General features: G+C 40.2%; 4 protein-coding genes across 10 annotated transcripts; 3 read left to right on the plus strand and 1 right to left on the minus strand.

Moving 5' to 3' along the window:
- Positions 1 to 28,170: 28,170 nt before the first annotated feature.
- Positions 28,171 to 52,531, minus strand: TACC3 (transforming acidic coiled-coil containing protein 3). Of its 5 annotated transcripts, none has more exons than XM_060769293.2 (17): positions 52,423 to 52,527; positions 48,192 to 48,320; positions 47,329 to 47,491; positions 46,186 to 46,322; positions 43,966 to 44,733; positions 43,495 to 43,576; positions 42,052 to 42,217; positions 40,410 to 40,462; positions 39,306 to 39,427; positions 39,105 to 39,204; positions 37,540 to 37,710; positions 34,991 to 35,067; positions 34,000 to 34,043; positions 32,290 to 32,450; positions 30,864 to 30,970; positions 30,658 to 30,778; positions 28,171 to 28,817 (listed from the first exon to the last, which is right to left on the minus strand). In XM_060769293.2, exons 3-17 carry the CDS (start codon positions 47,488 to 47,490, stop codon positions 28,746 to 28,748), a joined length of 2,343 nt encoding a protein of 780 aa, XP_060625276.2. In that variant the 5' UTR covers position 47,491; positions 48,192 to 48,320; positions 52,423 to 52,527; the 3' UTR covers positions 28,171 to 28,745. The 5 variants fall into 5 exon arrangements, with proteins under 5 accessions (XP_060625276.2, XP_060625277.2, XP_060625278.2 ...); XM_060769294.2 differs by having other exon boundaries at positions 52,419 to 52,527; XM_060769295.2 differs by lacking the exon at positions 48,192 to 48,320 and having other exon boundaries at positions 39,105 to 39,201; positions 52,423 to 52,531.
- A 4,408-nt stretch (positions 52,532 to 56,939) lies between these two features.
- On the plus strand, positions 56,940 to 69,104 carry TMEM129 (transmembrane protein 129, E3 ubiquitin ligase). Its single transcript, XM_060769289.2, has 4 exons — positions 56,940 to 57,249; positions 60,054 to 60,528; positions 64,362 to 64,521; positions 65,732 to 69,104. The coding sequence occupies exons 1-4, from the start codon at positions 57,045 to 57,047 to the stop codon at positions 65,978 to 65,980; spliced, it is 1,089 nt and encodes a 362-aa protein (XP_060625272.2). The 5' UTR covers positions 56,940 to 57,044; the 3' UTR covers positions 65,981 to 69,104.
- Positions 69,105 to 72,199: 3,095 nt separating this feature from the next.
- SLBP (stem-loop histone mRNA binding protein) lies at positions 72,200 to 86,762 on the plus strand. The gene is made up of 8 exons (XM_060769288.2): positions 72,200 to 72,369; positions 75,192 to 75,323; positions 75,778 to 75,882; positions 78,176 to 78,235; positions 79,493 to 79,624; positions 81,254 to 81,403; positions 83,608 to 83,692; positions 85,884 to 86,762. The coding sequence occupies exons 1-8, from the start codon at positions 72,323 to 72,325 to the stop codon at positions 85,962 to 85,964; spliced, it is 792 nt and encodes a 263-aa protein (XP_060625271.2). The 5' UTR covers positions 72,200 to 72,322; the 3' UTR covers positions 85,965 to 86,762.
- A 9,505-nt stretch (positions 86,763 to 96,267) lies between these two features.
- On the plus strand, positions 96,268 to 112,452 carry FAM53A (family with sequence similarity 53 member A). 3 transcript variants are annotated; one of them, XM_067466938.1, is made up of 6 exons: positions 96,268 to 96,340; positions 103,215 to 103,298; positions 105,356 to 105,582; positions 106,058 to 106,112; positions 107,271 to 108,070; positions 110,946 to 112,452. In XM_067466938.1, exons 3-6 carry the CDS (start codon positions 105,505 to 105,507, stop codon positions 111,270 to 111,272), a joined length of 1,260 nt encoding a protein of 419 aa, XP_067323039.1. In that variant the 5' UTR covers positions 96,268 to 96,340; positions 103,215 to 103,298; positions 105,356 to 105,504; the 3' UTR covers positions 111,273 to 112,452. The 3 variants fall into 3 exon arrangements, with proteins under 3 accessions (XP_067323039.1, XP_060625270.2, XP_067323040.1); XM_060769287.2 differs by having other exon boundaries at positions 96,268 to 96,336; XM_067466939.1 differs by having other exon boundaries at positions 96,268 to 96,332.
- The last annotated feature ends 31,727 nt before the right edge of the window (positions 112,453 to 144,179 follow it).

Consider the following 144,179-nt stretch of genomic DNA (forward strand, 5'->3'; position numbering starts at 1 on the left):
AGGTTCAAGAGGGGAAACCTCTGCAGGGGTGGGGGACCACTTAAAATGGTTCACCCCAGGAGACTTATGGATCCAGATGGATTCCTGATGTCTCTTGGGGATTCTCCTGTCATGGCAGCAGGTGATCCTGTTGAAGCCCTGGTCAATCTCTGAAACTAGAGCAGTAGACAAGATTGCTCCTGAACATCCTCTTTCACTTAGCAGAACCAATCCTGCTCCCTGGTTTACCAGGAACCTAACAGCAATGAAGCAAGCGAAATTGGAGACTAGAGTACTGCTGGTGGAGAACTTGGGACAAATCTGACCGAACAGGTTAGAACACACTTAGGACCTACTCCATGACAATAAAGGCAGTCAAGAAGGTTCACTCAGCTGCCTGAATTGCATCAACAGTCAATAGACCGGCGGAGCTGTTTCAAGTGATCAGGGGGCTTCTTCACCCTTGGTTACTCAGCAGTTCAATGTGGCGATTTAGCCCATCATTTTGCAGATAGTCGTTGCAAACTTCGCTCCAACTTAGACACCAGCATTATGGCAGCTCCATAGATGTACCTAAGGTACCTGTCTGTCCTAGTTTGATGGATTTGTTACAGTTTGTTCTGCCTGATGTTGTGGGCAAGGTTCTTGGAGCTGTGATGGCTACCACATGCCCTCTGAATCATTGCCCTTCATTGTTTATCAAACAAGTCGGAGGGGGATTGGCCAACTGGATCTCTAACGTCGTTAATGCTTCACTGGGCCAGGGTAAAGTATCACCCAGCCTGAAAAAGACTGTTGTAAGACCAAGCTGAAAGAAAACTCCCTTGGACCTTGCGATCCTTAACAACCATTGGCTTATTTCTAAGGTTCTGGAGTGGGTGGTGGCCACCCAGCTCCAGGATTCTTGGATTAAATTGATCATCTTGACCTGTTGCAGTCCGGTTTTAGAACTGGTTACAGAACAGAGACAGCTTTGGCTGCCTTGCTGGATGACCTCCCAAAGTTTTTTTTTGCCATATGTTGTATTGCTAAAAATATGATTTAATATGTAATTTTGTAGTGATTTCAGCTAGGACTGTGGTCAAGAGCATCTGATAAACCAGATCAGCATGACGGAGAAACAAACTCCCCATTTTGTAGGCAAAGCCACAGAGTTTTGCTATGATTTAGCCAAAAATAATGCAAGTACAAGTAATTTGATTCAAAAGGTACAAGAATAAACTCACAGAGAAATATATTACATTTTATACTGTTCTGACAGTTGATGGTTGGCCAGTTCAAAGAACCAATCCGTTCCAGAAATGCTCCTGGGAAGGGCGCAGTCCATGAGGAAAGAATTGTTTGGATATGCTGACAAGTCTCTGATTAACTCAACTATCTGATTCCATGTGAGACAAAGGTGCAAGACCCAGAAGACAAAAATGGTGATTGTATACAACCAAGGGCTTGGTTGCCAGCATAGAAAGTTAATGAATTTGTATCTACTAAGCCGCCTCTTCCATGGGAGCAGCAGATTCTCAGCCTCAAGTTAAATGGACAAACACCCTGAGCATATGTTGTCGACAAAGAGGATCCATCTATCTACATAAACATACAAAGACTCTGATAGCTATTTGGCTTGGGAAATAGCTGAAGGGATCCTGACTATCATCTCTTTCCCAAGGGGTTATGTAAATTGGGGATATGGAGTGGTGGCTGCCTTCAAAAGATATTTTGATACATGCATTTGATACAGTTTATACTTTTAGGATTGACATAGTACATAAAAGATACAAGTTATACAGAAATCATCAAATTGATACATTTTATTAAAGATTTGATAGAGTTTGTAGGGTACAGCTGCTGCTAGGTCAATTCTGGAATTCCGGGACAACGAAAAAGGTTTTAATTAAAAAAAACTATTATTTGCTTGAAGTCTCTTGATGGACTATAAAACTTTGGGGGGTAGGGGTTCTAAGGCTTGACAACACTTTTATGGTATGTTTTTAATTATTATGGTGTATTTTATCTAGGTTGTGTCCTGCCTTGAACCTTAAGGAAAGGTAGGTAATGAATAAAAATATTATTATGAATAATAATAATCATCATCACCATTATAATAATATCTTAGTTTAGCTTAGCTTGTTTTAGCTTTGCCTCATCTTATATTACCTTCAATGGGATCACCACCTCTTCATTATTCTAATCTATGATGCTAATGCAATGCCATGTAACTGCTGTTTTACATCTTGGAGATGTTAATTTTGTGAGCTTCAATTTCTCAAATCTTTCAGAAAGACCAGTAGTCATGCTAGTAAAGGCAATGTTTGAACTGTAATCCAAACAGTAACTTTTCCAAGTTCTGGTAGCATCTCGACAACAGAGACAAGCCATTCATTATTGATATCTATTTTCTATTTTCTCCAGACATACTGAAGGAAAGCAATGGGCGAAAAAGAAGAAGGAATTGAAAAATACTTTGTTTGGTCACCATTTGTTGAACTGCACAGCTCATTTTGAAATAGCATTTGCCAGTTGAAATATTTCCCACCAAGGTGTTCACACAGAAAGAATAAGCAAATACTCCTCCAAATTACAAGCCTATAAAGTTTGATTTGACTGAAGCAATGTGACTGTCTCCTCAGGACTAAACTATTTGTGGATTGCTATTTAAACACACCAAGCAGTTCATTATCATTTGTGTTTCTCTGCTGGGCTTTTACCCCTTTGTAAATCCACTTAAGTCCTGGATTGAGACATTCCTAAACCTGCCAGGTCATTCCTGCTTATCTTTCCCATGACACTCTGTCTTCTAATCATCCCGAGGCCATGTCATTGCATTTCTACATAAAGCAGTTCTAGATGAATGGGGGTATTCCTCCCCCATACTCCAGCTCTGCTTTTTTTTTTTGGCGGGGGGGGGGGGGGGGCTACCAGTACAGTTTAAACACAGACAGTATGACAAATGCATGGAGATTTTCTCAAGCAGAATAGAGTTTGTGACCATGGACTGAATGTTAAATGGACCATGCCCTAAACATAAAAACAACCCAAACATACCTACTTGATTTATATTAATGCTCCCGCCCCACAGCCCACCCCACCCCTCTGGTCAAAGGTTTAGGCACTTCAAATAGTTTCCCAGGGCAACTTGACTGTGACAGACTTTTAAAAAGCTTCAAGACATAAATTGAATTACAGTATGCTCAGCTTGGGGTTGCTAGGGAGATTCCCAAGAGTGAGAGAAAGTTCCTGGTGATTCTTTGCTAGATGTTGTGTCGACTCTTTTCTTTTGCTTTCCTCCCCCCTCTCTCCAACTCCTCTTTTGGACGACTGTGAAATTAAAGCTTTGCGAGACAAAACTGAAGCTGGCATAACCCTATGAGAGAACAAATTTGCATGGAGCATATTTTTTAAAGCTATAAAAAATCTCATAGTCAGGTGAATGATTTTCGTTGTATCTCTCTAGGTAGTAAACCTTTTCCTTTGCCTCAGTTATAGAAATCTGGATTGTATCGGAGCTGGGGGTGGGGAGATCAGATCACAAACTTATATAATGTCCAGACTTAACACAGAACTTCAAACCACTTGGTGAGGGTTGTCTGTTAAAACGCCCCTCCTAAAAAGAAGAGACTTCTTGCATACTTAAAACTCATCACGTCAGGCCACAAGGCATATACAGTTGTCTTTTCATAGAAAATACAGAGTTTGCTCTTCTTGGAATCCAGACTTTACATATTTGTTTCTGTTGATGCTCGACATTAGATTGGATGTTATGTTTTAAGTTTGGGAATTCTTATTTTGAGTCTGAAAAAGCACAGAAAAACTGCAAGAACCCACTCACTGACCAAAAGTGAATGGGTGAGTTTAAAAAGAAATATACACAGAAAAACAAAAACATGTACCTATAGAAAGCTATGTCGAATCCACTTCATACCCCACCAGCAATATCCAGTTTAGATCCACTGCCAAGCAAGAGTATTCCATAGGAGTCGTTTTCAAAAATATTTTTGAAGAACACAATAGTCCAATAGTGCAAACTTCCCACACAGAACCCCCATGTTCAAGGCCATCCAGTCCAACTCCCTTCACCAGGGCAAGAAAACATAATTAAAGCCCTTCTGACAAAGAGCCATCCAGCCATAGATATAGATAGATTTGATTCACACACAGATATAGTATCATAGATTTGAAAAGGACTCCTAAAGAAGGACAATGATATGTTCCAGAGTAGGCAAACCAGACAATCTCTACATCGACACTGACAAAGAAACAGCAAAAATACTGTTTACCCACAAGCATAAAGACATTACATATATTAGAAACCAACACTTTCTCATTACTTTATTTTTCAGATCAACAGACTGGGCCACCGTAACGCGTGGTAGGGGACCACTAGTACCTTATAAAATACATTGTCAAAATATATTGAACAGGCTATATAAGATAAGATTACATTAAATGAGATCAACATTTGGGGGGAATGTTGTGGTGATGAACTAAAGATGGGTTTACAAAAACTTAAAGATGAAATTACAAGAACTGCACTTTATACAAAATATTTACATAGCTTGTATTATTTGTCATCTGTGGGCAGGTGTGACATTTAACACGAAGGGCAAATATAACAAGATATTATAATTTTAAAAAATGGAATAGAATAAGACCAGAATAGATTAAAAGAAAAAAATGAGGGGATAATGTAAGATAGATATGTGATGTAAATTACAAAGGGGAATACATTTTGGAGAGATATTAAGGTAATAATCTAAAGATGAATTTACTAAATGTAAAAGAATTAGAAATCTAATTAAAATGGAAAAAAACTTGTTCTGAATATTATATAATTGTTATAGTTATGGATAAAACTTACATATATTATATTTAGCAGAAGATGAAATGTAATTAATAAGAACAAGAAGTATATGTAACTATTTGATAATTGCCTTTGCCTGAGGAAGGAAAAAAAATCCAGTTGTGTTTTTGATGCTTTTTGTTTTTTGTTTTGTATTTTTATACTTTTTTAAAGGTGGGGATAGAGTTTAGTTGAAAGGGATGGTGAATAAGGGGGTGGGAATGTTATGGGATTGTTTTTAATTTGATTCTTATTTTCGTTTCTGTGTTTGTTCTTTTTTTGTGAAAATACAATATAAGTTAATTAAAAATGAAATATTGCCAATGAAAAACAAGACAGACTCTGGCATATTTAAAGTATGGCAGCTTCTATAGTGCTGAAATTCTATTAGTTATTTAAGTATGATTATCCCTAGGCGCTTGTCTGGGTAAGCAAAGTAAACTGATAAAACTGATAAAAATATTGTATAAACATGGACATGGGTGATCTTCAAGATGAGTCTGTGGTGTAAGGCAAACACAATTAAAATGAATGTTATACCCAGAATTGTTCATGTAATTTGTGAAATTTCTCTACATATACCTTGCAAGTATTTTCAAGGTATATAAAAGTTAAATGCACTGCTTAGGAGATGGAGAGGAACACTTATATCCTCCTCGAATTTCAATGAAAAGGATAAAAGTTCCTACAGCCTTCCAGATCTTCTCACCATCAGTCATATCTTCTATTTTCTAAGAATGTTTGTACTTATTTTTAAAATACGTAATCTATTTGAGTTTTTTATTTCTATCACCTCTAATTAAATGTGTGCTTGGTTCTTATTTTATGTAAAAATATGTGTGGGATGGTATTTTGCCAGCAATTCCAGCAGTTATTTTCTCACTAATTGCAATTTGATCCATGTGCTCATACCGGATTGGCTTTATGGGGGAGCCTCTATTTTATGGAAAGTATAGGCTGATAGCAGGACTGCTTACCTTAACTCAGACACTTTGTGTTCATTTTGCCCTTTTCAATTCTACAAAAGTGGTTTAACTTTAAACTATTACTATCAGCTAAATGTCAAAAGTTACAACTGAAACATTCACCACTTTCTTTATACATACAAGATGTCCAAACTGAGGATAGAGACCAGATCTGCTGATGCTCTACATTGGTTGAATTCAGCATCCTGATGTTGAAACCCTCCAAAACATTAATAACACCTTAGCCGGATTGTCAGAACTAGTGGGTCGAATCATGAATGCTACTCACAAACCCTCCACCTGATGTTGATACATTTATGACTGGTGGATGTTTATCAGCTTCATCAGCCATCACAATATTGATCCCCATTTGGCCGCAACCTCCCAAGTTCTCAACTTCTTGGTATCACTCTCCAACAAGGATCTGTCCTTACCATCTCTGAAATGCTACCTTGCAGCTGGATCTTATATCCCCCCCCCCCCACACACACACAGTTTAGTTAAACACTCCTGTTTTGCAGACCCATTTGTATGGGGTTTTTTTCATGGATATAAAGACCTTCACCCAGTTGTCTTCTTCCTCCCCTGCCTAAGGATGGAGTCTTAAATTGGTCCCCTTGAGCACATGACAATCTGCGACCTCTTTGTACTCTCTTGGAAAATGCTTTTTCTGGTGGCCATTACATTGGATAGGAAGGTAAGTGGATTGTATGCCCTTAGAGTAGATCACACATACCTTCAATCATGATGAAGTGGTCCTCCATTCAGACATTTCTTTCCTCCCTAAAGTTGTTTCAGTTTTTTTTAACTTTATCCAAGATATGGTTTTACCTACCTTCTTCCAGAATCCAACCTCAATCTTGAAAGGACTTTGCATTCACAGAATTTCAGGAAGACCTTTGCCTTTTTTGTATATAGAGCAGTGGCTCAAAGGAAGTTTCCTGAATTCTGCCTATACAACTCTTCAGGTAAGCAGAGACTTCCTGTTTCATCTCAGAGACTCTTCAAGTAAGTTCTTCCACCATAAGACTGGCATATGAACGGGAAGGCAGACAACCCGTATAGGGGTTGGAAGTGACTCTATAATGGCAACTGCTGCCTCAACTGCTTTTTTCAAGGGTATTACCTTTGAGACATCTACAAAGCTACAACATGGTCCTTCACTTTCGTTGCCCATTATAAGGTGGACTCTCTTTGCAGAAGGTCTTGATCTTTGGGATGGCTGTACTTTTCTCTTTCTTGGCATTTCTCCATTGCCCATTTGTGTGATTCACAGAAACCACAAAGAAGAAAGCCCTTACCTGTAACTATGGTTCTTCAAATAGCCATCTGTGAAATCATACTACCCTGTCCATCCTCCTCACTGTGTGGCCTGCCATCTTCAGTATCCTTGTCCGCTGAAATGTGTGACCCTGAAACTACATATACTGTATCTAAAAAGTTCTAGAAAGTTCCAAGTATGCTATGTGTAGGCACAGAGAAACCCATTTGTGTGATTTCAGAGATGAGTACTCGAAGAACCATAGTTACAGGTAAGTAACCTGTCTTTTCATATCATTAATCAGAAAACGTTAAATACAGTAATTGTAGATTTATAACACTTTATTATTATAATATGGATTTTAAACACTTTATTATTATAATATGGCTTAAGGGTGCTAACAATAAAAGAGGCATAAACCAAAAAGCTCAGTCATTTTGCCAAATAGTATTCAAAGTTTGCAGGATATAATTTTAAAAATTAAACTAACAAGCAAGTATAAAATTGCAAGCCTTGGGGAACCAGCAACATCCACAGGAGTTATTGTACGGTTTATTGAAATTAAATGCAATTGAGAAAAAGATACCAGATGAGGGAAGGGCAAAAGGGGCTTAAACTGTTGGGGTAGATTCTTAAGGAACTCTTTCCTTTAATAATAATGTTATTATAAGGGTGGCTATATATATATATATATATATATATATATATATCTGTTATGTCGTTTAGGATTCTATTGCTTTTGGGCAGGGGATGCATGAGGCATTCATCTTGTGGGCAAAATCTGGCGCACAGTTGTATAATTTCTGCTTTATTACCTTTACTGTAACAGTGCTTGGCAATTCAAAATAAGTTCAAATGTTTGGTCATGAGCATTAACAGTTGGAAAGGGGGTTAACAAATTGTTGTTTTCAGATGCCAAATAAAAGTGGGGTGGTTTTGCAATTCTACATAACCAATTCCATACGTCTCCTCCATCCCACCACTGTTTTTTTTTTCTAAAGAAAGCTGTCATACTAAACACAGTTGGTTGAAAATAAATTCCAGAGAAGAAGCCTACTTTTTAAGTATGTTGCTTGTAGGTAAAGGTAAAGATTTCCCCTCGACATTAAGTCTAGTTGAATCTGACTCTGGAGGTGGTGCTCATCTCCATTTCTAAGCTGACATTATCTGTAGACACCTCCAAGGTCATGAGGCTGGCATAATAGCATGGAGTGCCATTACCTTCCTACCGGAGCGATACTTATTTATCTACTTACATTTAGATGTTTTTGAACTGCTAGGTTTGCAGAAGATGAGGCTAACAATGGGAGCTCACCCTGTCCCATGGATATGAACCGCCGACCTTCTGGTCAGCAAGTTCTGCAGCTTAGCAGTTTAATTTGCACCACTACTTGAAGAAAACCCCTCTAAAAGTGTAGCAAAATTACAGTTATGAAGTACCAACTAATTTTATGACTGGGGGTCACCACAACATGAAGAACTCTACTAAGGAATCGCAGTATTAGGAAAGTTGCGAATCAATGGTATAGATGCACCTTAAAATGAACTCTATTCTTAGTCAGCATTCAAACCACTATTGCATTTGTGCATGGAGAACAGGAGTCTGGTCAGTGGTCACTGGCAATTATGAGGCACTGCTTACACGCTGGAGTGGGGCTGGGAAAGAGAGGCCTTGGCAAAGAACACAGAGTTAACACAGCTGAATGGTCCCCTTTTTATGACTGGGACAGGATGGTTTTAATGCACAAAGAGGGCTTCTTTTCTGAAGCCACGAGTCTACTACTCTCAAGTGTCAATTTATCTGTGCTTTTAGTTCTGGTACTTCAGAGTCCTAACAGACAAAGAAAAGTCTTTGTCTACATTGGACAAACAGGACGTAAGAGCATTAATGGACAGAAACCTGATATAAGAAATGGCAATATCCAAAAACCAGTTGTAGAACATTTCAACCTTCCTGGGTGCAAAGTAAATTATTTGCACATTGCGATCTCTGAACATGAAAATAGAACTGTGAAATCACTTCCTTGGCACCTTGAGTGTGGAGGAGAAAAGAGAAACTAGGAAGACCTGAATTGAATGATACTCATCAATTCTAATCCATTAGCAAATGTATAAAATGGCTTCATCATATATATAACGAAAGGAATCTTCCCAGAGAAAATTCTGAATCCAGAAAAACTGACTTTTGGTCAGCAGATGTATTGTTTACCAACTCTAACTGACTACTGTAAAGATTTTAAAGACGTGTATTAACTTCCACAGTCTTTTGAAAATTTAGAGCTAGGGTCATGCTTTGCCTCATTCTGGATATTATTGTATTCTATCCCATTCACATAATAATAATAATAATAATAATAATAATAATAATAATAATAATAATAAATAAATAAAAAAAATTAACCCACCCTCTCTCCTCGAAGGGACTCAGGGTGGCTTCCAACCATAAAACATAAAATTGGCAAACATTCAATGCCATCAAAAACATCAATACATTTAAATATAAAATTAAAGCAAGATAAAAGATATTGGCAGAAAGAGTGAGTCACGCAGTCAAGCATCAAGAAACATCAGACCATTAAAACTGTATTAGATGTAAAAATATAGCTCTTCAATAAAAGAGTCAGTGATCCTCTCCTTTCCATAAACAAGCGAGCAGAGGTGGGTTTTTTTAGCTCTTTCTTGATGGAGCGGAGTGTGGAGGCTGTTCTAACTTCTTTTGGGATAGAGTTCCAGAGGGAAGGGGTGACCGTAAAGAAGGTGCCTCTCTCGTCCCCACCAGCCACATTTGAGATGGGAATGAGACTGAGAGGAAGGCTCCCTCTGATGATCGCAGAGTCTGAGCAGGTTTATAAACAGGGATGCGCAATGTCAAATAGCCTGGACCCAAACCATTTAAGGTTTTATAGGTAATGACCAGCACTTTGTATTTAACTTGAAAGCAGTCCAGCAGCCAGGGGAGCTGCTGCAACATGGAAGTGGTTCTCAGGGGGAGTATGGCACTCTGGTTAGTAACCTGGCTGCCAATATCTGGACCAGTTGAAGCTTCCGAACTATCTTTAAAGGCAGCCCCAAATAAAGAGCATTGCAGTAATCCAAGCGGAATGTGACTAAAGCGTGGACAACCATGGCCAGATCTGGCATCTTAAGACATGGGCACAACTGGTGCAGAAGTTTTAATTGTGCAAAGGCGCTCCTGGCCACCGGTGACACTTGGGGTTCCAGGGCCAACAATGAGTCCAGGATCATCCCCAGACTGCACACCTATGTCTTCAGGGGAAGCGTGACCCCATCCAACACAAGTTGTAATCTCCCCCACCCCCTGATCTGCCTTATGATCGACCAGGAGTACCTCCGTCTTGTCTGGATTTAATTTCAACTTTTTGGCCTCCATCCAGTCCATTACTGATGATATTAACTATAAATATGTTTTATGCCTGAGGACTTAATACCACCCAGTACTACATACGAAGCACTGGATTTATATCAAAAAAAGCTTATACAAAAATAAAAAATAGTTGGTCTTAAAGACGCTGCTGGGTTTCTTTCCCCTTCTATCTTTCCTTCCTACTTTTTATGTGGCAAGAGACTAGCATGGTTACATCTTCATTCCTACTCAATTTATAACTTCCAATTCTTCGGTTCTTTGGAAAGTGCACCATGTTTTAGATTTATTCAGCCGGAAAAGTAGCTAGTCATTAGCTTAGTGCTGGTGGATAGGGGATTTTTAAAAATGCATAAACAGTCACACCTTTTTAAAGTACAGTTCTAAAAGAACATTTCCGCAAAGTGAAATTTGCTGATAAGCTTGCAAATTTGTTTACATGCTCCTCCCAGAGATCAGCATACACAGATCTCCTTGTTATGATGTTGGCTCTAGATGCCAGAGTAAATTTTCTGTTGCCAATTACACTTTTAATAGACTTTTCTTCTTATCCACTGAGAGGCACATCACTGCAGAATTACTTCCTTGGCAACTTGACTTTGGAAGAAAAAGCAAGGATTGACTGTAGGAACTAAACTATTCACATTTCAGTCACTTTCCTCAGCCTTTTCTAATTCTTCCTAAGAGCTCTGCCCAGGGTTTTCTGAATTGAACAAATGCTTACAATTGTGGTGGCACTGGAAGGGGAAAAGGAGGAAGAGTGCCTTTCATAGGAATCTCCCAATCACACTATCCGGACCCCTGCATCTATATAGCAAATGATAAAGTTTAGTTTTGTACTATCTCCTTGTGTTAAATTACAAAGGAAGGGTGTTGCTTTGGGTTTATTGGTATTTATTATGTAACATTATCAATGTGTGAAGCATAGGCTTGGGCATTTTTAGTCTCAAAGGAGATGATAATCTGAAAAGTCATCAAAGGTGAAATAGCTGAAAAAAGAAGCTCCCTTTCTAGTTGTGTGCCCCAGCAACTGATATACATTACAATACAATTGTTATTCTGTCATCTATTATTATTATTATTATTATTATTATTATTATTATCTTTATTTGTACCCCGCTAGCATCTCCCGAAGGACCCCCCCCCCTTTAAAAAAGTCTTAACTCCAACAAAGGAGGAAGAAGGCCCCAAGCCCCAGTTGCTCTGCCAGCCCCCACTATTTTATCCTTAGGCTTAGCCAAAAGGCTAAACAGTTCCAATCCAGCTTACCTGTCCAAACATATTTCCCTTTTAGTGTCAAGATCAGCTGGGGTGGTCCTGCTCTCAGTTCCACCGCTTTTGCAGGTGCGATTGGCGGGGACGAGAGACAGGAACCTTCTCAGTGGTGGCCCCTCGGCTGTGGAACGCCTTCTCCAGTGAGATTAGATTGGCTCCATTCCTCCTGGTGTTCAGGAAGAAACGTAAATCTTGGTTATGCATGCAGGCATTTGGCGAGTGATAGTATTGCAGTATAACACCTAAATGAAGCAACTAAATGATGACAATGGGAATTATGCAATGTTAATGCTCTACGTTTTATGTGATGACATTTTTATGTATAGTGTTTTAATAGTTTAATTCATATTTATATGTTATTGATTTTAGTTGATGTTATGTATTTTTTATATGTATGTATATTGGCGGCATTGAATTTTGCCATGTTGTACACTGTTCTGAGTGAGAGAGAGTGGTATAGAAATGCAGTTAATAAATAAAAAATATCATCTGGATGACTGAAATGCCACTGGCTGTTTCTGCTGCCTTCACAACAGGCCCTTAGACTTAATAAAATAAACTCATGCTGACAATATGATTTCTGGCTTTTTTTCATATTTATTGGAGGGAGAGGGACTGTATCACCACTCTGATTTTCTATGCATCACGGATGTAAATTTTTTTAGTTGCTTTGTTTCCCCTCCTCAGCAGAGAGCTGTAGAGCACCCCTCCAGGTCTCATCATCCTCTGGGAAGTGGGAGCTTCCTCTGTTCACAGAACGCTGAAGTCCCAGATCTCCCTGCTTGAGCCTCTACTTCCAGTATTGCTGCTGGAGTAGATCTGCCTCAGTGGTGGAAAGCCTCTCAGCTAATGCAAGGATACTTCAACTGGGCCCCATTCATTCAGCAGATCTGGGAGCTATGATGGTTTGTTGGGCAAATAATTTTAAATTATCCAAAACACATTCTGATCTGTTCCATTTTATAATTTTGATTATAATGACTCTTTACTACAGCTCATATCTCAGAGTGTCCACACTATCTAAAAACAGAAAGGTCTCGTCTCTTTTGTGACTGAGGGAGGATTGGTAAGGGGCACTCGTGCTAAATCATTCAAATTTATTAGTGCATAGTACACAGCAAGCTTATATTTTATTTTCTTCTCACACTCGCACCATGTAATTGTGGGCACATTTATATGTGTGGTCCCATATGCTATGTTTGGTTTTAATCGTATCTCTGATATTACTTTGGGCAGGATCTTCATTGCCACAGTTGCCTTTTCCCAACCATTTGTGTCTCTTTTAGAACTTCTGAAGCTCAAATGTGCCTTGTGGTTTTAGGTTCACTTATATCCATTCATACCATGCTTTCTCATATCTATGTCTTCATTTATTTTATGCCAACAAAAAAATAAAAACATATGAGTCTGGTTTGCTAGTTTTTCTCCAATGGTTGTGGATGTGGGAACATTCCCATGTGGAGAAAGATGAAAGTTGCTGTGTGGTGAGCTGCCTTGGTCATGGCTGCATCTTTCTGATTATTTATTAATTATTTATTTTCTGCCATAAAATGACATTCAGGATCCCTAAAAGTGATAAACTTAATATTAATATTAAAACTAATACAATTAAAAGATAAAACCAAATTAAAACATAATTCACCACTATACCAAAAGAAACAAACAAAAGCATTGACCCAGTGAGAACACTGTTCAATACAAGCCAAGCACCCTATCACCAAAACGACAATGGAATTGGGGCCATTATAGCCTCTATGGGCAGGTCGTTCCAAGAGAACCACATCTTACAGCCCCATTAAATGTACTGCTAAGATTTACAGGAGGAACAGACATGTCTAATGTAAAGATCAGAGGGGAGAAAATTAAAAGTTTTCAAAATGTATTGGACTTCATAAATGACTTTGAATTATGTTCCTGTGGTGTAGAAGAGTCTTAGAAGGCATCTTACACAATTTGTTTTTAACTGCCAGCAAGTTGACTTTGATTTTGGTGACTGTATGAGAGATCTGGTCTAGTAGACTAGGGCTTCCTCTATTGAGTGAATCAATCCATCTGTATTACAGTCTTTCTCTTTTCCTACTGCTTTCTAGTTTGCTATTTTTTACCAATAGTTTACTTCTTCTTCTTCTTCTTCTTATTATTATTATTATTATTATTATTACTTATTACTATTATTATTAATTACTATTATTATTAATAATAATTTACTAGTAGTTTTCTAATGAGTCATCTCTTCTCATGATATGGCCAAAGTATGAAAACCTCCATTTAATCATCATTGCTTCTAAGTAGAGTTCAGGCTTGATTTGTTCTAGAACCCACTGATTTGTCTGTCTAGCAATCTATGATATCTGTAGAACTCTTCTCCAGTACCTTATTTGAAATGAGTTGATGTTCTTTCTGACAGCTTTCTTCATTGTCCAGCTTGGACAACCATGCATAGAAATGGGAAACATGATGACATGGCCAAGGATAGCTTTCATATTCAATGATATATCTTAACACTTCTGAATCTTGTCTAGTTCTTTCATACCTGCCCTTCCAAGTCCGAATTTGAGTTCTTGACAGCAGTCTCCATTTTGATTGACTGAGGTCAGGTGTGAATAATTTTTGAGCAGAAATGGTCAACTTGACTGCATTGTCTGTAACTTTAAAAAATTCTTCCTCTGTGCATGAGGCAGGACCTTGTGAGCAAGTATACAGATGTGGAGTTTTTTGTTCTGCTATACAGTTGCACAAGGTGAAGGATTCTTCTAGGTAGGGCCATTTTGCCAGGTTGTCTTTTGATCTGCCCACTCCACTTCTGAGCCTGTTCAGGGACTTCCAAGTTGTCAGTTCTTGGTTTGCTCCTGTAGGCAGACCCTCATGGGGGGTGGGGGGGGCAACCATTTGGGATTTCCTGGTTTAGCTGCCCAGAGGGATACTCTTCCTGTTGCTAGAGGAACATTAAGAGGAGTGGTGGTTCTCAAGAAGCCTTTCCTTGATTTAAGTCATGCAGTGGATAGCTTTCACAGTGAGAACAGGTCTCTTAGGACCAGATTGTCAGACTGTATGTATCTTCTACTACAGTTTGAATTTATGGATCAGAACTCCTTCAAGAATTGTCATCATAGTAACCATTCATTTCCTTAAGTAGGCTTAGTTCTGGATCTAAGAAGTTGCTCCCAGGTTCTTCCCATGAATGAAATATGGGGCCCAACAGACAGAATCTCCTGCTCACTGAAGATATATGAGAATGCGGTGAAGAATGAGAAGGTTCTTTAACATAAATGATCTCCAAAGACCGGGAGCCCCCGGTGGCACAGTGGGTTAAAGCCCTGTGCCGGCAGGACTGAAGACTGACAGGTCGCAGGTTCGAATCCGGGGAAAGGCAGATGAGCTCCCTCTGTCAGCTCCAGCCCTTCATGTGGGGACGTGAGAGAAGCCTCCCACAAGGATGATAAAACATCAAATCATTCAGGTGTCCCCTGGGCAACGTCCTTGCAGATGGCCAATTCTCTCATACCAGAAGCAACTTGCAGTTTCTCAAGTTGTTCCTGACATGATTAAAAAAAAATCTCCAAAGACAAAGAGGCTGTATACAAGCATTTGAGATAACTACTTTGGATGTTGTGCTTTGAAATAAAATGCATTTTCCCATCTGCTTCTCATTATAAACTGGGAATCCAGAAAAGAGAAGCATTTCTTATGTGAGGTGCTTCATTTTGGTGGCAAAAATGTTGGAAATCATACAGGGAGAGCCATACACCCACATTTTTCAGTGACTTAAACATGACCTATAGTTTGCTTTGCTTTGCTTATCATGGCTCACGCAAACAGCCACAAATATTTTAATATAAGGTTTATTGAGCTTACTTTAGTTTAGTTTGATGCATAACTGGAACTCGGTTTATTCTGGCTGAGGGCAGGCCTGGAATCGAAAAGGGTGGTCAATGTTATTGGCTCAGGACAAGCAGTTTTGTATTTTGAACCCAACATTATTTTGCCTGTCACATGCCTTTGCTATCATTAAGGGATAGTGCTGCCCAAGAGAAAGATTCCCTTCCACAACACTTTCCAAATATTTTAAGAAATAATACAAGGGCAACATTTGGTCAAAAAGACAAAATTCCTCATTTATATGTATACCCAAAGAATTGTGTCATAGAATCACAGCTCTTCCAACAGCTAGCCATCCAGTCTCTGTTTAAAATCCCCCAGAGGAGGAGACTCCACTACACTGAGGCAGCCTTTTCTGCTGTCAAATCATGCAGTTGATTTTCCTGCGTTTGGAAGAAAACACAGGTGTCAGCACATCCAAAGTGCAATGAATGAGCCTCACTCTAGGAAACCTCTCTCATAATCTTCCCTGCCAGGATCGAAATGAACTGCGGATTCACCAGGATCTTAGCACTGTGCCTATTCTTAACATCAAAGTAATATTTTGGAACATGTGAAAGGGGAACAGAGTACCAACGAGCATGTACAAAATAGAGTTCTTAATCAACCACAACTCGCTCTGACACAGCAGCTATAAAAAAGTGGCTCTAGAAGTGATCTCCTAGTAATTCCTTATTACAGTCATTCTGGATATGTATAAACATAAAACAAATCACGCATATGGACATAATTTTGGCCTTCATTTATTTATAGGGTTTGCCTTCCACTTTCTCTCAAGGAGACTCAAAGCAGCCATTATAATAATAATAATAATAATCATCATCATCATCTTTATTTATACCTTGCCACCATCTCCCCCAGCGGGGACTTGGGGTGGCTTACATGAGGTCAAGCCCAAACAACATGTTACAGCAAAATAAAACCAAAAACATAAGCAACAAGCAACAACATCGTAATCACATAAAATCATATGCATAAATATAACATTACAATAAACACATTGATTATTTCTTTTAAAAAATGGGATGTCTTTTCCTTGCATAATATTAATCCTTCATTATTTTAATGAAGCAGTGTCAACAAAAGACAAAGGCTACAGACTTTTATATTTCCAGGATTCAAAACATCAGGATGCAAACAGTGACACCTGCAGGTTTCTTATGAAATAGTACACCAGCTATTATGAAGCCCCGGTGGTGCAGTGGGTTCAACCCTTGTGCCGGCAGGTCGCAGGCACAAGGGTGTCTTCCACCACTAAGATTCTATGATTCTAAGATTCTATAGAGACTGAAGACCGACAGGTTGGAGGTTCGAATCTGGGGAGTGCATGGATGAGCTCCCTCTATCAGCAGTTTTTCATACAGGGACATGAGGGAAGCCTCCCACAAGGATGGTAAAAATATCAAAAAGCATCCGAGCATCCCCTCAGCAACATCCTTGCAGACAGCCAATTCTCTCACACCAGAAGCGACTTGCAGTGTCTCAAGACGCTCCTGACATGACACAAAAAAATTAAAACAAACTGGCTGGTTCTTCTATAAAACCGAAAACTGACAAGTTAGTGTTTATCAGGACTACTAAATAATGTTACAGTGAGAAATAAGTGGCCTGAGCTGTCTGTTTCTTGAGATATCTATCAGTCATGATGGTATGCAAATTAGGAGATTTTAGGAGATAAGGGAAGATAAAAGAGTTCAAAAATCTAGGCCTGTGAACTGGTCTTAAATACATCTCTGTCACTGTAAAATCACTGTTGCAGGCTCAGTGAAGCTATGTTAATATATGACAGACTAACTTTATATATTTTCTATGATAGAGTAGCAAGCTTGTTTGATGAAGGGAATGCTGCAGATGTTCAATTTGTAACAATAAAATACATCCTGCATATCAGATATTTACATTATGGTTCATAACAGTAGCAAAATTACAGTTATTAAGTAGCAATTAAAATAATGTATGGTTGGGGGACATCACAGGAACTGTATTAAGGGGTCACGGAATTAGGATGGTTGAGAACCACTGTTCTAGACACATCCAGTCCTCAGGGAAATGCCATTCTTATGTGAAGAGACAATTGGACTTGAAGCATCATCTTTACTGTCATTTTTCCTTTGACCTTACTCCCCCTTTTGCTGAACATCTGTATTAGTTCCTTCCAGCTCGGGATTCCATAACTTTGGATTTGTGGGTCCTAGACATTGTTGCCCATGGTTATGCAAATGCCATACTCTCCCACCTTCCAGTATTACTTGCATCACACACACATCCTTTGCTATGCCATAAATGTTGATATAAGTGATATCCCTGGATAGTAATGCTCCCTGCCATCCTCTACTATGATGCAGAGATTGGTTTGTTATTATTGATCTCCAGGATATGAGAGGTTGCTTACCTGTAACCGTAGTTTCCCTAGTGTTGTGCTGTGAATTCGCACTAATGGTACTCTCTCTGCGCATGCGCAGCCTCATCCGGAATCTTCAGTTAAAATTTAAAAGAAAAAGCGGTTGGCCCCGCGCACACTCCCCAAGATAGCATAAATAGCCCGCGGCAGGCCAACCGCCTCCAGATCTCTTCCGCCGCCAAAGCAGCCAGAAGGAGGAGGCATGACAAACTGTGGGGAGGATGGGCGGGGCCGTGCGAATTCACAGCACAACACTAGGGAAACTACGGTTACAGGTAAGCAACCTCTCATTTTCCCTATGTGTCTGTGCTGTGAATGCGCACTAATGGTATAAGACTAGCGAGCTACCCACCTTGGACGGCGGGAGTCATGCCACCGCAGAAAAAAGCACTGCTCGACCGAACGCCGCATCCTTCTTTGCCATCAAATCAAGCTTATAATGTGATACAAAAGTCAGCGGCGTCGACCATGTGGCAGCTCGACAAATGACGTCCAAAGGCACACCCTTCCAAAACGCTGCCGTAGTAGATACTGCTCTTGTGGAATGTCCTTTCACGGCAGAAGGAATCTCACGTCCAGATTTCTGGTAAGCCAACTTGATTGCAGAAACTATCCATGATGATAAACGCTGTGATGACACAGAGGAACCGCAAGAGTCTTTCCTATACTTCACAAATAACCTAGGCGTTTTTCTTATGTCTTTAGTTCTACTAAGGTAGAATGCCAACGCCCTGCGGACATCAAGCAAATGGAGACTACGCTCCAAAGGGGAGTCTGGGTTCTGGAAGAAGGATGGCAAAATAATCTCCTGTGACATATGAAATTGAGATGTCACCTTGGGAAGAAAGGCAATGTCTGTACGGAGCACTACCTTATCCCTGTGGAACCGGAGATATGGTTCATCTGATCTAAGTGCGCAAAGTTCGCTAACGCGCCGAGCTGATGTTATTGTCACTAGAAAGGAAGTTTTCCAGGAAAGATGAGAGATATCACACGTGGCCATAGGCTCGTAAGGCGCACTTTGAAGAGATGAAAGCACGATCTCCAAACTCCATGAGGGAATAACAGGGGCAACTGCTGGTTTAACATTCCCGTAACCTTTGAGGAAAAGTTTAACTAAATATTCCCCAAAAAGGGAGGGCAGTCCTTCTTTCCTTCTGTACCACGAGATGGCTGCGAGGTAACATTTTAATGATGAGATAGACAAACCTAAGTCAGATAATGAAATTAAAAAGTCTAACACTGCCGAAACTGGCACTCTAACAGGGTCACAGCCCCTACTTAACATAAACTTTGTGTAACGAGCCCACTTATAAACATAAGAACGTTTAGTAGACGGCTTTTGTGCCGCATCTAAAATAGCCCTAATTTGACTAGACAAACCTAAGGTAAGATCTAATGATCTGGGAAATCCTCCACGCAGTGAGCCTCAACACGTGAACGTCCGGGTAGCAAACCCTTCCGTCTTGTGAAGTCAGAAGGTCTGTCCTGCTCGACAGGCATCTGTACCTCCCGTTGGACATCCCGAGAAGAACTGAGAACCATGGTTGACGAGGCCACCATGGTGACACTAGAATACAGTTCCCTCTGTCCCTCCTTAACTTCGAAAGGACCTTCGCCAATAGGGGAAACGGGGGAAACGCGTAAAGGAAATCTCCTGACCACTTGAGAAGGAATGCATCCTCCAGACATCCTTGCGCTAGATTGGCTCTTCTGCGTGCACAGAAGAGGGGACATTTCGCGTTCTCCCTCGACGTGAACAGGTCTATTTTCGGGACCCCCCAGATCCCGAAGATCATATTGAGTTCCCCTTGATTGAGAGACCACTCGTGGCTCGACATGGGTGTCCTGCTTAGCGTGTCCGCCAAAACATTCTCCTCCCCTGGGAGGTGAACGGCCATCAGATGGATCTCTCTCACTATGCACCAGTCCCAGATACGCATTGTCAGTCTCGACAGAGTCTGGGACCGTGTTCCCCCTTGCTTGTTTATATAGAACATTGTCATTGTGTTGTCCGTTATCACCTGCACTACCTTGCCCAACAATTCCATCTCGAAAGATTTTAGTGCCTTTTCCACTGCGAGCAGTTCCAGTACGTTTATATGGAACTTGGCCTCCTCCGGAGTCCAAAGACCTCGGGCAGTGAGACCATTGAAATGCGCTCCCCACCCTCTTAAAGACGAATCCGTCGTGACAACACTCGACGGTTCGGGAGGCTGAAAAGGCAGGCCTACAGTAACATTGGTCGGTTCTGTCCACCACAATAGGGAAGTCCGCACGTCCTCTGGCACACAAAACCGCACATGGGGGTCGTCTATGCCAGGACGGAACACTGACAGGAACCAGTTCTGGATGGGTCTGAAACGCAAGCGGGCATATGGCGTGACCGCTGTTGTAGAGGCCATATGCCCCAGTAGTACTTGAATTGTCTTTGCTGACACTTCCCCTGAACATAGGACTTGCACAACCAGAGACTTGAGTGACGCGAAACGCTCCTCTGGTAGAAACGCCTTCTGATAAGTTGAATCCAAGACGGCTCCAATAAACTGAATTCTGCGGGCAGGTAATAGATGGGACTTCTCCCTGTTCACCACAAGACCTATAGACTGGAGAAGAGAGAGAACTGTGTCAACATGCACACGCAGGCGGTCACATGAGCTCGCTACTAACAGCCAGTCATCTATATACGGATAAACCGTAATGCCCCTAGTCCTGAGGTGGGCAGCGACCACCGCCATGCATTTTGTGAAGACTCTAGGAGCCGTAGTAAGGCCGAATGGCAAGACGTTAAAATTAAAGGCCCTGTCTCCAACCATGAAAGCGAGATATTTCCTGTAGTGTTCAGTTATGGAAATGTGAAAATATGCGTCCTTTAAATCAATTGATACGAACCAATCATCTTTATTTAAAAAGGGAAGGATCATAGGGAGAGAAATCATACGAAACTTTCTCGAATCAATATACATGTTCACTCCCCTTAAATCTAGTATTGGACGCAAACCTCCACCTTTTTTGGTTACTAAGAAATAACGAGAAAAATAACACCTGTTGAACATTGAAGAGTGAACGCGCGAGATCGCGCCCTTACTCAATAACTTCTCAATCTCTTCCAGCAGTGCTGGGGATTCGGGAGTAACTTTCAACTGTCCCAACGGGGGCCGAGACTTAAATTCTATTGAATAACCATACTCAACAATTTGGAGGACCCAACTATCGGTCGTTATTGCGGCCCAAGACCGTGCAAACGGCCTAAGCCTATCCTTAAACAGAAAACACTCAACTTCTTCAGAAGGCTCAGGCTGAAAAGAGCCTAACTGTTGCGGGACAGAAACAGATGGATCGTCAAAGACGACGCCTGGGATTTCCCGCAGTCTTAACCTTATTTTGGTTATATGGTTGGTACCTAGGCTTAGCACCAAAGCTCTGCCTACGGTTATATTGGAACTTTGTCGAAGCATTTCGATTGTTCTGAATTGCACTGTATCCACTATAATTGGACTTACGATAGAAGGGGCTGATTGCTGCCAACGAGGCTTCTGCTGGCCGCCTGGCTGCCAAGAGTAAGAATATGGATAGGGATATTTGGCCACCTGCATAACCTCACGTGAATGCTTAATTTTCTCATCCGTTGCTGGGTCAAAAAGACCTTCCTCATGCATTGGAAGGTCTTCTGCCAACAACCTACTCTCCTCTGATAACGAAGAAGCACGCAACCACGCATGACGATGTATAGCTGTGGCCATGGCGAAGAGCTTTCCAGATGTCTCGGCCATATGTTTAGCAAAAGTTTTCTGAAATTTAGAAAGAACAAGAGCCTCAGCCTGATAAGCCTTAGGAAGACGGCGGTCTTCAGTAGGCAGGAGATGGATAAAAGGTAACATCTTGTTCCAGAGGAAACTCTGGTATCCACTCATGTAGGTGGCATAATGAGCCATCCTAGCAAATAACCCCGCAGCTACATGCACTTTCTTCCCAAGGGAATCTATCTTTTTGCCTTCTTTATCTGGTGGTGACACCGAATATTTCTTAGGTCTTCTAGACCTGGCTGCCTCCGCCACCACTGTATTAGGAGCAGTGGGGCGGGCAATCCAATTTGCTGTTGAAAGATCTACTTTGTAGAAAAGGTCAACTCGCTTAGGAATAGCTGGAGCGATAGACGGGGAAATATCAGGAACCTTTGTCAACTTTAACAGATATGGCAATGTGGGGAGTAGGGTAGAGGAGGAAGTATCCTGTTCCTCAGGTGTAAACATATGGTCATCTACTGCAGAAACAGGTTTGGGAGCAGGAATGCTCAATGCAGTTATCATCCTCCCAATCATTTGCACAAATTTATTAAAGTCATCCATGCGGTCCACATTAGCCTCCTTATCATTTTCTACATTGGGAGTCTCCATCATCTCCACAGAGGCATCTGAGTCAATATTGTCATGTGGAAGGTGGTCCTCACAGACAGATGGCAGCGGTGTGCCCCTCTGGGAGTAATAATATCCCTGGCGCTCATCTCTAATGCACACAGGGGTTGTCTCATGCTCTTGTAAATGTCTATCAAGTCTGTAGTCCTCATTACGACACCTAGGAGGACGTAAATTTCCCTGATCATGGGACACAGGTGGTGGTGGACCACAGTAGATGAATCTTCCTTGAGGCGTGACCTCATAAAATCCCGGGTGAGGAAGGGGAGGTTCTCTATTGTTCCGACGGGAAGGTCTCGCAGAAGAGGCTTTCTTCGCTCTCTTTGCGCGTGCCTGTCTGTGCATCCTAGCAGAGCACGAAGAATCGGAGCAAGAGCTGGTTGAAGAGGAGGAGGGAGAGGAGTCACTGGAACTAGAACGATCCCGGCGCCTTCTCTTGCTCTTGCTTCTGCGGGAAAGAGCATGAGCACGGCGCCGACTCGGGACCGCAATGCCTTGCATCCCTGAAGTGGAAGGCAGGGCTGGACTCGCGCGGCGCCGATCCAACGCCCCAGCGCTCGCGTCAGCTGATAGAAGGAGCCCTTCATAAGCCGCTTGTCCTGGCTCCTCCTCCGAGGCAGTCCCTTGAGCCGTGGGAGGAGCCGGCGCCGAGAGCGTCGGCATCGGAGGCGTGACGCCGGCCTCCTCTCGCGCACGCGCGGGGCGTGCTGAAGCCGATCCCGGCTCACTTTCGTTATCCTCCTGTGCTCGCGCGGGGCGAGCGGAGGTTGCTGCAGACCTCTCAGCATTGGAAATGCCACGTGGAGAAGTCTCCCTTCCCATCTCGGCTGAAGGGATCAGCTGAGGGGCTGCGGCCACGGCTCCTGCTTGCTTAGAGAGCCTCGCCGTAGCCGATTTACCTTCAACATTTTTCAGTTTCTTAACTTTCTTTGCCGGCTTAATTTGGGACGTCAGTCCAGGTAAGTTTTTATCTTTTGGCTCAGTAGATTTTTTCATAACAGGAAGAAGTGCCCTTTCATAGAGGGCAGCCTTTAAACGAATTTCTCTATTCTTCCTTGTTTGTGGGGTGAAGGACTGGCATATGGAGCAGGCCTGCGATAAATGTCCTTCACCCAAACAGGCGATACACAGCGAATGTGCATCGTTATCTGGATAATTACTCTGGCAGGCAGAGCAACGTTTAAAACCCTTTGTAAGGGACATCGTAGTAATAATCTCTAAATAAACCGTTCTGAACGGCAGGAAGATCCGGGCTTGCTGCTCTTAGGCGCAGATGAAGAGATCTGGAGGCGGTTGGCCTGCCGCGGGCTATTTATGCTATCTTGGGGAGTGTGCGCGGGGCCAACCGCTTTTTCTTTTAAATTTTAACTGAAGATTCCGGATGAGGCTGCGCATGCGCAGAGAGAGTACCATTAGTGCGCATTCACAGCACAGACACGTAGGGAAAGTGTATTTCCACATTGTGATCCTTTTCATTACCATTGCCATTCTCATGGTTTGTGACCATTGCTACTGTTTCCATGTATTACCTTTGAACCTCTCAGCCATGCCATGGGTTTTCACCAAATGCATGGAGTTTATGGCAGATTTTATCTATATGCAGGATTTGGCTTCAACTATGATTTCATCATCAGGAAACCGATATTGTAGAGCAGAAAAATAGTAATTTGGAAATTATGATACAAGTCTGGTGCTGAAACTACAAGGGAGTATAGACAACAGATGATGGGACTTGCAGTACCCTTAACTGGTTCAGCTCTGACTTCCAGACCACTGAAACCCCACGAATGACCTGGACAAAACTTGGCACACAGAACTCTCATGATCAACAGAAAATACTGAGGGGTTTGGAGGAATTGACAGTGATTTAGGGGAGAAACAATAATGGATCTGGACCAGACTTGGCACAAATATGCAATATTTCCAAATGTGAACACTGGTGGGGTTTGGAAAAAATAGACCTTGACGTTAGAAAGTTGTAGTTGCTGGGATTTATAGTTCACCTACAATCAAAGAGAATTCTGAACTCCACCAATGATAGAATGGAACTAATCTTGACACAGAACTCCCATAAACAACAGAAAATACTGGGTTTGGTGGGCATTGACCTTGAGTTTTGGAGTTGTAGTTCACCCACATCCAGAGAGCACTGTGAACTCAAGCAATGGATCTGGACCAAATTTGGCACACAAACCAATGTGGTCAACTTTGAATATTTGCAGGGTTTGGGAAGGATTGACCCATGTTTTTGGGAGTTGTAGTTCACCCACATCCTTTTCTCATGGGAGCATTAATAAAAAACAAAACAAAAGGAAAGACTTTTTCTCATAGTGTTACAAATTACCTAAGCTGCTTCTGCTGCTGCTGCTCCTCCTCCTGATACTGTTGGGCCGTCATGTGGGCACTTTCTCTCCTGCCTTAAAGGGACTTGTGAGCCTCCCTCCAGCCTCGCACACTCCCTTGCCTGTGCGCCATGCTGCCATGCGCCGAGCATGCCTGCTCCTCCCCTCCCCACTTGGAGTCTCAGAAACAACCTCCCCTTGGCTGAGAGCCTGGGCAATCACAACAAAGGAGGGCTTTTGGTGGGATTTGCTGTCTGTTTCCAAAAAGGAAGAGAAAGACAGGTGGAGAGAAGGAACCCGTTCTCTTCCAAAGGGATTCAGAAATATGTTTTCTGATTATCTTTGGCGACCCCTCTGAAACCCCTTTGTGACTCTCCCAAGGGTCCCCAGCCCCAGGTTGAGAAACATTGGTCTAGAAAATCTTTGAAATAGGTACTTTGGATAGAGAGGATTCTTGGGTGAAAAAGACAACAAAACAATGAGCCCACAAAGGCTTTGATCGTATTAATGAAGACTGGCAGTATTTTACATCCTTTAAGTATGTTCCAACTTGTCATCTGTGACGCACATGAAGGGGGCCCACTTCACCACGCAGCAAATCTTTCAATGATCACTCTAGCTTCAGTGGAAAGATTGGATGAATGAAGCCAGGCATCTCAAAGCATACATTCAGTAGCATACTGAGAATTAGTGATTTGTTGAGCTTCAAGATGGAACGAAAAGGCAGCTGTCCCCAGAAAGCTTGTTGGAAATAATGGGACAAAATTCTTCCAGTCGTTATTGGTACACTGTCATACAGCCAGATCATTGGTAACTTTTTATATATTAAAAGTCAAATGGATGTTCCAAAGTTGGCCTGTACACACGTGCTTACAGGCTTTGGTTCCACTGGCAAAAACATGAGTGGAAGAGAGCATGCCTGCATGAGGCAAAAAACCCAGAAGTGGCTTGGGTCTGAATGGTAAGTGGCTCCACAGAAGTCAGCATGGCAAATCGAAGGAACAGGAGCCAGGTTAAGTAGGTAAACTTGGGCAAGCATCGTTTCCGGCACCAGGCCAGACCAGATGATTTTGCAGGTCTTCTAACACTAGCAAACCAAACACTCCCTGCCTTGCTAGGAAATTCATGCCAAGAGCAGAAGCAGCTCGAATTTGTAGGGAAAATACCTGGAAGTCAAAGGCATAATAATCAGACCCCTATTATCCAGACAGGGAAGGAGACTTGGGAGTGAATTCTTTTGCTTTGCTATTCTAATCCTGCATCTTGGTTTTGGGACAAAGCCAAAATTTGTATAATTTATTTTGGAGATCTTTTTTGTGTAACGTCTTCATCGGAGATTCAGTTTTTGCAAGGATTGTTAATGGCACTCGGTTCGAGTCAGTACTTGGTTAGTATTTGGGTTAGAGACCAAATGATCTCAAGGGCCAAAAACCGCCCTCCAGACCAGAATATCCAATCCCTGATTTAAAGCATCAGAAACATTTTTTTCAGGAAAAAAACCACGAGTAACTGAATAACTGCTGTTGTAGCAACACTATAATTTAGTTTTGTTCATGCCACTTCCACATTGTCTGCTTCAAGACCTGCTAACTCAACATCTGCTGTGTGATTAAACACCATCAAGGAACAATATTCAGGAAGCTAGTTTCAAAATATTGTACCTGATACTAAACTACATTTTCAGGTAACTGGGAAAATATATATTATTTGGTTAGCATAGATCATTATCATTTGAGAACTGCAAAATTGTGTAAATGTGTTTATGATAAATTCCTTCTTTAGGTTCAAGCACTAAATCTGTCCCTCACTTTGCCCCTTCAACTTTCAAGCCACTCTCTGGGTTTAGTAATACAGACAAATGACAATTTTGGACAAGCAAATGGGTTGAGAATTGTGTGTCGATATCCTTTAGCAAATCCTTAAATGAATAATGCAGTCAGAAAAGCAAACGTTAAAAAGTATAATTCATTCATTTCCTTTAAAAAGATGCAATGCCTGTATGGAAGATGGCCCTGTATTTATTTCAATGTATCCACATGCGTAATATCATTTCCCCTAAACTCATTAACTTTTGCTATGCCTTTAGCTTCAAAATAGCTAAAATTTGGTTTTTTTTTCTGATCTGATGACATCTGAACAAATTTTACTAGCCGCCCCCTGCCACGCCTTGCAGTGGCCCACCTGGGGGTTCTGTGTGGGATGTTTGGCCCAGTTCTATCGTTGGTGGGGTTCAGAATGCTCTGTGATTTTTAGGTGAACTATAAGTTCCAGTAACTACAACTCCCAAATGTCAAGATTCTATTTTCCCCAAACTCCACCAGTATTCACATTTGGGCATATTGAGTATTTATGTAGAGTTTGGTCCAGATCCATCATTGTTTGAGTCCACAGTGATCTCTGGATGTAGGTGAACTACAACTCCAAAACCAAAGGACACTGCCCAACAAACCCTTCCAGTATTTTGTTGGTCATGGGAGTCCTGTGTGCCACGGTTAGTTCAATTCCACCATTGGTGGGGTTCAGAATGCTCTTTGATTGTAGATGAACTATAAATCCCAGCAACTACAACTCCCAAATGACAAAATCAAATTTTTGAGTGAAGGACATACATTGGGTTGTTAGGTGTCTTGTGTTCAAATTTGGTGTCAATTCATCCAGTGGTTTTTGAGTTCTGTTAATCCCACAAACGAACATTACATTTTTATTTATATAGCTTTGGTTCCTTTTCTCACCTTACCAAGATCTGTGAGTGGCTGGCTCATGCAATGCAGGATAATCTTTTAAATAATGAGACATCAGTATACTCTCCTTTGCACATATATACACCATTCCTTGACTTTATGCAGTCTTTCAACTGCCTTTTCCTTAAACTTTGGCAATTCGTGTTGACAATACACCTAGCCTAGCTGTTCTTATCTTCTTGCTTCCAAATCTGCACCTTTGGACACACACTGGCCTGGGCTCTCTTGATATTCTTTTCCTGCTTGATTATCTTATCTCCTTCAGCACTGCTCACATTATGCCTACCTCATTTCTTGTTTCCTACTTCTATGATTTGAGATGGCTCAGATATGCACATGGGTGATTTTCATTTCTTGATACTGTGCTATGCTATGCAAATCCCACTGAAAACAGTGCTGTAGTTTGATATTTTGCTATGCCATATAAATCCCACTGAAAATGAGTTTGAAAATTTGCTTCCTTTTCATAAAACTTGTGATTCTTTTCTGCCACTGACCTGAGTGAACACATTTCTTTCTGGTCCAGTGCAAATCCATCTTTACTACCTTTGAGCCTGAATGAGGTCTATGTTGCCCTTATTCTGCTCTTTCCAAGAGCTTCCTGCAGTGCTAAAACTTAACTATTGCTTTCGATCTCTTCTTCTTCCAAAACAAAGTGTCAGTTTTTAAAATTTGTTATAACACATCAAACAAATCTACAAATAATATAATGTATTTTATTTTTAATCAGTCAAAACATCTCTCCATCGCTTCTGCACAGAAATCAGGTAACGCCTGAAATTCTTGATCCAGAGCACAGTGGACCAGTATGAGGCACTTCAGCTATTATTCTGGCTCTCGTGATATAAAAAAGCCTTCAAATGCAGGGGAATTCTGCCCTGTTTTTGCTATAGAACATTTTATATCCATTAGAGGTTTTTAAAAATGGGAAAAAAGCTTTCTCCTGGGCCTAAATGGGCTCCATAGGTGAAAATGTAATGAAATGACTTCCCATGTCTATTGGTGGATATTCAAGAGAAAAAAATCGTGGGGGTACAATCCAGGACAGTGAAAAATAATAAACCTAATACTCAACAGTTTTATTTACAGAAATAATGGCAAGCAGACTGGTGCCATGCACCTATTTGCTTTTTGTAAATAACAGCATAAAATATACAAGTTTTCATAGAAAAACAATAAGGCTAAACTAGTGCAAATAGAGATGGTCATTAAATTTCACTATCAACCATCCCAAGGCTGAAGTAGGAACCAGGATGAAAAAATGGGATGGTTCAGACTAGCGCATTTTCCATCTTAGAAATCAAGTCATCACAGATTTTTGTGAGTTCTTCGTTTTCTTTTGCCTGTCAAAGAAACAGGGGAAAGGGTTATACCAGTTGCACAAGTTGCATGTTCTGAAAAGACCACCCATAGTCTACATCAGGGCTTCTTAAACTTTTTCCAGTCATGACCATTTTCCGCCTGAGAAATGTTTACATGCCCCGGGTAAGAGATATATAAATCAAACATTTACTGATAACAAACCATCATTTTACAAAGCTTGCTGATTTTCCTTTTGGTAGTGCTGAATCGTTTTCTGCAGCGTGCACAGTAAACACTGCATGTTGTTGCTAACAGATATGTGTAAATGCGTAGTGTTCAAAAACCTTTTATTGTTTTTCGTGACCCCAACATTGAATTAAGAGGACTTCATTTGGAGTCAGGACCCATAGTTTACAAAGCAGTACTCTAGATCAGCGGTTCTCAAATTGTGCTCTGAAAAGCTGAAGCAAATTGAGGGGCTCCGCCCTTCTTCCTCTCTCCTCTTCCCCTCCAAGAGCACCCGGTTGGAAATCCCTGCTGCTGAAACTAACCCCTTGCCATGCAGAAGAGGCAGGCAGGCAGGCAGGCAGGCAGAAAGAAAAAGGCAGGCAGGCAGGCAGAAAGTGAGAGAGGTAGGTAAGAGCATGCCCTTGGGAAGGTGAGGCACTTAAAGACACAGGGCAGGGAGGCTGCAGGCTGCATGGAGGTTTCGTGGAGATGCAGAACTTCAGCGACACAGAATGTTAAACCCCAGAAGGGCGGCTTGCCACCCAGATCCTTTTCCCTGCACTCCTTGCCGCCTAGACACATTATTACAAAGGTTGGATGGCCATCTGTTGGGGTGCTTTGATTGTGCTTTTCTTGCATGGCAAAAGGAGGTTGGACTGGATACCCCCTGGAGTTGCTATTATTAGTATTTATTATTTATTATTATTACAAAGGCTGGGTGGCTATCTATTGGGGGTGCTTTGATTGTGCTTTAACTGCTTTGCAGAAGGGGTTAGACTGGATGACCTCTGCGGTTTTCCACTGAAATACTGTTATGTTGGTTAAAATGGTTCTTCATTTTAAACACTGTATTGTTATTTTCTTTCTTTCTTTCTGCACTACAAATGAGGTATGTGCAAACAAGTTAGTTCACATAAACACTCCCCATCCATCTGCCACTGGCCCGACCTGTCTGTGAAATTTTAAAACTTAATGCGGCCACTTGTCTCCAAAAGTTTGCCCATGCCTGATATGCATACCTTATATATAATATATAAATATCTATTGGTGCTGCATGAGAAACTTTTGCTTCAAAAAGGGCTTTGAGACTGAAAAAGTTTGAGAACCCTATGTACTTATAAATTAGTAAAATCTCTTCCAAACTATACATAGCAGACCTCATTTTTAATCAGTAAAATATGGGAATATAAATTAAAGGAGAATAAAACCCCAGTGAATCTTGCATTGCTATGCAGGCATGCATTTGAAAGACCCTTTTTCCTATTAGTTTGGTGAGGGCTCTCATTGTGCATAAAAGCTTTGATTTACCCACAAGTGATTTCTACATAAGACTGAATTGCAGCCATATGCTCACATGCAAGTAGAGAGAAAACACTGAGGACTTAATTCCCTGCCTATAGTATTCCACTTTCTGGAATCCTAATATTGTATTATTGCCATTGTTTCCATCACCATACACTTGATTAAATTGCCTTTGAATTTAATGGGAACGAGTCAGTAGTTCTTTGTCATGTAATGTGGGCCGGGCAATTCTTCACGCAATCCTGATTTCAGATTGCAACCATAGATTTAATGTATACATATCAAAGCCTTCAGGAGACAGTCTAGATCCCTGCTTAGAATACTGAATATTGGATCCACAAAGAAACTGACCTTTTGCTCAATGCTTTTCTCTAACGACTGGACTCTCATTTGTTCTTTGCGCAAAGTGGCTTGAAGAGCCAACACGTCTGTTTTAGCTTTGCTTCTTACTTGGGCAATCTCTTCATTCGCTCTAAAAGGAAAGGTTATTCAGGTATATTAGTTTTTAAAGAGAGGTACTGCAAATGTAATACAGATCCTTGTAAAATGTTACTCACTTGCACAACTTTTCTTCTGCATGTGCCTTCAATGCTTGGTATCTTTGCTCTTCCTTTTTAATTCTTGCAAGATACTCCTCTACACATTTCTTCAGAGCCTCTTCATTCTAGAAAATGAAAGCATCCTTTAAGTTTAGCACTCAGGAGACTAGAATCCTAGTTGGTGGAAATGTATCGACTACTTCAAAGCAAAAACTTTTAACATACAGTAAATATAATTTAAAACATAAAAATATATATTTTATGTTATATTGGTCTAAGTAGCCTGGCATTTCACATGGTAGTGATGTGGTAGCCTTTTGCTATTATTTGACTAAAGTATATTTATTACTAATTAATATACATTAATCACTTATGAAGGAGTTAAGAGACAAAGGTTTGGTGAACTGACTCCACAGCCCTGTTAAGCACTACTACTGGCTTAGCAGTACAAAGGGAAAATATATTTTAAATGTAAAAGTTGTTCTCTGTCAAATGTAAGTGGAATTTCTCATAAAATACATCTCAGAAAACAAAGCTCTGTAAATTGTCTCTTGACTTACTGCCAAAAATATTAATATTAATTAAAAAGTCAAACTACTTAAGATTGACTTAGCCTCTATATAAGACAATATGACAAATGTCAGTAAATGGAAACATAATTTATTTTTTTATATCAATAACTAGCCATCCCCTGCCACATGTTGCTGTGGCCCACTCTGGTGGTCATGGGGGTTCTGTGTGGGAGGTTTGGCCCAATTCTATCATTAGTGGGGTTCATAATGCTCTGTGATTGTAATGAACTACAAATCCCAGCAACTACAACTCCCAAATGTCAAGATTCTATTTTCCCCAAACTCTACCAGTGTTCACATTTGGGCATACTGAGTATTTGTGTAGAGTTTGGTTGAGATCCATCATTGTTTGAGTCCACAGTGATCTCTGGATGTAGGTGAACTACAACTCCAAAACCAAAGGATACTGCCCACCAAACCCTTCCAGTATTTTCTGTTGGTCATGGGAGAACTGTGTGCCAAGTTTGGTTCAATTCCATTGTTGGTGGGGTTCAGAATTCTCTTTGATTGTAGGTGAACTATAAATCCCAGCAACTACAACTCCCAAATGACAAAATCAATTCTTCTTGAGTGAAGGGCATACAATGGGTTGTTAGGTGTCTTGTGTCCAAATTTGGTATCAATTCGTCGAGTGGTTTTTGAGTTCTGTTAATCCCACAAACGAAAATTACATTTTTATTTATATAGATGTCACCGTGGCACATTTACAGAACATTCCATTTTAGACTATCTGCATTTCCCCCCTAAATTGGAGGGATGTGCCTATTAAGTGGTGAAATATGGTAGCTCCAGGGGGGAAGATGGTGTAGAAAGAGACAGAGCTAGAGATATTTAAGGAATAGACGGAGTAAGGCACAGTTGGAAATGCTTACCCTCTGAAATCCTTCTATTGCCTCTTTCTGTTTTTCAAACCGCTTGAAGAGTTCCGAGAAAGATTTCTCCATAGAATTCAAGTCAGATACAAGTTGCTGTTTTTCATCAACTACTTTCTGCAATTCTTTTTTTGAAAGCTCTTTCTGACTCTCGCGCTCTTCTGCAGAAACAAATTTGTTTTAAGTGACTCGCTCTATGTTCACTCCTTTAAGACGCTATATGTTGTCCCTAACAATACAAATGCTTGGAGATATGTTTAGAGGCTCCAGTTAGTAAACTCATCCCATAAAAGTCAAACAAGGCTGTCTCACAAATGCACAATTTCAGGTGACGTATAGAACAGAATGAGCTGCACAAAAGAAAATATAGTAGATAATGATGCAATGTTTAATCCAGTCTATTTACATAGCTATATTTTTCAGCTACCTTGCCCTACTATTTCCAAAAATCATAAAGAACAGCCAGTAGTTAAAGAAATTACACACACCCTAGACAAATCTACTTTTGTCTAGGATGAGGTAGTGAACATGTTAGAATTTAACTCCCATCAGATGCAGGAAACATGATCTATGTCATTGCAACACACCATCAAGAGGGCCACAGGCACCTACTCCCAGCCCAAGAAAGCAACAAAGGGCAAAATGTTCAATCATTTGAGTCTGTGGAAGAGGGAAGGATCTGTAGATAGTTAAAACCAAATTCTTACACATTAGATTTGATGAGTTAACTAGATCAATATGTAGTCAACTTCTGCTTTCTCAGGTGCTGTTTACTAGCTCCACTTCTAAAAGATTTAGCTACAGGGTGAGGCATAAAGATTCCATACTTCGAGGAAGAACTGTGTGGGATGTACTGGGAGTAGAGATGTGAGGGAGGTCTAATTCGGTAGGTTAGGCTCTGCCATTTTCAGAACCCATCATGAGTTGGATTGGTGAACTTCAGGGCTTTGTTGTTCAAGCACATTATGAGAACAACCATTCTGCTGAACATGCTCAGCATTCAGCCAAAATGAATTTCTGCTACATTTGAAAATGATTTTGCTATGGTTTTCTAATCTTTGGGAAACTGGATCACACTAAAAAGAAATCCCTGGCAGATCTAGGAACCTTAGAATTCTAGAAAATGTGGAAGTAAGAGCATCCATTCAGCAACTGCCAAGGCATTCCACTCATAAGTCTTCCATAGCACTGGGGATATCAAGTTGAAGAATAATTCTGCGTGCATATTTACAAAATTGCTTATCTGATGTTATTTTTAAAACCCTTTACTACTAAACTGTTTTTATGTACTTTTCCGAAATATATACATTTTGTTTCTAGGTAGCTTTGTTCATTTTTATACCCCCTCAGGATGTGGGAGATCTTTATTCCCCCCCCCCCCACCCTGTAGAATGGATATGCTAAACACACATAACTGAGAGTAATCACAATTCTATGAAGAAAAATGGGCTTTGCATGGAGAGAATTTAACTTCAGTCCATCTCATCTACAGTTGAAGAATCTCAAGCAGCAGAGCTAGAAATAGTGTCTATATAAATACTGAGAAAATTGATGCTAACTAGCAATGCCAGTAAAAGGCCAAGTGGACATGTATGCTCAAATTTAAGAAGCTGAATATAGATGTCAATGTGTGCATTTGTAATATGGGACACATTTTTCCTGCACCCAAACAGCAAAGCATTGAAAAAAATGTTTTATGTATCTGCTTACCCATCACTTGTGTAATGGTGCCTTCAAACTCTGCAACAATTGTTCTAAAGGAAATGCAAATATTTTATTTTCAAACACAGAACCAGAAAATTAATATGATTCCACAACAATGAAACAATATCTGTCCTTCCATTAATAACTCAAAAGTATGGAACATATCTATTAGGCATGTACAATTCATGGTTCTAAATGATTCTAAAGTACTTATAAAACTAAAGTTCTGGTGGTGAACACTAGGGGGCGCTGGTGCTTTGCTTCTACAGTGTTGCTAAAGTTCTGGTGGTGAAAATTTCAGAATTCTAACAAAATTTCATTATAAATGGCAGTTCCTAATTGGTTCTGTCATAAAAATCTCCAATAATGAAATAATAATGAAATTTTGAAAGTTTTGTTAGAGTTCTGAAATTTTCATCACCAGAACTTTAGTAACACTGTAGAAGCAAAGGACCAGCACCCCCTAGTTTTCATCACCAGAACTTTAGTTTTGTAAGTACTTTAGAACCATTTAGAAGAATGGATTGCACATGCCTAATATCTATCTATCTATCTATCTATCTATCTATCTATCTATCTATCTATCTAACAGAAGTAAGCATAGGTTTACTTTTCTAAAAGTTTCTGGAGGCAGGATTAAGTTAATTTTTCAGAATTACCAATATGGGGAGAATATCTATTCTCCGTTTAGAGGCTGTCTACGAAGAGACTCCTATCCTCCCAAACCTGCCTGATTTATTTCTCTGGAATTTATTTGACAGTGATATAACCCTAGACAAGCTATCCTAAACAGAGCAAAGAGGATCAAAAATAAAAGATCTAGGGTTGCACTCCTCTGGTCTTTCTCCCAGTACAGACTGTCCATCCAAATACTGTACAGTAGCACAAGCAATTTCATCTCCAAATCTGGGTTAGAATCCACAATATGAAAGATATCTATGTAATTGGCGAAGGCAGCATACACAGAAAATGTCCATTATTTCCTAGATGTACATACCCCATTTCTTGACTTTCAATATAAATTTTGTCATGCTTCATTTTCCACTCCAACACTTCTCTTTGCTTTTCTTCAACCTGAAACCATAACAACCCAAAATATTTAGAAAGAATTCAATTATCTTTAGATTTACAGTAAAATTAAAGAAACATTGCCAGAAAAGTTATTGGAAAGACCTCAGACAACTTTAGAATTTGACAAACAACATTACTCAGTATCTGATCTCATGCCCCCACCTCCAACAAAGAGGGGGGGATTGACAGGGCTGAAGATCCCAAGGTTAGGCGAGGGCTACATGGGGACCCCTTGGAGCCTTTTATGTCTTTCTCTGGGGTCCTTAGGATATTTGTCTCCCTTTCTCTGGGGGCCCTTTGGAGACCTCTCTCTCTCTCTGGGGACCATTTGGAGATTTTTTCTCTTACTCTGGGTGCCCCTTGGAGACTTTTATGTCTTTCTATGGGTGTCCTTAGGAGATTTTTTCCCCTTTTTCTCTGGGGGACCTTCATGGGATCCAGGCGGGTCCCACACTTTGATGGCATTTTTTCCATGACTTTAGAATTGGTACCGCTATTCTCTAGATGTAAATTATCATGAAAAGTGGAGAGGCCGAGAGAAAAGAATCTTCAGAAGGGGACAGGAAAGAGTAAGAGCCAAGTTTGGGGGGGGGGGGCGAGATTAAGAGGTGGGAAAGGGCCACCTTGCCCGCCTGTGTGTGGAGAGAAGTGGCCAGGGCTGCCGACAAGAATCAGAAGGGAGGTCTTGGCTTTGCCATTCACAGGGGGCTTTTTCTTCACTTGATAACTGGGAACAGAATCTATAAATGGTGCGACTCTCAAGAGATTTTACTGAAAGTATTGAAAAATGTGAGTTCACAAAAGCTAGAATATATACTTTGAGGTAATTTTAATTATTGTTATTAAAATAAATATAAAAATTAATTTGATGTCACTATCTCAATTGACTTATTTTATCCTAAATCATGCTTCGCCTAACCTTAGATGGAGGGAGACCAACCAAAGATTCTGGCCTGGGGGCCCACTTTAACATGTGGGGGGCCATGTCCAATCAATTACTCTTGTTTGGCTTTCTTTATTTTAGGATTTAAATTCTGAATGCCCTCTTAAGACTAGACTTTATTACTGATCTTTGTACTACTATCTTGGAGATGAATACTCATGTGAACCTCAAGACTGCAAGCAGAGTATATAGCTATGGATAATTCTCTTACTCTTCTTCTTTCCCTCTCTATCAGTCCCTCTTTTTCTGTTATCATCCCTTTCCCCTTCCTTCTCTTTCCCCCCTCTTTTTTCTATCCATTCTTCTTTTTCTTTCTCTTGTGTCCTTTCTTTCTCTCTTCCCTCTCCTTTCTATCTTTCCTTCTTTCTTCCTCATTCCCTTTCTTTTCCTCTCTTGTGCACCTTTCTCTCTCTTCCCATATCTCTTTCTTTCCTTCTTTCTCTCCCTCCCTCCTCTCTCTTGTGCCTCTCTCCTACTTTCCTCCTCCACTCTCCTTCTCTTTTCCTTTTTTTGTTCTTTCCTTCTTTTTTCCTCTCCTTTTCTCTTTCTTGTGACGCTCTCCTTCCTTGCTTCTCTCTCCTTCCCTTACTCCGCTTCTCCTTCTCTCTCCATCTCTTTTCTCCTCTTCCTCATCCCCTCCTCTCCCTTCTCCCCTAGCTTTCGTTCTTAGCTTCAGAGGAAGGCAATAGTGACAACACAATCTGGCTTAAGATTTCCAAAAGCCAGGTTCAGTTTGAAATCACATCAGAGCAGCCTCCCTCTAAATAAGAGACCTTCTCATCCACATCCCTGTTCAAGTCTTTGCAAATTTATCACTCCTCTTTAGCATATACAGGCAGTCTCCAAATCACAACAACAAAACTTTATTATGGTCCCTGACCAGCACAAAGCAGGGCACAAGCACCCTGGGAAGAGAAGCACAGATCCCCAGTGAAGCATTAAAAAGTAGATTAGAAAACAGTTTAAAACACAGGTTATTGTAACAGGTATGGAACTGGGGGGGGGGGGGGGGGATAAAATAGGTTCTGTAGGTTTGTTCTTAAATTGAATTTGCACGTAAGCCAGAATAGGCACATTTCTTAAGTGTAACTCCATCCATATATAATTGCATATTGTTTTTGTGATTAATCCCAATGCTTTAATTATGTTCAATTTGTGACAATGAAAATACATCCCTCATACCACGTATTTACACCACATTTTCTAACCTTAGCAAAATTACAGTTATGACGTAGCAACGGAAATAATTTTATGGTTTGGGGTCACCCCAACATGAGAAACTGTATTAAAGGGTTGCGGCATTAGGAAGATTTGTGACCACTTAGTTAAGGGACTGGCACCTGGCAAGTCAAAGATCTTGAGGGATAACAACTCCAAAGGCTGACTTCCAGTAACAGCCTCCATCGCTTGAATAGTTTTCATTTAAATACTGTAGTTAAGTAATTTCTGTATCAGTCATTAAACTGGAGGAGTGAATAGACAGAAAAGATTCAAAACAGTGTCAAATCAAGCATTCCCTTTCAAATTCTTACCTCAGAAGTGAGCTTTTTAACAATAACATCCATCTCATGCTTAACCTTTTCTACAGCTGCATCCATGTCTTTCTGACTGTACTTCAGCACTTCAATAATGGCCTCAGTGGGCAGAGCACAAGGGAATACTGAAGGATTCTTTTCAACTAGGATGTCTTGTAGAGTTTTGGCCTGTGACAAGAAATTTAACATGAATTTAAATGCAATATTTGGTATCTTGGTTCTCTAATTGATACTGAGCACAAGCTATACCTATATAGTGATTTCAGACTAAACCTATGACATCCAGACTTGGGGGTCTTATTATTCTCTGAATTAAAGACACATGGATAAGATCAAGGCTCCAGAGAGCTCAATTATTCAGTTGGGAAACTATGATTTTCCATTACAGGTTGAGCATCTCCTATATAGAATTTCAAAATCCAAATTACTCCAAGATCCATATAAAACACAAATTTATTTATTTATCGTGTCAGGAGCAAACCGAACAGTTGTATTTCATTTTTTAAAAAACAAAGAAACAAACAGTTAAAACACAAGTTTGCAAGCTTGGTAGTTGATTAAATGTCCTTTGACCAGTAGCTGGCCACTTGGAGTGCCTCTGGTGATGCTGCAAGAAGGTCCTCCATTGTGCATGTAGCAGGGCTCAGGTTGCATTGCAGCAGGTGGTCTGAGGTTTGCTCTTCTCCACACTCGCATGTCATGGATTCCACTTTGTAGCCCCATTTCTTAAAGTTGGCTCTGCATCTCGTGGTGCCAGAGCCCAGTCTGTTCAGCGCCTTCCAAGTCACCCAGTCTTCTGTGTGCCCAGGGGGGAGTCTCTCATTTGGTATCAACCATTGATTGAGGTTCTGGGTTTGAGCCTGTCACTTTTGGACTCTCACTTGCTGAGGTGTTCCAGTGTCTCTGTAGATCTTAGAAAACTATTTATTGATTTAAGTCATTGACGTGCTGTCTGATACCCGAACAGGGGATGAGCTGGAGATGTCACTGCTTTGGTCCTTTCACTATTAGTTGCTACTTCCCGGTGGATGTCAGGTGGTGCAATACCGGCTAAACAGTGTAATTTCTCAGTGATGTAGGGCTCAGACACCCCGTGATAATGCGGAATGTCTCATTAAGAGCCACGTCTACCATTTTAGTGTGGTGAGACGTGTTCCACACTGGGCATGCATACTCAGCAGCAGAGTAGCAAAGCGCAAGGGCAGATGTCTTCACTGTGTCTGGTTGTGATGCCCAGGTTGTGCCAGTCAGCTTTCGTATGATATTATTTCTAGTGCCCACTTTTTGCTTGAAATTCAGGCAGTGCTTCTTGTAGAAAACACAAATGAACTTCCATTTTAGACTTGATTCCTAAGATATTTCATATTTGCAAATAAAGGTATTCCAAAATTTGAAAAAAATCTAAATTTTTTCTTGTTCCAAACATTTTTGGATAAGGGATACTCAAACTGTCCTTTTCAACCACATCAGTGCATCTATTCTCATTTTAAAATTCAGTGGGGGGGGGGGGGGGAAGCCTGCAATTTGAAGAAGGTTGCTAGAGATATTTAATGAGCACTTACTGGATCTGGGGGAGTTCCAAGAAGATCGAGCCCCAAAAGCTTTTCTTCATGATTATCAGATGTTTTTACTTCATTTACTGCCATGGCTATTGAATGTCTGCTTTAAAACCAAAAATACATCCTCTAGTTAGAAACTGCAAGCCATACTGAAACAGTTCTATATAGGTTATAACCTGAAGAACACAGCCAAATTATACCTACTCATTTTGAAGTAATGCGGCTCCTGTAGACTTAGCACCATCAACAAACTTTTTAGGGCTTTCGCTCAGCAGAGGGTCAAACTTCAGGTAGAGAGATTGCTTTCTTAGAACAGACTCCTTGAACTACAAAAAAATTGGAAATACATCAAAGTTTCCAGACAATCTTCCCTTAACATGGTGGTCTTGTTCATTTGTTGGCCACATCAGATGCTATCTGACCAAGAGCAACATTTATGAAATTTAGATTATCTCCAAGTGCAGCGCACTTCTTTGAATAATGAGATAACTGATTAGAAGAGATCTTGTGTCCTAATGGCAGTGGCAATATAGCAAGGGCTGCACTCTAAAACATTCCAGGTAAAATTTTAAAGATGCAGGACTCTACTAACGCTTTCAGCTGTGTATGAATGGGAAGAAATGTAGTGTGGGATGGAAAATATTTCAATCCTTTAATTTTCTACAAAAAAACCCTCTTTGATTTCTAGAAGTGCATTTTTAAGCCAGGTTTTCTTTTTAGGTTAGTAGATGGTTTTCTGATCCTGAATCCCCTCATAAGACAATACACTTTTTAATTCTCACACTGTTTTTAAAACTCACTGTCCTTTCTGCAGGTAGCCTTACAGATGTGTTTAGAAAGATCTGGCCTCTAAAGTAGTGGTTCCCAACCTTTTTTTGACCAGGGACCACTCTCCAACATTAGGGTTTCGCGAGACCAGTCACTCTCACTGCAACAGTGTAGTAATGGTGAGGCCGTGGACCACATTTCAGTTCTTGGGGACCACTGGTGGTCCACGGACCACAGATTGGGAACTACTGCTCTAAAAGGTAAATTAGTTTTCCTGTGTAAAATAGGAAATTGAAAACCTTTGATCAAAATACAAGCACAAGAAGTCAGTCAAAAAGTGGCATTATATAAAGATCAGCATCATGAACCTATAAAATATACATTATTCAACATTCCAAGCTAAAATGAGCAGAATTCCTAAAATTAAACACTAAACTCAACAATATTATCTAAGTTCTATGAAAAAGAGTCTGCAATAAAGCAATAGGGAAGAGAAATGAAACACATGTAAAATCATACATTCATAGATTGACTACTTACTGAGGATGTTCCAAACTGTTCCAGATAATCTACTTCAAGGTCCATTTCTAGAACTAAAAAGGGAAAATAATGAATATGGAAACAAAATGATTTTTATAGCAAACTAGTGTTGAAATTAGTTTGCCATTTTGAGACATAGAGGCATGCCTTCCTGCAATATTTGTGACTTATATATACTGAGTGAAATAAAAGGCCTTTGATTATTTCCATCCTATCTTTAAACTGATTTAACTGGCAAGGATGTTAAAGCTTCAAATGAAAAGCATTTTAGAACACTGTTCTTATGACATTGAAAGGTAGCCAATGAGGCATGTTTATTAGATCAAAGACAGCTTAAAAAAGAACATACAACAGAGATCTCTATTACTTTGGTTAAAACCTATTGGAATTCCTACTGCAGGCATGTGTGTTGCCAGCATTAAAGACTAGCGACAGTACAGATGCCACTCTAAACATTGATCAGTAAGCAACAATGAAAGGAAGATAACATTGAGATTGCTTACATATACTTAGGACTTTGGCTGGCTACTAGAAGACCACTAAATTGGCAGAAGTCGGAAAGCAAGTTTGAAGCTACAACAACATTTAGGATGAACATTATCTCAGGGTACTTATCTATAATTCTAAAAGGGCATGGAACCTGTGGGATTGCCGCTTTCTTAACCACTTTAAATTATTAGATTTGTAAATTAATTTAAATGTGAAAAGAGATCGTCCACTTAAGAGGTGAATTTGATGCCATAGGAACTGTCACTTTCCCCTTCTTGTTTCTGTCTTGCTGTCATGTGCATCTTGCCAGTATATTGGGGGGGGGGGGGGGAGCCCCAAATACTATGGACTCTGGATCTGGTTTGAGGCCACCCTGCTTGATTAATATTATCACCATCCTAGCCCTGAAATTGTTCCAGATCTGCATAGTGAAACTGGTTTCTGCTCAATCAGTTCCAAACAAACCAAAGTCGTTAATGTAGATCAGTGGTTCCCAACTTTTTTTTGACCAGGGAGCACTTGACGAGGGACCACTCTCCAACATGAATTATGAATCAGTTTTTGGTCAACTTTAGATTTGGTTTGGTTATTTGGGGTGCTGATTCAGAAAATTACATTGGATAGACCATATCATCTCTAGTTTCTGACACAGAACATATGTCATCCAGAACTGGATCAAAACGAACAAAATTGATTCGAACAAGTGTAAATACCCTTAGGGGAGAAAATGAAATGAACAGATATAAAACGGATGACACCAGAAGAAGAAAGTATTAATAAGCGACATGACAGCCATGCTTAAGTATATGAAAGGATGCCATGCTGAACATGGTGCCAGCTTGCTCTCTGCTCCTCCAGAGACAACATGAAGCAATGGATTCAAACTACAGGAAAACAGATATCACCTAAACTTTAGGAAAAACTTCCTGATGATAAGAGCTGCTTGACAGTGGAATATGTTGCCTTGAAGTGTGGTGGGGTTGCTTTCTTTCAAGGTTTGAAAACTCATCTGTAGTGGGTGCTTTGATTGTGTATTTCTGCATATTAGGGCCCTTGTGATCTCTTCCAACTCTCTGATCTACATTAAGCCAGGTTTCACAGTTATGAGCACATTAGAATATCCAAATAGGCATTTCAGTTCAAGTACACTTACCATCAGAGGGTGATCTGAACTCTTCATTGTCTATATTCAAAAAGCTGCCTTCATTGATTACAGTTTCTGTCTGATGTGAAGGTTTCTGTGTTTTATCATTTGCAGTCTCGTGTAATAAAGAACTTTGTTGAACTAAAACCACAGGTGACGCAATATTTTGATTCATCTAAGAAGTGAAGAACAGATTTGGGAAATTACAGATACCAGGTGTGGTTTAATTTTCTACCCTTCAACCGTGTGTCATTTTATATGAATGTAACTGTCTCCATTATAACACTTACTTAAAGAAAAAGACTGAAATCGTGGACTCTTTCAAGACAGCAGTTTTTTTCTTGTTAATCTCTCATCTACACTTTAAAATTCATACAGTATAATACCACTTTAACTGCCATGGCTCAATGCTATGGCATTACAGGAGTTATAGTTTTACAAAGAGTGGTAGTACTTCACCAAACTACAACTCCCATAGTTCCAAAGTGTTGAGCCATAGCAGTTTAGTGATGTCAAACTTCACTAATACTGTAGTGTAGACACACCCTACAGTTAGCACTGGTGGATGGGGGGGACAGGACAAAACCTAGACAGCATCCAATAAATCAACAAAGAAAAAAAACGCATCTCGAGATGCTAAAATACAGTTTTTGCCAAAACGTTTATCCTGTGAATGCTCTTCTGGCTGTTACATTAATTTTGTTATTGTGTGCCTTTCAAGATAGTGACAAATCACTATACCACACTGGTTCCCAGGATATTCATTTACTTAGAAGCATTAATATATTTCTAAATTGCTTGTAACCTGAAAAGATCCATGGCCAGCTTCCCTGGAAGTATTTGAAAGAGGGAAGATAACTTCCTCATTTAAGTCTGAAGCAAATATCTCTTTTCATTTTAAGATCTGCTCTTCTTTTTTCACAGAAGTCCCACATCAAGAGTTTACCTGTTGCCTGATATCTAAAGCATACTGTAGAATGATTTTGTTCCAAGAAGTGGCATTACATGATGCTTGTTTGTAGTCCCTGAATGCGCTCTTCACCAAGATGTCTTTCTTTTAAATAAAATCTGAAGGTTGCCTTGCAACTTAATATGGGCTGGTCTAGATGCCAATATTTCTACATAAATGTGATAAAACTTAAGGCTACAGTTCAAGTCGTGAAACTGTACTATATTTTGTTTTCTTCAAAGATTAGAACCTGTTGTTGGGAAATTTTGCATCAGGATTGGATAGTGTGGGCTTTGAAAGACAGCCTGGACTTCAAAGCTGCCAAGTTGTTGAAATGTCTCAATTTCTCCCAGCAATAAAAATGAGGTCCTCAGGCATGATTCTTGAGACCTTGAGATTTAAAGCCTCCCATGAAATTTTTGTAGCATATTCCTACACCCAAATTACTGGATACTAAATATAGCAATAAGAAATAATAAAAAAGAAACAAAGCAAAACAATACCAATTCACTTGAAGGTTCAGTCTGAGTTCCTACTTTTGTTATATCCTGTTCCTCAGTTGCAACAAGCTCTGCAATCTCTTCCCTATAAAAATAAGAAGGCTGTTATGTCCACATCTTCTAAGGACATCTGATTCAATATAGTTTTAAATTTGTTTTTGTACATCCAGGTTTTCTTTTGCCCTTTACCTATGGACATTTAGACAAAAGACGCTTCTCTTCACAAAAATAAGTCCTATAATTAAGCAGTTAATAAGCAGTCAATGCTTTAATACATATCAGAAGAGAATATTAAGCAACTTGAAATTATTTTTTTACAGATTTAGACCATATGCTATTTTCTATCGTATATGCAGTCTACTGTTATCAGGTACTTAGATTTAGTCCAGGAACTAAAAACAGATTACTTTTCATGTGTTTTTAATGCATTCCTGAAGTCTGAAACTGCTCTACATGCACTTATGGAACACTTACTGTTTTTCAAATGTTGTTTCTACAGCCTTTGATTCCTCGGGGTAATTAAGCTGCTCTGCTTCAAGAAAATCTTCTTTGAACAGTCCACTGTCCTCTTGGGTATCATTCTTCTCAATGGTGAACACAGAACAGTTAGGTGAATTCTGTAATTTGGAACCACCTCCAAATGGGTTGAAGTTAGGATCAAATTTATCAAAATCGAAGTTATATGCTGCTTTGGGGACAGAATTATCTTCTGTTCCAGTGCTTGTTTGACCTTTGGCCTTTTCTTTTCTTTTACAATAACTGAAACTTCCAAAGCTACCAGATTCTAGCACAGGCTGTGAGATATTATTTTCTATAGGTGCCTTTGAAAACACCTCAGTTTTGCAAGCACTGTTTGAATCTTGTTTTATAGATTGATTGAGGCTTAATATTTGCTTTGAAGAATCACTATCTAGCAATGAGGTAAAGTCGAAAGAACTAGCTGGTTCATGGCTTGTTTCCTCAGACAGATTATCTTCAGTTGCAGGTTTCAGATAAACTTCACAAAGTGAAATAGAATTTCTATCCTTTGCTTCTTTTCTAGTGCAAACTTGCAAAAGAGACACTGCTTGATTTTTAGGGGAATTGAGGAGGCCACTGGTGCTCTTGAACGGATCAGGATCATTCAACACAGATGATTCAGGAGTGTGTGTTCTGTCTTTTTCTGGCATTACATCATTTGGAGAATCAAAGCTGAGCTCCTCTTTTACTAATTCAATATCTGTTATTAGTATTGGTTGATTCCTGTGGAAAGGCAGAACAATCACAAATTAATTAATTCAGCCTTCTAAAGATAGTTAAAATAAAAAGGACACACCTGGCTCTCAGATTAATTTTTGTTTCAGAGGGGACCATTGTTTATTAACCAAATCAAGGACATTCACTGTTGACTTCAGATAATATGTTCTCAGGTCTATGAAAGTCTCACAGTGTCTACACTTTAATTTTAGGAACACTTGTCTTGAAGTAATTCAAGCTGAACTCAATGGGATTTACTTTCAAGTAAATGCACAATGGATCAGGTTACATTGCCCATTTGATTGCTTCTCAGTTACCAAACCCCTTGGATATTTATCAACAGAAATTAAAAACAATCAGCAAGAAGTATACACATTAAATCAAACAACTAAACAAGATAGAGTTCTTAATGATTATGTAACACCTAAAAAAATAAAATTGACTTAAATCTGCCACCAAAAGTATCAATGTAGTAATCATCAGATATAAAAAGTCACCAAAGCCATGCTTATTTTCATGGCTCCAAGAAAACTGATGCTTCCACAAGAATCTTCATAGAATTATAGAGTTGAAAGAGATCACATGTACCATCTAGTCTAATCCCTGCCATGCAAGAAAAGCACAATAAAAGCATCTGCGCCAGGTGGCCATCTAGCCTCTGTTTAAAAGCCTCCAAAAGGGGAGCCTCCGCCACACTGAGGCAGAAAGTGCCACTGTTCAACAGCTCTTATGGTGAAGAAGTTCTTCCTAGTGTTCACGTGGAATCTCCTTTCCTGTCATTTGAACCCAGTGCTCTGAGTCCTAGTCTCCAGTGAGCAGAAAACAAGTCTGCTCCCTCTCCCTTAAGACATCCTTTCACATATTTATTCATGGCTATCATGTCCCCTCTCAACCTCTTCCTCTGCAGGCTAAACATACCCAGCTCTTTAAGCTGCTCCTCATAGGGCATAGTTTCCAGACCTTTGATAGTTTCAGTTTCCCTCCTCTGGACACTCAGCTCCCTAGAGTGGAGTCAATCACCTTGTAATTGCATCTGGAAAACAACTGTCAACTGCAACTAGGCAAGAAAGTTTAGTTTTTTTCCTCATTAAAATAAAAGTAGCTGTGATATTAACACAACAATGCCTGTTTGTCTCCCAGGTGGCAAAAAACAAAACAATAACAAAACACAAGGATGACTACAATCTTCACACAGGAATGTAGTTTTCCTTTCTACACTTTAAATCAAGAGCAGGTATAATATCGTGATCATTCATCGTGAAAAGAATGTTTTAGCAAATATCACTGCTGTTACTCATATGCTTAAAGTCCAGAAAAAACAGCTTCCTAAAACCCAATTATCATATTCTCTTCTAACAACTTGAAGACAGCTGTATGACAGCCTAACACTTCTTGGGATATCATTGACTATATTACAATCTATTTTGAATCTACCTGCATAAAATCAGTTTTACTCACTCAGCACTGACTGGAGGCAAGACAAGATCCTCTGGAATGCAGTCATCTACTAAGGGATAAGTTTCAGGTTTTTTCCTTATATCCGGACTCACGATTTTGCGAGTCTGAGGATCCCGAATAGGAGTTTGAAAAGTTACCTTAGGAGAGAAAATTTATTAGAGATCTGCAGAACCAAAATTCACACACACAACACATATCTAGACATTGATTTGGTACTTATGCCCTGCTTTCCACAGTTTAAAAAGGAGGCACTTGAAGCAATTTACAAAAAAACAAACATCAATATACTGTATATTAATAATTAAAAGCAGGAATAAAACCCACATAATTGAAGAGTTGGATAATTATACAGTGTTTTACTCAGGAAAAGCAAATCTAAGACAAAATGGGGTGGCATTCATAGAATAAGACTTTCCAGCTCTGATTACCTATATACTACTCAAGTATAAGCCAACCCGAATATAAGCCAGCCAAGACCCTCAGTATAAGCCATGGGGGGCTTTTTTAGCCCTTAAAAATGGCTGGAAAACTCAGCTTATACTCAAGTATGTATGGTAATTTTGATGGAGATACCACGACTCAGTGTTTAATTAGAATGGCATTGTAGTGAAGAAATCAGAAGACGAGGGGTGCATTATACTGTAGGGTTAATGCAGTTTGACGACACTTGAACTGTTATGATTCAACATTTTGGAATCATTGGAGTTAAAGACTGGTGAGGCACCAGCACTCTTTAGCAGAGACTAAATACAATGTAAAACTAAAACTCCCATATATCTATAGAACTGGGCCCTGGCTGTTTAAAGTGGTGCCAAATTGCATTAATTCTACATTGTAGATGCACCCTAGGATTTCGAAGGGCAACTGTTAATGAACTAGACAAGATCCTCAAGTGTAAAGATATATTATTGAGTGCTAGTTAGGATGTGGACAATGAAGCCCACATGTGTGCAATGGGAAGTGTGGGCCTGCTTTTGGCTGATGAGATAGGATTGTTGTTGTTGTGTGCTTTCAAGTAATTTCAGACTTAGGTTGACCCTGAGCGAGGGCCAGGTAAATGACCTTGGAGGGCTGTATCTGGCCCCTGGGCCTTCGTTTGAGAACCTCTGGTCTAGACAATAGTGATATTAAATATTAGCATACCTTCATAAACTTCATTATTTCTTTTGGTGGAACATTTTCTTTCTGTGATGGGCGAAGAATAGAAGGCCTGCCTGTGAGCTCTGGAGATGTGATGAGCATGGCACAGTTTTCAGCACCGATGCCATCACTAATATTTTCTCCCTTCAAGGCTTGCAGACTCATTCTATAAATGAGAAAAGGAATAAAACAAGCATATATGTAACAGTGTTGCTTTTAGAGTCTTTGCACAAGGAGATATTTTATTTATTTACTGTGCTTTCTAGTCATATGCATTCAGGACTTACATTAATCCATTTCATGTCTGGCTTACAGTGGGGGCCCTGATCCGTTTTCGTCTGAGCCTCCCGAAATCGGGAGGTCAGATTTTTGTTTTCGGGGTCAAAAGATCAGGGTTTTTTTCGGCCTATTATTTGGGGGGGACGGACTTCACCATACCCAGGTGCTTTGGGCCTACAGGTACAGACTTTGGGACTATGTGCACAGGCCTGGCAGGTCTTGCAGCCAAGCATCAAGTAAGGAGCGCTCCTTACTTGGTGCTCGGCTGCAGGCCCTGCCAGGCCCCACACAATTGATACAAAAAGTAGGAACACCTGCCTATCATATCAATTGCATTTTTGTTTCAGGAGGCGCCTTTCTATTTCGTGCCATCCGAATGGACAGAATGGACAGAACAAAACAAAGGGGACAAATTTTAGACCCAAGGCTAGTACTAAGTCTTTTTTTTCCCCAAAGCGGGACCCAATGTGGATTCCAAAGATAATTTTTAGAATCATTTAAGAATAAATTGAAAAGGTATAAATGGCAAAAAGAGAAGTAAAATATGCTCAATAAAAAGGCTCCTTGCTTATACACTGTACACTTACTTAAATAAAAATGTCTTTGTCTGCAAAGTGCAAGGAAAGCAGGGTCTAGCATTCCATTGAAGGGCATTCTTGAGGGTGAGAGCAGCTGCTGAGAAGTCTATCTCTTTGCTATGTTCTCACTAAAGAAGCCTGTAATGGTAGTGAGGCAGAGAGAAAGTCTTCACCTGAAGATTTTAAGTATTCTGGCAGGTTCAGATCAAAAGACACCGTCTTTCAGATAGTCTGGAGAGTCATAAAGCCTATGTCCATCCTGGCATTTTTCACTCCTCCTCATCAACCCCAGCCATTGATAGGGATATTAGAAGTTATAGTCCACCCTGAATGCCTCAGGTTCCCACTTCTGCTTTTAAAGAAAATGGATACTTGTAATTAAATGCGGAGTTATAATTTAATTTAATTTTTTTCCCCAGATACTGCCATTTCACATTTTTCTTGGGGCTCATGGGGAAGTTCCTTTCCACCCCCCCCCCCCCCCACAAAGCCCCACACCTTTATTCAGCAAATAGTATCTATCTCTGGTTGCAAATAGCAGGACCTTATTCTGCTTTCAGGAGTCTGGGACTTGGGCTGCTATGGGAGAATTACTACTTGTTATCTTACTGAGCTGGCAACCAAGAACCGATTTCCCCCCAATCTTGCTACTTTGGCAGGTAACAAAATAAAGAAGGTACTAGCAACCCTAGATATATTTTTCCCAGAGGTAAGCACTAAGTGGCGAGGAAGCCTTCTGATGGTTGTTCTACAAAGGTGGCTTGGGATAATGAAATCTGTTGTTGAAGCCCTGCTATCAGAAAGAGAAATCCTAGAATTGAATGACAGTAACAAGTAGCTTTTCTGAAACAGTAATTCATGGTGCACTTCTAATTCAGGATGAACAACAATGAATATGGTTAAACTTAGCCTGTGGTGGGCTGAAAATGCAACCTTGAAATGATGAGAAATTATTTTTAAATCTTACATTTTAGGTGTCTGAATGTATTGTTCTTCCAGTGAACATTTTCCAGTGAACTATTTGGCAGTAAAAATAGCTGCTAAACATCTGGGGCCTTTATAAAATTTGGGGGTCTGAAAAATGTGAGAATCAGGTCCAAAAAGAGGGATTAGGGATTACATGCAACCTGTGGACAACATCTCCACTTTCTGATTCAATCCATTTCTAACTAACAGATACTTTAAGACAATTTTATCAGAGGATCTTCTTGGCAAGATCTGTTAAAAATGGTTTTGCCTTTCTCTCTCTCCCTGAGGCTGATTTCCAGAGTTGTAGTCCAACACTTCAGCCACTATATCACAAGGGCCATTGGAATGTGGAGCACACTGACTCAAGGGCTCGCCTTTTTGGCAGTTTTTAAACAAGATAATTGGATGGAAACCTTTCAGGTGTGAAATCCCACTTTATGAGAAACATGGGATAAAGCAATTGTGTATTCCTTCATACCAGTGGGTTGGCCTAGATGGCTTTCAATCTATGGTTCTGTCCAGTCTTAGATAACAAAGGCATTCCCATGCAGAAAGAAGCATATGGGATGGAGTCATTGAACAAATGGAGCTTGGTAACATTAAAGGAGTGTCAGGCTTGGGCAAGACCATATCCTTAAGACATCACCTGGCCTGGCAACTTTTTTTAACTTATATTTACTCTGTTTTATACCCTGCCCTTTCTCTCTCATTGAGGGACTCAGAGCGGCTAACACTCCACAGCAATTTGATACCATACGAATCTAAGACAATACAAAAACTGAAAATAAATATAAATCACAGTTCTAAACATTTTAACACATCATATAAAACTACAGTACATAATAAAACAATAATTAAAACCAGCTATAATTAAAAACTAGCTCCAACTTGTTGCCATAATGTCAAAATCCACTGTCATTTAACATGCTTGCTCATTGCCTTCCACAAAAGCTTCCTTCCAGAGGAATTTTTTTTTATTTGCTTTCTGAAAGAAAGCAGGGTGGGGGGATTCAGATATCCTTAGGGAGGGAGTTCCAGAGTCTAGGAACCACTGTCAAGAAGGCCCTCTCCTTGGTATCCACCAACCACACCTGAGATGATGGTAGGACCGAGAGCAGGGCCTCCCCAGCAGATCGTAGGGCTCGGGCAGGCTCATATTGGGAGATGTGGTTGGATAGTTTGGCCCTGAACCGTTCAGGGCTTTAAAGTTTAAAACCAGCACCTGGAATTGCACTTGGTAGAAAACTGGTAACCAGTGGAGATGCCACAACAGTGGGGTTGACTGCTCCTTGAAAGGCGCTCCAGTAAGCAGCCTGGTCACAGATCTTTGAACCAGCTGAAGCTTCCTAACAGTCCTTAAGGGCAGCCCTATAGCAATCCAGTCTAGATGTGACAAGGGCATGGACCACGGTGGCCAGATCACTTCTCAAGGTATGGACTTGTTCTGGGAATCAGCCCTCCCACATCAGGGGCTGAGAGGGGACATGATAGCCATTTTTAAATATCTGAAAGGGGGGGCACATTTGGGAGGGGGCAACCTTATTTTCTATTGATTTAGAGACTCGGGCACAGAACAATCAATTCAAATTGGAGGAAAAGAGATTTCACCTAAACATTAGGAAGACCTTTATAATACTATAATGTAATACAATACTAATACGATATAATTATATATTTTATATTACACTAGCTGTACCCGCCACACGTTGCTGTGGCCAATCTTCCCTCTTTCTCTTCTTCTTTCCCTCCCTCCTTCCTTCCCTCCCTCTTTCCTTCCTTCCCCCTTTTTCTTTCTTTTCTGCTGTCTCTTTTCTTCCTTCTCTCTTTTCTTCCCTCCCTCTTTCTCTACATCTTCCCCCCTTCGCTCCCTCTTTCCTTCCTTCTTTCCATCTCTCCTTCCTTCCTTCCCTAACTTTCCTTCCTTCCCCATTTTTCTTTCACTTCCTCTTTCTCTCCTTTCTTCCTTCTCTACCTCTTTCCTTCCTTCTCCCTTTCCTTCTTTCTTTCTCCTCCCCTTCCCTCCCTCTTTCTTCCTTTTTTCTGTATTGTCATTTAGCTTTTGGGGGCTTTTTAAGTCCCTTCTGCTGTGTTTTTTTAGTGTTTTTGTGAGTGAAGGACATACATTGGGTTGTTAGGTGTCTTGTGTCCAAATTTGGTGTCCATTCCTCCAGCGGTTTTTGTGTTATGTTAATCCCACAAACGAACGTAGATGTAATATCACTAATAATATTACAATATAATGGTATAATTTTAATTGGTATGTTAATTTATTGTTTAATGAATTATATAATGAGTTTTTAATGGTTATTAATGTTTTAAATGTAATTTTTGATTGTTTATATGTTGATAGCACCATATGATGCTGTGTGAGGTCGCCCTCAGTCCCCCTTCGGGGGGGGGGGGGGGAGAAGGGCAGGGTAGAAATGCATGAAATAAATAATAATAATTAAATGACAAATAGTACAATATAGTAATATATAATATTGATATTGTGCAATGCTAATAATACAAAATAATATAATCTTGTAAGAAGCTCTGAGTCCCCTTTGGGGTGATTTTTTGTTTGTCGTGTCAGGACTGATTTGAGAAACTGCAAGTCGCTTCTGGTGTGAGAGAATTGGCCATCTGCAAGAACGTTTCCCAGGGGAAGCCCAGATGTTTTGATGTTGTACCATCCTTGTGTGAGGCTTCTTTCATGTTCCTGCATGAGGAGCTGGAGCTGATAGAGGGAGCTCATCCACGCTCTCCCCAGATTCGAACCTGTGACCTGTTGGGTCTTCAGGTTTGGGATGATAAGGGCAGCATATACATGTCATAAATAAATAAATAAATCTCCTGCTCTAGAAATTTTTAAGCAGAGGCTGGATGGCCATCTGTTGGGAATGCTTTGGTTGTGTTTTTTCTCCATTTTTTTTGGGGGGGGGGGTGTGGAATGTATGGCCCTTGTGGTCTCTTCCAATCTAAGAGTCTATTGTCCTATTTTTGTTTTGTCACCTAGGTTTAATGGGCTGGAATTCTCCAAACGCAACAGACCTGAAGAGTTATCAGACAGTACTAGCAACTTAATATCATAAGAAACAGTGAAAATCTTGATGCAAAGGAGCAAACGAGGCACTAACAGAGCGTGGACTAAGGGTTTTCAGGAGGGAGGGGGCGGGGTGGGCGCTCAGGAGCAGGAATGCCTTGGGTAAGCGGGTTCCGGGCTCCCTCCGAGTCCCGGGCCTCTCGCCTCCGCTCCCTTCCCTCCCCCCTTCCCTCCCTATTTACCTACTTGGCTTCCGAGGACGCCCCACCGACGTTTCTGCTACTGCCACCAACTCTGAGGTATCACCTCTAACTCAACGCCTCGCCCGGTTCAAATCTTAACGGTTTCTGTCTCTACCAATGAAAAGACAGCGTGATGGGTTACGTCAGAAATCACGTGACGGCTCAGCGGCTCGCCTCGGAGCCTCAAGCAGAGGCGACCGAGAGTGACTGGCTACGCATGCGTATACTTGGACTACTCCTTGGAGAGGCGTTCCTTGGCAAATTTTCGAGTTTTTCGCTGGATCCAAAGAGATTGAACCCTGAGAATGGTTTTATTATTATTAAGGCTCAAATGGATCCGGAATTGAGTTACACAGCAGGGCCTGAATATCCTGAACCATTGATTCCCATATTCTGCTGCATGAGTTTTGTGAACTTCTACTCCCAGAAGCCTTGGCCAATGATCAAGGATGATGGCACCTGAATTCCAAATAACATTTCTCCCCACCTCCAAACTTTTTAAAACATTGGGTTGTTGTAGGTTTTTTCAGGCTGTATGGCCTACGGATGTGAGAGCTGGACCTTAGGGAAGGCTGAGCGAAGGAAGATAGATGCTTTTGAGCTGTGGTGTTGGAGGAAAGTTCTGAGAGTGCCTTGAACTGCGAGAAGATCCAACCAGTCCATCCTCCAGGAAATAAAGCCCGACTGCTCATTGGAGGGAAGGATATTAGAAGCAAAGATGAAGTGCTTTGGCCACATCATGAGGAGACAGCAAAGCCTAGAGAAGACAATGATGCTGGGGAAAGTGGAAGGCAAAAGGAAGAGGGGCTGACCAAGGGCAAGATGGATGGATGACATCCTTGAAGTGACTGGACTGACCTTGAAGGAGCTGGGGGTGGTGACGGCCGACAGGGAGCTCTGGCGTGGACTGGTCCATGAGGTCACAAAGAGTCGGAGATGACTGAATGAATGAACAACATGGCCATGGTCTAGAGGCATTCTCTCCTGACGTTACGCCTGCATCTGGCAGGGGTCCTCATACTTTTTAAAAAGAGGGCCAGGTCACAGTCCCTCAAAGTGTTGGAGGGCCAGATTATAATTTGAAAAAAAAAATGAATGAATTTCTATGCACACTGCACATATCTTATTTGTAATGCAACACTTAAAAACAATACAATAATTAAAATGAAGAACAATTTTAACAAATATAAATTTATTAGTATTTCAATGGGAAGTGTGGCCTGCTTTTGGCTGATGAGATAGGATTGTTGTTGTGTGCTTTCGAGTCATTACAGACTTAGGTAGATACTGAGTGAGGGCCGGGTAAATGACCTTGGAGGGCCACATCCGGCCTCCAGGCCTTAGTTTGAGGACCCCTGGTCTATGGCAAGCATCCTCAGAGGTAGTGAGGTCAGACCTCACTACCTCTGAGGATGCTTGCCATAGATGCAGGCAAAACGCCAGGAGAGAATGCCACACAGCCTGAAAGAACCTACGACAACCCAGTGATTCCGGCCATGAAAACCTTCAACAATACATTTTTTAAAACATTGTATTGTCAAAGGCTTTCATGGCCGGAATCACTGGGGCCTTTCCACACTGCCATATAAACCAGAATATCAAGGCAAAAGAACCCACAATATCTGCTTTGAACTGAGTTTTTATTATATTTCAGAACCAGTGGCAAGTTTATAATAATAATAATAATAATAATAATAATAAAACTTTATTTGTACTCCACTACCATCTCTCCAATTGGTGCGGCTTACATGAGGCCAAGCCCACAGTACATCAATAAATGAAGGCAATAACAAATAATCAACACAAAACAGTTAAAATAAATCTCATAAACAAAAAATACACAATTAACAATAACATACAAGCATTTAAAACCTATGGCCGGGCCAAATGTAATAATTAAAATTTAGAAATATTTAAAATTAATGCTGGGCATGAACAAGGTAGGGTATAACTAGGATAGGGTTTTCAAAGAATGATGAGGTTGTGCAGACAATCCTAAATCAATATTAAAGTGCATTTGAGGACATATTGCTAAGAGTTTTCCTTATTCTGGGAAGGCACACTGGAACAACCATGTTTTCAGCGTTGGGGCATGTCTGATGTCCTTGGGAAGTGAATTCGTGAGTGAGTCAGGGAGCCACCACCGAGAAGGCCCTCTCCCTCGTCCCCACCAATCGCGCCTGCGAAGGAGGTGGGAGCGCGAGCAGGACCTCTCCAGATGATCGAAGAGACCATGTGGGTTCGTACACAGAAATGTGGTCACGAAGGTAGGCAGGTCCCAAACCATTCAGGGCTTTGTAGGTAAGAACCTGCACCTTGAATTGGGACTGGAAAATGAACGGCAGCCAATGAAGCTCCTTGAACAGGAGGGTTGACCGCTCTCTATAAGAAGCATCAGTTAGCAACCTGGCTGCCGCCCGTTGTACCAATTGAAATTTCTGGTCTGTTTTCAAAGGCAGCCCCACGTAGAGTGCATTACAGTAATCCAATCTGGAGGTGACTAAGGCATGGACCACCCTTGCCAGATCTGACTTCACGAGGTATGGTTGCAGCTGGTACACAAGTCTTAATTGTGTAAAGGGCCTCCCGGCCACCACCGATGCCTGAGCCTCAAACGTAAGTGATGAGTCCAGGAAGACACCCAGACGGCGGACCTGTGACTTCAGGGGGAGTGCAACCCCATCTAGCACAGGTTGCCACCCTATACCCCGATCCGGTTTACAATCAACCAGGAGGACCTCTGTGTTGTCAGGATTGATCTTCAGCTTGTTCTTCCTCATCCAGACAGCCACAGCTAATTAATAATAATAATAATAATAATAATAATAATTATTATTATTATTATTATTTGCTGTATGTATCTTATTTGTTTATTGTATTTGTTGGGCTTGGCCTCATGTTAGCCACTCTGAGTCCCTGAGGGGAGATGGTGGCAGGTTATAAATAAAGTTTAATAATAATAATAATAATAATAATAATACATCACACAGTCCTAGACACTTGGGAAATATCCAACGTGTGATCCAATACAACAGCCAGCAGAATGATCTTGTCTGCTGTGGACTCATCTTGTTGTGTTTCTAATAATAATAATAATAATAATAATAATAATCTATTGGACACTGAGTAATTCAAAAACTATAGCTAAATTTATTTATTTATATTTATTTACTACATTTATATGCCACCCTTCTCACCCCAAAGGGGACTCAGAGCGGCTTACAAGGTATATATACATACAATAAATGTGCTATAGCATGATGTCTTGCAAAAAACATAGTAATGTTGAAAGTATTATAAAGTGTGCAAAATTATATTGTTCATTGAATGTTTTTAGTTGTGTTTGGTTGGTGGGTTTGTGCCTTTAATTGTTGGAGTGCTTGTGGGTTGGGCCTTGTCAATTGGATCCAGGTGGGGCTCATTACTGTTGTTGTTATAGTTTGCATCTGGCTGTAGTCTCTGGTCTGATCTCTGCGTTTTTTTGTTTCTACTATGAAGCCGTAATAAAGTAAACTTCTGCTGTAGTATTTTTATTTTTATTTGATACTAGCGGTCCCCTGTCACGCATTGCTGTGGCCCAGTCCCAAACTCAAGGTCAATGCCCACCAAACCCTTCCAGTGTGTTCTGTTGGTCATGGAAGTCCTGTATGCCATGTTTGGTTCAATTCCATCATTGGTGGAGTTCAGAATGCTCTTTGATTGTAGGTGAACTATAAATCCCAGCAACTACAACTCCCAAATGTCTAGGTCTATTCTCCTTAAACTCCATCTGTGTTCATATTTGGGTACATGGAATATTCGTGCCAAGTTTGGTCCAGATCCATCATTGTTTGAGTCCACAGTGCTCTCTGGATGTGGGTGAACTACAATTCCCAAACTCAAGGTCTATGTCCACCAAACCCTTCCAGTTTTTTCTGTTGGTCATGGCAGCCCTGTGTGCTACGTTTGGCACAATTCCATCATTGATGGAGTTCAGAATGCTCTTTGATTGTAGGTAAACTATAAATCCCAGCAACGACAATTCCCAAATGACAAAATCAATTTTTGAGTGGAGGACATCCATTGGGTTGTTAGGTCTCTTGTGTCCAAATTTGGTGTCAATTCCCCCCAGTGGTTTTTGAGTTCTGATGGTATCACAAATGAACAGTACATTTTTATCTATATATAAGAAAAGAATAAGATAAGAAGATCATCATCATAACTCTGCTGACAAGTAACCTTTGTCCATGTTTCTAGGATAGAAGCAATTAGGAAATGACATTTATAACCCAGGAACAAAAATCATGTTATACAGTTGATATTAAATATCAACAAAATTTAACATTAAATATCTACACAATTTAATATTAAATATACATGATATTTAATGTTCTATTAGTATTTAATAATAAGGAAATAACACTAAGCCTCCTATGATGTTTTCCCTTCATTCCCCCTGCGTTTCCGGTGCGGAGGGAGGGGGGATTTACGGTGCCTTGTGCGTTGAACTACACTTCCCAGCATGCAGCGCGCCGAACTTCCGGTCCCTGGGGCGGGGCCTTCTCTGCTGGGAAGGCCTCGTCGACAGCGCGGCTCGCGTTCCTTGGAGGCATTCAGGCGGGCGGGTCGCTCTGCGGCGGGCTGCCCATGGAGAGCCCCGCGGCCACGTTCACGTTGGCCTACGTGGTCCTGGCTGTGTGCTTCGTGTTCCCCCCGAACGAGTTCCACTCGGCCGGCCTGACGGTGCCGAACCTGCTGGGCGGCTGGCTGGGCAGCGAGGACGCGGCCTTCGTGCAGTACCACCTGCGGCGGGGCACCGGCACCCTCCTGGCCCACGCCCTCCTGCCCCTCGGTGAGACACCAGGCCCAGGCAAGGCCCAGGCGGAGGCAAGGTCCGGCCCCAGAGCCCCTCCTACCCCCTTGCCGCCTTCAGGCCTCGAGAACTCCTTTGAAGCAGAGTCGTCTCCTTAGGCCCCTTCCACGCAGCTGAATCAAATCCCACATTTTCTGCTTTGAACTGGGATATAGGGCAGTGCGAACTCAGATAACCCAGTTCAAAGCAGAGCTTGTGGAGTTTTCTGCCTTGATGTTCTGGGTTATATGGCAGTGTGGAAGGGCCCTCAGTCGCCTCCCTTGTCCTGGGGCTTTTCCACACAGCCCCATATCCCAGAATATCTGCTTTGAACTAGGTTGTCTGAGCCCACACTCAGATAATGTGGAATTTACTGCTTTGATGTTCTGGGAGAGGCGGCCCTAGGTAATTTTCAACGGTAAGCAAACAGTATTTTGGTGTGTCCCCCCCCAACCCAATCATTGATATATATTCTCTGTTCGTCGTGGGAGTTCTGTGTCCCATATTTGGTTCAATTCCATCATTGGTGGAGTTCAGAATGCTCTTTGATTTTAGGTGAACTATACATCCCAGTAACTACAACTTGCATATATCAAGGTCTATTTTCCCTCAAGAGCGCCCTTAGGCAAAATCAACTATACTATGAATGCTTACTTTGCATAATGGGTTGAGCCGACCCTAGATATGGGACTGTGTGGAAGGGCCCCTGATTTCCAATGTAAAGTGACAGAAGTACAGGCAGTCCCCAAGTTACAATCGAGATAGGTTCAGTAGGTTTGTTTTTCAGTTCAGTTAGTATGCAAGTTAGAACAGGTACATTTAAAGGGTTTCTCCAGCCATATATGTGTGTATGGTTTAGGTTTGGATAGCATAGGGAAGGGTTCACACCCCTGTGGTGTTTCCTTTGCTGCCTGTGCCCCTTTTCAGAAGACTTCACCTAATTTTCTGTCCCTGTGATAATTGGCTTTTGGAAAAAATAAGCTTATTGCATAAATGTGATGTGGCGGCAAAAAAAGCCAATGGGATTTTGTCCAGCATCAATAGGAGTAGAGTGTCTAGATCAGGGGTCAGGAACCTTCGGCCCTCCAGGTGTGGTGGACTTCAACTCCCACAATTCCTTGAGGCTCGGCATTCGCCCCAAAGGCTTATCTTGGCCTCAAGGAATTGTGGGAGTTGAAGTCCACCACACCTGGAGGGCCGAAGGTTCCCCATGCCTGGTCTAGATCCAGGGAAGTCATGCTACCCCTCTATTCCGCCTTGGTTAGACCCACCTGGAATATTGTGTCCAATTCTGGGCATCACAATAGAAGAGGGATATTGACAAGCTGGAATGTGTCCAGAGGAGGGCAACTAAAATGATCAGGCGTCTGGAGAACAAGCCCTATGAAGAACGGCTTAAAGAGCTGGGCATGTTTAGCCTGCAGAAGAGAAGGCTGAGAGGGGACATGATAGCCATGTATAAATATGTGAGGGGAAGTCATAGGGAGGAGGAAGCAAGCTTGTTTTCTGCTGCCCTGGAGACTAGGACACAGAACAATAGCTTCAAACTACAAGAAAGGAGATTCCATCTGAATATTAGGAAGAACTTCCTGACTGTGAGAGCTGTTCAGCAGTAGAACTCTCAGCCCTGGAGTGTGGTGGAGGCTCCTTCTTTGGAGGCGTTTAAACAGAGGCTGGATGGCTATCTCTCGGGGGTGCTTTGAATGTGATTTTTCTGCTTCTTGACGGGGTTGGACTGGATGGCCCATGAGGTCTCTTCCAACTCTGTGATTCTATGAAACAAGGATTGATGACAAAGCTTCATTTGAAATACCTTTCCCCGATCATAACCACACAATCAGGAGTGAATTTCTCCCACTTCCTGTTGTCTCACCCTTATTTGTAATGATGAATTGTTTGTAAGTCGAATGTTTGTTACTTGGAGACTGCTTGTACAGTGCATGGATTCATTTTGGACATTTGCCTTCGAATTGTTTGGAAACCTGTAACTGCATGGGCTCTGCAGCCATTTTTAACCAGGGGCGACAGAGGAGTGGCAGTCAAAAACCTGCTGCTTTCGGTTTCTTTGAGTTAGGCCTGGGGAGGGAGGCAGCTGATAGAAGGAAAAGGATCCCAGGAAGAGAGGTTTCTTAAGACCTCCCTTTTCTCTTGATTTGGAAGCAGAAAAGAGATTGAAGCACGAGGGGATAAGGCTCCAGTTGTAAATTGTAAAATTGTAATTAGGAAGAACTTCTTGGCTGTAAGAGCTGTTCAGCTATGGATCTCTGCTTCGGAGTGTGGTGGAAGCTCCTTCCTTGGAAGCTTCTAAATAGACTGGACGGCCATCTGTCGGGCTCCTTTTATTGTGCTTTACTTGCATGGCAGGGGCTGGAATGGATGGACCATGAAATGTGGTATTTTCCAACTCTATGATTCTATAATTCTCATAATGAAAATAATGGGGACACACCATATCTTATGAAAATCTTTTATTTACCATATATATTTTAAAAAATACATGATTCATTGCTGATTTCACATAGACTCAGAACTACAACTCCCATGATCCCATAGCATTGAGGTATGGCAGTTATAATGTTGTCAAACTGTATTAACTGTATAGTGTGGATGCATCCTTAGGCATTCCAAGGAACATGACAGGGTTTTGAAGTGAATGTACATGTGGGAAGTATTACAGAATTTTAGATGTTTACATGTTCAGTGTATATGAGACTTTAAATTACAATGATTGTTATATTAGACGTGTGCTTATTCATTTCTGAGCTCTGTTTTGTTTTCTAAAATCACTTTCTTGTCCTTTACAGGCTATTATATTGGCATGTGTTTTGCAGCACCTGAGAAACAACTATGCAGTTTTCATCAGACTCCTGAAGGCTGGAAGTTCTTCTTCTTGATAGCAGTTCTTGCCCCTACATTTGCTGGTATCTTAGCATATTACTGGTCACAAAATGGTTGGAGTAACCACCCACTGGTCAAGACAATTTCCCTTTATGCCCTCCCACAGTCAGACTGGAAGGCCGTGGCTTCTTCTATCAACACAGAATTCAGGAGGATTGACAAGTTTGCTACTGGTGCCCCAGGAGCAAGAGTAATTGTTACAGACACTTGGATCATGAAAGTGACTACATACTGCTTACACATTGCCCAGCAGCGGGACATCTTTCTGACAGTGGTGGAGTCCAGACAGCACGAACTCTTGCCAGATTCAAATATGCCTGCGCAGTTCCTCACAATCCGTGTTTCCAGTGTTAATCCTAATGTGAAAACTTTTGATATCCGGTAAAACAGATAAACTTTTCTGTTTATTGAGTATTTGCAGTGTGCTTAATGTCAGGGGAAATGGATGTTTCACGACTGTATTCCATGATTGATCTCACAGTTAAAGCTGTATTTTATAGCAAACTAACTAAAACTCATATAACTGGGTTGATGTAAATATGCTTTTCATACTAGTGAACCAGGACAGAGGCAAGAGTAACCAAAGGAATTGTAGTCAGTGGTCAGCATGTGGAATGGATGCTATGTTCTTCTGCAGCATTTACAGCTCTGCAGTATGTATGTTGGGAGACTTAGTGCAGGAGGCACATTCAAAGTACTCACTGCTGAATATATTTCTGAAGTGTTTTACCACCACACTTCAGATTCCACATGAGATGTGAGAGAAGCTGAGAGTTTTCTCAATAGAAGACTTGTACCGCTTATGTTTTCAGTCACTTGTTCTTTGTCTTGGACTGGGTCAAAGGTTTTAAGCACTGACAGATCATTACATGGAGTCACCTTCTCTGTGTGATTGTTATCACAGTGAGGACTAAATATGTTACTCTTTGCATATATTCATGATTTTAACTGTAATTTTTGTGTGCTGTTTTGTTGTTTGATTTGTTAGTTGCTTTGAGAGTCTGCAAATAATCTCTTTTTACAGTCTGTAATTCCCTTTAAGACTGCCAGACAAATGAGTCTTTCCTATCTATTTAAAAGTAATATGGGGGCTTAAAAATAGATTTTAAATATTCCATTGCTCCTACATATTTCCTTATTCCAGTCTATAGAAGCCTAACAAGTACCCTATACTATTTACTCTAAAATGCAAAGCATCATGGAGCCTTACCTCACAATGTTGCAAGTGCGATGTTTTCCCATGTTTAGTTCATGGGTTTCTGATGCTTCCAGTAAAAAAAAAAAAAAGAGAGTAAACACCTTCAGTATGTTTCAGTGTCAAATACTTTTTCCTCTAAGGAAGCTTGGTTGTTTTAATGTCTTTTTTGTGATAGCAGGGTGTCTTTTTTGTGATAGTAAGATGTCTCCTGCCTGGGGGAATCCTCCCAACAAAGGATTCCCCCAAGAAGTAGGCAGCCAGCCAGCTGTCAGGCTATTCAGTGCTAATCAAGCTGGCCAATTGCAATTCCCACTTGGCTCCAACAGACAAGAGTTCTTTCTCCCACCCTGGACATTCCACAGATATATAAACCCCACTTGCCCAGTTTCCAACAGACCCTTCAACCTCTGAGGATTTCTGCCATAGATGTGGACGAAATGTCAGCAGAGAATGCTTCTGGAGCATAGCCATACAACCCAGAAAAGAAAAAAGAGGTTTTTTTGTTTACTGTGGAGTGTGTGGTTATTTATATTTGGAATGATTTTCCTACTTGGGAAAATACTTCTTTTGACTAAAACGCAATTTTGAGAAACACATGTCTTGCGTTTCTAGGAAATGGATGATCTATATGAGCAGAAATTGGATTCAAATAAATACTTTTATGCACTGTGTCTCGGACCACCCCCCATCTCCCCTTTAGGCAGGTTGTCATTTTTTGCCAAATTTAGTAAAACTGTCATTTAACATTATCAGTTGGTGTTTTAAGGAAATGGATGTGATATAGTCTACGGCAGCCATTTTTTGAAATGTCAATGTCTATTTTTTGTTGGTTACCATGGATGTTGTCTCAAATTCCAAATAAATTCAGTAGTTTGAAGGCAGCTGATTTAAAGCATTTTAACACAGTTGCTTTTTTTTAATTAAATTTTATTTCGAAAAGATAATACACCAACCATATATGTTGCAAAAAAGTACACATACACAAACAAACACACATACACAAACAACCCTCCATACAGTTACCCCTCCACCCACCCCCAGTGCTACCCACCACCTTGACTTCCGTCACTAATCCACGCAGGATTTATGCACAACTTATTTAACCCTCTATACTTGTAATTCAATAAATTCCTCTTGTTTTTATTTCTTTAGCTCTCCCGTCAAGTATGCTAAGGCCAGCTTCCAGTTTCTTTCAAATATTTCATTATTTTCATATTTCAAATTGCTTGAAATCTTAGCCATCTGTGCATAATCCCACAATTTATCCTTCCAATCTTTAATGCTTAATGTTTTCTCCCCTTTCCAATTTTTGGCAATTGTAATGCGTGCAGCTGCAAAGCTGTACAAACAGATTTCTCTCTCTGGCTGTTCTAAACTGTCTCTGAATATCCCTAATAGGCACATCCCTGGGTTCTTTTTTACTTTGTTGTAAATCATTTTATTTGTTTCCTTTATTATTCTTTTCCAATAGATCTGCACCAGTTCGCACGACCACCATACGTGAAAGAAAGTCCCTTTCTTTCTTTTGCACCTCCAACAGGATCCTGTTTGTGAATTGTCCATTTTGGCTAGGAGGGCTGGAGTTATGTAGCATCTGTAGAACATTTTGTATACATTATCTCTAATTGAAGCTGCCACTGTAAATTTAAAGCCATTGTTCCACAGATTTTCCCAGATGTCAAAATCTATGCTTCTCCCTAAATCTTTTGCCCATGAGATCATGGGGGTTTTAACACGATTATCTTCCAAATTATAGTATAGAATATATTTGTATAATCTGGCTATTAATCCTTTTCCCCCTTTATCTAATATAGTTTCCAGATCTGATTTTTTGGAAGCAAATCCCCTCTTCTCGTCTTTTTTGAATCTTTCGTATAATTGATGATATCGGAACCAATCTTTAATACCCAATTCTTCTTTTCCCCTCAGTGCCCATTGGCCATTGGACCTGATAAGTAGTTCCCCATATGTTCTGACATCATCCTTGCAGATGGGTCTCCCAATGGCTTCTATTGGCCTCAGCCACAGGGGTGTTTTGGGTTCCATCCCTAATTTGTATCTTTTCCAAACATCTATTAAGCTTCCCCTAATTACATGTTTATTGAATGCCTTATTTAATCTCTCCTTCATACCAGAGGTAAGAATGCCATCCATATCTGATTCCATGTCCTTCTAAATTTAGTAGATTTATGTTCTGGAATTGTATCCAATCTTTGAGCCAGCTCATGCAGGCGGCCTCATAGTAGGTTTTTAAATCTGGTAAATTTAGTCCTCCCCTCTCTTTGGTATCAATTAAATTTTTGTAAGCAATCCTGGCTTTTTTCCCTGCCCAAACTGTGTTGGGCAGGAACATAGTTGCTTTATTGGGTTGTAAGTTTTTCGGGTTGTATGGCTAAGTTCTAGAAGCATTCTCTTCTGACATTTTGCCTGCATTTATGGTAGACTATCTCATATCGTCAGTCCTTTCTATTAGTCTTATGTATGGAAATAAGCAATATACAGTAGACTCTCAGTTAACAGGAGCTCACGTGTCTGGAGCTCTCAAGCAACCGGCAAAAAATCAACAAAATAATATTGCATTCACAATGCTGTTTTTATAATACAGTATAACTGCACTTAAAGTTTAGCTTGTCTTTATTTGTCTTTATTTGCTTTTAATTACTGCATTACAACAGTAATTCCAAGTCAATACTTAGTTTATGGTATAGTATTAGGCCTATTTTTAATAGTAAATCTCAGAATAATTGAACGACATTTATCTGGCATCTACTACTCCCCATGGATGGTGGTTAACTGAATCTACTGTATTCAAGTTTGTGGAGGCACAGTGAAGGCTCCTTAGGTAAAAATTTGTTAGTTGTATAAACGTTCATTTGAACCTGTTGTATTTAATTACCTTGTGGCTTGTAAAGTTTGGTTTTACTGTTTTTCTTTCTCTGCATATCAAAATAGTATGACAAGTCATGCTACCTTTTTATATTTGCATAAATGGCTTGTCTTGACATTATGTCTTTAGGCTTAATTCATCAGAATATGGGGAACTACGAGAGAAGCTTCATGCTCCCATCCGTAATGCTGCTAATGTGGTAATTCATCAGAGTCTCAGTGACTTGTTTCTGGAAACCTTTACCTCTCTTGTAGAGATGAATCAGACATACTCTGTTCCAAGCAATCAGGTATGTCGTATTCAAGACTAAGATTAATACTGATGTCTCACATTGTTGTTTTCTGGGCAGAATTTTTTCAGCCGTCCTCAGGCTGAGAGAATGTGACTTGTCCAACATCACTCAATGGGTTTACATGACTGAACAAAGATTTGAAACCTAGTCTTCTGGTTTAATACTCAAGCCAGCAGTAGTCATGGTGTATAACATGTTATTTTAATATAGAAGGTTCTACATGCATTTCTAAACTATTTATTAACAGCCTTGGTTAGCAGTGATGTAGGAAACAGAATTAGTGCATTTATCACTAAATCTAGAGTCACTATCAAAATATATACTGTATATACTGGACTTTTTCAGCCCCCTTATTAGGCTGAAAAAGCCCCCCTCGGCTTATACTCAAGTCAAAGTTATCTATTATTTTACTCTGTTGTTGTTGTTATATTATTATTATTATTATTATTATTATTTTTACTATTATTATTATTATTATTACTATTACATTTATTATTTTACTCTATTATTGTTATTATTATTATTATTACATTTACATTATTTTACTTTATTATTTTATTACATCTATTTTACTCTATTTTTATTATTGCATTTATTATTTTAGTCTATCATTATTTTAATTACATTTATTATTTTACTCTGTTATTGAAAAGATATGTAAGCACATCTACATTGAAGAAAGTTAGAATAATGGTTTAATCACAGCTGGACAGTCTTGTCTTACTGTTTTATGTAAATATTCAAAGGGCCCGAGTCCAGGAATTGTGGGAGTTGAAGTCCAAAACACCTGGAGGGCCGAAGTTTGCCCATGCCTGTTCTACAAGGATGTTTTACTATGCTATTGTTTATAATTATATTTATGTATCCATGGATTTGGATGTCTATACATGCAATTCTATATTATTAAGGTCCTGGATACCAACTCCAGCAGATAGAGAGAGTTCAGTGTATTTGTACTGTATGGACTGCTTTTGATTCAGGAGGGAATGCTTAAATTGTGATAGCCATTTATGCTGAAAGCAGTCAGAAAAATGATAGCTCTTTTTCATTCTTGGGTGACTGTCTGCTTCTTATATTGTAGGGAGTGTACATAGGTTGTTTGTGCTGCTTTATAAAGTGTTAAAAGGCATTAATCACATTGTAGATATAATTCTAATTATTTTGCTTTTCTTTTCCGCCTTCTGCATTTCTTCCTGGATGACTCAAGGAGCTAGACCCATGCATTGGATGTATGCAGACGAATGCAAATATCAAACTTGTGAAAAGCTGTCAAGAACCAAACGAAGGGGAGTGTCAACAATGCTACTGCCGCCCTATGTGGTGCCTTACTTGCATGGGCAAATGGTTTGCCAGCCGACAGGATCAGCAGCACCCAGAGACGTGGCTATCAAGTCATGTGCCTTGTCCCACCTGCCGAGCCAAATTCTGCATTTTGGATGTCTGTGTTTTACGATAAATTCGTTCTGAGACATTCTTAAATTTGAATTGAAATGTGGGTGTACCTTAAAAGTAGAAGTACATAGCAACTATTTATTACATTTGATTTTTTCTTCCTGGGGATGTTTAGTTTTGTTCTCTTTAAACTCAGATCTAAGTATGGTAGTGCAGGCATTGGTTCCCTCAGCCTTGAAAGATTTGTAACTCTCTTCTGTTTTAGGAAAGAGTGAAATCACATCAGACTTCTACTAAAGTTCCAGTAGAAATCAGTGAGTTGTACCTTATACATAGGCGATGCACTGTTTAAAATATAAATGTTCTGAAATGCAATTTGATTTCTAAATCAGTCTTAATGGGATGACTGCCCTTCCTGATTTTAATTCAGAAATCACCCCGTATTCAACAAGAATCACAATTCATATTATCATTCTTGTAGGGAATTCAGTCTCAAATACCTGAAATATCTTTATATAGAATTTTCTTGTATTCTGCCTTTTGAAATTGTTCTTAAGTTTAGGGTTTTTAAAAATTTACTGGATGGAATCCAGATTAGTTTACTTGAAATAGCTCCAGTAGAAATAAATGAGACTTTTATTTCAGTAGGCAACAAATAACTGGAATAACAGATTTGAGCTAGAATTGAATCATTGAGTCAGTTGCTGACCTCAATGGACAGTTGGTTCAGCGGGTCTGTTATGGTTGGGAATAGCAGCTTATGCCAAAGTTCAGTTAGTCCACTCAGAATAAATGCCATAGAATTCAATGGAACTTACTCACAAATATGGATTGCAGCCTTATTCTGGTTTGAAGTCACTAATTCAAAAATGTGTACCACAATTCACCCACAATTCTTAGTATTAGTTGTAAAATACGACGAACAAATGTCACACGCACACACATATATAAACCAGGGCAATGAGGAGACTAAAGTAGTGGTGGTGCGTGTAGCTGAAGCTTGACTTTTAAAATGTTTTTACTTGAGGCACTTTGTTTTAAAAAAAGGAGTAACTCATTACCCCAACCAGAATCCTTTCTTCCAATATCTTCAGTTGCCATCTTCTGAGGTAAATTTTCTTCTCAATAAGTGGGCCTGAGTCTTAATTATAAAGAACTGATCAAGGAAATATTTATTTAAGGATTCACAGGTGTACAAGGTTTGATGGTTATTCTGTATTCCTTTAAATGTTGTTACAGTTGACTTTAGTTAGACAGTTTCCAATATAACTCTCAGTATGGCTTTTACTTCCACCAGACTGGTTTTATACTTATTTCACTGCAAAGTATCTTTCTTTTCTTAACTGACACTTCAAGGCACTGACTTGCCTTTTTCTCCCTTCAGCTATCCCCACTGAAGTTATGGATTTCTACTGGGGTTTCTTTTTCCCTTAGCTCATGAGCTAATTACTAATTTAAACAGGTCGAATTGACTCTCTAAACACACAAGCTGAAGACTTAAACCTCTTGGTTTGGTTTCTCCACACACCAGAACCCAACTTCCACTTTGGTCCACTGACTAAAAGAAACGGACCTTTTAAAATGCCTGTGTCTGCCAGGTGGCAGTTAGCTCCGCCCCTTTGGCTCCTCCAATTTGGATACAATCTAACAGCCGGTTCCATTGCTATGGCATTGCTGATTTGTCGCTCAGGTGACAAATCAGCTGGCCTGCACATATCATATCTCAGCATTAATAAACACATTTAAAACATACATTATAATCAGCTATTTCGTTACAGTAGTTTAATAATAATAAAAAGTTATTCACCATAGTAGTGTTTTTTGCATTAATGATTCAGGGGCTTTTGATCATTATCTCAAGATGAGGCATATGTGTGAGACAGTATTCATTGCATCTTTGACATGCAAATGCTGTCCCAAAACTTTTGCTAGCAGTTCATAATATTTTGGACTGTTTTCCCAGCATTATTTAAAGAACTATTCTATCCTATTTCGATTCAACTGATTTTTAAAAATTATATTACTGTTTTAGGATCACCTTTAATCTGTATCAGGTTACTGTTTGCAAAATCTACGGGACTGATTGTATTTTCTATGTACCAACACTCCATTAAAGTGGACAAAAGTATACGCTTATAAATCCTGCAGTTAATATTTGCTTAGGGTTATACCACATTCATATATTTCACAGTGCTCCACTCTTTGATTCAGACATATTCATAGTCCTTGTGAAAATCCATTCTTATGTTTCTGTCCCATTTGAACTTGTTTAAAAGCAAGCCACCTTGCTCTAGAACTGTGTAGAAGGCTGAATTGCAAAACATCAGATATCCAGGATTTGATTCTGAAAGAATGCCAACCTGGCAAGACCTGGGACTGTGAGGAGGCAGAATTCCAGTGATCCCTTCCTCCTGACGTGATGCCCTATCTATAGTTTGGGTGTGTATTTGAAACTGGGTGGCCAGAACAGCATAAGGACTCTTTTTGTCATATTGCCCACCCTGCTGCTCTGCAGTCTCCTCTGCTGAGCTAGCCAGGAATTATGTACAGAATGGTCATTATTTTTTCACAGCTGTAAAACCCTTCATTTTCTCAACCTAATATGGTGGGCCCTTGATAGGGAAGTTTGAGTAACAAGAGAATTAGTGGTTAGGAAATCTGTAGAGGTGGCTTGAAGATTAGGTACAGAAATAAATTCCTTGGACAGTGTACACTTATACTGTGTTAAGTAGTTTACCCAGATAACACCATTGTCATATGGACTCAGCCACTCTACTTTTGTATAGATTTCTTGGCTTTTAAAGCTTGATCATGTAATTCTTTTGTGTGTCTGAAAAGTCACCAGCAAGATGCAGTTTCATAATGTTTACACCATACCTGTTATAACTAAACAAGAACCGTCTTCCTATATATGCAGAGAGTTTATAATTGCTCTTTGGTTCTGATTTGAGGATAGTGACAGATCTCTATACTCATATTGTAACTGACTTCAACAATATTTTGTTATTTTCTGAAAAATCTTATAAATTTTTATTTACAAGCACAGAAATTACATCTTTTTGCTGGATGGACAGGAAAGTGGACATAGGTATGACTAAAAAAAGATGAAAGATTTGTATTTCCCATTTCATTCATACAACACAAGTTGTTGTAATCCATGTATTTTACAATAAAACTTTATTTCCATAGCTCTTTATTGTATCTCTTTGCTATATTCCTGCATTGGGTAGTGCACTTTCTTCAGTACATCTCACAACAACTTGGCATCATTTCCTCATTCACTTCTTGCAGAGAAATGGATGCTCTCCAGTTGTGGTTGGACTGCAGTTCCTATCAGCCATATCCAGAGTAGCCTGAACATTAGAATCCAACAATTAAAGGTTAGGAGGGGTGCATCATTCATAAACAGCCAGTCAACTTACCCTGCTGTGAAAACAAGTTCTATACTTTTTTTTAGTCTTAATTCAGTTCTTTAGAAATATCAAATTATGGCACAGTTTTGGAGGGACTCTGTCATTCCTTCCATAGATCTACCTATAACAGATATTTGGTCTGTCAATAATTAGAAAATATAGTCCCGTCTTAACAGTACAGGCAGTTCCCAAGTTACAAACAAGATATGTTCTGTAGGCTTGTTCACACACATACACATACTCTGGATAGCATAGGGAAGGGTGAACACCCCTGTGGTGTTGGTTTTGCTGTCTCTGCCTCTTCAGAATATTTCAGCTCACTTTCTGTCCCTTTGATAATTGTATTTTGAAAAAATTGGCTTGTGAAAATGAGGATTGGAGATAAACCTTCAGGGGAGACACCTTTTCCCCATGATAACTTTTTCAGGAATGTATTTCCCTTCTGAGGGGTAGATTTCTCTCATTTCCTGTTGTCTCACCCCTTTCTTAACTAGGAATTGTTTGTAAGTCGGATATTTGTTACGCCGGGACTGCCTGTACAATCTAAGATTTATGTTGATATCTAAAACAACAAAAATCCAGGTGTTACTTTCAAAGATGCATTTCTGCCAACCTAAACAACATGTTCATTTGGGACCTTATGACGTTAAGTGAGGGATTCACCACATATAGTGGCAAATCCGTAGGTTCCTGATGGACCCGATGCTCTGCATCGCCCGACTTACTGCCATCCCCATCCAATGGGGGAACCATCTGCTGCCCCATTGTAGCAAAAGCAACTTGGGAAGCCTTCCATTCTGTGGTGGCGGCGGCATACACCACTTCCTTTTCCCTTTCACCGTGGAACCCGACTGGAAGTCGATGTTTATTGTGTAATGGAATCCATGGTGAAAGGGATGAGGAAGTGGCATACAACGGGCAAATCAGCCTGTATGGTGAGGTTGTCAGTCTCCACATTTCTAGACACCTTTCCCCCATTATAACGCGTTCAGGAGTGAATTTCCCTGACAAACAAATTCAGCTTAAGAACAAACCTGCAAGACATATCTTGTTCATAACTTGGGGACTGCCTGTATACGGTTTGCCAGCATGGTCCTCTGTCATCAACTCCACTGGACTGGCCATGTTGTCCAGATGCCCGACCACCGTCTCCCAAAGCAGTTGCTCTACTCCGAACTCAAGAATGGAAAATGAAATGTTGGAGGACAGGAAAAGAGATTTAAAGATGGGCTCAAAGAAAACCTTAAAAACTCTGGCATAGACACTGAGAACTGGGAAGCCCTGGCCCTTAAGCGCTCCAGTTGGAGGTCAGCTGTGACCAGCAGTGCTGCAGAATTTGAAGCAGCACAAATAGAGAGCGAAAAAACGTGCCAAGAGGAAGGCGCGTCAAGCCAACCCCAACCGGGACCACCTTCCACCTGGAAACCAATGCCCTCACTGCGGGAGAAGATGCAGATCAAGAATAGGGCTCCACACTCACCCACGGACCCACCGCCAGGATACTACACTTGGAGGACAATCATCCTCGGACTACAAGGGATCGCCTAAGTAAGTAAGTAAGTCTGCCAGCATTGTCCATTAAAAAAGAAAATAAACCCACCACAAAATCTCATTAAATCCTGGAATTCCCATGTTCCGCACTGGGATGCCTTCGTTCCACCCCTTGTCCTTTCCCTCTCATAATCCTTCCTTCAATCTGGGGCTTAGGTCTCAAGACCTCTATACTTGATCAGGGGGTTCGGTATGTAGCTATTCTACCCACTCAGTTTTTAAATGTAAGCAGGCAGTTCTAGGAGACCCCGGTGGCGCAGTGGTTAAACCACTGAGCTATTGAACTTGCTTACCGAAAGGTTGCAGGTTTGAATCTGGAGAGCAGTGTGAGCTCCTGCTGTTAGCCCCAGCTTCTGCCAACCTAGCAGTTCAAAAACATGCAAATGTGAGTAGATCAATAGGTACTGCTCCAGCAGGAAGGTAACGGTGCTCCATGCAGTCATGACCTTGGAGGTGTCTATGGACAACGCCGACTCTTCGGCTTAGAAATGGAGATGAGCACCAACCTCCCAGAGTTGGACATGACTGGACTTAATGTCAAGGGAAAACTTTACCTGCTTTACTTTACCAGGCAGTTGTAAAAAATGTATCAATTCTGCAGGATGCCCACTAGCGTGGAAGTCTATATATACAACCAAAAGCTTTTGGTGTCTACTTCTGGTTCTTCAGGGCCTTTCCATACTGCCATACAAAACAGAATATGTAGGCAGATAATCCACAATATCTGCTTTGAATTGGATTATCTAAGGCCACTTCCACACAGTTGTATAAAATCCACACAGTTCAATGTGGAGTTTATACAGCTGTGTGGAAGGGGCCTAAGTATAAAGGCCCTTCCACACAGCCCTATATTCCAGAATAGCAAGGCAGAAACTCTCACAGTATCTGCTTTGAAGTGAGTTATCTGAGTCCACACTCCCATACATCACAGTTCAAAGCAGATAATGTGGGCTTTTCTCTAGCTGTGTGGAAGGGGCCTAAGGGTCCGACTATTTCAGAGTTTCCCGCCTTTGCGATTTCGCGCGAAAGAGGCGTGGCCATCCAAGGAGGGCAAGCAGAGCGCGCGTTTGGGACAGCAGGGGCGGGGCTCCAAGACTTGGAACAGTCCACTGGCAGCACCTCATAGGGGACACATTATGGGGAGTCAATGTAAATAGGGGGGGATGTGAAGAGGCCTTCATTCCCAGTAGACGGACGTGTAAGATAAAGTTCGGTGGTAACTTTCGGACCGCTGTGTCTCCCTGGAGTCGCCTTTATCCTCGTTCGCCCCCTTCTTCAGGTTGTGCATGGTACATCCCGCCTCCGTTTGGCGCGCGAGACGGAGAGGGCGGGAGAGGCTGCTCGCGGAAGCGCCTGTTCAGTTCGGGGCGGGACTCTGGCCGAGGCGCGCGCCTTCCTTTGTGTCCTTCGAAGAGCGAGAGAGAAAGAGAGGCCGGGTCGTCATGTCGTTCCGCCAGCGGAGCCCCCTCAGCGGCCGCACTCGCAGCAGGTGTGTCTCTCTCGCCTTCCGAGGGAAGCGGAGGCCCAGGCCCCTCCGCCTCCCGGGGCCGCGCTTTGTTTTCACTTCGGGCGGGGAGCAGGCCTCGCGGGGCGTCAGGGAAGGTTGGCGCCTCCAAACGGGCGCTGTCGCTCCTCTCTGGCGGGAGAAGCCGTGGGGACGACCTAGAGGCCCCCTAGAACCATATCTGTAAACATCAAATAGGCCAAGCGCGGAAATCAAGGGGAACCGAAGCCAGTTTTGCTCAGCTCCTCAGACAAAAATATATAAAAACAAGACAGGCTTCATCTATACTGCCCTATAGTCCAGGATCTGATCTCAGATCATTTGGCAGTGGAGACTCATATAATCCGGTTCAGAGCAGATCACCTGGGATCAGATCTTGGGATACAGGGCATAGTTTGTATGTAGGTTTGCAATCTGAAAAGGCTCTTTACAACAGGAGGACAAAAGCTCAGTGTCGTCGCCCCTCCACATGTGATCCATAAATCCACATATATATAGATTTGATATATATTGACTTGATGAAAAAATGTTCTCTCTAGCCATCATCATGTCATTCCGCCAGGGCCTTTTCCGTGGTGGCCCCCCGACTCTGGAACAACCTCCCCAAAGATCTTAGACAGGCCCCTACATTGGCAGTCTTCAGAAAGAACTTGAAGACCTGGCTGTTCCGATGTGCCTTCCCTGAATAGGAAATCTCCAATACCAAGTCCCAGATGCACTTTATTAGAATTATGATTGCCGCACACTGCACTTGCCCTATAAGCCTTACATATTACCTGTCACATCAGCACTTTTAATCCTGTACCCTTTACTCTGGCCCGGCCCAGTTTTACTGCGTTTTGGTGTATTGTTTATTACTTGTTGTTTTGTTGTTTTAATACTGCTTTAACTGTTTTTAATTTGCTTTAGGTGTATTGTTATGTTGTGTATTGAGGCCTTGGCCTTTGTAAGCCGCATCGAGTCCTTCGGGAGATGCTAGCGGGGTACAAATAAAGTTTAATAATAATAATAATAATCTCTAGGTCCTCCAGCGTAACTTTATGGTCAGTTGCTTCCAGTTTTGGAGGAGCTTTTCATACGGCTGACACACTTTTTAGACATGTCTCATGTCGTGACACAGTAATTCAGTTTTCCTATCAAACTTGAGCCCCCCCCCCCCCCCCCCGTGGCACAATCGGTTTAACTGCTGAACTTGCTGATCAAAAGGTTGGTGGTTCGAATCCAGGGAGCAGGGTGACCTCCTGCTGTTAGATTCAGCTTTTGCTAATCTAGCAGTTTGAAAACATGCAAATATGAGTATTTTTATTTATTTACGGCATTTATATGCCGCCTTTCTCACCCCGAAGGGGACTCAGAGCAGCTTACAAGATATATTTTCATACAATATATTATATTATTAGCATAGTACAATATCAGTATTATATATTACTATATTGCACTATACTGTTATATTGTAATATTATTAGTAATATTACATGTAATGTAGATTATATAAAATTATAATTATAATATTGTATTATTACTACTATTATATTGTATTATATTATAATATTATAAATATAGTAGATCAATAAGTACCACTTTGGTGGGAAGGTAATATTGCTCCATGCAGTCATGCTGGCAACATGACCTTGGAGGTGTCTATGGACAACGTTGGTTCTTTGGCTTAGAAATTGAGATGAGCACCAACCCCCAGAGTCGGACGAGGCTAGACTTAATGCCAGGGGGAAAGCTTTACCTTTTTTATTAAACCAAAGGTTAAAACAATATCTTCTAAGACATACGGACACATACCAAAATTGTAATGAGGAAATATGTGGGAACACAGCATATTTTATGAAAACCTTTCATAGATATTTTAAAAAAGAAAACATTGCACGGTAACATACATTTTCAAGAGTTTTGTCATTTTTTGTTATGTTTGCGTAATACGCCGACAGACGCTAATGGTGACACAATTTGGAAAACTCTGGTTTAGGCCCTCCAGTAGAAGTCAACAAAGAGGCATTCTGGAAGATCTCTAAATTCCTAGGAAGGTGTTCTCTTTGGTAAAAACAACCAAAGCCTTTCACCTAAATTTGGAGAGTTTTCATCTAAATTTGAGGGAGGGTTTTTTTTACATCCCAACTCCAGCAAATGTTGCGGCTACTGTAGTCTTTCTGCAGGATGGGTGGTAGGAATTGCCCTGCTTGTCATATTGTCTCTTTGGTGTCCTTTTTTGTTGTCATCAGTGTATATATTCCAAATATGTAATTATCATAAGACATTTGGGCGCTCAAAATAAGAACATTTTACATATTTTAAAATAGAAATGACTAGCAGTGTAAAAGTGATTTTAAAAATTCTGTAATCGTTTTTTTTAAAACAGAAAAGAAACTTAAAAAGTAATGTTAAAACTTGCCTATAACAAGCTATCAAAAAGCTTACAAGTTCCATATTACTTTATTGTTGGTTTGGATTATTTTTAGGTCATGTTAACATCAATATAATTTAGTTCTTTTCATTTTAAATTGCTCATGGATCGCCTGGAAGTCACTCAGTGAACTAATGGTGCTGATTATATACTTGAAAGCACCCCCCCCCCCCAAAAAAAAAATCTCTGGAGGATGAAACCACTGAGAGAGGAAGCAGAAAGGCAAAGGGAAAATTGCTCAGTTCATGGCTCTGGTTAATATCCTGCACAATTGGGTGCCATATGTTGTTAAGAGGTATCCTTTAGATAGGGAGTTCAGCCTTTTAAGTGTGCTAAAAGTATAACAAAGTGGCAGTGTTTTTGTATTTTTCACTTTCTGATTGTATCTTCACAGACCACCAGCTCGTTGGACTCAAGGGAGGAAGCGTGATGCTGATGGGAATCACAGAAGCGTGTACGATTCAAGCCTGCCCACTGACGAAGATGATGATGATACATTCAGGCTATTAAATAGCAGGCCAGATAGGTAGAGTTGTGTTCCCAAAACATGAAGCAATTATATATTGATATTTGTAGCTTAACTCAAAAGATGAAATGGAAAATTGTTTATGTACTGCAGGTTTTGTTATCTTAGGATAACAGACTGCTTCCCTTAAAGAATCACATATGGTATGACACAGTAGCTGTGGTTTTCATTATTCATATCCGAGAAACTATGTCTCCTCTAAGTGTTTTTTAAGTTGTCTTGCATGACTGGTTTTCTTGGGCTAGGAGTCTTTCATTTCAACAGGATTCACTATTGTTTGCAATGCGATCTGGGAATATATTCCCTGCAGATCCAGGAGACAGACTAATCATTTTGCTTGTATAATACATAAATTAAACTAGAACCGTGTGGCGTTGTTAGTACAAGATACATCTTGATATTACATATTATGATATAGATGCCATTCAAGTTTTAATTTGATCTTGGTTTTCAGTTTCACAACACCAGAAGGACATAAACCCCATTCAAGGTGTGCGGATTGGGGAACTGCAGTTGAAGAAGATGAAATGAGGACTAATGTTAATAAAGAAATGGCAAGGTATGGGTGGAGTAATTTTAAAAATCTTGTCAGGAGTGCTGGAAATACTCTGGCCGCTTGCTGCTGTAGATATGGCCAAATTTAGTTTATGTTCTTGGATGCTGCAGATAATTTTCCTTCTCAGAAAATGGGGGCTAGAAAACTCTGGTTTATTCCTTTTGGTGGTGAGTCAAGAACATCATTTGAGATAGGTAACCCAGAATAGATTCCAGTCATTTCTGCAGCTAATATTTTTCAATATTATATATTTTTTTAAAAGACATTGATTGCACTATGAGATTTTACCTAAACATTAGGAAGAACTTTTTGACTGTGGGAGGTATTTGATAGTGGAATACGCTGCTACAGCATGGTGGCTTCTTTAGACATTTCTAAGCAGAGACTGGATGGCAATCTGTGGGGAGTGCTTTGATTATGCATTCCTGCATGGTAAGTCGTTGGGCTGGATGGCCATTAGGATTTCTGTCAACTTTGATTCTATGCTTCATAAAATGGAGGGAACAGCCAAGAGTATATTGGAGGATCTATTTGAGCAAGTCCAGCAGTGTGGAAAATGGCTTAAAGAAGTTGCTTGCATTTGTTTACTTGTATCTTACACACATTTCTGAAGAGATATTTTCTCAGTTATACAGAAAATGCAACAAAGCTTCATTTTTCAAAATGGTATGACTATGAGATTAAATCACATATTTGCAATTATGATTCTTTTAACCTAAACACTAGTTTTCTGAATTCCTGCCTGCTTCAGTGAAGGGACCAAATAAGCCTAGCTTCCACAGTCCTGGTACTTTATTAGTTTTCTAGGATTGAAGCATGCATGAAAAGTTTAGTAGAACCAGTAGAAGATCTCTTCCCCTCAAGCAGAGACAGCCAACTGCGAATGACCTTAGCCCCATAGACAATCTTGGAGAGCTTTGTCTGTACTTCAATAAATACAAATATATAAATCAATGTACCCCTCCTCCCTCCGGAAGACCTCTAGAGGGCATGATTGATTTTCCTGTGTTTGGTGTTTTTAAAAAAAGACTTCTCCTATTTAACTTTATTAGTGTTCTCTAAGTAACTAAGCTTATGTAGGAGAAAAGGAATATCTTGTGGCTAAGGCATGAGGTGAGACTGTTCTTCCATTAGAAATTGTTTCACTGTCTACTGTGTGCTCTTTGGTGACCTATGCTCTAAATTGCGCGGATTTGCCATTAAATATATTTGAAATATTGCATGCGACCTGGTAATTAGCTTTCGCAGCTGATGAAAAGTGCCATATTTCATGCTGTAGTATGGCAGTATGCTAATTTCTCCTAGAATATCCAGTGCTTGATACACACCAGTACTTCATTTTGACTGTATGACTTGTAGTTGGTCTTGGGATTTGGACTTAACTATAACCTCTTGTGCCTCTCCATGAACACTGTTATGCAGAGTGAATTGGCACCATCTGCCCAGTAACTGCATCATTTTAATGTTGGCAGATTGCTTCTGGTGTAGGATATTTGAACGTGGAGTTGTTGAGGCTTAACTAGATAGTGTTTTGGAGTAGGATTCTTGTGTGGTTACTCTAATAGTACAGTTTTAGGCTGACTTGTTTAAGACATGTTACAGTCTACAGGAGCAGTTTCAATTTTGTCACTTTCAATAACTCTTTATGTTTATGTTTATGTTGATAATGAATACCTCTGAGCTGTGTAGTTTTATAGTAAAGACTTTATATGTTTCAGATTTCAATATTAATGTCAAAAATACGTAGTATGATTTTACATAGGATTTGTGCTACATTGGAACAGTAAAGAACATCCCGTTTTACTGAATCAATTAAAATTCAATGTTACAAACAAGGCTGCCATCTTGTCTGATATGAAGTTTCATAGTTTCCTTTCATTTGCACTTGCCTACATTAGAACAGTAAAGACAAATAGCACTTAAGTAAAATAAACATTAAATATTAAATAACCAGAAAAATAGAATAAGGTGTAAACACTCAATGTGGGAATCTGCTATTACAACACATCCAATGAAGTGGTTTAAAACCAGTATTAAAAAGGTTAGGACTAAGTACGTTCCAGTCTACTTGGAATACACGAAGCTCATTCCAGAAGCATGTTTTAAGAACTGGCCCAAGAGTCCAGAAGAACCTTGACCCCCAATGTGACCATCATTGGGATTTAAACAAACTTTTAATATATTCTTATTATTCCCTTATATTCTTACAGCAACAAATTAGTATACAATTATAAATGATTGTATCAAAAGAAGTGGAAATAATTGTATTAATATATATGTATATACTCCATTGTAGATACAAAAGAAAGCTTTTGATAAATGAATTTGGACGAGAGCGGAAGCTGTCTAGTGGAAGGTAAGAGCAGAACATATTCTCTGGACAGAGTTGATAAAATGCTTATTCTGAATTCTTGTAGTTTGTGATTTCATTTTTTTGTTTTATTTTATTTTCCACTTATCTTTGGATAATGGGATCAAGGCTGCTGTGATTTTGCATCAACAGTACTGTATATCTACAGACTAGCTTTGAGTCTTTATTCTTTCATCCTCATGGTTCTTTCCTGAGTCAGCCTTGAAACCTCTATCCTTTATCATCTTTTAAAACGTGCTTATCAAAATTGTTTCATGGCGGCCTATAAAATTGAGAGATGAAAACTATTTATAAATTATGTTCACAGAACTAAAATCTATGGTTTCAAAACAGTTCTCAGACTAACCTAAAAACAAGCTAAAAAAATCTTGCTTTTCAAATTCAGTGAAGAAAATGCTGGGATCATTGTCTTATAGTCATTCTTTGTACTTTAAATAGTGCAGCAACACAGAGAATGATGTCTTCTTAAGATTGCAGATAAGCAAATGTGGTACCTGTGGTCTTTGAAGTACCTAAATGCAAAGCTGTAATTCACTTTAAAAGTATAAACCAGTACTTTGAGTTCAGCAATAAAACAGGCTGGAAGCAAATGCCTGTGATAAAGCACCACTGTAATATCATCAGAGCGTAATTAATAATCGGGCTGCACTATTTTTAATTAACTTCACTTTTCAGTTATAAGAGAACTATGTGTAAATGTATTTATTTATCTATTTATGACATTTACATCCCACTCTTCTCACCCTGAAGGGGACTCAGGGCGGCTTACATGAGTGGCATTATTCCATGCCCAAATAATAACAATTAAAAGCAATTAAACTACAATTTCAAACAACATATGTAAACATTATTGTGCATATATCCAAAGCCAGATAATCAAATAATCATATCCATCAATCCAAAGCAAATTCCAGCTGTATTGCACAAATAATTATGCAGGGCCAAATACTTAATCTCAACACCAAATTTGACATGCATGACGTCAATCTAATACTAAAGCCTATGTAAAATGAAATAGGAAGAGGTTTTAAAGGGGTTGGAAGGCGACAAAGGTGTGTTCTTCAATCTCCAAAGAGTACTAGACGTTTTGATACAGACTGGTTAGAACAGGAACACCCTTGTATTAGTATTGGGATAGATTGCAACTTTTTGTCCCAGGTCCAGTTTTTGTCTTTGTCATGCTGTTCACTTCCTGTGGAATATAATATGTTGAAATTCAAAATATACATATTATCTTCTCAGTTCTGATTCAAAGGGGTCCACAACAACAGTAGAACTTGAGACTGATGAAGCTGTTCTCTTGAGGAGACAGAAACAAATAAATTATGGGAAGAACACACTGGCATATGACAGATACACTCGGGAAGTTCCAAGGTAAGATGTCTGGATATGTTGTATGCAGATTCTCTTTGGGAGTCAGTGTGGAGTAGTGACTCTAGGGCCTAGGGTTCAAATCCCTTCTCATCCATGGAAATTTTCTGAGAGACCTTGGGCAAGTTCAAAGGCACCTCCCCCCCCCCCCCCCCAATCAAATCTTGCCAAGAAAACCCTGTGATAGGTTTATTTTGTGTGTGGATTTGTAGTGGATTAGTGAAGATGCAGGATCAAGGAAGGTGCAGAAAGAGAAAACAAACACACTGGATTGGGTGAAAGTAACCAGGTTTCTTTTCTGGCCAGGAAAATAAAGGTGGAAAATTCCTGCTCATGTGGGTAAATGTGAAACTGCCACCCAGAACAGTAAATGAGTGGGCTTTTTATAATCTTCTCAAAGTTAACTTTACATTTCTTTCAAACCATGCGAATTATTGTAAATCAGGTGTTTTATCCTTACTGGCTGATTGGGTGAAGTGTGCTCATGCGTGGTGCTAGATTTCTAGTTAAGTTTCATTTCTTTGAAAGCAGCTGATTTCTGAAAAACCATGTGTGTATCTAAGGGTCCAATCAGCTTGTGCTCATATGATTATTAATTATGTCCTATATGATCTGCCCAAAGACACACCTCCCCAGTTGAGCAATGAAGCAGGCTGTACTCAAATTTCTCAGAATCAAATATTTCTAAAAATCATTTCTTTCAGTTATCCAAGCCCCCTTATATATGTGCCTTCAAGTTGTCTGTCAACTTATGGCAATCCCATGAATTTCATATAGTTTTTTAAGGCAAGAAATACTCAGATGTGGTTTTGCCATTTGGTTTTGCTAAAATATCTTACTGCATCTGGTGTCATAGATTCATAAAGTTGAAAGAGACTACACAGTCCAACACCCTGCCATGCAGGAAACGCACAGAGCACCCCTAATAGATAGCCATCCAGCCTCTGTTGAAAAGCCCCCAAAAGAAGGAGCCTCTACCACACTCGGGGGCAGTGAGTTCCACTACTGAACAGCTCTTGCAGTCAGGAAGGTCAGCCATCCAACTACTAGCCAGGACTGACTCTGCTTAGCATCCAAGTTCTGATAGGATCTGGTGCATTTAGGGTCTAGGCTTAAATCACTTTAGGATCACCACAAACCTGAAATGGCTTAAAGGTACACAGAAACTGCAAAGTTCTAGTTGGATAATTTGCTAATGCATATCTCATTGTATATCTTTTAAAATGGAAAATTTATTTTGAGTATTTATATCCTGCTCTTCAGCCATAAAGGCTCTTTTTAATTTGCTCTAAGGTTTACAATCTAAACAAGATGTAATCTGGTAAAGAGTTCTTTTATTTTATTTTATTTTTTCATTTTGTTTAAATATTGCTTTTTTCCCATAAGGTTCTTTGTGTTTTTAAATCTATGTAGAATTTTTGATTGTGTTGAGAAAATTTTATGAGTTTTTGTATGTTGAAAGGGTTAATTAGGCTTTGAATTTTGAAACTACTGTGCTAACAAACAAGGAATGCAGAAAAATATAAAACAATAAAATAAGAATTTAGGTAAATTAAAACGTGTGAAGTTATTACTTTGCCCTGAATTGGCTTTAAAATCTTAATTAAACTGGTTTAATTTTTTCTTTTAAAGGTGTCTTAGAGTTCCAGGGATCCATCCAAGGACTCCAAATAAATTTAAGAAATATAGTCGGCGGTCTTGGGACCAGCAAATTAGACTTTGGAAGGTGGCATTGCATTTTTGGGATCCTCCTGCTGAAGAAGGCTGTAATACACAAATAATGTAAGTAGGAGCTTCTCACATATATTTGGTGCCAAGTAGATGGAGAGTTTCAAGTGAAAAATGAATTTTGCCAAAAATAATGTGTTGTGTTTAAGTAAAATCTCTGAGGAAAAGGTGCTATAAAGAAACAAAGGAGAGTGGGATACAGAAAGTAAAAAGGATGAGGAAAAGTAGGGGATTACAACAAGAAATTAATGAGAATCCACTTGTTACGAGATCCTGATGTAAAAGTTTGGTACAGTGCGAAATCACAAATATAATGGGGAAATAAGTAGTAACATGAACCTGAGATAAACGTTTAAGGTAAAGTAAGGAATTGCAGGTATTGTTCCATTATCTGGCAGGACTCCCAAAGCGGGCTTAGACAGAAGGATAGTGCATTTTGGGGGGGGGGGGGGAATTGAAGGAGGGACCCCCTATTTTCGCTAGTCACCCCCGCCCCCCAATGTCATAAATGAGGCTTGTTTGGATGACAGCAACACAGGTGGGAGGAATAATAAGAAAATGAGAAAAAGGTTTTCCTCCTTCAACCACCCTACTTACCCTGTAATGGATTATCCTTCTCTGTCTAGGCCCCCTTTTGGCCTCCGCCCAGATAATGAAACCGTACCGAATTGCCTAAGTTAATATTTCTTAAACTGTAGGTCCTGACCCCTTCGCTCAGTGTTTAAGTCCTGAAATATTTGACAACAGTAACGATTTTCTGACTGTCATCTAGTGGCCACTTTAGACATTTACACGAATCTGTTGTGCAGTGTTTACAGTGGACTCCGCAAAAAATGCTTCAGCTGCATTTCATAAAAAAGAAAATCAGCCTGTTTAGCAAGCCTTGTAAATACTGATTTGTTACCAGTAAATGATTGATTTTTATACTTATTTTATATATACCTGGGGTCATTTAAACATTTCTCAGGTGGAAAGGGGTCCAGAGTGGAAATGTTTAACAAATCCTGACCTCGATAATAAGAAATGCAGAAATAAAGTGAAAAGGAGTGACAAATAATAAAAAGATTATTTCCTGTGGCGAACAGTTGTATAAAGGTAAGAAAATACTGAGATTATTACTCCCAAGAAACTAAAATTGACTGGAAAACTTTTTCCAGAAGTGAAAAGAGTGAGTAAGGAAATAATGAAGAATTTAGATCTATCACAACTGAAACCTTAGACCAGGCTATTAGGAATTGTGGGAGTTGGAGTTGAAAACACCTGGAGGGGCCGAAGTTTGCCCATGCCTGCCTTAGACAATGTGGTAATTCCAAAGATAAAGAAGTGAAAAACATGTCAAGTTTATAATTTGAGAAAGAATTAGAAACATGGAGAATGGAAGAAGAACAAGAATTACAAGAAAAACGAGAGTTAAAGGAAAATACTTTGGTTAATAGAGCAAAAACTCCAACGTGAAGAATAAAATTTTTTAGAACGGAGAAAGAACTAGATTTTTAAAATAAGACATTTATTTCACAGTTCACAAATTTGCAGCAAAAGGTTGCTAGTTTGTGTAATTTGGAAAATATCTATTCATTTATGAAAATTTGACATTGTCAGCCATGGACTGGCAGGTTGCTACAGACTTTGTGTTACGGTTTAGAATCCAGTTTTTCATCAGATTAACCCAGTTCTTTAACTTACGTGTGGCTACATACATTCAGCTCAAAAAGAGGAGAAAAAGATTGAATTCTTTCATTTAATGCACTTCTTTGTATTGGAGAGTGTGTGAAGAAAAACTGAAAATATACTACAGTGGTGAACACATGTGGAGGATGCGAGTGTTACCTGACAACATAGTTGATGCATTCATACACTCATCACAGTATATCAGTGGTCATGGTCAGTTTGAACTATGTATGAAGATTTATTGCATGCCATACTGAGTGATATAGCCATAGCTACATCTTCCATTGGCATTTACACAGAAATGTTATCAAATCAGCAACTGGTGCTTTGATTTTTCCAAATTCCGCAAATGTTTAAAATATCACAAACAGTTCTGTCAAGAACTGGTATGTGAATTATTCATATCCAGAATTTCCCTTCTCATAATTCTTTTGACAAAGATACTGCTGAATTTTGACGTTTTAGTCTAAAACAAAACCAAGATGTATACATAATCAGACAAACAAAAGCAGATAATTAAACGGTTCTCTTTATCTCCCAAATTCATGCACTATTTTTACATATTTTGATATGTTTTGTTTATTTTTCAGTAGCCCTGTTGATCTTGGTGACATGGAGACGGAATCTGTAGGAAGTAATTCTGCTGGATCACAAGCCAGTTCTCAGGATAATGATGTAAGCAGATCGGGAAGTTTAGGGAAATATTTTTTCCGTTATTTATCCATGGTATTAAATGAGATATTTGAAACGGTTGGCAAGGGTGAGAGCCAGACGGGGGCTCCTTTGTGCAAGGGCAAGAACCAGGCGAGGGCTCCTTTGCCTGAGGCCTGGCCTCGCACAAGTCACCCTCGTCTGCCTTGCGCTCTTGAAAATAATTTTATGGTTGGGGGTCACCACAACATGAGGAACCATATTTACTGGTCATGGTCTTAGAAAGGTTGCGAACCACTGCCCTAGGCTGTTGGCAAACAAGCAGCAATTATTTTTATGTTTGCTAATACATGAGATTGAGATGTATTGAATGGGGGTAGTGCTTTGGATTCAGACTTTGTGGTCTTTGTCATTTTTTCTCAGGTTCTAAAACTAGGGGTGGCCTCCTTATCCTTTTTCTAGAGATTGGACTCAAGAACCAGCTGAAACATTTATTTTTTTCAGTGGGGAGTTCCATAATCAAGAGACTTTATTATTGTCCTACAATGTAAAAAAAGGTGGATCTTGAGGCGGGCGGGGGGACGAGTGGGGGGACGGACGACTACCTCAACAAGATAGCATGTGTAGGTTAATCCCTTGGTAAGCTACCAGGGGAAGAAACTGTCGCCTACAGAAAACTCCAATCTAGTGTTATCTTGGACTGGCTTTTTAGGGATAAGAGTTCAGAGGTTCTCAAAGTCTAGTCTTGCCATGGCATATAACCCTGTGGCATGCAAGATTAGTAAGGACTATGAACAAGAACCCACCTCATCTGTCCTGCTCCCAAGCAGCTCTGAACAGTGTCAAATTTATGCATTTTCAATGAAGAAATTGAAGATTTACCTTGTGAGAAGCTCTTATTTGATGGTCACCTTAGATTGAACATTAAGATATAGAAAACACTGTATGAACACCAAGCACAAAGTTGCTGTGTGCAATAACATCCTGCGGAAACTTACTGGCAGGGCATGGGGTGCAGACCTAAAATTAATAAGAACATTGGCCCTGCTTACCTTAACTGCAGAGTATGCCTGCTGGAAAAGCTTCACGAGAACTACCACTCCTCTTAACAATCCCCCCAGCAACAGCAAGAGTATCCTGGGCAGCTAAACCAGGAAACCCCAAATGGTCCCGTCCCCCCGAGGGTCTTCCTCCAGGGTCAAACCAAGAATGGGCAACTTGGAAGTCCCTGAACAGACTCGGAAGTGGGGTGGGCAGATCAAAAGACAACCTGGCAAAATGGCACTACCTAGAAGAACCCTCCACCTTATGTGACTGTGGAGCAGAACAAACAACTCCACATCTGTATGCTTGCCCACAATGCCCTTCCTCATGCACAGAGGAAGAATTGTTTAAAGCTAGACAGTGCGGTCGCTGTTTTTTTTGGTAAAAAAAATAAATAGCTGCTTGTGCTCCTATGTCAGTGGTTCTCAACCTGTGGGTCCCCAGGTGTTTTGGCCTACAATTCCCAGAAATCCCAGCTGGTTTCCCAGCTGTTAGGATTTCTGGGAGTTGAAGGCCAAAACATCTGGAGCCCCATAGGTTGAGAACCACTGTTCTATGTGGATAACTTTGTTTGATTGCCAATTCAACCAGCTGACCACATTGATGATGAGTACAGGAACAGAATTGACAAGAAGGAGGATCAAATACACAAAGAAGAGAAATATGGAGAAGAGAAGATGAAGGATTATGAGAATGGCTGATGAAGATTTGTAAATTATCTGATCAATTGACTAGGGTTCCCAAAGAGAAATACTTGCCCAAATTTAAGAAAGATTGGGATTTGTTTATTATTTTGTTCTAATAATGATGGGAGCATTTGACAATTATTTGAATTAAAATGTCATGTCATTAAAAGTAAAGTGTGACTATATAATGGCATTTAAAGGGAGTACACTAATAAGAGATACAACCATCAGATAGGGAATGAGAAATTCATGGATTAGGTTTGTTATTTGTTTCATGCATGTGTGTTTGTATGTTGTATGCTTGTGTTCACTTTCTTGTTTTTAGTGAATACTAAAATGCATTGATTTAAATGCATTGTGCCTTCTTCAATCTGATAATTTTGAGAAAAGTTGTATTTTCTAACTGGTTCAAATATTTACATTAACTACTACTATTATGAAATTCCAGATGAGTTTGTCTAATTGTTTGTTCAATTCTGTTATAGGAAAACTGTACTTTCACACCCACCAAAGTAAGAAATATTGATCACTTGGCTGATGACGAATTTGAGCTGGAAGTGTGTTAGATTGTGGCACTGAATGGCTATGAATATGTATGCTGCAGGCTCCAGTTCAAAGAAATAACATCTTTAATTGCGCAGTTTTGAAGACAAATCAGAAATCCTTTTGTTTAATACTCCAGAAAAATGGAGAATGTCAACTGTAAATTATAACCCTTATTTCTCCTAACTTTCCTGAAGCATAACATTTGAGTTACATGTGATGGGGTGGATATTTAATGGCTATGCACACAGGAAATGGCTTTATAATCAGTTTTGTAGTTCAGAGGATTAAACTAGTGAGATGATGTTGCCAGACCTTTAAGAGCATGGAAACATTTGTAGGAAATCCTTACCATAAATGGCAATGTGCTGATTGTTTTAAAAATCCAAACCAAGAACATGATTGTCAGGGAACAGTATTTCTCCACATTGTTCTGTACATTGTATTATATACACCTACCAGGCAATGACATTTATGATCCCTAAGCCCATGTTTTCTTCACGTATTGTCATGTGTGTTGCAGTAACAATATGATAATGAGTGCAAGCAATTTTCTTGTACTGAGAAAGGGTTCTAACTGTATTTTCAGGTCCGCTTAATGGAGGCAGCTATCTAACGTGTATTTCAAAGTGATACTTGTAAATAGTTATGCACAAAAACTTAAATTAGCTTTTAAAGAAGAACGAACGAACAGAATATGAAACTTTTGTACTGTTTTTTATTCTTTCTTGATGTAAATTTACAGAACCTTTAGTAAAATAATCAGTTGCTGAGTTTCTATGGAACAAAGCATAAATAAAGCAAAAACATCATAAATCGTATCGTGCAACAACTTGAGTGTGTCATTTTTAGCATTATGGACATTTATTTAGCAAAATGGACATAAAGGATTCCATTTTGATAACTATGACGAATATCACCAGTCTGCTCCTAAGCCATTTAAGATCTTATTTCCATTCTGTGTACAGTTAGAAGTGCAACCCACAGTACTTGTAATTGTTGGTGAATATAGACATCTGTGGAATATGCAGATATGTGGCACTGTAGCAGTTAAGGTGTGTGATAACCCTTTAAGGGAAATATAAACTGTCAAGGATTTCTACTTCTGAAGAGGCATGTATATAGTTTCAATCTTATCGTTCTCAAGTAGGCTAAGTCCCAGCTGTATTTGTAGTCTGCTTTGAAAGGTAAACATGTTTGATTACCAATAGTAGCGAAACAATTGAGTCCTTAATGTCAGAGTTATAGAATGTAATAGCAAACTTCCGAACAAAGAATCCTTCAATAATTGTTGTTGTTCATTCGTTCAGTCGTCTCCGACTCTTCGTGACCTCGTGGACCAGCCCACGCCAGAGCTCCCTGTCGGCCGTCACCACCCCCAGCTCCTTCAAGGTCAGTCCAGTCGCTTCAAGGATGCCATCCATCCATCTTGCCCTAGGTCGGCCCCTCTTCCTTTTGCCTTCCACTTTCCCCAGCATAATTGTTTTCTCTAGGCTTTGCTGTCTCCTCATGATGTGGCCAAAGTACTTCAACTTTGTCTCTAGTATCCTTCCTTCCAGTGAGCAGCCGGGCTTTATTTCCTGGAGGATGGACTGGTTGGATCTTCTCGCAGTCCAAGGCACTCTCAGCACTTTCCTCCAGCACCACAGCTCAAAAGCATCGATCTTCCTTCGCTCAGCCTTCCCTATGGTCCAGCTCTCACATCCGTATGTTACTACAGGGAATACCATGGCTTGGACTAGGCGGATCTTTGTTGCCAGTCTGATGTCTCTACTCTTTACTATTTTATCGAGACTGGACATTGCTCTCCTCCCAAGAAGTAAGCGTCTTCTGATTTCCTGGCCACAGTCTGCATCTGCAGTAATCTTTGCACCTAGAAATACAAAGTCTGTCACGGCCTCCACATTTTCTCCCTCTATTTTCCAGTTGTCAATCATTCTTGTTGCCATAATCTTGGTTTTTTTGACGTTCAGCTGCAACCCGGCTTTTGCGCTTTCTTCTTTCACCTTGATTAGAAGGCTCCTCAGCTCCTCCTCGCTTTCGGCCATCAGAGTGGTGTCATCTGCATATCTGAGGTTGTTAATGTTTCTTCCAGCAATTTTCACCCCAGCTTTGCATTCATCAAGCCCCGCACATCGCATGATGTGTTCTGCATACAAGTTAAAAAGGTTGGGTGAGAGGATGCAGCCTTGCCGTACGCCTTTCCCAATCTTGAACCAGTCTGTTGTTCCGTGGTCAGTTCTGACTGTTGCTACTTGGTCCTTGTACAGATTCCTCAGGAGAGAGACAAGGTGGCTTGGTATGCCCATCCCACCAAGAACTTGCCACAATTTATTATGATCCACACAGTCAAAGGCTTTAGAGTAGTCAATGAAGCAGAAGTAGATGTTTTTCTGAAACTCCCTGCCTTTCTCCATTATCCAGCGGATATTGGCAATCTGGTCTCTCGTTCCTCTGCCTTTTCTAAACCCAGCTTGAACATCTGGCAATTCTCGCTCCATGTATTGCTGGAGTCTTCCTTGCAGGATCTTGAGCATTACCTTACTGGCATGAGAAATAAGGGCCACTGTACGGAAGTTGGAGCAGTCTTTCGCATTTCCCTTTTTTGGTATGGGGATGTAAGTTGATTTTTTCCAGTCTGATGGCCATTCTTGTGTTTTCCATATTTGCTGGCATATGGCATGCATCACCTTGACAGCATCTTCTTTTAAGATTTTAAACAGTTCAGCTGGGATCCCATCCTCTCCTGCTGCCTTGTTGTTAGCAATGCTTCTTAAGGCCCATTCAACCTCACTCCTCAGGATGTCTGGTTCTAATTCATTCACCACACCGTCAAAGCTATCCTCGATATTGTTATCCTTCCTATACAGATCTTCTGTATAATCTCGCCACCTTCTCTTGATCTCTTCAGCTTCTGTTAGGTCCCTGCCATCTTTGTTTCTTATCATACCAATTTTTGCCTGAAATTTACCTCCAATGTTTCTAATTTTCTGGAAGAGGTCTCTTGTCCTTCCTATTCTGTTGTCTTCTTCCACTTCCATGCATTGCTTGTTTAAAAATAGTTCCTTGTCTCTTCTGGCTAACCTCTGGAATTGCGCATTTAACTGGGTATATCTCCCCTTATCCCTGTTTCCTTTTGCTTTCCTCCTTTCTTGGGCTACTTCCAGTGTCTCAGCAGACAACCATTTTGCCTTCTTGGTTTTCTTTTTCTTTGGGACGTACTTTGTTGCCGCCTCCTGAACAATGTCGCGGACTTCTGTCCATAGTTCTTCTGGGACTCTGTTTACTAAATCTAGCCCTTCAAATCTGTTCTTCACTTCCACTGTATATTCGCTAGGAATGTTAGTGAGATCATATCTAACTGGTCTGTGTATTTTCCCTGATCTCTTTAGTTTTATTCTAAACTAGCTGTGCCCTGCCACGCGTTGCTGTGGCCTATAGTAAAACTTATCAAAGTTGAGGTAGATATCTGGACTATTATGAAAGAGAGGTCCCTACCTATTCCTTCCCCCTTTTCCTCCCCCTTTCTCTACTTTCTTCCTTCTCTACCTCTTTCTTTCTTTCCTTCTTTCACTACTTGGTTTCATCCTTCTCTCTTTCCTTCATTCCCTCCCCCTTTCTTCCTTTGCCTTTCTTCCCTCCCTGTTTGCTTCCTTCTTTCTCTTTTTATTTCCTTTTATTTCACCACCATCATAATAATAACAATAATGCAATGCATTGCCTCTGGGACCTGACACCTCTCCCATTCCCCCTAAAAGGGTCTCAGAGGAACAATAGCATAATAATAATAATAGAAATAACAACCTTTACCCGCCACGTGTTGCTGTGGCCAATCTTCCCTCTTTCTCTCCTTCTTTCCCTCTTTCCCTCCCTCCCTCCCTCCCTCCCTCCCTCCTTCCTTCCTTCCTTCCTTCCTTCCTTCCTTCCTTCCTTCCCATCTTTCCTTCTCCTCTTCTTTCTCTATCTCTTTCCTTCCTTCCCCCTTTTTCTTTCTCTTCTGCTGTCTCTCTTTTCTTTCCTTCCATCTTTCCTTTTCTTTCCTTTTCTTCTCCCTCTAACTTTCCTTCCTTCCCCCTTTTTCTTTACCTCCCTTTCTCTTTCTTCCTTCTTTCCTTCCTTCCTTCCTGTCTTTCCTAGATTTTGACAGGGCGGGAAGGGGCGGGGTGGGGTTTGGAGGTGGCATGAAGTAAAAGGAGGTAAGATTGGGGCAGGGGAGTGATGGAGCGTGGGGTTGCGTGTGTGTGTGCGGCAGCGGGGGGAGTGATGGAGCGTGGGGTTGCGTGTGTGTGTGTGGCGGCGGGGGGAGTGGGGTTGCGTGTGTGTATGCGGCGGCTGGGGGAGTGATGGAGCGTGGGGTTGCGTGTGTGTGTGCGGCAGGGTGTGTGTGTGTGCGGGAAGCGGCGCGGCGGGGCTTGGAGTGGGCATGGTTTCCGCAGAGGGAACGTTGGCCGGAAGGCCATGTGCGCGCGCCAGGGAACTTGCGGCTGGGCGCCAATGCGCATGCTCAGTTGTTTTGCCGTTTTGTGAGTGTGTTGTTGTGTTGTTTTTCATTTTGAGTAGATATGTTTGTACCTTGTGGGTTGTGTTATGGGTATGGGAATTTTGGTTAAGTTTCGTTGGGGTTTTTTTGAGTTTTGTTCTTTTGCCGTTTTGTGAGTGTGTTGCTGTGTTGTTTTTCATTTTGAGTAGATATGTTTGTACCTTGTGGGTTGTGTTATGGGCACGGGGGTTTTAGTTAAGTTTCGTTGGGGGATTTTTGAGTTTTGTTGTTTTGCCGTTTTGTGAGTGTGTTGTTGTGTTGTTTTTCATTTTGAGTAGATATGTTTGTACCTTGTGGGTTGTGTTATGGGCACGGGGATTTTGGTTAAGTTTCGTTGGGGGATTTTTGAGTTTTGTTGTTTTGTGAGTGTGTTGTTGTGTTGTTTTTCATTTTGAGTAGATATGTTTGTACCTTGTGGGTTGTGTTATGGGCACGGGGATTTTGGTTAAGTTTCGTTGGGTTTTTTTAGTTTTGTTGTTTTGCCGTTTTGTGAGTGTGTTGTTGTGTTGTTTTTCATTTTGAGTAGATATGTTTGTACCTTGTGGGTTGTGTTATGGGCATGGGAATTTTGGTTAAGTTTCGTTGGGGGGTTTTTGAGTTTTGTTTCCTCGATGGATGCCCCTAACAAATTTATATATATAGATTGAGCAATAAGGAGTTCGTGATCTGAGCTACAGTCAGCCCCAGGTCTTGTTTTCACCGACTGGATGGATGTCCGCCACCTTTGGCTGCAAAGGATGTAGTCAATCTGATTTCGGTGTTGACCATCTGGTGAAGTCCATGTATAAAGCCGTCTTTTAGGTTGTTGGAAGAGAGTGTTTGTTATACACAGCGAGTTTTCCTGGCAAAATTCTATCAGCCTGCGTCCCGCTTCATTTTGTTCTCCCAGACCATGCTTGCCTGTGATCCCAGTTGTCATTTGACTTCCCACCTTGGCATTCCAGTCTCCTGTAATGAAAATAATGTCTCTTTTTGGTGTATTATCCAGTAGGTCCTGCAGATCCTCATAGAACTGATCTACTTCTGCTTCTTCAGCAGCTGTGGTTGGGGCGTATATTTGGATCACTGTAATGTTGAAAGGCTTTCCTTGCACTCGAATTGAGATCATTCTGTCATTTTTTGGGTTCAATAATATAACACATATAATAATATGACACAAATATCCTTTCTCCCTGCCTGCTTAGGCCTCTTTGCAACATTCCCTGAATTATGACAGCTAGCACCAACCAGACGAATCCGGCTTCCCACTTCATAGCCTCTTGTAACGTGTGTCCAGAAATGTGTGGTGTAGGCTTTTAAGCAGAGGGTGGATGGCCATCTGTTGGGGGTGCTTTGAATGCTATTTTCCTGTTTGGCAGGGGGTTGGACTGGATGGCCCACGAGGTCTCTTCCAATTCTGTGATACTATGATTCTATGTAGGTGACATAACTTGAAAACACAGTTCAAGAAATAAATTCCTTAAGCAGAGTCCATTGTAAACACTGCACGTTGTTGCTAACGGATCTGTGTAAATGAAACCTTTTTCTATTGCCAGATTTTTCATGACCCTAGCATTGAGTTAAGGCAGCGTTTGTCAACCTGGGGGTTGGGACCCCTGGAGGGGTTGCGAGGGGGTGTCAGAGGGGTCACCAAAGATCAGAAAACAGAATTTTCTATTGGTTGTGAAGGGTTCTCTGTGGAAGGTTTGGCCTAAAAGTTTGGTAGGGTTCAAAATGCTCTGATTTTAGGTGAACTATAAATCCCAGCAATTACAACTCCCAGATGTTAAGGTCTATTTTCCACCAGTGTTCACATTTAGGCGTACTAAATAATTGTGCCAAGTTTGGTCCAGATCCATCGTTGTTTGAGTCCACAATGCTCTCTGGATATAGGTGTACTACAACTCCAAAACTCAAGGTCAATGCCCACCAAACCCTTCCAGTTGGTCATGGGAGTTCTGTGTGCCGAGTTTGGTTCAATTCCATTGTTGGTGGAGTTCAGAATGCTCTGATTGTAGGTTAACTATAAATCCCAACAACTACAACTCCCTGTTGACAAAATAACCAGTATTCAAATTTGGGTGTATTGATTTGTGCCCAATTTGGTCCAGTGAATGAAAATACATCCTGAATATCAAATATTTATATTATGATTTGTAACAATAGCAAAATTACAGTTATGAAGTAGCAATGAAAATAATGTTATGGTTGGAGGTCACCACAACACGAGGAACTGTATGTTGCAACATTAGGAAGGTTGAGAACCACTGAGTTAAGGGGACAATCCTGTGTTCACTTTCTGAGGAGCAGGGCTCACTGAATACTCTTGGGCTTACTTCAAAATAAATCTGCGTAATTTCCAGCCAGTTACTTTTTCTTGGTATTTTTGAGGTAATACATAAGAGGAACTTGCTACAAATATATGTTTTCTTTATAGAAACATGCATCGTTTTACATCACTCTTAAGCAGCTAGGATCAACCTTCTTAAATAATCTCTCATGCAGTGATGGCTGTACCAATAAGACTTCATTCTTACCCTCACCACTTCCCAGTTTGGGTAGGTATATACACTGTTGCTGCACCATTTATAAAATCTTTATTTTACAGTGGACTCTCAGTATCCATGGGGGATTGGTTCCAGGAACCCACAGGGGTACCAAAATCCACGGTTGATCAAGTCCCATTATATAAAATGATGCAGAATGGCACCCCCCCCCCCCCCAATATTTCACGGTGATAAACAGAAATAAGTGTGAGAGAGTATGAGAATATGAAATTGTGGAAGGCTACAGCAGGGTGTGCCTACACATCAACATGGCAAAACCAGGGTTTACTTTCTGGAATATTCTTAAGCTGTGTTTGGCTGAATTCATGGATGCAGGACCCATGGATACAGAGGGCTAACTATCATTCTGCAGTATGCTTCTGCTGGAACTGACAGACTTGTTAAGACATTAAGCGGCACTGGTGCAGAAAATGTAAAATCATTGTAGTATAATGCTACTTGATGCCCCTGTCATCCATAAGCATGAATAAACCATACATTTGTTATTTCACCCAATTATTTGGTTTATAGGAGGCAAAAATAATGTCTCATTCTTCCAATTTAGTTTATTAATTTCACTAGTTTCATCTAACTAGTTAAGTTGGTGGACACCACAACTGTTACTAGTTCTCTTGGATGTATCTGATAAAACAAAGTTTGGAGGATACACTTCATTTTAAAATAAGGTAACTCTAGAAGCAAAAGAGAATAGCCCTTCTACATTTTGGGGGGTGGAGGCATTAGGGATGCAGGGTTCCCACAGAAATGATCGCTGTTATTTCTCGTCTTTGATGGATGTCATTTGGCACATAGTCAAGAAGTGTCAAGCCAAGTGTCCATCTCAGGATTTTCATTTCCATTGTGTTAAGAGTGTGAGGGCTGCCACTTTGCCCTGTAACAGGGTGAACACTAAGTGTATTTTAGCCTTGAGTTGTTCAGGCATTTTTGAGTTTTCAGTTTAATGTTCATATATTTGTATATTTTAAATAGTTATGTTGATGCTTTTATGGTAAGCCGCTTTGAGCCCCCTTTGCGGGAGATAAAGTGGGGTATAAATAATAATAATAACAATAATAATAATGGATTATTATGGATTATTGATGTCACCATACCAGGTGACAGTTGCATTGAGGAAAAACAACAGGAAAAAATCAGCCGAACTGCAAAGGTTCTGGCATAAACCAGTACAGGCAGGCATGTAGCCGAAATTCTCATGGTGGTCTGAGAGAAGGCCTTACTGGTGCATTATTTAAACTGTTATTTTATTCATATCATGATTTGATCACCATACTCAATATATCCCATATGCATGGGGGTATTGGGGTAATGATACAAAAGGTTTGCTAGGGTAGACCCTCTTTCACTCAGGCTCAGCCCCCCCCCCCCCCACCCCGGAATCAAAATCCTGGCTACGGGCCTGAGTACAGGTGGTCTCAGTGGTCATCAGCACACTGAATGCCATGCCAAAAGATCTCAGCCGGCATTTGGAAACAATAAACATTGACAAAATCACAATCTGTCAATTGCAAAAGGCCACCTTATTTGGATCTGCGTGCATCATTCGAAAATACATCACACAGTCCTAGACGCTTGGGAAGTGTTCGACTTGTGATTTTGTGATACGAAATCCAGCATATGGATCTTGTTTGCTGTGACATACTGTGTTTTGTGTCAGTAACATAATAATAATAATAATAATAATAATAATAATAATAATAATGTATCCCAGTGTTTCTCAAACTGTGCTCCTCCAGGTGTTTTGGACTTCTGCTCCAAGAAATCCCAGCTGGCTTACTAACTGTTAGAAATTGTGGGAGCTAAAGTCCAAAACATCTAGAGGAGCAGTTTGAGAAACTTTGTCTTTGAAGCTAAACTTCTTGACCGAAAGGTCGCAGGTTTGAATCCAGGGATCGGCGTGAGCTCCCACTGTCAGCCCCAGCTTTTGCCAACCTAGCAGGTCAAAAACATGCAAATGTGAGTAGATTAATAAGTGCTGCTTCTGTGAGAAGGTAATGGTGCTCCATGCAGTCATGCCGGCCACAGGACCTTAGTGGTGTCTACGGACAACGCCGGCTCTTCAGCTTTGAAATGGACATGAGCACCAATCCCCAGAGACGGACACAACTGGGCTTAATGTCAGGGTAAAATCTTTTCCCATGGACCACTTATCGATTTCATAGGTACTTTTTGCATTGAGGAAGCAGAGCAACCGAGAAGTCAATGTGGCCTGGGCTTGTGATTGTGTGCCTTCAGGGCGTTTTTGAGGGCGACTCTGAGGCCATGAGTGTGATTTCCCAGGAACGCATTGCTCCATTGTCCAAACTGTTGTTGTTCCTTCGTTCAGTCGTTTCCGACTCTTCGTGATTTCATGGACCAGCCCACGCCAGAGCTCCCTGTCGGTCGTCACCACTCCCAGCTCCTTCAAGGTCAATCCAGTCACTTCAAGGATACCATCCATCCATCTTGTCCTTGGTCGGCCCCTCTTCCTTTTTCCTTCCATTTTCCCCAGCATCATTGTCTATTCTAAGCTTACCTGTCTTCTCATGATGTGGCCAAAGTACTTCACCTTGGCCTCTACTATCCTTCCCTCCAATTAGCAATTGGGCTTTATTTCCTGAAGTATGGACTGGTTGGATCTTCTGGCGGTCCAAGGCACTCTCAGAACTTTCCTCCAGCACCACAGTTCAAAAGCGTCTATCTTCCTTCGCTCAGCCTTCCTTATGGTCCAGCTCTCACATCCCTGGGTGACTACGGGGAATACCATTGCTTTAACTATGCGGATCTTGGTTGCCAGTGTGATGTCTCTACTCTTCACTATTTTATCGAGATTGGACATTGCTCTCCTCCCAAGAAGTAAACGTTTTCTGATTTCCTGGCTGCAGTCTACATCTGCAGTAATCTTTGTACCTAGAAATACAAAGTCTGTCACTGCCTCCGTTTTCTCCCTCTATTTTCCAGTTGTCAATCATTCTTGTTGCCCTAATCTTGGCTTTTTTTTAAATGTTTAACTGCAACCCAGCTTTTGCGCTTTCTTCTTTCACCTTGATTAGAAGGCTACGGGAGGAAAAATAAGCCCTGCCTGCAGGCCGCAGCGAGATGCCTCCCTCGATGAAAAACTATCTAAGCTGCCACCAGAACAGAACAGCTCCTGAGCAGCAACCTTCCATTTGGAAAAGAGCGCCCAGAATGGTCGTCACAGTGGTGGCGGGCGCCTTCCAGAGACGTCACTGAAGCGCCTGCCTTACTGCTGGCGTCGCGCAGGGCCCGTTGGGATAACATCCGGGAACGATTGCCAGCCAGCTAGCGGTGCCGGAGGACGGCTGAGCGTATGTATGTATGCCCCCGCGCGTTCAGTGTTTTCCTTCAGGGAACCACTTCCTCTCTTTCCTATGTCCCGTTTCATCACAATTTCCCTCCCCAGCTTCTTCGGGTGCAATGGGAATGGGAAAGGAAAGCCCAACCGCCATGGTTTTGTGGGAAGTAGCCAGGAACTGGCAGAGTTTCCTCAGAGGCAGGTGGCATCCTTGCACTTGGACTGGCCGCGGCCTTCGCTGCTGCTTTAAGCCGAGGTTTCCATGGAAACGGGGTTGTTTTGAAAGGAGGGGCCTGTTAGAGGGCCAGGAGCAGTGCGCCCCTGGGAAGAAGGAACTGCTTGCAGGCTTTAAAACTGCAAGGACTCTTGAGGCATCCCAACACCTGGACACAGTACGAAAGAGTGGGCAATGAAACATCCATGCGGGTGCATTTTCAGGCATGAGCAAACTTCGGCCCTCCCTCCAGGTGTTTTGGACTTCAACTCCCCCAATTCCTAACAGCCATACCTGGAGGGAGGGCCGAAGTTTTCCCATGCCTGGGTTACAACATAAAATCCTAAAGCCTGGAATGAAGAGCGTATTGATCAAGGGTCTGGAGAACAAGCCCTGTGAGGAGCGGCTTAAAGACCTGGGCATGTTTAGCCTGAAGAAGAGAAGGCTGAGAGGAGTCATGATAGCCATGTATAAATATGGCTATCCTATTTATAGGAGGAGGGAGTGAACTTGTTTTCTGCTGCCCTGGAGACTAGGACGCGGAACAATGGCTTCAAATAATAATAATAATAATAATAATAATAACAACAACAATCTTTATTTATACCCCGCCACCATCTCCCCGATGGGGACTCGGGACGGCTTACATGAGGCCAAGCCCAAACAATACATTATAGCAGAATAAAACCTAAAACGCAAACCAAAAACGCAGACAATAAACAACAACATCATAGTTACAAAAAACATGTGAATGCATAATGATATAAAATTACAATAAACACAATCACAGTGACAATAGGTGGGCTACATGCAATGATTAAAAGAAAAACTAATTTAAAACTAATTAAAAACTCGGGTGAGATAAAGGAGAAGCAGGTTATTTGCGGAGGAGGGCTCGTTATAGCGGGGGTTATGGAATCAAGCTTTCCCACAAAGGGGGGGGGGGCGTATACTCCAATGACAGAACGTTGAGGCTAAGCAATAGTGTGAGGTTATATACCTACTCATCAAAGGTGCAGCAGAAGAGCCATGTTTTAAGGTTCTTTTTAAAGGTTCCATCTGAACATTAGGAGGAACTTCCTGACTGTGAGAGCTGTTCAGCAGTGGAACTCTCTGCCCTGGAGTGTGGTAGAGGCTCCTTCTTTGGAAGCTTTTAAACAGAGGCTGGATGGCCATCTGTTGGGGATGCTTTGAATGCAATTTTCCTGCTTCTTGGCGGGAGGTTGGACTGGATGGCCCATGAGGTCTCTTCCAACTCTATGATTCTATGATTTTTCAGTAGTGGATGCGGTGGAGATGTGGCAGAGAGGAAGGCAAAGTTGGATCCAGCGTGAGGCCCAAACTACAAGTTGAAAATGCACTGTATGGTCACCGTCGATGCCTATAATGCAGTTTAATTGCATTGAACTACATTATAGGCATCGACACTGACCATCTAATGCTGATTCAAGTTGTATTATATGGCAATGTAGATCCAGGCAAGCTTTTGGTGGAACACACTGGCAAACGAGCAACAATGAAGAACAGGAAGTGAAGTGGATATGCCTGCTAGCAAGTACAGGCTGGTTGCTAGCAGAGAAAAGGTCATTTAAAGCCGTACCATATTATTATTAATTTCATTTTTTCATCCCCTCTTTCTCTTGATATAGGGATTTGAGATAGCCAAATTAAAGACAGCAAATAGATGGAAATAAAATATAAATATTAAAAAAACAATTGGTACTGTTCTGTTATCCAAGCGGACTCCGAAAGGGGGGGCTAGACAGAGAAGAATAGTCCATTTTATGGGAAGGGGAGTTGGAGAAAAACCATTTTCTCAATTTTTGCTCCCCCCCCCCCCCCCCCCGGCTGCCATCCCCTTTCCCATATCTTTCAACAAGGTGACACAGGTGGGGGGAAATAACAGGAAAAGAGCGGGGAATTGTTTAACTCAGGCATGGGCAAACTTTGGCCCTCCAGGTCTTTTGGACTTCAACTCCCACAATTTTGCCTAGCTCAGATAATATGGTTCAACAGTAGTGTACTAGGATACTTCCTCAGGATACATGATGTCTTAGTACTGCAGCATCACCATGCTTTCAAGCTTTTAGTTGGCATATACTTTCAGAACCCACTTTATCTCTGAACTCAACAGGTTGCTCATCAGTGATTACATCTGTTCTTAGTGTTTATGAAGTTTGAAGTTGCTCAACAAGCACTGTCCACATTTTCTGACAAGGCAGGCAGGCACCTTCTAAGGGCGTAGAATCTCCCCAGGCTCACTGTTGATCGGAAGAGACAGTGCCCTGAAACTGGGTGGCACAATTCCCCCAAAGGTTCATTGTTGATTCACTCTTGCCAGGAAATGTCAAATTGTGGAAGCCCCTTGGCAATAATATGTCTTCAGCTGATTGTTTCCACACTTTTGATGTTATCACATGAGGCTCTTAAAACAGGTTCTGCTGTCATAAACTCATATTGCTTATGATAGGAGCATGCCAGTTTTGTTCTTTTTATCACACAAGGCATTTTGAATGCACTTTTAGAAAGCTCAAAGTGCATTGTCCTTAGTGCAGCTGCAGGGACGTAACTCCTCCCAATCCATGCATTCCTTGTCTTCATATATCCCCTTTTTGTTGTTTGTTTTATGTAAGAACTGTGAAGCTATGAGTTCAGAGCTGTGCACCTCTGTACTTCCAAATTTTCATGGTTCTGAAGCATTGTTAGGGCACACTTAAAAAAATTACAATTTGAAGGCTTTTACTATTGTGTCCGTTCTGAAAGTGGGATGTGTAGTTTCCACTTGGAAAGCTTTTGTAACAAGGCAAAACTATGCATGAGTGGGAAGTTTTGCAAAATGATATTGCCTTGCAAGAAAAGGAATGGTAAATTAACAGGAAAAATACATGCACAGTTCCTTCACTTATTTTTTTTAAAAGGAAGCAAATGGGGATGATCAGGAAGAAAGGGTTAGCTTTTTTCTTTGCATTCGAGAGAAGGACAACTCACATCTTTCCCACAATAAACAGCACAACCCCCAAAACTGCAGAGTACATTCATGGTACAGTGTGTAGAAGCCTTAAGACAGGGAAAGAGGGTGAAATACCATTTTCAAATGCTATATCTTTAACATGCCTTGAAGGTTGGTTTGTAATGGGTTTAGGACTATGTCATGCAATAGTAAATTTTTGTATTCATGTCTACTGAGCCTCCAATGAAGAAACATGCTATTAAGAATACATGCTATATCTCATCTTTGTTTCATAGAATATATCGTAATTAGCAGTTTAGAGGGTTTTTTCCTTCTTTGTTTGCATACTTTGAGTTTTTCCAATGCTTGTCCCTAAGTTGTGATGAAGTAATTGTGGTTGTGTGCACCAGTCTTTTCATCCTTCACTCTCATTGTATTTCCGCTTGTTTCATTTGAGGTCATATGAATGTGTACATACTTCATTCCCACCTTTGAACAGAATGGGTGTTTGTTTACATACTTCTCTGTATCATGTTGCATCTAGCAAGAAAGTGTTGGTCAGTGACAGCATAGGGAAGGATTTTCCATCTTATTTTTTAGAGGCCTCTAACATCTGTTTGGGCGACTGACATGAGTCTGGGGAGTAAAATCTATGCACATTATGAAATGGGAAGGAAGGAGTAGAATCTAACCTAGCCAGCCAGACTGGCGGTGCCAATAAAGGTTTTACAACTTGATGAATGGGAAGAACAAGGAACCCACTCCCTTTTTGCAGCCTGTGTGCGTTTGCACCATAAATCTTTGAGATTACTCCACTTCCTGTTACCAAAACATTTGCAAAATGAAAATGACTTTGTGGGGCATGGGCATAATGCAGCTTTAAAGTTGAAATGTAAATTATTTGAACTTTCGTGTCAGAGAAAGATCTAGATTCAGATTTAACATTTACCATGGTCCCTCAGACTGTTGGGGCAGGTGGGCTATAGTTTGGAAAAAAATTGAACAAATTACGGTGGACTCTGCACATTTTATTTATTTATTTATTTGCCATGTATACCGCTACTCCCAATTTGGCTTGGAGCGATTTACAGCAGTAGATTAAAACAATACAATTAACTTTAAAATACAATAAAAACAAGAATAGACATAGTTTTTGTGCACTACAAATATGTTATTTGTAGTGCACAAAAACATGAAATACAGTATTTAAAATGAACAGTTTTTAATAATAGCTTTTATTAAACATTTTCTTAAATAACATAATAAAAAGGTATGAGAAAAAAGGGAAAAGAAAGGACAGTTTTTACCAACATATACTTACCTGTATTACAGTGGAAAGTGTGGACCTGCTTCTGGCTGATGAGATAATCAGGTTAATTGGGATTGTTGTTGTTGTGTGCCTTCCAGTCATTTCAGACTTAGGGCAACCCTTAGTTTGAAATCTCTGATCTATACTGTAGAATTAATGCAGCTTGACACCACATTAATTGCTGTGGCTCAGTTATGAAATCACAAAAGTTTGGTGAGGTATCAGTGCTATTTGGCAGGGAAGGCTAAAGATCTTATAAAACTACCCATCCCATACCATCGAGCCATGGCAGTTAAAGTGGTATCAAACTGCATTAATTCTAAAGTGTAGATGCACCCTAGGTTTTAAAATAAAAAGTAGAAAATAAAGAGCTTCTCTAATTTGAGTGTTTTCTCAGCATGTATCAGTAAAATGGCCACATGTAGAAGAGCTTCGAAAATTGTTGAGATTGGAAATTCATTAGCAAAAATACCATAGTTTGATACTAAGACATCTAGTCAGGTGATGGGTTTTAATAAATAAGTTACAGATAAAACCCTGACCCTTGAGTGTATGATTGAACAAAATATCGATGATTTGACAGCATGCATATAAACCGAGAAACAGTTTACAGTGATTAATGGTACAATGCTATTCAAAATTCAACAACATTTCTAAATAAAAATTGATCAAGCATTTCTGACAATATTAAAATAATTGCAAACCTAAGACATGATTTGGAAAAGGTGAAAGATAAAATGCAGATACATCTGAATTTCAAAAAGACTCACATCAGACTTAGGGCCCTTTCAGATGGACCAAAATACCAAAAGAATCCAGCATTTCAAATGCCAGTTTATCTTGGAATGTGGCCAGTTTAGTCCCACAAACTCTGGAATTTTACACAGGGCTCGATTTTCGATAAACCTGGAAGGGCATCTATCCAGCCCCCAGCCCCCCAATTCCACCTAAACCTACCAGAGAGGTCTGCAGGCAGAGCCCTCCCAAAGGAAAACATTTAGCATTTAAAAAAAGATAGGAAAGTGTCTACTGTCAGGAGATCTGTATAAGAAAGAGATATTATAGCTATTTGTACAATAGAACAACATTTGCATTGCTGAGGCTATTGCAATGGAGTTGTGGATCCTAACATGGATAAATGCTCCAGCAAAAGTTTTAACAAAGATCAAGGCAAGTGGCTCAAATCCTTTTCAAGCATGCTGAGCATTTTTGCGTTGATAGATTGTTGGAGACAGCCAAACTCCGGGGATTATATCATTGTTAAAACTGTCATGAGTCTTTTTCCAATAGATATGATTGGAATTTCTAAAAATATGGTTAATCTAGTAAAGAGGATGGATATTCTGCCAAAATGATTCCCAGACTATAATCCCATGATGACATCACTGAAAATGGAAAAAGCACAGCCTAGTCTTTAAAAATACCTACTTTTGGGGACAGAAACATTGCAACAATGCAATGAAGAATTGAAGGATTTTTAAACCAAATTTAAATAAGGTAAAAGATTTTACAGTATCTTGGGACACAAGTAAAGCCAATGTGAGAGGACTATTTATAGAATATAGTTCCAGACCGGGGAAAAGAGACCTAAAAAGAAAAAGAAAAAAAGGAATAGATACCAAATTCAGAGGTAAATGAACTAAACATTTTGATAAGGCTACTCAATAGAAGATTGAATTTATCATATATAGTTGTGTATACATTTACCTCATTTATAAATTGAAGATTATGGATTTTGTTATGAGTAGATAAGTCGAGCATAAAACTTTGAAGCTTAACATAAGGCTCCTCGGATTAATTCCATTTAGAGGTGCCAGGTTTTTCAAATTTGTTTGTTATATTTACTAGAATATTGCTTCATCTTCTAATTTGTATGTTGGTCTAAGCAGCTGCCTCCAAAATCCCTTACTGAGCATGAACGAACCGCAAATGTAATGTATTGCGATATCATAGGCAGATTACACTTCAGAGATCTCCAGAGTTAGAGAAATGTGTAACACGAAGTACCAACTGGAATTTGTAACTACTCACTAGACATATATAGAAAAAGCCTTTGCTGAGGTGGTTTGTAATTTCATCATAGATAGCTAAGACAATATTGTAGGAGTATGCTCATAGTCTCAGTCCTGCATGATTAAAAGATTATCAAATTTAAATGTGATGTTTGTAGTTTTGTTGGGGTATGTATTTGGCTTTTTCTTTACAATCTGTTTTGTGGTTTATACAGATACATTTGGCTGCTGTTCAGTTTATTTGTAATTAAAGGGAAATGTTCTGCTATCTTTCATAAACATTAAATGGTCACGGCTTTAACACATGTGATAGCCTGAAGATTATGGGGCAGAGAGAGAAAGAGAGATATATTTGGAAGGGTTATGGAATTTTTAAATTTTTTAATGTTTTTCTTTTTCCCTCATTCAAGGTATAATATGGACACTAATGAACAAACTGGAACTTTGTGCTAGAAATTCCTTAAGATGTATCCATGATTCCTACCGTTATGTTGGCAAGTATTATTTTTTTTAATTTAAGAAGCATTCAAAAATAGTTCTATTAGATGTTTCAGTGGAATTTGATTCTAAGGATAAACTCATAAGCATACTTTTTAAGATGTTTTTTCATTAGATTCTAAAGATTAGAATATATTTGAGTGAATACAGTCAGGGTTGCTATTTTAATGTTCCTTCAGTTTCTTCAGGCAGCTCTCATTTTTGTCCTGGAAGGTGAAAGGAAACGAAAGATATATAAAATCAGGAACTGGTCTTGTGTTCTCATGTGCCTTTTAATTGTGTGTTTGGATTATCCTAAGATATTAAATAAATACAGGTATATCTCAGTTAACAAAGCAAGCATTACTTCTTGAACAGAACAGTTGATACCAGAGGCAGAAATAATGTGGAAAGATCATGGATGCACCCATGCATCCTTCAGCATACTTTTTAATCCAAACAATATGCGTTTAAGAAGTGAAGTAAACACAGGTATAAACCTTCAAGATAGTACTTTCAAAATATATTCAGAAATAGTTCTTTCTCCAGATTCCACTTACTTTATTCTTTCCATTTGGTACCCGGACATATGAATGTGTAACATGTTGGAGGTGGCTCGTGAGGCAAGCTTACCTACTCGCTCGTTTTATCTATGTTTTGTTGTTCATGCATGTTCTGTAAGCTGCTTTGTACCTTTCTTGATGTAAACAAGCTCACAGAGCTATAGTAGGATTACCTAGGGAAGAATTACACTTTTCCTAGATCAAGCTTTATTGCACTATTTATTGCAGACATACTGCTGCAATTCAACACTCAAAGTCTGTGGGTTGTTGTTGGTTTTTCAGGCTGTATGGCCATGTTCTAGAAGCATTCTCTCATGATGAGATGCCTGCCATAGATGCAGGCAAAATGTCAGGAGAGAATGCTTCTAGAACATGGCCATACAGTCCAAAAAACGTACAACAACCCAAAGACTTTCACAATACACAGAAAGTCTGTGTTTTTCCAGTTTTACTTCACCATCCTCCCATTGCTGATGTTGCTGAAAAGCCTCCCAGTTAGACATGATGAAAAGGAAACAAGGACTGGGAAAACATAAAAAGGGGTCTGTTTTTATAGTCTCTTTTACGCTCTTGTTCATATCTACTTCATTATGTAATGAAAGTCACTTTTCTAGAAGAACCACTTGTTAGTATAGCAGCCTCTATGGTGGTTATGGTAGCTGGAGCTGTGACTGTTTCTGAAGAATCTGGTGAATGGCCCAATCTCCCTGAGAAAAGTTTAGAGAGCCAGGAAAGGAGGAAGCTGAGAATAACTGAGTCTTGCATTGTCATGCGTATTCTATGTTTGTATAGAAGCTAAATGGTGGTTTAATCAGCTTATAAAAATTAAAGATGGAAGGACAAGAGGAAGAGTAGTCTTTTTTGGCAACTGGCTACAAGCTAAGGGAAGAAGAAACATTTAAGTGGATCTGTTCAGAAATATACATAACATCCAATTAATCAAGCTGTAATAACTGAAATATGACATGAGATAAATTAAAATATAACACAATTCTCTGTTTTACTGTGGAAAGTAAAAATAATACTAAATTACCAGCACTAAAAAGAATAATATATTGCAGTGTAGTATCTTTTGAATAGTCAATTGTCAAATAATGGGTGCCTTGCATTGTTTGCCATAGATTATTGAGCAAACAGTCTGTATAGTTCTTGATTCGGATTGTACTAAAGAAGAATAAAGAGCATTGTGACATTCAGATCAACTTGAATTGCCTTTCTTAGGAAGAGTAAATATCTAGTGGAAGAACCTTTAAGTATTCGCTGATTGAAAGACGAATAATTCCCTGATCTGACTAATTCTCTGAAAAATGTCCTTTATTCTACCTGTTGGGGCAATCAACATCCTCTAAAACCTCTATTCAGACTCATTTTAATGCTGTCACACCCAGTTTTTTAAATTTTTTAATCTTATTAGAATAGGCCCTGCCCACAGTGTTGGATCCTTGTGTTTCTTAAATGTATTATTATTATTATTACTTTACATAAGTGATTTTTATTATTGTCTTTGTCAGAAAACTACACTGTGCTTTGGGGAATTGATGGTAAACTCTACTTAGCTGCAAGATAAAGACAACACCTGTGATGTTCAAACAATCAAGAAAAGAAATAAGCTCCTGTGTTTCTTCTGGTTGAAACTGTAAACAGGAGGCTGCTGAATACCATGGTAACACTAATAACAGAAAAACTGAAAAACCAGACTTTGGATGACTTGGCATGCAAAACATTAAATATTAATTTGGTAAGGATACAACCTTGTATGTATTTACTTTACAGCTTTACATAATCCTAAAATTATAAAGCGTTAACAAGGAAAAAGTAGTAAGCGTGTAAAAAGGGGACATTAGGTCTAAACTTTCTACCTTTACACCCAGACAGATTTCAGGCTGGTCTGTAGGGTTTTTTTGTTTTGTTTATGTAGTTTATGAATATAAGCCATACGGTACTTAGTAGAGTTGCCTTCTAAATAAATATGCATAGATTTGGGCAGTGAGAACTCTTCCTTCTCCTGGGCCTCCTCAGAAAACCACCTCAAAATCAAACCTGCTTAATCACAACTCATTTGAAGTATGTGTTGTGTGAAATACTGAGGCAGGCTAACTAGCTCTTTTGAGAGCTGAATCCATTTTCCCTGACCCAGAAATACAGTTTTAATCACCACTTCTATATAATGCAGGATGGAGAATTGTATGGTATTATTCTTTCTCTTATTGCAGTACTCAGATGAGAAGCAGAACAAAAGTCATAGCCTGTTCCCCTTTGAAGTTAGTGGTAAGTTCTAACATTTTAGGCTGTCTTTGATGTTCAGTTTTCTAAAGATAATGAAGGTGGTGGTGGTGTTGGGGAGGAATTACAGAAACATTTATTTACCTTTGCACAGTTTGGGAATATTATTGGAATATATGCTTTTATATGCATATATTAAATCTTGTTTGTCTTTGTTATATTGAATTTATGATAAGTTGAATTAATAGTTTTTTACTCATTTGAATGTATTGATATCTGTTGGTAACAATTTTCTTTCCGGTATTATTTTGTATATTCTTAATAAATTGGATCAAAATCCAGCTCTTAGTGCCAAAGAGGAATAGATCCTTATGATCAGTGGAATTTACATATTCCTGAATGATGGTTAAAGAAGGGGAGCATTTTCTTATTTAAACAAGGTATTTGGGAGATAGTGAATGACTTCTTTTAAATGTGTTCTCTTGGGGTTCTCTTGGAAACACAATTCTGATTTAAAATTAGACACAACCTTACTGTCCAACTTGCTTTCAAAGTAAAGTAACATTTTGTACCACTGTTTAACTAAAATGTGGCAATAATTTTGTAAAGGCAAAAGTCCCTAGTTATTCAGGGCATGCAGTGTGCCTCCCTCCTCTCTGAATTTGCTCAACTTTCAATCTGCATGTTGATAATTTGTGCAATAATAAGTAAAGTACTTCCTAACATAGAAGAATTTGGAAATTATGAGGAAAGCCCCTGGTGTTGCAGTGAGTTAACCACTGAGCTGCTGAACTCGCTGACCGAAAGGTTGGCAGTTCGACTCTGCGGAAGCAGGGTAAGCTCCTGCTATTAGCCCCACCTTCTGCCAACCTAGGAGTTCAAAAACATGCAAATGTGAGTAGATCAATAGGTACCGCTTCGGCGGGAAGGTAATAGTGCTCCATTCAGTTATGCCGGCCACGTGACCTATATGGAAAACAATATCTTGTCCTCTGCATCAGTTTGCTTGAGAGATCCTGCTCTGTGCCAGTGGGTTTGGACCTCATCATCTATATCAGTATGTTTTTGAAATTGTCCTGTCATTATCAGAATTGGTCCTAAAAGAGACACTAGATGTAGAAGGTTGTCCTTCCCCTTCCTCTCTGTGGCATAGCAGTTAATGCAAATGGCTTTACAGGAAATCTTTTTATTTCTATTCTACAGAAGAGGGCTCTTGGAAAACTTCACATGAAAATTCTCAAGTCAGAACCGAGTCAAATAAGAATTCAGTTTGTTCTCTGCCATTATTTCAATTTTGTTCAAGTGGATCCAGTGCAGATGCACATTGGCAACATGAATCTTCAGGTCAGTCTCTGGGCCCAGGATCATTAAATGAACTGAGTCTGAATGAGAACACCAGGCAGTCATTGACACCACCTCCCAAACGGCATTGTAGGTCACTTTCTGAACCAGATGAGTTGGTTTGGTGCCGATCACCATGGAAACCTGGCAGTTCAAAGATTTGGACCCCCATGTCCAAGAGGCGATGCAACAGTGGATGCAGTACTACTTTGCAACGATGCAACAGCCATGGAAGCACCTACGTAAAGCAATGCGCAAGCATCAGTTTGTCCCATAGTCACCAATCCAGAAGCAGTGTATTCCAAATCACCAGCCGCAATGCTTCACCGGTACCCAGACCTTCTTCTGCAAGTAGTGGTTCTATAGATAGCAATGAAGGAAGGTCAGGTTCAGGTTTTCATTGGCATTCTGGAAGATCTTACGACTTTCACCCACGCCGTCGCCTTTCCCTGTCACAGGAACACATTACTGAAATGGGAAACAGCTTCTCTTCAGCTAATAGCACTCCCACGTCCACTCCAGAGCTCAGTCGGAGTCAGGTCTTGTTGAGATGTCACTCACAGCCTTGTGTCTTGAATGAAAAGAAAAGCCGACTTAAGCGCCGGAGGGACGAGGATATCCACTGGAATCGTCCTTCGTTAGACTTTTTAAAAATGACTCGGGTGAGAATATTTGTGTCTGTCTGTCTGCATTCTGATATTAAACCTACCCCAGACAATTCTCTTGGGTATATTCATTCATTTTGTAGTTCCCTTGTGAATCAAGCATTTTTTTAAACCTGTGAACTGCTTTATGTCTTCAAGAAGAAGTGATTTTAGAGCATGGAACATAGAGGGAAAATGCATTTCTTAAATCATTGCTTAGGTCTGTTTTCTGTAGTTGGTTGTGGAAAAGATCATTGAATTACTGTTTTCCACAGTAATTAGAGTAGAATGCAACTCTAGAGAGTAAAAGCCATCAAGATACTGATGGAGGCACTGCAATCTTAATGTATAGAATATTAAAAAATACCATAAAAGGCCTTTATATGTAAAAATATTAACTAGGAAGACAAAGAAATCCATAATCGAGATTTTGCTATGGACATATCCTCTCTCTATACTTGCCAAACAGGTCTGGGTATAAAGGGAAACCAGATCACAGAACCGGAGGTAACATATTTTAACTTCAGCCTCATACAAAGAATAAATGCTTTGGAAAATTGACCTTTCCTTTTGGCATTTTGCAGTTAGAATTATTTAGCAAAATGCACATTAGTCTTAGATGTCTCGATCCAGCTGAGACATGATCTAAACATGTTTGCAACATTTGAGATGTTCTACAGTTGGTCCTCTATGGCAACACAAATTCAACCATTGACAGCTTGAAAGAAGCCTTGATTTTGCATTTTACATAAAGGACACCATTTTACTACGCCATTGTATATAATGGGTTTTTAACATCCATGGATTTTGGTATCCATGAGGTTCCTGGGACTAAATTCCAGTGGATACCAAGTGCCCTCTGTAATTATTAAATACAGCATTAGTTGACTGTTACATACTTTTTGCTATATAATAATGATTTATTTCTGAAAGAATTAATGAACACTATGTTGTCTGTATTTTTTCTATGAAAGCGTGACATCTTACAGAGTATAGTAGAGTTCTGTGATGGTCTTGTTTTTAAAAATTGGGAGTTTACGCTTGAAATTGATTGATCTACTGGTTGACAGTATCGCTCTGGAGATAATATACAACCAGCTATATCTCTACCAGTAACTAGGCTCCTTTAATCAGCAAGTTGTTATGTGAAAAGACTCTGGATCAGTCTTCTTCAACCTTTAAAAAATAATTGATTAGTATTATTACTATTTGTTTTAGTCACAATGTTCGGTAGAACTGCGAGCTACCTATCATGAAACCATAGGGTTTGTCAGAATTCTGATTGGGGAACCTTAGGGTCAGCAATGGTTTTCTTGCTTCCTTTTTCTTCTTATCTTTGGAAAAATATTCACCGACTTTTCTCAGAATTCAGAGTAGAGATTTATTATTAATTGATTAACAATATGCAAATATAGTGGATGAAATATGTAGTACAACCCCCACAACCCTAGGACTGGTACCTGTGGTTATATTTGTTCATGTCAGACAAAGTATGTTCTCTCCAGGCATTTTCTAGATCCTCCAGAATGACTCTACTGAATTGTGTGTGTATGGGTATGTGTGTGATTGTTCAGAGGAGTTTGCTGTTGCCTTCCTCTAAGAAAGAGAGAGTGTAACTTGCTCAGGGTCACCCAGTAAGCTCCTTGTTTAGCTTTCCAGAGGGATACTCTTGCTGTTGCTGGGGGAACATTAAGAGAAGTGGTGGTCCTCACGAAGCTTTTCCTTGATTTGAGTCTACTGGGAGGAGGCTGATAGCCATGCAGTGGATGGCTTCCACAGTGTTCAACCTTGTTTCTCTCACAGTTAGCAGCAACTTCTCATTGCACATCGGGGCGGGGGGGGGGGGGATGCCAACTAGCTTGCAGAGTCTATCAACAGGTGTAGGTTTGACATTCTGTGACTATTCTGCATGTTTCATTCAGTGCTATGTTCACCTGTTTCGTATGAACAGACCTGTGCCAAACAGGCAGGCATACTCAGCAGTTGTGTAAGACAGGGCTGATGATCTTATTAATTTTGTGTCTGCTCCCCATGTGCTGCCAGTAAGTTTCCACAGGATGTTATTGCTATTAATTCCCTACATCTTTAGACACTATCTAGTCACTCCCAAACATAAAGGAATAAACTGTAAACAGCTTTCTTGTAAACGGTTTTACAAGCCTTTGTGGATACTGAATTTATTTGTTTTGGTCATATCTTGTTTTGTGAGTAAGCTGCAAGGTATAATCTATGCAAATAAATATCCAAAATATTTTATAATCTATACAAATAAAATTCAGTTCAAGACAACACAGGTTCAAAACCTTAAGGTTTGTTACTCAGAAATAATTTGAATTATTCTCCAATTAAAATGGAATGGAATGAATCTAGTTTGTCTGGTGTCCAGCTGGTCTAGGGTGCAAAGCCTAGTGAATCTGCTCCAGCTGGAAGGCTAATGGACTTTAGTTCAGTATTCTAAAGTGTCTTGCTTTATAATCACATATAACTTGGAATATTGTGCAAAAAAACCCTTTTTTGAATAGTAGATAAAAAAGAAGTAGAAACTGTTGTGCAATAATATTTTTTCTAATGCACTTTGATAGTGTTCTCCCCCAGGTAAATGCTTAAGTTTCTAGAAGCCCTTTAAATATAAATAAGTAACGAATCAAGTTAATAGGCTGTTTTCACTGCCATGATAATGCATTGGCAAATATCAGTTGCTGCAAAGTTATTCAAACTGGGCATAGATTTTTTTCTGTATAATCTGTTGGTCAGCGAATAGACATATTAATAACTGCTGTTGAGTTTAAAATGTATAACTGATTTCCATGGGAACAAATATTGACAAATACATATTGGAATATTACATTTTGTTGGCCCCTTTGATTTTGAAATGCATGCTTTTTAATTGCAGACTTTAAAAATTTCAAAAAGTCTCTGCTCACTTGATTATGAGGATGATGACAATGATGACACACAGATGAAGACCATTGTCTCCTCTCCATGCGACTCAAATGACTTTATGAACATAACCACTCCTGGTTTAAGCCTAGAAGAGGATCCGCTAAAGGCTGTCTGGTGCCATGGCTCACAGCAAGCCAATTTCAGCATGAGGAGCTCCGTGGAAGTGGCTGCTATGTGCGAAAGTGAAGAAGAAACTAGTGACTGTGAGAGCACTGAAGAAGGCATCTTTCCTCTGGACTATGAGGCCATAGATCTAGAGCAGATAGAAAATAATTGAGCCAAAGACATCCTAAAAATTAGTATTGTATGTTTCACCAGAAATGTTACTGGGCGATGATACTACCTGTGTTTCTGACTTCCTGCACCTTGAGTAGTCTACCTACTGCTTGAGTGAGAAACAAGAAGGGTGAGTTATAAAAACAGTTGGCACTGAATTATAGATGAATACAGGGACACTTTCAGAGCAATATGTGGAGAAATCATTTGATTTAGATATTTTTTTAAATAAATGTCTATTCTTTCCAACTCAGAGACTGAATATTTTTGAAACAAGATTTTGAAAGAGTATTCAGTGCTGCAGCGGGATTTTAAAGTATCTTGCAACATAATTAAACATGTGAATGGGTTGCATAATGAAATTTCTAGCAAACCATACGTCCAAAGTATATATGGTAACTGCCTTGTATGGTGAGTAGTTTGGGCTTTGTATACACGTCAAAATTTGGTTCACATGCTGTTGGCATCATTGAATGTTCATGGATTTGCATTTGCCTACCTTTGGTGGAATGAGCAGCATGTGAAACAGACGACACTTACCAAATTAGGTGGCCATAACAGCCTTGTCAGGACTGCCCAAACCGTGGATATTCTAGCTGCTAAATATATACATACCTTCAGTTTTTGTGCCATGTTGTAATGGGAACATAGAATGTATATGAGTATTGATATCTAAAAATGTCACATTGCACCTTTTGTAAATCAGCACTAAGACTATCATAACCTTTGTTTACCTACAAATTATGCCCCACTTAAACTGTTGTGTTACCTGAAACAATGTTCCTGAGCCTTTTCTGGGCACTTCTTGTCTGTTTATTCAACATGCAAAGGAAGCAGGGAAAATGTACTAGTCCTAATGCTTCAATTGTCAGGTTAGGCAGTTTCAAAAGGAGAATATTCTGTAGCCATGGATGCTCTCCTTTTCAAATTGTTGCTCTAAAGATCAGGACAAGATTAGCATGCTCCTCCTCCATACAGACTGAATAGAGAAGTGGAACATGCGAGGAGAATTTGAGTGGGTTGGATTGCAAGTAACTGCTACTGTGGTTAAGAGGAATGTATAACAAAAATACTTGAACTTCCATGAAGGGATTTTGCAATTATGAGTTTCCCAATAAGGTTGTCTTTTCAGAAAAACTAAGTGGAAACTGGTCCTTGAAATACATGCTTCTTGTTTTCAATGTTGTCTGAATTTTAATTATCTTTAAGTCTGTTTTTTTTTGTTCTATATAGGATTTAGTTGTGTAAATTGGAAGTGGTTCACAGTTGTTCTCATGCAAATCTGAAACATAAGACAGATTTCCTATTGCTGGATAGTAGGAAATCCATATTGGGTATTCCATTTGTCTGTCCTGCAGATCAGTTTCAGTCAGAAACACCAATATTTATCATACACCCTCTGAGAAGACTGACTGGAATTCTTGATGTGTTTGTACTGGAATCCTTAAAAATATATATTTTAAAGATGTGTGTGAGTGGACAGTGTAAAATGCCAGCGTTATATTAATTGCTAATTTTAGGGCCTGAATGTATGGCACAGCCCATGACAGTTTGCTTTATAATAATAATAATACCCATGTATACTCACTCAGCATTTGGTGAGGATATGATAAAAATCTGTATGGAGAAGCCATCAGAAGAAGAATCCCTGGGATGAGCTGTGATTATGATTTACAAAAGCATCAAGCTACAGGAGACAACCAACTTACAACAAAGAAAGAAGCTGAGCTGAAGAAGTGGATACTGAAGGCTGGCAGGGAGGTAGATTGGTGCAAAATATCCTTTACACCTTTGGGATAATGAGAGACTTAGGACAAATCTATGCTGACCACTTAGATCAGTTCAGAACTGGGTTGGCAGAAATCAGTGTTGCTGTGCAGATGATTAGACAGCCATGTCTGGAATAGGTTTGAAACCAGGATGGTGATTACATGGGCAATGGAAGGTGGCCTCAAACAAGTTCCAGAATCAGAAGTTAAATGAAAATCATGTATTTGTATGGCATATTGTGTCATGTTTTGTTAAAACAGACTTATGGCAAATAATATCAGGCAACAAGCCTTCTATAAGATTGCCAACGCGTGAAGGTGAGAAATATTGTAGAGAGACAGATTCACAGTGCTGTTGCTTTCATTGGTGAGAGGGATGGGGTGAGCTGGCAGTATGGCAAGCTAGTTGACATAACCTGTAGTGGCACCAGAAGCATTGGAATTTGTAGCAGTTCTAGAACAGAGGGCACTACACTCTGGGTGTCTGGGTGAGGGTGTGTATTACATGTACATACGTATGGGCTGAGGATCATGCATCTCTCTCATGCACATCAGGACAATGCACAGGGTGGAGAATTGAGAAGGAAGCTAGATTCCTCCGCATTTCATGTATCCACATGCACACCCAGCAAGCAAAGTCTCAACTCCTAGAGTCACTTGGTACTTACAGAAAAGTCTTTGGTGGGCATAAAATAGTGAGGGAACATCAGAGAGGCCGTTGATGGCCAAAAGAGGGTGGAGTGAATGAGATCTAGTCATTTAAATTTGGAAATTTTAAACATTTTTAATTTTTTTAAATGCATTGTGGTCTTTGGAAACAAACATATATTTAAAAGGGGTCAAGGATAAAGGTTAAGAACCACCGACTTAGAACTAAAATATTCGAAACAGTGTATAATGGTAAAGTGATCTTCCTCACATAATAGTCGCACTCACCTGCTCGTACGCCTACTCCTTGGAGCCATGGGGCTTCCTAGCTGAGAGAACTCCTACCGCTCCAAAGAGCAGCCATGTGTGTGGGTGAAGGCTGTCTTGCTCATGCGCCTGGAGATGAAAGCTATGGGGCTTCCCTTGGCAGACAGCTAAGGAAAGTCCTGTCTGTCCGAGGAGCAGACACACAGGCAACTTTGCAGCTGTCAGCCAAGGAAAGTCCCATGGCCCTAAGTATTTTTTCACTGCATACAGTTGCCACCACATAACAGTTACACCTTTTTCCCCACCCCCAGGGGAAAAAAGTGTGACTACTATGCAGTGAAATATGGTATACACACATTATCTACATTTCAAATGGTTCATTATCTAGATGTCAAGAATAAGTTTGTGTTAGGAGCAACACAAAATATATACTTGAAACGAGTTACAGAATTCATTGTCAGGTTAGCTGTTACAAAAATTAGGGGCCAAAGGACAAAGAAGTAAAAAAAGGGCAGATTTCAGGGACACTGTCTGCAGTCACACCGACTTCCAAAAAGAGAGGTATCAAGGTGTCATTTTACGTCAAGTGACTCATCATAGGCTATGCTAACTAGGGAAATCAGAATTGCAAACAAACATACGGAAGACTGCACGATATTCCTGCTTTACACCAGACATGCAGCTAGTGACATGCAGGCTTCATCAGAGGTCTGTGTATTTTGTTGTTGCAGAGTTGTGTATCCATCATTTGCAATGACTACTCTTCCCCAATTCATGGATTTTCTGCAATAGCTTGGATCAGCTGCCATTCTGAAGCTGGCTGAGAGTAGGGGCAATGTACAAGAAGCATCTTGCAGTGCCCCACAACCAGACACAGACTGATGACATCATCAGCCAAGGTCTAGGTAGATTTCAATGATGTCATTTGTCTGCCTCTGACTAGAGTGCTAGAGTGCATAGGCAGACACTTCTCTACCTCAATAAAAGCACACTGGATCCCAAAATCAGAGGAATACAGTGAGATGTTTGTTTTTTCTAAGAACAAGCTGGCTAGAATACAATTTCCCCTTCTTTACTCATCACCACCTACTTGGACAATAAAAGTGGTTCAGTTATGTTCTGCATAATGATAACATCTCTGGCACTTCCACTCAAGAGAATAAGGTAGCTGGTGATTTGAAAGACATTCACTTGGAAACCTGGAGAATTACTACTAGTCAGAACAGACAGCTATTCCTACATGGCATAACACACCTCATGTTTCTTATGATTTTCTGTCATGAATTTTGATTGTATTTGAATTGTTGGGCAATGTTTGCAAATCAGTCAATAGTATCAGTCAAGTCAAACAAGGAATATAAACCATGTGTTCTATGCATTTACATCACTCCAGTTCTGTCATTGATAGCTTTGAGTAATACACAACCTGTCCATGTCTTGGTTGAAGCACAGTGGCTCCTAAACTGTTTCCAGCAGAAGCACAATACAACATAACAGTTGTTCTGGCCTTTACGTTTTCACTAATCTCCCTATATATCAGAAAATTTTGAAATCTCGGGACTTTTATGTGATGAATCGCATAAACAGCCACAAGCCAGGCTTATTCACTGGCTCTTATTATATCTCCTACCAACCATAGTCCTACTGAGTTTCATTTTTTTATGTTCCTCTTGAGAAACAACAGAAGGTATGAACATGGTATTTTTCTTCTGCCATAAGATCTGTTCCTATGACTACAGGAAACAAAGAGACAAAAATGCAAAGCAGGACCTGAATCCCTGGGATAGGATACACAGGGGAAAGCCCTATAGAACCATTTGTCTTCCTTTGCAACGATTTCCTAGGACATGGGATAAAGCTGAAGTGACATTTTAGTATGAAAAAGGCAGGGGTTGAACTTAGTACAAAAACAAAACTACACATTACAATGATGACTTACAAGGCTAACCATAAATATTTTCAACTACAAAAATGATGAGATAGTCATGTTGATCATTTAAAAAACCAAAAATGTGAAGTACATGTGGAGGTGATGCAATTTTTTACTCTAGCATCTGAAGCTTGCTGGCTCTTTTAACGGGCAAGGAATGGTTAAGGTCTGCATATGACTTGGTTGTGAGAGAACTTGGTGGCTGAATAGGGGACTCCCAAGCTGAAGAGAGTTGGAGTATACATACCACCTTTCACTGTGACCAGATTTTCCATCATTAGATAAAGCAATTCAGTTTGTCTCCTATTGAACTACTTTTCCTGCCATATCACCTACTCTATATATTCATGTATATAAGTCTAGATAGTTCAGAAAAAAACTCCCACAAATCAGTGTAAATATTGTACATTAATTATATTTTTAAAGGAATGGTTTCCTTCTCTGAGGGTGCATCCAGACATAGCTAAAACTCGAGGAAACAGGTTAAAATAAAATAGCCCACTTCTGCATGGGTTGTAGTCCCCACTCCCAACCCAAACCCTGCACTTTCACTGGGTGGAGGGTGGCTACATGCAATCCTAAGTCAAATCGGGATGGCATGAAGCCACTCCATTTGGACCCCAAAACTTAGTGGATAGTCTTGCTGACAGCACAGGCCTCTTCCTATAGTCCTCCTAGCATGAGAAAATGACATGTTAGGAGAGGGGAGGAGGGAAATCCTGGGAGTCAGTTCCCATGTTGTTTGGACACGTCTGGTAAAAGCGAGATAGGTCTCGCATTAAAGGCTTGTCTAGAAGGGCTCTGAGTAGAGTGACAATAGGCAAGAGTATACTCCCAGGAGAACCTAAAAGAAGAACCAACCCCACTACGATGTTGCTTCTGAAATTCTTGAATGGATGGGAAAATGGCAGCGGGGAAGCCCTTTGAGGCAACATTGGTTCTCCCCCCTCTCTACAAAATGACCACCAAACTATCAATGGGTCATATAAAAAGCCATAATTTTGGCCCCCTTGACTAATACATGAGGTTGACTTATACATGAGTATATACCAGGTATGGGCAAACATCAGCCCTCTGGATGTTTTGGATTTCAACTCCTACAATCTCTAACAGCCTACCAGCTGTTAGGAATTGTGGGAGTTGGTCCAAAACACCCGGAGGGGCAACTTTTTCCCATGCCTGCTATATATGGTACCTTAATTTCCAAGCCTGACAGCAAAGAGGATTTCTGAGATGATCACTGCACTCTGATAACACAAGAACCTGTGGTGTCGTAAAGCACAGAAACAGAACCAGATGCTTGTGGCTGCATACAAAGAAAGGACATTTTATTCCCTTTTTCTGTTGCTTTTGTTCCTAGTTAATTCCCAGCCTTTTGTGAGAGTTTTGTGCAGCCAATATACATGCAGATTTTATAATGCTACAGAAAATTGGCCAATGAGAGATCTCTTCTGTGTCTTTGGTCTAAGGAACCAGATGGGCATACCTTCTTTTTGAGGTACAGTCAGCTTTCCTTATCCATGGCTCAATCATCCCTTGTTTGAAACACCCATACACATTTTATATAATATACATAAGAATCCCAAATGCAAATCTTGATTTTGCCATTTTATATACAGGACACCATTTAGCACGGCATTGTATATAATGGGATTTGAGTATCCATAGTTTAGCTATGCATAGAGGGCCCTGGAACCAAACCCTAGCTTGTACTGAGGGCCCACTGTACAGCATTTCAGAAATTGTGTCCTAAACAAATACTGTGTGCTCCCTCACCCATCCAGCGCAGAAAAATGATTTGAAATTAGCTGTCAGTGCCACTTGGCAAATGGATCATCTATTGTGAAAAGGTAGCAATAAAAGTTGTTTCCCCAGAACTCACTTATGTATTCCATAAAAACAACAATGTCAACAGGTGATAGTTGTTTTTAACCCTGAAAATTTGCATAATACATAGAGCAACACAGAAAGTGAAGTCCTACATAACCTATAATTTTGTTTTCATAACTCCTACAGTGCAATAAAGTAGTGATAAGAAACTTTACCAGGCCAATTAGATTTGATGCAGATGACCCACTGGTGGCAAAAAAAGCCAACAGGATTTTGGCCTGCATCAATAGGAGTCTAGTGTCTAGATAAAGGGAAGTAATGCTACTCCTCTATTCCGCTTTGGTTAGACCACACCTGGAATATTGTGTCCAATTCTGGGCACCACAATTGAAAAGAGATATTGACAAGCTGGAATGTGTCCAGAGGAGGGTGACTAAAATGACCAAGGGTCTGGAGAACAAGCCTTATGAGGAGCAGCTTAAGGAGCTGGGCATGTTTAGCCTGAAGAAGAGAAGGCTGAGAGAAGACATGGTAGCCATGTATAAATATGTGAGAGGAAGTCATAGGGAGGAGGGAGCAAGCTTGTTTTCTGCTGCCCTGGAGACTAGGATGCGGAACAATGGCTTCAAACTACAAGAGAGGAGATTCCATCTGAACATGAGGAAGAACTTCCTGACTGTGAGACCTGTTCAGCAGTGGAACTCTCTGCCCCGGAGTGTGGTGGAGGCTCCTTCTTTGGAGGCTTTTAAACAGAGGCTGGATCGCCATCTGTCAGGGGTGCTGTGAATGCAGTTTTCCTGCTTCTTGGCAGGGGGTTGGACTGGATGGCCCATGAGGTCTCTTCCAACTCTAGGATTCTAAGACAGTTTTAAGCAGTGGATTTTAATATTGAGATAAATGCTTTTAGTGTTTATGTATGCATATAATGAATTCTTGTCCCGGTATTGAATGTTTGCCGTATATATCCTGTGCTCCGCCCTGAGTCCCCTTCGGGGTGAGAAGGGTGGAATATAAATGTTTTATAAAATAAAATAAAATAAAATAAAATAAAATAAAATAAAATAAAATAAAATAAAATAAAATAAAACAAAACAAAACAAAACAAAACAAAACAAAACAAAACAAAACAAAACAAAACACAACACAACACAACACAACACAACACAACACAACACAACACAACACAACACAAAACACAAAACACAAAACACAAAACACAAAACACAACAAAACACAACACAACACAACACAACACAACACAACACAACACAACACAACACAACACAACACAACACAACACAACACAACAAAACACAACAAAACACAACAAAACAAAACAAAACAAAACAAAACAAAACAAAACAAAACAAAACACACTTTCTCCTAATCCGTATGTAGTCTCTACATAGGGACTGTGAAAGTCCCCCAAAACCACTTACCAGTATATCGGACTCCCCAAACCCCAGTAATTAGTGAACAGTCCCTGGAGCTCACACCCTTTCGACTGTTGAGTGATTCCAGTTTTTTTTAGAAATAACAAACACCCATATTTGGAGGAAAGTGCATGACTGTGAGAGTCACCACAAGATGGTAGCAATGCTCTATTTAAATAGCAATTCATTTTGCGGTCCCTTTCTAATATAGGTTTCCTTTCATTGTTGCCAAACATGCAGAGTTGTTGCTTTTGTATATCATCCCACCTTTCTCAGAAGGGCTTGTGTTTATCTTGTACACCAAGAATGTATAAAGTGTGGCCCCAAAGCAACTTTTTTTTGCAGCACTGGAGGATATACATGCCTCCTTACAACTCTAAACGCTGAGGGATGCTATTGGCCATTCTGCTACGATTTTAAGTTATTGGTTGGTGGGGGTTAGTATCGCAACTTTCAGAGTTCACAATTTTCTGTCACTTCTAGTCAATTTCCTTTTTGAAAAAATGGGCTTCTATATGCCCAAGGGAGCTGAGAGGAGATCCCAAATAGCTGAAAATGAGTGAAATTGCTCATAGCATCCCTGCAGATCCTGGGGGAGAGAGAATAAGGAATGACTAGAAATAAGGCTCCAGAATCCTTGAAGGCATCTATAAAACTCTCAACAACCACCATCTTTGATGACGACTTAGGAAAACTGGTCTATGGGCCTGGGCTACTTTGGGAGGGAGAGGGTGCCTTCACCTTGCACTTATTTTTATATAAAAAACTGGGAAGACCTGGCCCTTGAGCGCTCCAGCTGGAGGTCAGCTGTGACCAGCAGTACTGTAGAATTTGAAGAGGCACAAATGGAGGGCGAAAGAGAGAAACGTGCCAAGAGGAAGGCGTGTCAAGCCAACCCGACCGGGATAACCTTCCACCTGAGAACCGATGCCTTCACTGTGGGAGAAGATGCAGATCAAGAATAGGGCTCGACAGTCACCTACGGACCCACTGCCAGTACACTGATCTTGGAGGACAATCCTACTCGGACAACGAGGGATCACCTAAGTAAGTAAGTAAGTAAGTAAGTAAGTAATTTTTATATACTACCAATGTATGGATTCTAGAGATCTTTATTCATAAGATTTTGGAATGAAAGGTCTCCCTCCAAGAGCTATTGCACTTTTACTGCCATTCAAACTGGCACTTTAAGGCTTCTATGTAAATATAATATATTATAGTAATAATATATTACTAATGTTGTGCTGTGCTAAAAATATAATATATTGCATACACATATAATATTGATAATAATATTATAATGTAATACAATATAATACTAATAATAATACAATATAAGAATTATATATTTTACATTACATGTAATATTACTGATAATATTATAGTATAGTGGTGTAGTACAATATTATATTATATTATTAGCATAGTACAATATCAGTATTATATATTACTATATTGTACTATATTATTAGTAATATTACATGTAGTATAAATTATATAATTATTATATCATATTATTATTATTACTATTATATTGTATTACATTATTATATTATATTATATTATATTATATTATATTATTAGCATAGCACAGGAGACAAGGTGGAACTGTTCCCTGGCCAGTACAAAAGAAGCTTCACCTGTTGGGAACATTACATTTGCCAGTTTCCTCATATTGAAGCCAGTCACAGCAAGCAAATCCCCAGTTATCACACTGGGATTTGTGTAAGTGCAATGAACCTAGACTCCTTACAGAGATGGACTGTTGCATGCTGATTCCAGGACCTTTTTCTGGAATCTCTTAACCCACATGTAATCTCCTGGCACACGTGGGTGGACCAAGTCTTCAAATTGCATGGTATTGCCAAGAGCTGCAGTGTGCCAGATGCTGTAAGCATTTCTGTAAATAGAAAATCTGTTTAAATCCTGTTTCCTGACAATATTTGGCTAACATATTTTTCAGCTCTCAGGCCATTCACTTCACGTTACTTGTGGATAGTGTTTGTAAAGAATATGCGATGCTGTGACCATTTAAAAAACAAAAACAAATGGAAGCACTGCATAAATGAAGGAAAACCTTGGTCACAGTCAAAGGAAGTATCAGCCAATAATGAAAGGACCAAAGCAGTAACACCTCCGACCCATACCCGGTTTGGATATCAGCCAGCACGCCAATGCCTTAAATCAAGAAATAGTTTTCTAAGATCTACAGAGATACTCGCAGGAACACCTCAGCAAGTGAGAGCCCAAAGGTGGCAGGCTAAAACCCGAAACCTCAAGCCATGGCTGATACCAAATGAGAGACCCCCCCCCCCCCCGGGCACTCAGAAAACTGGGCAACTTGGAAGGCACTGAACAGACTGTGCTCTGGCACCATGAGATGCAGAGTCAACCTTACTAAATGGGGCCGCAAAGTAGAGTCCACGACATGCGAGTGTGGAGAAGAGCAAACCACAGGCCACCTATTACAATGCAGTCTGAGCCCTGCCACATGTACAATGGAGGACCTTCTTCTTGCAAAACCAGAGGCACTCCAAGTGGCCAGCTACTTTTCAAAAGTCATTTAATATAATGCCAAGCTTTTAAAACTTTGTGCTTTTTAAATATATTACAACTGTACCGTCGTTTTGCTTCTGATATGATAAAATAAATAGTCAAGGGATATTAGTATGCTAAACAAATTGACAATTAGATAAGAAATCATATGGCAAAAGAAGAAACAGTAAATGTCATTTCTCTTCCACTTGTTGCAAGTAGACATAGTGCATTTTCAGGTACTGAAAAGGTACAGCCAGAGGCAGTCATCCTCCTTGAAAAGCCAGAGTCTGTTTGGCTGGCTCATCCCTTTGGCACATGACATACTTTCACAATTGAAAGACAGATGGGTTGAATACCTTGGGGCATGCCAGGGGAGAATTATGAGATGGTTCGGTTCACGGGTGCCATAGTGGCCAATGTGAAAGTGATACCAATGGGCTGCTAAGAAATAAGCAGTTTTAAGAAATCAGGCAGATGGAGACACTTGGGAAGACAATGCAGTGAAAGCAGAGGCCATTGCAGCCAGTAGGTGCATGTGTAAGGAGAAATATGCAGTTTCGTTGGCAGCAGCAGCCGCCAAACCATCTCCTTTGGCCATAAGCAATGTTATACTAAGTAGGAAATAAACCTATAGGGCACAGAGCTGCATACAAATGACAATTTAAATCTATATTCATTATCTTTCTCACACAGACATATACACAAAGGCACACACATATACACACAAAGGAACATTTTAAAAAAGGAAAACCAGCCAATAAATTTGTGCTCTTGATGATTTTGAACTTTAAAGCTCTACACCAGGGATCCTCAAACATTTTAAGCAGAGGGCTGGTTCACGGTCATAAACAAATTCCCTAGCACTCTGTACATATATTTTTTATATTGCAAGAAACAAAACAAAACAAACAAACTTTTTTCATGTCAGGAGCGACTTGTGAAACAAGTCCAGGGTATAAATAAAGTTTTTTAAAATTATTATTATTATTATTATTATTATTATTATTATTATTATTATTATAGACAGGAGCTCATCCCGCTCCCTGGATTAGAACCACCAACCTGTCAGTCAGCAAATTCAGCCACCACAAGTGTTTAACCCATTGTGTCACCGGGGGCGCCTCGCAAAAAATAAATAAACAAGCAAACAAACAAAAACAAAACAACTCCCCAAAAACCTATAAAAACTCACAAAAAATGAAAGAACAACACAACATTTAAAACGAGGAACAATTTTAACCAACATAAACACACCAGTATTTCAATGGGAAATGTGTGCCTGCTTTTGGTTGATGAGATAGTCAAGTTAATTATGATTGCTGTTGTTGTGTGCCTTCAAATCATTTCAGACCTAGGACAATCCTAAGTCTAAAGTTTAGTGTGCGGGCTGGGGTTATTCTCTCACACTAGAAGCGACTTGCAGTTTCTCAAGTTGCTTCCGACACACACACACACACACACACACACACAATTTGGACTATATGAGAGTGTAGAAGGGCCCCCAGTATGATTCTTCCAGTTCTGTGTAGCCACATTTTTGCTAGGTTTCACCAGGGCCTAAGGGTTTCCCCTCTACCACACAGAATTTAACCCTAAGGCTGGATCTACACTGCTATATGATGCAGTTTGGAATTGTATTATTTGGTAAATTGATACCCATTTCAATGCAGTTAAACTGCATTACTTACAGACCATACTTAAGGGCCTCCTGGGATTGCACTTCTAGACTTGAGCCACAAGATGACACTAAAGAATAAGAAAACATGTCCCAAACTCCCCACTACAGCAAGCCAAAAATCAACTTCTTTTTCTTACATCTCTCTTTTTCTTCCTCTTCCCGTTCTTGTCTTTTTTTTTGCACTTTGATTATGTTGGGCTATAAAATAAGAATGTAACTAAAGTTAGTGTTCTACTTGTTAAGCTAGGACTGCTTATCCTAATTTAACAACTGCCAGCCAGTGGGATTTTTGTAGAACGAAGTCTGAATCCCCACTCAGTCAGAAAAACCCACTGGATGGACTTGGCTCCAGAGAAAGGCACAGGCAATCGACTCTGAGCAAAACTTACCAAGAAACCTTACCAAGATAAGGTTCCTTTAGGCTTGTCGAAGGTCACAAACAACTTGAAAGCACAGGCAGAGGATTTGATATTTTAACTTTTCATCACACACATACAAGCTTACAAGCCATCAAAAAGTGTTTGAAGTCCAGAATTACTGTCACATAGTCCACATTCCTTAAAAAATGCTGGTGTTAGCTACTTTTCACAACACCAAGCCCAAGATTTCCAAGTTTGATATTTTGTAAGATTGTGATCATTATCAAAGGTGTTATGCTGTCAATATCTTGATTTGTTTATTATGTTAAGCTTCCATGACTGTAAACATTAGACTAATTCATTTCACGGCTCTGTTTTTCTGGCCTTTTTCATTGGAAAATCAAGAATTAACAACCCTGATAGACACAGTGACGAAGTACCTTAACTAATTTTTTTGGTGCAGTAAAATGCCAGCATTTTTTCATGAGTGCTCATTTGTTGAAGCTTTTTTGAGTTTCTGCCATAGTCACCGACAGTATACCATATATGCATGTGTGCGCATGTATACACACACACACATTCTCTCCTGATATTTCACCCACATCTATGGCAGGCACCCTCAGAGGTTGTGAGGTCTGTTGGAAACTAGGCAAGTGGGATTTATATGTCTGTGGAAAGCCCAGGGTGGGAGAAGCTGCAAGGCCATTCAATGCTAATCAAGGGGGCCAATTGTAACTTTCACACTTGCCTCAAACAGACAAACAAACTTTGTCTCACCCTGGACCTTCCACAAATATATGAATTTCACTTGTCTAGTTTCCAACAGACCTCACAACCTCTAAGGATGCCTGCATTAGATGTGGGCGAAATGTCAGGAGAGAATGCTTCTAGAACATGGCCCTACAGCCCAGAAAACTCACAGCAACCCAGTGATTACAGCCATGAAAGCCTTCAACAACATATATACATACTGTTATGTATTTTATTGAAAATTAGCTGCAGCGGTTTGATTTGTTCTTCCCATCAATCATTCCTCCTTCCAATCAATGCACAAGGAACTCTGTAACTCAGTGGTTCTCAGCCTGTCAGTCCCCAGGTGTTTGGCCTACAACTCCCAGAAATCCCAGCCAGTTTACCAGCTGTTAGGATTTCTGGGAGTTGAAGGCCAAAACATCTGGGGACCCACAGGTTGAGAACCACTGCTGTAACTGATAGTTCTTGATACGACAGACCATGGGCTGCTCCAGTTTAGTTTTAAGAAGCATGAATTTTCATATCATAATTCCTTGGGTTTTGCTCGCTGTTGTAATAGTCATGACCACTTATGCAATTTGTTTGAGGGCTGTTGGTAGAGATTCCTTGGCCCTCTGCTAAAGCTCTTCAGAAAGTTTTAAGTTTTTCAAAAATTGAAATCTATTATTTACTGATATGGTTGTAACAATAGTTCCAACAAAAGTAGTGTCATTGATGGAGCCCCCGGTGGTGCAGTGGGTTAAACCACTAAGCTGCTAAACTTATTGACCGAAAGGTCGCAGGTTCGAATCTGGGGAGCAACGTGAGCTTCCGCTGTCAGCCCCAGCTTCTGCCAACCTAGCAGTTTGAAAACATGCAAATGTGAGTAGATCAATAGGAACTGCTCCATCGGGAAGGTAATGCCGGCCACATGACGTTGGAAGTGTCTATGGACAATGCTGGCTCTTCAGCTTAGAAATGGAGATGAGCACCATCCCCCAGAGTCAGACACGACTGGACTTCATGTCAGGGGAAAACCTTTATCTTTATCTTTAGTGTCATTGACTTAATTGGATTTAACTATATATTGATTTACCCTTCAACAATTGATTGAATGGATCTGCCTTAGCTAATCAATTCCATTTGGGAATGCAGTGTGCTATGTCTCTACAAATAATCGAGAGTTATTTCTCATAGTTATGGGGACTCGAGCCTGAACCAGGGGATGCTGGGACTTTGTCCGTTTTTGCATGTTTAGCTGCTCACTTCAATTACTATTGAATACAACTCTACCAATGTTGATACCAGATTGGCCCTCAGGTACAAAACATTTATTGATCAATAGCATGGGCTCAATATAATTGGAATTAACTATACTTGCTTTTCTTATGCAGCCTTTGCAGAATGCCTGTCATCTTGCGCTTTGTGACTCAGTATTCTTTTGCTGGACGAAAGACATTCATGTGCTTAAGAGAGCGGATGACAGCAAATTTCAACCCTTATGTTACTGTTGCATTAGTCAAACCTTTCGATTAATCACTGGTAGAAATCAGCAGTTTCTGGATCTCGAGAGAAAACGGATTCTTTTAAAAATTGAATGAAGTGCCCATACGCAGTCCCACAGTTTCCAGTGGATTTTGAACAGGGTTGTGCTAAATCATTATAAGAAGGTATGCTCTAGTTGGTTACACTTTAAGAGAAATTATCTACACATCAGTTATTATTATGAAATTTAGGGAGAAAAAGAATTAAATTCCAAGGAATGGTAGAGGACTGAAAATAAGTAGGGGGACACTTTGGAAATTCAGGTAACTAGAGCATTTAAAAACTAAAGAAGGACTGTGTTGAGTAATAAATATATATCTTCCTTCACACAATAAAAAGAACAGTGGCACCAGTGGCAGAAATAAAATGTAGATTAGCTAGGTCTTTTTAAAATTCCACTCCTATTTTCCATTGTGTTAACCACCTCTCCTAATTTTGTTTCATCTGAAGACTTGATAAGGATTCCCTCCATTCTGCCATCTAAGGACCCTTTCACACTGCCCCTATATCCCACAATCTGATCCCAGATTATCTGCTTATTCCAGGTTTTCTGGCAGTGGAGACTCATATAATCCAGTTTAAATCAGATAATCTGGGATCAGATCCTGAGATATAGGGGCAGTGTGGAAGGGCCCTAAGTCATTGATTAAAAACCCCAAGGAACTCCATTCAAGACTCCTTCCAATTTGTGGTACTGCCATTAACAATGGCTCTTTGTGGTTTTATAACCAGTCTTGGATCCACTTGAAAGCATTTATTTCACAATTACCCAGTTTAAAAATCAAAACAGTACAAAGGACTTTATCAAATGGTTTGCTGAAATCCAGATAAATGGCATTTATAGCATCCCCACTATCTACAAATCTAGTGAAAAAAGATTGGTTTTGCAGGATTTGTTGACAAGGATATGGTAGCCATGTTTAATATTTGAAAAAGATGTCAAGTTAAGGAAAGGGCAAACTAGTTTTCTGCATCTTTGGAGATTAGGACATGGAACAATAGCTTCAAATTGCAAGAAAAGAGATTCCATTTAAAAATTAGGGAAAACTTCCCAATGGCTAGAGCTGTTCAACAGGGGGATATGCTACCTGAGAGTATGGTGGAGTGCTCTCTGGAGGTTTCTAAGCAGAGACTAGATGGCCATCTGTTGGGGGTGTTTTGATTATGTGCCCCTGCATGGTGGGCACATAATCAATGGGGGGTTGGACTGGATGGCCCTTGTGGTCTCTTCCAGTTCTATGATTCTATGATTTTATGACCACTGAATTGTGATCAAGATATTTGCAGATAAACTGCTATATATGCTTCTTTATAATATTTTACTGGTTATAGAGGTGCAGATGATTAGTATGTCCTTCTTTAGTGGCTACACATCACACACATACATGGAGGGAGATTTTTTGCTAACTCCAGCATTTTCTGCTCTTGGTATATTGAATGCGTAGCACCTGAAGAAAGCCATTCAGTGCGTAATAAAGGCTAAAATGCATTAGGCTTTTTATGAAATAGGATAATCACCCAAGTTTTCTAAAAGAATAACACAGAGATCATCAATAAGCATGTGAAGACTTGTCTTTTCCATTGCCTATGGTCAATTCTTCCTGTGATCTATCCAGGAAGTCCTCCTGTTCTCTAATTCTTCTTTTCCCCCATGTCAAGAGCGACTTGAGAAACTGCAAGTTGCTTCTGGTGTGAGAGAATTGGCCGCCTGCAAGGACATTGCCCAGGGGACACCCGGATGTTTTGATGTTTTACCATCCTTGTGGGAGGCTTCTCTCATGTCCCCGAATGGGGAGCTGGAGCTCCCACTCTCCCCGGACTCAAACCTCTCACCTATTGGTCAGTAGTCCTGCCGGCACAAGGGTTTAACCCATTGCGCCACTGGGGGCTCCTCTGATTCATTGAGGAGACACAACATACCCTCTCTTCAAAGAGAGTCACCAATTTGCGCTTGCTGCAGGTGTAATGTTGATGCTATTCGGCAAGAAGATAAAAATTGGACATACTTTGCAGTGGACAATTATAGAGAGATGGTCCTTGAGGTTTTGAGATCCTTAGCTGTGCCAAGCTTTGTAGGAATAATTTTTAATAGGAATGACCTTGAGGAGGAAAAAAATGAGGACGCCTAGAGAGATGTCATAATTAAACTAGAGAATGCAACTGTAACTGGACGTCCTCATGCATCAAATGAATAGAAATGGAATGGGATCCAATAATACAAAGCACAACTGATTAAAAGCCATTGTTGTGTAGTCGTTTTAAAGAGGCAAATACAATCTTAGATGTATCAGGTGTGGTGTTTTTAGTTATGATAGGGAAATATTGATTCTTCTTTTGAATGGGAAGTAGTACTAAATGTGAAACTATTGATTGGAAGAGATATTACCGGAACACTGTGGCAAATTTCAATAATCACATTCAGAGGACATGTAGTTAAACAGTAAAGTTAAAGGTTTTCCCTGACATTAAGTCCAGTCGTGTCCGGCTCTGGGGGTTGGTGCTCATCTCCATTTCTAAGCCAAAGAGCCGGTGTTGTCCGTAGACACCTCCAAGGTCATGTGGCCAGCATGACTGCATGGAGCGCCATTACAGTAGTATGTGTAAATTTATTTATTTACTGTACTTATACCCCACTCTTCTCACCCCCGAAGGGGAACTCAGGGAGGCTTACAAAATATGGCAATAATTCAATGCCAGATTCAGACAATAACAATATCAGTAAAACACAATATTATAAAACTGTAAAAAACACATCCATATCAATTAAAATAGTCTTTCAAACAATTAAAACATATCAAACATATCAAAAAGTCTTGCACCAACTGAGCTTTGTAAACATTGAACCAATTGCTTTGCCGTTCTTCCGTCATACGTACGAGTCATATTAATCCCCAAAGGTTTGCTTAAATAGTCAGGTCGTAAAATTCTTCCTGATGCTTAAGAGTGAGGGGGCTGTTCTGATGACACTGGGGAGGGAGTTCCACAGCAGCGGAGCCACCACCGAGAAGGCCCTCTCTCTCATCCCCGCCAACCCCTTCTGTGTTGAGGGCAGGACCGAGAGCAGGGCATCCCCAGAAGATCTTAACAGTCGCACTGGATCATAAAGGGAAATATGTTTGGACAGGTAAACTGGATCGGAACCATTTAGGGATTCATAGGCTAAAGCCAGCACTTTGAATTGTACTTGGAAGCAGACTGGCAGCCAGTGGAGCTAACATAAAAGTGGTGTTGTACGTTCCCTATAAAGAAAAGGAACTGTATTGTCGAAGGCTTTCATGGCCGGAATCACTGGGTTGTTGTAGGTTTTTTTGGGCTATATGGCCATGTTTAGAATACCTCTAGAACATGGCCGTATAGCCCGAAAAAACCTACAACAACCCAAGAAAATGAACTATTATATCTACCAGGCTGAAAATGTTGCGGTATGAGTAGAGCGTAGACAGCCTTGTCTCTAGTAGCCAAAGGAGAGAACAGCATGCAGTTCACAGGGAAGGGCTGTGCCACTTGACAGATACATGGAGGCACTATCAACACACCTAATTTGGATATTAGAGAAAACTTCAAACAATTCTCCTTGCTAGCTGCGGGAAGAATCACACATATTTTATTTATTCTTTCAATAAAAATAAAGCATAAATTTGGACTTTACAATCCAAATTTAAACATTTCCCCAGCTTTAATAGCTATACATAGAAGTCCTGATGGTTCAATTTCATCTGATCATTGGTGGCGGAGAAGTTCAAGCCCCTTTGCCTTGCCTTGAGTGATAGTTTTCTGGGGACTTTCCTTCCTGCTGTTCCCTCTCAAGGACTCACAGTGCCCTGAGCCAGACTGACTTTCTCATCATTTTTATTAGGTTTAGTAGATGTTGCGAATGCTGTAGATGTTTAGCACTAAAGCATTTGATAAGGCAGTGATGGGCAACCTTTTGAGCATGGTGTGTCGAAATTCGCCAAAAAACTGAGCATAATTCAGGTGGTGTGTCACTTCAAAAAAAACCCCATAATTTTGCAATATTTAGTTTAAATAGGAATATTGCATTCAAAGCAGCCCTGACAGATGGCCATCCAGCCTCTGAAGCGCTTTCCGAGACTACCGCACATGCTCAGTAATGAACCCCCAACTTGAATGTGGGACTCCACTTCCCAGAAGCCTTAGCCACTGTTTCCAATCGTCAGTGGTTCTGGAAGTTGAAGTCCAAACTGCGAGAAGACGCTGCCGCCCCAATCCTTCTCCTTCTGTAGCAGCTGTTGAAGGTTGCAGAAATGTTTGGTTTCTCCACTGAGAAGAGGCAAAATGTTTGACCATTATTTAAACCAGGGGTCCTCAAACTTTTTGAACAGGGGGCCAGTTCACTGTCCCTCAGACTGTTGGAGGGCTGGATTATAATTTACATGGGAATATTGTGAAACATTTGTTTTCTATATTGTGAAACATTTATTTCTAATTACAAATAAATGAAAATTTGACTGCAAGTATGTCATAGCATGAGTAACAGGCTAACTATAACAGCAGGGAACCCATGAATATGTTTACTGATCAGCCTATTGGCCGAATTCCCATGATCTCTTGTCATCATAGTTTGTGGCAGCCACACAAAGTTTCTGGAGGAGAACTACTACTTTCAAAGTAAGAGCCGCACAATTAAACAGAAAATAACAATTTCAAACCAGGAACAAATTTCTGTTCTACAATATTATTATTATGCTTATTTATACACCACTTTTTTTCTTCTTAACAAGGAGACTGTGGGCCTTTTCAGAAAGGCCCTATATCCCAGGATCTGATCCCAGGTTTTCTGCTTTAAACTGGATTATTTGAGTCTGCACTGCCGGATAATCTGGGATAAACAGAAAACCTAGGATCAGATCCTGCGATATGGGGCTAGAGAAGACAATTATGCTGGGGAAAGTGGAAGGTAAAAGGAAGAGGGGCCGACCAAGGGCAAGATGGATGGATGGCATCCTTGAAGTGACTGGACTGATCTTGAAGGAGCTGGGGGTGGGGACGGCCGACAGGGAGCTCTGGCGTGGGCTGGTCGATGAAGTCATGAAGAGTCAGAGACGACTGAACGAATGAACAACAACAACAACAACATCATGGCTATTCTTTAAAGCAGGCATGGGCCAGCTTGGGCCCTCCTTGTGTTTTGGACTTTAACTCCCACAATTTCTAATAGCCAGTAGTGCAGTGTTTCTCAACCTTCCTAATGCCACAATCCCTTAATAGAGTTCCTCGTGTTGTGGTGACCCCCAACCATAACATTATTTTTGTGGCTTCTTTATCATTGTAATTTTTCTACTGTTATGAATCGGCATGTAAATCTCTGATATGCAGGATGTATATCCAACCTCCTGCCATAAGGGAAAAGCACAATCAAGGCACTCCTGTCAGATGGCCAGTCAGCCTTTGCAGGCTGAACATCGTGTTGTTCTCGCTGCTGCTTTGGCAGAAGAGGAAGGAGAGGAAGAGGAGGACAGTGGGTCCCTTGTGTGTGCCAAGAGACCCAAAGGGAAGTATTGTTTGGTATTTCCTCCTAGGCAGGGGATGTAAGGCCACTGTTTCAGAGAAATAATCACAGATCATTGGCCAGAGGATTTTCCATACATCACCCACTGTGTCCCACAGCCAAGGGCCCACATGGCGCAGGCAGGTATTCTGTTGGAGATGTAATTTAGATGCACTTTTGTTAGTAAGAACATCTATACAGCACTGAGTTTGGGAATTTTAGCTTAATATCAATATTTGATCACTGTAAGAACAATGGTCATAAAATGTATTACTGACCTGACACAAACTGAATGTTTTAGACACAGTCAGAAACTGAGAAATCTTTACTTCTTAAAGAAGTCCTTCAACTTGATATTCTTTTAAAAAATCGATTAGGTAGTTATTGGATAAATAAAATATGTGATTGTTCAGCACATAAACACCCTTTGTTAAATGTGTCCATCGATAGACAATTCATATAAATGATACTAACTATCATCAAAGGCATAATAACACCTTTATTGATAAAATAAATCTTGAAAAGACAGATCAAATGGGCGCCAGCTAACCATGCATGACATTAACAGGAATTAGCCTGAAAGGCAGGCACATGGGCTCCACTGCAGTCAGAAAACATCAGATAGGATATTTTTGATCAGGACCTTGAACATCTGAATAAAAGAAATACTACTGAGCTCTAAAATTACTTTATCATTTCATAATTTTGTATGTATATGTTGCTATGGGAGCCAAGGTAGTGTAGTGCTTTAACTGTTGGACTAGAATATGGGAGATCGGGGTTCAAATCCATACTTAGCCATGGCAATTCATTGGGTGACCTAGGATAAGTCACACTCTCTCAGCCCCAGAGTACAAATAGAGGAAGTAATACTTAATATCCTTCCATCTTAGGGTTAAAGCCTTGTGCCAGCTGAACTGTTGATTGAAAGTTGTCAGGTTTGAATCCGAGGAGGGTGGTGAGCTCCTGTTTGTCAGCTACAGCTTCCAATGCAGGGACATGAGAGAAGCCTTCCACAGGATGATAAAACATCCAGGCCTCCCTTGGGCAATGTTCTTGCAGACAGCCAATTCTGTCACACCAGAAGTGACTTGCAGGTTCTCAAGTCACTCCTGACATGAAAAAAAATTCTAAATATTGCCAGTAAAGTTTAGTAAACTTTACTAAACAAAATCTTCTCCACGTTTTGACCACTGCCTCTATGTATTTTCAGCCAGCTATCGGAGTCCCTGGTGGCACAGTGGGTTAAAGTGCTGAGCTGCTGAACTTGTTGGCCGAAAGATTGCAGGTTCGAATCCGCGGAGTGGCATTTGCTCCTGCTGTTAGCCCCAGCTTCTGCCAACCTAGCAGTTCGAAAAAATGCAAATGTGAGTAGGTACCACTCCGGTGGGAAGGTAATGGCACTTCATGCAGTCATAGGCAAACATTCAATGCCTTTACAACCATTTACAATGAGTCACACAAACACAAAGGCAGAGGCTTCTCCTTTCATTTCCGGCTTCTGGAGGTGATGCTCATCTCTGGCTCTGGGGAGGTGCTTTCCTCCATTTTTCAAGCTGAGGAGCCTGCATTGTCATCTCCTGATTGTGTGGCTGGCAAGATTGCTTGGAAGGTCTCTTTGCTTATCCCACTGAAGCAGTACTTATTTACTCACATTTTTATGTTTTCGAACTGCTAGGTTGGCGGGGACTGGAACTGACAGATGGGAGCTCACCCCTTCTCATGGATCGAACTGCCAGCCTTCAGGTCAGCAGTTCAGCAGCACAAGGGTTTAACCCATCGCGCCACTATGGCTCCTGCATTAAAACCGATGAGGGGCAGAGGCAGAAGTGCAATTACAGTGTAGCTGACTGGTTTTGGTTTTGGGTCTGTGTTTTATTTTGGTTATATTACTGCTTTTTTCAGTCTAACAATAGCTTTTCAGAAATTTCATGTTAGTTAAAATTGGAACAGCAGATCAATAATGTTTTTCCTTCTTTTTTATAATTAATTATTTTTATTCCAAAACATTGAAAATATAATACAACTGTCTCATCACATCTTCTATTCCCAGATTAGTACTCCTCCCCCTCAACCCTCCCATTGATTACATAGCATTGTCAATTCTATTACTTCTACATTATTCTAATTTTATCTGTTACATATAACAATTGCAATGTGCTTATTAATTGCTTAACCACAATATTTCTTGGATGTTTGGTGGTTTAGATTTGCCATTGCTTTTACACATGAAGCTCATAATGGCTCCAAAGTTTTATCAAATAGATCTTTCAATTTTCCTAATTTTGCAAATCCTAATGTATAGGTTACCTTTTCTGATACAGCTATTGCCCATAACCTGTTTAACCAATTCTTTATTGACAGATTCTCTAACTTTTTCCAGGTTGTCACTATTTTGAGTCTTATGGCACATAACATGAGCAGTATAAGACTTTTATTTACCAAATCATTTTTCTCACTTTCAAATACATACATTGTTAATATAGCTCTCATGAAATGTATTGTTTCCCCTGCTATTTGGCTTATCCATGATAGCACATCATCCCAGAATGCTTGTATTTTGGTCGTGTTCACTGCATGTGGCTCCAATCCCCTATTTCTTTGCACCTTCTCTAAACATAGTTCAGAGATTCTGTTACTGATTCTTTGTAGTTTGAATGGAGACCATAATACCATCTATGCACACTTTTCAGAATATTTTATCTCAGTTGTGTTGAGATTGGTTTATATGCCCAAGTATTCCAAACTGAGTTGCATTGTTTCTCTTCTATTTTAAACCCTAACATTTCATGCTGATGACATGTTTTAGACAAACATTATTTTCTGACACAGTAATTCAGTTTTACTAACAAACTTTTAAGTTAAACCAGCTCACAAGAGATATGGATACATATATAAATTGCAACAATGCAATATATGGAGACACAACATGTCTCATGGAAACCTTTCACGTGTGTGTGTATATATATATATATATATATATATATATATATATATATATGATGTATTGTTTATTTCACATAGACTCAAAAATGCCGTAGCATCATAGAATCATAGAGTTGGAGAGACCTCGTGAGCCATCCAGTCCAACCCCCTGCACCGGGATTGTGGCGCAGCTGGCTGAGTGACAGCTGCATTAAGATCACTCTGACCAAAAGGTCATGAGTTCGAAGCCAGCCCAGGCTGGAGTGGGTGTCCAGCCATTGTGTAGCCTGTTGTCGACCTTTGCAACCCAAAAGACAGTTGCATCTGTCAAGTAGGAAAATAAGGTACCACCTTGTATGGGAGGCTAAATTAACTAATTTATGAGGCCATAAAGAAAACTCCGGGGAATGTGGAATGCGGAAGAACTTCATCGGTGTCGCTGATGGACGATGAAAGCAGCAGCTCCCCTGGCGGCCAGAAAAAAGTTAAATAGCCTCTGTGTATTGTCTGTATTCGTTGTCTGTCAAACTGGCATTGAATGTTTGCCATATATGTGTATACTGTAATCCGCCCTGAGTCCCCTGCGGGGTGAGAAGGGCGGAATATAAAAACTGTAAATAAATAAATAATAATAAATAAGAAGCAGGAAAATTGCATTCAAAGCACCCTGAGCGATGGCTATCCAGCCTCTGTTCAAAAGCTCCTAAAGAAGGAGCCTCCATCACACTCTGAGGCAGAGAGTTCCACTGCTGAACAGCTCTCACAGTCAGGAAGTTCTTCCTAATGTTTAGGTGGAATCTCCTTTCCTCTCATTTGAACCTATTGCTTGAATCCTCGTCTCCAGGACAGCAGAAAACAAGCTTGCTCCCTCCTCCCTATGACTTCCCCTCACATATTTATACATGGTCATCATGTCTCCTCTCAGCCTTATCTTCTTCAGGCTATACATGCCCAGCTCTTTAAGTCACTCCTCATAGGGCTTGTTCTCCAGACCCTTGATCATTTTAGTCTTGTTACGTTTGTGCATCGAGTGATGGTTTTTTAAATCTAAAAACTAATATCATCACCCACACATAAAAACTCACATTTTGGCTAACTACTGGAGTAATAACACACATGCCACAATCAGAATTCTAAGAAGCTGTTCCTTAAAATGTTGAAATCACAGCACTGAAAATGAAAGAATTTCAAGAAGACAACACCAAACTAAAAGAAACGGTTAAGTGAACACCAAGAGTAGTTTTGTGTTGGTATTTCTACTGAACTTACAGCTGTTCCCCACACAGCATGGATGATTTGCATGACACCCATTCCAATTTTTGATCTGTAGAGGGGATGAGATCCATCAACCTTACATGGCCAATGGTATGATGTCAAGAGCCCACTTTACTCTTTATAGGTAAAGGTAAAGGCTTTCCCCTGACATTAAGTCCAGTCGTGTCCAACTCGGGGTTGGCGCTCATCTCCATTTCTAAACCGAAGCACTGGAGTTGTCCATAGACACCTCCAAGGTCATGTGGCCGGCATGACTGCATGGAGTGCCATTACCTTCCAGTTGGAGCGGTACCTATTGATCTACTCACATTTATATGTTTTCTAATTGCTAAGTTGGCAGAAGCTGGGGCTAACAGCGGGAGCTCATGCCACTTCCCAGATTTGAACTTGCGACCTTTCGGTCAGCAAGTTCTGCAGCTCAGTGCATTAACCCACTGCACCACTGGGGCTCCTTTATAGAACATATAGAAGAAACAAACCAGCCAACCACAAGTTTTCTTCTTCTTCTACAGCTGCTGCTTTCTCCATTCTCAGATCAGGGAGCTGCTTCTGAGTGCAGGTGCCCCAGATGAATATCCATTTGTCTGATGACAGAATGCCATATTGTTTCCCCCCATAGTGCCAGCATTGACTTCAGTGGGTTTTCTATGACAGGGATTCTGCCTTTCTTCTTCCTCCGATCTCTATTTTATGGACCTACCTTTTAAACACAGCTCATTTTCTTGCATAGGGAAACATTGTTTTGTTTGGGTAGCCTCCTTGTTCTCATTACCTGCCAACAGCTTTAAGCTAAACAATCAATGCTGTCCTTCTCAACTTTTTCCCTTTCCAATTAATTAATTTAAATTGACCATTAAGTCAGCAGAGTTTTTGATTGATATTTTCATTAACAACCCTCTCATGCAGACCTGTCCAACACCTAAGAAATGTATGATAATGTCCAATCTGCATGAAGGGGTCTGAGCATCTCCCTTCACCTCTCGCTGCAAGTGAGTTATTACTTGAATTGTGCTTGCTGTTTCATTGAGTGTAATTTGAATACAGATTAGCTGCCCTGGTGTTCCAGAGCTTTAGCATTATCATTACTGGGGACAGTAATTTGACTGATGAACACTTGGGTTATCACAAGGTTATCACCTTCACAGTCCCAGAATGGTCCCCCATTCCAATGCTGGAGGGAAGGAGGCCAAAGCTTTCAATGGCAAAATTAAGTTGTGTAAATTAGCTTGTCCAATAACTTATTGAATAAATTCTTTACTAATTAAAGAACCAATATGCTTCCTTATTCCCAGATATTCTAAGGCCTTATTAAAATCAATGAACTAATATCAATTTAACTGCGGTGGATTCTTTCCCCCCTCCTTTCGGTGAATTAAGATTCTTCATTCAATTATACACAAATACTCTATACATGTAGAATGATTTAGAAAGTTAAATGAGCAAAGAAAATATATTGGCCTAAGCCAATGAAAGCAATTATTAGTTGGCCACTCCTTCTTAAAAGACATGCTCTTCCTTAATTAGGAGCGAATAAAAAAAGAACATGACTCAATAGATTTACAGTAAAAGAAATCAGAAACAGGGAAAGTTATTGAAATTTCTATTCAAGTTATAATATAGCTAAGCTACTCAAATGTAATTACCCAGCACTGTGAACTACTCAAGACATTAAATCCTGATTCCATTATGACTGAAAGCCAGGTCACAATGTTCATCTTCTAACTGAAAAAAAGGTGACTGGTGAAGATGAAATGAATATATACCTTTAACTGGACTGGAAACATTAGTGTGAAAGTTTCAGCATGAGTGGTGAATTCGTTGGGCAAATGAGTTCATAAATACCAGTCAAAAAGCCAAATAAATCCATCATGCATCAAAAGCATTTAATTTACAGGATGCCTAGAATTGACCTGGAATTATGCCTTAAAATCAGCAAACATTAGATTTTGACACATACAATGGAAATGTAATAGGACTGGAGTTCCACTTCACAGCCTTAATTTTTTTTGCATGCCATACAACATTTGCAGAAATATACAAACCAGTTATTCAGTCAGAAGCCAATGCCTGTGAACCAGCATTAGCGGCAAGGCTCATTAATACTCTTCAGGAGAGAATTCCATAACATTGACCAAAATTGTAGAATTTTTGACTCTCTTGTTAGTTAATTGAAAAGAAAACACAGTAACAGGGACTGAAAAAAAATGCTTTGCCAATGAATCCATTTGATGTAAATCAATTAGTCACGAAAACAATTTGGCACGTGGAAAATTGAAACTTCAATTAGATGTTATCTTCCCAATATCCTTTATATCCTCCCTGGGTAGAGATAACACTTCTGTTATCTTGCTGAGAATCCACCTCCCCTACTTTAGCAGAAATGATCAAGTGATAGTTATAAAACCCTTGATGTTTGTCCTTGGATGAAAGAGGCCCACAGAGACATAAAAGCATTAGCAGCTCTAGGATGAAACATTAGTTACTAGGGCATCAATAGTGAGATTTTACAACCTGGTTAAAGTGAGAGATTCTGGCCTCTCTGCAGCGTCTGTGATTTAGAGGTGTCTTTATGCTGGAAAGTGCTCTAAACCCCAGGTAGTGATAGAAATATCTTAAAGCTGGGAAAAGTCATAACATACCTGCTTAAGGACCTGGCAGTGCATTCCACCATGAAAACAGAAACTATATATGTGAGGCAACAGACAACACTGACTCCCTCATGAGTAGAACTGGATCAATTTGACTAGGTTTAGCCCATTGCTGAGCTAAAACAGGCATTAAGTTCAGGATATGAATCCAAACACCAGCCACTTATGGTATTTCTGTAATACGAAATTCAGTGTGCAGATTTGATAAATGTGAATTAAATGATGTGTGGGAATGAATGGAAGAATGGAAGGATGTATGGAGCTAATAGTCTTGGAAACATCAGTAAAAGACCCAGGCCTGCAATGACTAATGACCTGCTTGCTGGACTGTAATTAAAAGTTGCTAATAAGAACTGAAAAAGTAAACTCTGATAAGAATTGGGACAGTGATAACAGAAATGTTTATAATGTTAAGAAGGAAGTCAACATAAGGTTAGCACCTATAAAGAAGAATCAACATCAGGCCAGGAAACCGAGATGGAGCCAGGATGGAAGAAGTCTATCATTAATTTACATCTTTGGGACTACATCAGCAGAATATTCCTATAAAGGACTCAGTCCAATAATGCTCAAAGTCTGACAGACCTGAGGAGTCTGGTTCACCCGTTATGCTCTGCTCCATGGGAAGGAGACAGATAGTGTACCTATGGATAGTGGCAGATTTGCACGGGAACAGCCTGGTCACTTTGTGGCTTCTTTCTCAAGGAAGAGGAAGAAGTGTGCTTTTGGAGTCTTTGATTTTGTGCAGGGAGTCAGGTTCTGCTGTATGGAAAACCGACATCTGGTCCTTGGCATTGTGCTTAGGGAAATAAGTTATGGTGTTATGGAAGTTTTGGAACTATGCATTGGAAGGGCTGCAGGAAAGCAGTGCCTGGCCTAACAGGTGCTTCTCCAAGGAGGGATAAAAATATATAATAATATTTGGGTGCATGAGGATGAATGCATGTACATGTGTGTGAATGTTGAGTGAAAATGTAATTCTACTTTGTTTGTTAGCCGTGTAATTGTAAATCCAATGTAGTTGCATAGAATCTGTATGTCTGTATGTCTAAATGTTTTTCTGTAATCTGATATACCCTCTCACACTGGAAATTGCAATAAAAAGAATCTATGCTTCAAAGTTATTGAAAACATATTCATGAATTTATGTGATCACAACATGACTTTGTTGCTAACTGACCCCAAGTTGACTTTGTGTTATGAAAGAGACCAAATTACTCTATCCTCACCACTCTGTTCAAGTCTTGATTGAGTCTATCCATCTGTAAAGTACTGTAAAGTACTCTTCCCCTTTCCTACCACCTTCTGTCTTACTAAAAATTATTGTCTTTTCTAGTGAGTCATGTCTTCTCGTGATATGGACAAAACAAGACAACCTCAGTTTAGCTACCTTGGCTTCTAGGGAAAGTATGATGTGCTTTAGGACCAATTTATTTTTAGAAGAATATCTGTAGAAGTCTGTAGAAGCACCACATTTCCAATTACAGACAGTCCCCAAGCTACAAACATTTGACTCATAGTTAAGAACGGGGGTGAGACAACAGGAAGTCAGAGAAATCTACTACTTGGAAGGGAAATTCACTTCTGGAAGAGTTATCATGAGGAAAAGTGTCTCCGCTGAAGTTTCATCACCAATCCTTGTTTCCACAACAAGCTAATTTTTCAAGATCTAATTATCATAGGCACTGAAAATGATGTGAAATCTCATGAAAAGAGGCACAGACAGCAAAACTAGCACCCTTCCCTATGCTATCCAAAGTATGTGCATGTGTGCGTTATTTTAATATGTTAACTGCATTTCCTGAATAACAATTAAAAAGGACTCAAAGAAAATGGGTAAAGGTCAGTTTCTGAAACATTACCCAGGTTTACATGTGAAATATGACCAATGAGAGGGGCAAGAGGGAAGAACACATGGAAGGGGGAAAGACGGTAACACAGGATATTTGAAAAAGTGCTTGGATGCAAAACGTGAATATTAATTTAAATATTGTCCCAATATTGGGGCTCAAATTGGCTAACAGCAAACATGACACAATACAATTGTAACAGAAGAAATGTATTAAAATATGAATATAAACATTAAAAATGATTTAGTTTCATATAGCATGAAATTATTTAAAAAACATTTAAAACTACATCTAAAAACTAGACACCCTTCAATCCTATGCACATCACCCCTATTCCCAGATATGTCTTTCAGCTGACCAGGAGCACCTCTGTCTTCTCCAGATGAAGCTTTTGTTTGTTTGCTTTCATCTAGTTTGTTACAGCTAAGAGACATTGGTTTAACACAGGAACATCTTCCATGTGATGGGGAAAGCATTGCTGAGAGGTGGCTGCATGTGGGGCAACAGATTCACCCCGCTGCTCCCTCTTTCCTCACGGAAGCCAGGTCATGTTAGATGCTTTCCATGGGTTTTCTGATGTTACACAGACCCTGTTTTAATGCAAAGTGGCATTCATTACATCAATCACTCTGCCAGTTTAATGAGCTAGGAGGGACATGGGTCTAGAGCAGGCAGGGGCAAACTAAGCCCCGTGGGCTGGACGTTGCTTTCTGGGTGCTTATGTCCAGCCCTTCTAATTTTCCCTGCCCTCTGGGCATAACTGTGGAGGAGGAAGGCACATAATGGTTGGGTGCCCTCTGGAGTGTTCTCAGCTGCCGCCTGCTGGGGGACGACAGGCCGCTGCTGAAAGTTTTCCAGAGAGCTCTTGGCAACTGCCTATCTCCCCCTCTTCTCAGCAGGAGAATGCTGCAGACTACCACAGTCTCAGGCTGAGAAGAGAGCTGAGGGAAGGACAGGCTGCTGCTGAGAGCTCGTCTTTCCCCTAGCTCTCCTCTCAACCAGGGGACATGCCATGCTGCTGCAGGCTAAGAGGAGAACCCTCCTTCCAGGCATCAAACACCGCCCCATGTCAAATGCCCCTCCCCTCATGCCAGCTGCCCTTGGCTTCCTTCCCCCCACTCTCCTCCCTCTCAGTCCCACCCAGCTTGCCTGTCTTGGCCATTCCGGCCTACATGTCCCAGCCTGCAATGTGGCCCCCACTCCAGAAAGATTGCCCATGCCTGGTCTAGTGCACATGTGATGCTCTCAGTTCTTCAAGAATCCTGTCCACGTCCTCAAGGTACACAAACTGAAAAATATCAATCAAAACGAGAAAAGCAGGTGCCAAGGTTACATCTACCAGAACTTTATCAACTGTGACATCAGAGTGATATTATCTGAAAGTTCTTTGCAGCATGTTTTTGCGTTGGTTACATCCTCCTTTGCATCAAGTTGTATACATTCACTAGCCATCCAAAACACCTCTGCTGATTGGTTCTGTACCAATGTAATGGTAACTGTCTCTTTTGCTGCTGCATTCACTTTCAGATAGATCTTTGCTTAATTTTTGGTTGGAACCACTCTGAGTTTTCTGTCACTGTTATGCTAGTCTCTGCCATACCTGTTATGCCGTCGCGCCTGGGGCTATAGACACACCTGTTATATTGCGCCGGACACACCTGTTATATTGCAGCCAGCGCTTGTAAACCAGGGGCCTGGTTTAGCTCTGTGAAGAGGGACACTTTGGAGCAATTGTGTCTACTACCGTAGTCATTTCCCCATGAATATGCAGATGAAATCAACACAATAAGTCTCCATCCTATCAAAGATTTTTCTATATAAGCCCATAGACTGTGAAGAGAAGACTGAATAACAGTGACCCCTGAACTGTATCACAGGTTCTTTCTTAGTCTCTTTCTTTCTTAAGTTCCGTTTCATCCAAGCTACATTAATCTGTGTCGTGACCTTGTCAAAAAGGTTGCCATCTGAAGTTTTCATTGATGCGAAATACTTGAAGGTGTTGACATTTGGGAGATCCACCCTGTCTGCCTGGATTATACCAGTCTCCTCCTTGTTGGTCGTCAGGTACTCTGTCTTTTTGATGTTAAGGTGAAGACCAAATTGTGCCAACCGGACAGACCATGCTTGCACTTGATGTTCATATTCTTGACTTTCTCAACTAGTCATATTTTGTTTCTCTTCAGAACTCAAAGTATTGTATATTATTTTCCTTACTCACACTCACCAACCCACCCATTCCCAAGTCTATTGTAACAAAACCCTGTGAAGTTAGTTAGACTTAGAGACTATGCCTGGCTCCAGTTGACCACATGAATGTTAATAGGAGGCTGGTCTGTAAACTGCATTGGTCGAGGCAAGTGGATTTAAACTCAGTGTTCATGGATCTTAGAAAAAGCTATAATTTTGATCTAATAACAGCACTTTTATTTTACAATGAAGTGTTACATAATATTGCTAAGGACGTTGTGTTCAAATGTGTGTGTGAACATACACAAATAATATTGCTTTTCTTGACTCATGATGTAGTTTTTGCACTTAAAATAACACTTTTGTGTGTTCTTCCTCATTAATAACTTTGACCTCTTGAGCCGGCCACAACCTTATGAGTATACTCTGGTGTTGCTGAAACACGTGGGCTCCTGTTTTTGGCATCTGTAAAATGTTGGAGCATTATGGAGCATTTCCCCTCCAATCCCAATACATTTTGAGAAATAATTCAAAGATAATACCACTCTGGCAGTATCCCAACGGTATATCGTGTTGGTATGCAAATCCTCCCAAAATACTTCACTAAAGTTGCTACTGCAGGGAAAGCATATATTCTCCTAAATAACAACCTGTTACAGAAGCTGTACAGATGGTCCTTGGCACTTCCAAATCTCTTCATTCTCTATTGGGCATACATACAACGAAACATGCAGAATCCTACTTATATATACACTTGGAAGGAAAGTTTTCAGGAGTGTATTACACAGTAGAGCAAGCAGCATATTGCTTAAGATTACCCTGACATCCTGGACCAGTCGGAGCAGTAATATCTTCATGTTTGCTGTCAAGGCCTGTCACCCCTGCTGACCAGCAGAGACGCCAAGGCAGTCCACATTACTCAATCAGCTTTAAGTGTTATAAATACTGAGGTCCATAAAAAGTACAATGTAATGATGGCTTTAAACAAACCCAATTCATCATCCTTCCTGCACACATATCATTTCCCTCAGGGTGACCAACCAACCAGCAGTGGAACAAAACCAGGCCAGTTTGAGATTCCATTTCTCTTCATCAGTTTGACTTTTTATTCTACCTCCTTCAGAGGAAAAGAAAAAAAGCCATAAAAATGAATAAAAATCTCACAAATCAAATAGAGCTCTGCTGCCCAGGACCATTTTTGTTGCTGTTGTTGTACGTCGTGTCCACATATTTTGCCTCTAGTGATATAAAAGGAAACCCTTCAATTTAAAGGTCAAATGGGGGCCGTTTGTTTTAAGCCAGTGGACCATGGCAATGGGATTCACATAGATTATCTTTTGTCCTTCAACAGTTGTTAGACTTGTAGCCAGAGGGAAAGCCTGGCAGATTTGCTCACACATTTTTTCCAATGTAAAAATACTAAAACACTAGGTTTTATTCTGACTGGCAATACAGTTATTCAATAATTTTGTTTTGTCCATGCACATAAAGAAATTACTTCTGCAGTTACAGCCAGATTGAAAATAAACAATAATACTAAAGTAGCAAGCGATTGTAGCTTGTTACAATTAGCATTATTATTAGTATGATTCTAAGTGGATGCCAATCATACAGAGAAAGCCCTGCAGTTTTCACTATTACTATGAACCCATGTATACAGGCCATATGAGTTGGTTCAGAGCTGAATGGACTTTGTGGTGTATGGCGTGCATTCACCTTAATATGGTGTTCTCACATGCTATAAAAAAGCTGAGATGTTCTAAATATTAGGATCACAAACAAAGA

Source organism: Anolis sagrei, chromosome 3, assembly GCF_037176765.1.
Source record: "Anolis sagrei isolate rAnoSag1 chromosome 3, rAnoSag1.mat, whole genome shotgun sequence".
NCBI classification, from domain to species: Eukaryota; Metazoa; Chordata; class Lepidosauria; order Squamata; family Dactyloidae; genus Anolis; species Anolis sagrei.

Bases quoted from the DNA above. Each gene is read 5' to 3' on its own strand.
- TACC3 (XM_060769290.2), bottom strand. From the start codon at position 47,490: ATGAGTCTGCAAGCCTTGAAGGGAGAAAATATTAGTGATGGCATCGGT. The intron at 43,577-43,965 runs GTAAGTGTTCCA...TTATTTTTATAG, and splicing joins GAAACAACATTTGAAAAACA to GGAAGAGATTGCAGAGCTTG. The intron at 37,711-39,104 runs GTAAGTGCTCAT...TTCTTGTCACAG, and splicing joins TTGGAACTCCCCCAGATCCA to GCCAAAACTCTACAAGACAT.
- TMEM129 (XM_060769289.2), top strand. From the start codon at position 57,045: ATGGAGAGCCCCGCGGCCACGTTCACGTTGGCCTACGTGGTCCTGGCT. The intron at 57,250-60,053 runs GTGAGACACCAG...TGTCCTTTACAG, and splicing joins CCACGCCCTCCTGCCCCTCG to GCTATTATATTGGCATGTGT. The intron at 64,522-65,731 runs GTATGTCGTATT...GGATGACTCAAG, and splicing joins ACTCTGTTCCAAGCAATCAG to GAGCTAGACCCATGCATTGG.
- SLBP (XM_060769288.2), top strand. From the start codon at position 72,323: ATGTCGTTCCGCCAGCGGAGCCCCCTCAGCGGCCGCACTCGCAGCAG. The intron at 72,370-75,191 runs GTGTGTCTCTCT...GTATCTTCACAG, and splicing joins AGCGGCCGCACTCGCAGCAG to ACCACCAGCTCGTTGGACTC. The intron at 83,693-85,883 runs GTAAGCAGATCG...ATTCTGTTATAG, and splicing joins CCAGTTCTCAGGATAATGAT to GAAAACTGTACTTTCACACC.
- FAM53A (XM_067466938.1), top strand. From the start codon at position 105,505: ATGGTAACACTAATAACAGAAAAACTGAAAAACCAGACTTTGGATGAC. The intron at 106,113-107,270 runs GTAAGTTCTAAC...TCTATTCTACAG, and splicing joins GTTCCCCTTTGAAGTTAGTG to AAGAGGGCTCTTGGAAAACT. The intron at 108,071-110,945 runs GTGAGAATATTT...TTTTAATTGCAG, and splicing joins ACTTTTTAAAAATGACTCGG to ACTTTAAAAATTTCAAAAAG.